General features: G+C 42.2%; 9 protein-coding genes and 3 pseudogenes across 9 annotated transcripts; 4 read left to right on the plus strand and 8 right to left on the minus strand.

Annotated features, from left to right (window-relative positions):
- Positions 1-47,586: 47,586 nt before the first annotated feature.
- Positions 47,587-51,097, minus strand: LOC127774365 (uncharacterized). Its single transcript, XM_052300592.1, has 2 exons — positions 49,492-51,097; positions 47,587-48,643 (listed from the first exon to the last, which is right to left on the minus strand). Exons 1-2 carry the CDS (start codon positions 49,776-49,778, stop codon positions 48,601-48,603), a joined length of 330 nt encoding a protein of 109 aa, XP_052156552.1. The 5' UTR covers positions 49,779-51,097; the 3' UTR covers positions 47,587-48,600.
- Positions 51,098-58,001: 6,904 nt separating this feature from the next.
- On the plus strand, positions 58,002-60,307 carry LOC127772835 (protein SULFUR DEFICIENCY-INDUCED 2-like). Its single transcript, XM_052298819.1, has 4 exons — positions 58,002-58,239; positions 58,998-59,210; positions 59,306-59,461; positions 59,572-60,307. The coding sequence occupies exons 1-4, from the start codon at positions 58,114-58,116 to the stop codon at positions 59,974-59,976; spliced, it is 900 nt and encodes a 299-aa protein (XP_052154779.1). The 5' UTR covers positions 58,002-58,113; the 3' UTR covers positions 59,977-60,307.
- Positions 60,308-60,992: 685 nt separating this feature from the next.
- On the minus strand, positions 60,993-62,221 carry LOC127774269 (uncharacterized). The gene is made up of 3 exons (XM_052300513.1): positions 61,634-62,221; positions 61,179-61,353; positions 60,993-61,051 (listed from the first exon to the last, which is right to left on the minus strand). Exons 1-3 carry the CDS (start codon positions 62,219-62,221, stop codon positions 60,993-60,995), a joined length of 822 nt encoding a protein of 273 aa, XP_052156473.1.
- Positions 62,222-63,859: 1,638 nt separating this feature from the next.
- Positions 63,860-75,644, plus strand: LOC127774985 (protein RNA-directed DNA methylation 3). Its single transcript, XM_052301283.1, has 20 exons — positions 63,860-64,194; positions 65,181-65,428; positions 65,512-65,667; positions 66,051-66,209; positions 66,310-66,393; positions 66,957-67,024; positions 67,139-67,528; positions 67,610-67,658; positions 67,730-67,882; positions 69,287-69,442; positions 69,785-69,836; positions 69,910-70,068; positions 70,138-70,174; positions 70,298-70,332; positions 70,429-70,480; positions 70,694-70,743; positions 71,671-73,005; positions 73,768-73,905; positions 73,987-74,037; positions 74,161-75,644. The coding sequence occupies exons 1-20, from the start codon at positions 63,930-63,932 to the stop codon at positions 75,315-75,317; spliced, it is 4,794 nt and encodes a 1,597-aa protein (XP_052157243.1). The 5' UTR covers positions 63,860-63,929; the 3' UTR covers positions 75,318-75,644.
- A 594-nt stretch (positions 75,645-76,238) lies between these two features.
- LOC127774270 (uncharacterized) lies at positions 76,239-81,072 on the minus strand. The gene is made up of 6 exons (XM_052300514.1): positions 80,916-81,072; positions 80,130-80,327; positions 79,584-79,795; positions 78,643-79,035; positions 78,394-78,543; positions 76,239-76,526 (listed from the first exon to the last, which is right to left on the minus strand). Exons 1-6 carry the CDS (start codon positions 81,058-81,060, stop codon positions 76,239-76,241), a joined length of 1,386 nt encoding a protein of 461 aa, XP_052156474.1. The 5' UTR covers positions 81,061-81,072.
- Positions 81,073-82,146: 1,074 nt separating this feature from the next.
- Positions 82,147-86,085, minus strand: LOC127774850 (GDSL esterase/lipase At5g45910-like; annotated as a pseudogene).
- A 1,041-nt stretch (positions 86,086-87,126) lies between these two features.
- LOC127774976 (GDSL esterase/lipase At5g45910-like) lies at positions 87,127-89,797 on the minus strand. Its single transcript, XM_052301272.1, has 5 exons — positions 89,548-89,797; positions 88,934-89,158; positions 88,672-88,817; positions 88,249-88,522; positions 87,127-87,416 (listed from the first exon to the last, which is right to left on the minus strand). Exons 1-5 carry the CDS (start codon positions 89,786-89,788, stop codon positions 87,187-87,189), a joined length of 1,116 nt encoding a protein of 371 aa, XP_052157232.1. The 5' UTR covers positions 89,789-89,797; the 3' UTR covers positions 87,127-87,186.
- A 1,787-nt stretch (positions 89,798-91,584) lies between these two features.
- On the minus strand, positions 91,585-94,654 carry LOC127775051 (GDSL esterase/lipase At1g28580-like; annotated as a pseudogene).
- Positions 94,655-97,639: 2,985 nt separating this feature from the next.
- Positions 97,640-100,797, minus strand: LOC127774696 (GDSL esterase/lipase At5g45910-like). The gene is made up of 5 exons (XM_052300979.1): positions 100,479-100,797; positions 99,945-100,172; positions 99,442-99,590; positions 98,964-99,237; positions 97,640-98,258 (listed from the first exon to the last, which is right to left on the minus strand). The coding sequence occupies exons 1-5, from the start codon at positions 100,717-100,719 to the stop codon at positions 98,023-98,025; spliced, it is 1,128 nt and encodes a 375-aa protein (XP_052156939.1). The 5' UTR covers positions 100,720-100,797; the 3' UTR covers positions 97,640-98,022.
- A 1,847-nt stretch (positions 100,798-102,644) lies between these two features.
- Positions 102,645-104,974, minus strand: LOC127774150 (ribosome production factor 2 homolog; annotated as a pseudogene).
- Positions 104,975-106,066: 1,092 nt separating this feature from the next.
- Positions 106,067-106,920, plus strand: LOC127773603 (uncharacterized). Its single transcript, XM_052299730.1, has one exon. It carries the CDS (start codon positions 106,153-106,155, stop codon positions 106,651-106,653), a length of 501 nt encoding a protein of 166 aa, XP_052155690.1. The 5' UTR covers positions 106,067-106,152; the 3' UTR covers positions 106,654-106,920.
- Positions 106,921-109,316: 2,396 nt separating this feature from the next.
- LOC127773602 (calreticulin-3-like) lies at positions 109,317-113,663 on the plus strand. The gene is made up of 14 exons (XM_052299729.1): positions 109,317-109,509; positions 109,897-110,004; positions 110,179-110,371; positions 110,831-111,089; positions 111,175-111,231; positions 111,309-111,356; positions 111,664-111,750; positions 111,824-111,881; positions 112,023-112,090; positions 112,218-112,313; positions 112,422-112,478; positions 112,600-112,689; positions 113,123-113,149; positions 113,251-113,663. Exons 1-14 carry the CDS (start codon positions 109,401-109,403, stop codon positions 113,260-113,262), a joined length of 1,269 nt encoding a protein of 422 aa, XP_052155689.1. The 5' UTR covers positions 109,317-109,400; the 3' UTR covers positions 113,263-113,663.
- The last annotated feature ends 29,122 nt before the right edge of the window (positions 113,664-142,785 follow it).

Consider the following 142,785-nt stretch of genomic DNA (forward strand, 5'->3'; position numbering starts at 1 on the left):
GGATAGTTGACTTCATGAGGCCTGAGCTGCCTGGATGCATAGGCCACCACCTTTCGTTCTTGCATTAGGACACATCCTAAGCCTTGTCTTGATGCATCACAGAAGATCTCGAAATCTTTTCGGATATCTGGCAAGGTGAGAACTGGGGCAGTGGTCAACCTTTTCTTCATTTCTTGAAAGCTGTCTTCACAGGCTGTAGACCATTCAAATTTCTTTTCCTTCTTTAACAGCTCGGTCATAGGTCTGGCTAGCTTAGAGAATCCTTCAATAAATCTTCGATAATATCCAGCTAAGCCAAGGAAGCTGCGGATCTCTGACACATTCTTGGGCGGGTTCCAAGCAAGTACAGCTTCAACCTTGCTGGGATCTACTTCGACACCGTTGGATGAGATCATGTGTCCAAGAAATGCTACTCGGTCCAACCAGAATTCGCATTTCGAGAACTTAGCGAATAGTTGATGATCCCTGAGCTTTCCCATTATCAGCCTCAGGTGTTCAGCATGTTCTTCCTCATTCTTGGAGTATATCAGGAAGTCATCGATGAATACCACGACAAATTGGTCCAGGTATTCCGTGAAGATCTTGTTCATTAAGTTCATGAAGAATGCTGGAGCATTGGTGAGTCCGAAGGACATCACTGTGAACTCATATAGACCATAACGCGTTGAGAAAGCAGTCTTCGGGATATCTTCAGATCTGATTTTCAATTGGTGGTAACCTGATCTCAAATCAATTTTAGAGAAAACTCTTGCTCCTTTAAGTTGATCGAACAAATCGTCAATCCGTGGCAACGGGTACTTGTTCTTTATAGTTACTTCATTCAGGGCTCTATAGTCGATTACCATTCTCTTAGAGCCATCCTTTTTCTTAACCAGTAGCACTGGGGCTCCCCAAGGGGATGAGCTAGGTCGCACATAACCTTTACTCTCCAATTCTTCGATTTGTCTTTTGACTTCTGCTAACTCATTAGCTACCATTCGGTAGGGTCTTTTTGCAATTGGTGCGGTGCCTGGTGCCAGTTCTATGGCGAACTCAACCTCTCGGTCTGGTGGCATACTCGTTAATTCTTCGGGAAATATGTCGGGGTATTCACAGACTATGGGCACCGACTCCAAGGAGGTGACTTGTAAACAGGTTAGGATAGACCGACTTGCAGTAGGGGTGTTAGTGGTGAAGCGGACTTGCTTTCCTCCAGGTCCTTACAAGGTGATGGACCTTTCAGCACAATCTATCTGTCCTTTGTGCTTAGCCAACCAATCCATCCCTAGGATGATGTCCAAGCTTTGCGAGTTTAGGACTATTGGTTTGGCTAGGAAGTCAACTTCCTCAATTCTAAGGTTAACTCCCGGGCATATTTGAGTTGCCCTTATATTCCTTCCAGGGGAATGTACTATCATTGGTACACGCAAATTTTGGGTTTTCCAACCATTTCTTTTCACAAAAGCTTGCGATATGAAAGAATGGGAAGCTCCTGAATCAAACAGAACTATTGCGGGTACGGAGTTGACAGAGAACATACCCATCACAACATCTGGAGCATCCTGAGCGGTCTCGGCTTGAATGTGGTTCACCCGGCCTCGACCAAAGTTGTTGGAAGCACGAGAACCTTGTCCACTTGCCTGAGAGCTAGGACGAGACTGGGCTGCCGCTGGAGTAGGAGTTCTGGCAGTGCTGCCATTAGCATGCCCTGAGTTGGTGTTGGTAGGATTCTGAGGGCACTGTCTGGCATAGTGACCTATCTGGTTGCACCGGAAACACTGAACTGCTGATAGTCCTAGTGGTGTCTTGAAAGAGGTAACACTGTTTGGCGCAGTATTGCCACTTGGGGCATGCTGCTGTGGCTGAGGTGCCGGACGGTTCATCTGAGGACGAGGGGCGTAGCCTGGATGGCGGTTAGCCTGAGTGACCGATTGGTGATATTGCATGGGTTGACCATAGCGAGGGCGAGGTGCGCCTCGGGAAGAATTCCCCTGATGGTTAGACTTGCGTTTCTTGTATTCTTCGGTAGCCTCTTTTCTGGCATCCTCAAGTAGAAGTGCCTTGTTGATCATATGTTGAAAAGTGGGGAAGTCATGAGCAAGCAACTGGAGTCTCATTCCAACTGCGATTCCCTTCAAGAACTTCCTGATCTTCTTCTTGTCTGTGTCCACTTCCTCAGGGGCGTACCAAGCCAACTTGTTGAACTGACTTAGGTACTCATTGACACTGTTGTTCCCTTGCTTAAGCCTGTTAAATTCCTCTTTCTTCATATCAATGGTGCTTTCAGGCACATGAGCTGCACGGAAAGCCGTAGCAAACTCATCCCAAGTAATGTTAGTGGGTTCAGGGTGTGCATTGCAGTAATTCTCCCACCAATCTGCAGCAGGTCCTCTTAGCTGGTGAGAGGCGTAGAGCGTCTTCTCGACAGGAGTACATTGCACTAAGTTGAGTTTTCTATCAACATCTTTCAGCCAATCGTCAGCCTCGACGGGCTCGACGGTCTGAGAGAACTCTGGCGGACGAGACCTCAGAAAGTCTGTCAGCTTGGATCTATTGTTGCCCATGTGAGGGTGGCCATTTCCATGCGCATTATGCTGAAAGCCGGCTATGGCTGCGGCTAATCCTTGCAAGATTTGTGTCTGAACTGCCATCAAGTGCTGCATGTTGTTTTCCACATGAGGTGGGGAAGGGATGCGTTCTTCTCCAGAATTGTGACTGGCAGTGTGGTGAGAGCGGTGAGACTGTTCCACTTCTGCATTACGGGAAGCTGTGTGATGCGAGCGATTGCTGCGGTGGGGTTGCTCAACTTCTGCATTGCGGGAAGCAGTACGGTGCGAACAGTTGCTGTGGTGAGACTGCTCATTAGCTGACTCATGATTTGCTTCTGGCTCAACTCTACCTTCCTCAAAACCGAAGCGGGCTGGTGCGCGAGCAGCACGGCGGGGGCGGCTAACCATCTAAACTCCCAGAAGAGGGCGAGGTAAGAATCAGATAAGCACTTAGGAGGGCAAGGAGCAAAGTAAATACCAACTCAAATAGCACGCACTAGGCATAAACTGGATTTTTTTCAAATCATAAAAACACCTGATACAACGGGTGTGGACAAGTCACAGAGCTATGTCGAGCTTGACTGTACGCACACCACCTAGGAGAACCAGACTACCAAACAACACCCACATCAACACACGCACGCACTACCTCGCCACGACTCCAAAAGAGTTGGCGGCGGAACAAAAGGGCCTGACACACGGACGGCTGCTGAAGACTGCCTCCTCTACTCCTCGTCCGCCTGGCTGCCTCCTGTAGTCGGCTCCTCAGTCGAACAAACGTCGATCGGCTGACGCGAAGGGACCGGCGGAACCTGTCGAGGGCCGGCAGCAGCACGGGCCGCTGGCGGTGGGGGAGCTGGGTAGTCGAAGCGGAACACGGTGGAAGAACCAACAACACGCTTCCGCGCAGTGCGGATAAAGCGTGGGCCACGGCGGGAGGAAGCAACTGGGGTGGTCCGGGGGTGTAGGAGGGGATAACTGGGTGTGGGTAGGGGGAGTACACTGGTGAGTACGGCGCACGCGAGCTGGGGGAGCGCGGGCCACTGGGAGTACGGGCAGAGCCGCGAGAGCTGTGGGAGGACAGGTGGCTGGTGTGGCAGAGGCGGCCTGAGTCCCAAGAGACAGTGTCAACTGAGGTGACACCCTCCTCGGCCAGACAAGCCTCCAGAGCGGTGTAGCGGCGGGCAAGGGAGCGGTAAGCCTCAAGAAGTAGGTCGTGCTGAGTGGCCTGAGCCTCCGAAAGCTCAACCATGTGAGTCAGCACTGGCTGAGACTCGCTGTACGGACAAGGGTACCTGGCGTCTACGTGGCCAGAAGGAAGGCGTGAGAGCTGCCGGAAGGCAGAGCCCCCGAGACGGTGGCTATAGTCGTGGGCCAAGCGACGAAGCGCAGTCCAGGAGAGGTCCTGGTACGCGATCTGGAGAGTGGGCTTGGCCACAGTGAAGTGGTGTGGGCGAAGGCCAGCTCCGTGTATACCTCCACGAGGGTAAAGGTACACAGAGAGCTCACAGCGAGGGGGAACACGGTCCATGGAGTACCCCGTGTACTCGGGACACGAGAAGCCCAGGAAGCGGGCGAGGTCACGAAGCTGAGCGACGTGGTGACCCTCACCAAAACCGTGGGAACTGAAGCTGGCGTTCACTGCCATCTACAATTTTGAAAGAGGGAGAAAAGATCAGTAACCATTTTAGCAACAAACTATTGAAAATAAAGAAACCAAAAGAAGCCTTAGCTTTTCGCAAGTAGTTTTGAACTTAGTATCCTTAGGGTCGTCCTAAATGTCGGGTTTCGCCCTAGGGCCAAGCCTATGCTCTGATACCATCTCTTGTCACGCCCCGAACTAGTCCCGAGCGGAACTAGCCCGTGACGCTCCAAATTAACCTGTTAATCGATACCAGTCCCAGGAAACAGTGCTGGTATCACAGGAAGACAGAATATCACAGCAACAGAGGTCTCTTTATTATAGAGTAGGAGTACAGTCATGTTGGGCTGCGGACAGATCCCGAGCTCACAACTGCATTACAAAAGGGAAGCGGAAGCCAAGACTTGGACCAAACCTCACAGGCGCGACTTGGGAACTAGGCCGAAACCCTAAAACTCATCGTAGCCGGCTTGCTCCTGGAAGAACACCTCGTCAGCGAGATCCGCTTCATCTTCTTCAGCAACTGGGGGGGATTATTTATATAGAGCAAGGGTGAGTACGGGAGTACTCAGCAAGCCATGGGAAATAAGTATTTAATGCAGGCTTCAAGGAAAGGCTGTTGTTTTTGCAATTGGTTTTTTATTTGAACTCTTTTCTGAAACAACTAAGTGAGTGCTTCTCAAACGACACGGATGAGACAGTGCGTCTCGTCCGGTCGGAGTATGTGCAATGTATCAGTCTTTTGAATTGATCAGGATTGGCACCCGGCCAACAGCTTTCAAACGGCCACCCGGGCCTGGCTGATCCCATCAGCCGCAGATTTTCCAAACATCAAACCCATTCCACAACAGCAAATTTCACAAGGCAGTAGTCAAACAAAACTACGCTAGGAATCACCTCACATCCGCCCATGACCGTGGGCACGGCTGTTCGAACAGTTTAATAACCTCTGCAGACGGGGTACACTTTACCCAGACGACATTACTAACCCGGATCATCCAGCTCGTGCAGAACGGCCACGACTAGAGACCTTAAGGCTTTCATGACAAGGCATTTCGAAAGCCGACACAGGTTCACCATATGCCAACGAGAGGGGTCCCAGACCAACACCAGATTAGGTCCCAGACCATACTATGCCAGGAAGCCCATGGGTCCTCCCCGACACCACCCCGGCGAATCCACATGTCTCTTAGCATCATGGCTCCCCCGATAAGCTAGTTACTCAGCCAGGGGTGTCCCATTCCAACCATGTGGTCGTACTTGTCATGTGTTCGGATGAAATTCCAAGGAAACGGTCCTTAAGTGCAAGAGCGGGAAACCGTACACCCAGTACGTTCCCCGGTCCGCGATTTTGGAAATTCATTTAGTTCGCAAGCACCAACCCACGTGTCGGGTTTTCCAAGTCTTTTGTAAAACCCAAGTTTTACCCAAGATGTTTCTCAGATTTTAAGTTTGAAGACGACCGTCGATACCCGTGCAGGGTGCACGATTACCGAGGTGCAACTAGGGGGGTACAAGGGAACATGGTAGAACAATTACAATGGAAAGGTCAAATGCAACAAATTAGGTAGGTCCGCCAATCTGCCTTGCAGACGGGACAAGCAGATTAAGTGCGATCCTATCAATGCATAATATTTTTCAAGCAACATAATTAAGTTCAAATATAGGCTCAAGATGTTCAAAGGTGGCTTGCCTCGCTCGAGATCTTGAGCTTGATCCTTGAAATCCTCGCACTGCGGGTCTTCGGGCTCCGAAACTACACGGGAAACGGGACAACTTAGCAAATGGCGAAAATAAAGCCCTATTATTGACCTCTAAGCATGCCATTAGATAGATCTCGAGATTTGAGGAATTCTGGAAGTTGAACGGAGTCAAACGGACTTACGGTTGGGAAGATATTGAATTTCTAAGATTATTGGATTTTTGGTCTAAAGGAAAAGGATTTATTTAAATCCTTTTTGAAAAAGAAAACAAAAGAAAAGAAGGAGGGAGGGAAATTAGACTTCCCTCGGGCGGCTAGGGCGCGGCCCGAGAGAAAGGGGCGGCTCGGCCGAGCCTTATGGGCCGGCCGGCCCAAGAAGGTGGCCCAAGGCACGCGCGGGGGCTGGGAGGGGAGAGAGAGAGCCGGTGGGCCGGGTCCATCCCGCGTGGTCCCGGGTGGGACCCGCTTGTCGGCGACTCGGCTCACCGTGAGCGAGGTGCACCCGGGGCATGCTAGGGTTCGGGGAGGGAGGCGCGGCGCATGCGCGCGGTTCGCGGAGGACGCGGTGCGGCGGGCCCACGCGCAGCCTCACGGCTCGCCGTGGACCGCGCGCGGGGGGGGGGGGGGGAACGGAGGGAGCGGCTGGCCGAGTCAGCTCGACCCGGTCTTAGCTGAGCTAGCGCCGACGTGGCGCCTTCGTGGCTGCCACGCGGGCCGGCGGGAGGTTGAAGAAGACGCCGGCCGGAATGGATGGCGGACGGTGGCTGCGAACGGCGGGGCGAACCACGGCGATACAGGCGAAAGCGAGCACACCGGAAGGTTGCACGGGATGAGGGGAGACGAGCCAACGGCTCGGATTCACCGAGGGATGCTCGACGGCGACGGATTGTGGCGGCGGCAACCGGCGGCGAGAGAAGGGGGAAACGGCGACGAGGCCACGAGGGGCCGATTCCCGGCGGTGAGAGCATCTACGCGGCTACGGGAATCCGTTGCTAGCGTCGGATCGGGCGGAACTACGCCGAGCGAAGCTGGCGACGAGCGGGCGCTACAGAGCACGGGCGGCAACGGCGGTGAGCACACAGCGAGCGGCGGCAACGGTCGGGGCGGCGCCAGCTAGCTACGGGGAGGCTACTCGTGCCACTACCCAAGTCTAAGGGAGGGAGATGGAACGAGGAGGGAGAACGGAGGGAGGCACTACCACGACGAGGTGGAGCGCTGTGACGAGAGGCCGACGGCACGGGAGTGATCTCTCCGGCCTCGGGCCGGGGAAGAGGAAGAAGACGGGCGCCCGGAGTCCCCTTCCGCGTCCTAGCGCGCACCGGCTCCTCCGGCACACGCGACGGCGGCGGTCGATGAGAGGAACGGCAATGGCGTGGGTGAAAAACGGGGAAGGTTGGGAGGGGGAAAAGGGAGGGAGGCGCTTGGGTTTATAGGGCGGCGATGTCGGTTTGGAAACTGACCTTGGGCGGTCAAGGCGCGAGCTGGCGCTCGGCGCTCGCGGCCAAAACGGCGATAGAGGCGGATGACGCCGGCGGGGAAGAGAAAAGGGGAAAGGGGGCTTGCCCCCTTGCCACTTTGGGAAAAGGTGGAGGGAGAGAGGGCGACGCGGCAGAGGGAGGAGGAGCTCAGCCTTCGTCCCTTGGAGGCACGCGCGGGGAGAGGCGGGGCCGAATCGATGACGACGGCGATGACGGCGGACCAGTTTGGAGTGAAGCGGCGACACGGGTGGCAGACGCGGGGCAGGCGCGGCAGGCGCTGACGACGGCGGCGACTGGCCGGTCGGCCACCACGGCGCACGCGCGCGGGAAGCAACGGCGCGTGGCGACGATTTGGCGGCGTCGGCGAGAATGGCAGCGGGAATGGAGAGGGAGGGCTCGGCGCGGCTCACGGGCAGAGCGGGGAGAGAGAGAGAGAGAGAGAGAGAAAGAGAGATGGGGAGGGGGGGAGAGATAGGCCGAGAGGGATTCAGCCCATCGAACTCGAGGGAGGCAAAATAGACTTTTGCGGAGGGATTGATTTGGGAAGGATTTGGATTCGGGATTGATCTTGACGATAGGTCGGAGATTTGAGATCTGAGATGGCATGGACGCTAGACAACAAGCAAAGAAACAGATTTTGCAATTAGGGTTTTTAAGAGATAGTTTTCCCGCTAGGCGCCACGACGGAACGGGCGCTACACTGTAGATCACAACAGAGCAACTCAAAGAAACAAGGAATTCAAGAGCACACATGCACCGAGCAAACCTTGATCTGTGCCCCATGCACATCGGCATGCTAGGTAGAGCTCCCATAGTTCCTGCTAGCCAGGCGCTTCGCTTACCACGCGATCTCATCTGCGCGGCGTCGCCGGCCTGTCGATGTGTCTCCGCTCGCCCGTCGATGCGCCTTGTCAGCTGTTCCTCGCTCCCCGCGACGAGGCCTAGCCTCCTATAGCGCTCCAGCCCATCGCGATGAGACGGCGTGGTTCCATCAGCGAGATGAGAGGGATTGGGGGATGGGGAATTTGGCAATCAGGATCTGCATCACGATGTAAGGGTTGGGTACTGTTGTGCACGGTGGCTGGTGGGGTGGGGAGATATCAGATATGATGCTGTTTCTGTGTTGGTGGATTGACTCAGGCTGATTCAGATGCTGGCCCATCTGGACCCAGCAACGCCTATGGGATCCGTTGCAAGCTATTCGTTGGTGAAGGGGGGTTCGTGTTGTACTGTCGGAATTACCAGAAATTTTGTGACTGAAATACCCTGGATTCTCTTTTTAAGCACTAAATAGTGAATACCATGGTGTTTGACTGTTATTTTTTTAAAAAAAATATTTGTTATGCAAATCTAAAATTACATAAGAATATTTTTTTTCTACATTGGGATTTATCAACAACATTACTCTTTTAAATATAGATAATTTATTCAATTGAATATATTAGTTTGAGGGGGGTTTTTTGTTCCAATAAATTTTCGTTACCATATTCGCGTCGGTTCGTTTTCGCTCCGTTTTCGGTTTCGATAATATTCAATTCCATTTTCGTATCCGGGGTTTCCGATTCCAATTCCGAAAAAAATATGAAAACGAAAACGATAAAGATGGTTTCCGTCCGTTTCCGTACCGTTTTCACCCCTAGATGAGATGGGCACTAAGAGGAAGGATGGACTGGGTCTTTGGATGTGTGCAATCTGGCCGAGGCAACTAATGCGCTAGATAATAGGAACCTGGCTGTTGTTGGCTTTCCTTGCATGTGACAAATAGCAAATCAAAAGAATCACTTATGTTGGGGGAAGGAATGAGACCCTTGTGTCAGCCCCCCAGGCCCCCGAGGAGGCTATGGCCTCCGCTTCGAAGGCACGGCCCCGTCACGCTCGACGGCGGACCACTAGCTTCAGAGGACCCAGAGCCAGGTCAGGAGTTCTGGAGGTCCCGGAGCCGACTTAAGGGGCTCTGTAGCCCCCACCAGGGCTCTAGAGCCGGAGCCAACGATGGACTCTAGGAGGTAGCATGAGGCACCATTAAAACACACTTCTCATCCGCCAACCACCGTTGACGTCACAGCACGATCGGCGATGTGAAGGCCGGGGCTGGCTTTTACCCGGAGCCTGCTATTAACCGGGTAAAAGCTAGCACAATGAAGGCGCCATACCGCCTCCTTAATGTGCGCAACCATCCCACGTTCGGGTGGAATTGACCCACTACCCGTTGGCTGGCCCACCTGTCAGCTACTTTGGGGCAGCTAGGACTATAGGGATAATCATATAACTTCCTTTGTATACAATCGGATATAAATATGTAAATGTTATTCTTAGAAGGGGAAAGAAGAGAATTCGCATAAACACTTGCTTAGCATCCGTGAGTTTTGTTCCAACAACTTATATGCATATACACTTTTATTTGATGAGAAATAAGCTCCGCCGAAAATACCCTGCTGAAAGAATATTAAAACCTAGAGATTGTTTTGCCTGGTGCTCTGACAGCTACCCGGACATCGAGTAGCATGCGTATTTAGACAATTGTTTTTTAGATTTTCTTAAGTTATAATATTACGTGATAATTACAGTATTAGCATGTAAAGACTCATGGTATTTTTTTTCTCTAGTTTGGTCACTGCAGGAAAAAAAAAGTCAGTAAGTTGCTATATCCAAACATTTAATAAACAACATAGCATAGCACTCACTCAATCCACTACCCCAGAACCGGTTAATATTGCCGGTTTTTGGTGTCTATCACTAGCATTTTCCCTATCAGCAGTGGGCTATACACATTGGCTTTTTTACCAACAGTGATAGTCCACTCTGACCCCGGTAACGTTCAAGCACCGCTTGTCACTACCGGTGGGTGTCAAGAAATGACACTGAAAAACTGCATGCAATTTTTTAAAATAATAATTTGGCCAAAATAAATCGTGCCTGGACAGTCCTAGCAATAAGCCAGTCGAACAATCTGTAAGAGAAGGCGGCCTTGCCAGTTGCCCATAAATATATGTGAGATGTGTGGGATGGATTGCAGGGTGGGGGCAGAACAACATTCTACTCCAGTTAATTTGCTAAGAGGAGAGAAGAGTGTACTACAGGGAGCTAGCTAGGATCTCATAGGAATAGGACGCATCAGGAGGTCGAGCCATAGCATGTTCTGATGGTCAGGCACGATACATGATTCCTACGCGAGGAGGAGCGCTAGTGCAGATGGCATGCATGCTCAGTTCAGGTTTCCAGACCGTGCAAACGATCGAGTTTGGTGGAAAGTGTCTCCTGTTCCATTCATCGATCCGAACGAGAAATTGTGCGAGAGGAAGGGAAAGCTCAGCAGCAATGTACCGGGGCAACCAGACTTTCAGACATGGCATCTAGATGGCCGTCCTACAAGTGCCTTTGTTCATGGTGACCTTGTGCGTTTTCACATCATAGATTTTCGAAGTGGCAACAGAGTGAATAGGGGCAAGCGCTGCTAAATTTTTAGCAAATTGCAAATCTCAAAAAAAAACAATTATCTGCATTCTTCTTCTGTTTTGTTGAGAAATACTAAGCAATATTCCTTTTCTCTTTCCTTCTGTTGGCTGCCGATCAAGTGCAAAATGAGCAAATCCAAACCGGATACTTCAGTTGAACCTCAAATATTATACCATCTACGTACCTTATCAAAAGGAATGTATTTCTACCTATATATGCACTTGGACGATAGTGGTAAATTAAAGAATAAGTCATACATGTGCTTCTTCTATTTGGTGAGCAATAAGCTAGCTAGCCATGATCATCAAATAGCCATCAGCAACGCTATTCTACTCAGCTATACCAAAAATACCCCTTGACACCCTCTACCTAGTGCACAGCAATGGCATGTGCATTTTTAAGTTGTTTTGGTCTTAATTTGTTAATTATAATATTAAATTTCAATTAGAGTACTGGTATGGTATGTACGGCCTTTCATAAATTTTTTTCTACGTTTTTGTTGCCGTTGTCTATTATATACACTATTTTAACTAGCTAATTTCATTCACTAATTAGTAAATAGTCTGCTTATGTCTTCAACTTAGATGTGAGAAATATATTTTGTACTAGTAATTAAGGTAAGGCCGCCGGGTTGGTGTTGCTATGAATTTTTAGTCCACATCGTGTACCTACATCTATCCCTACCACTGCACATATAAATATGTGACTTCATATGACACTACTTTACCTTTGCTCATTTCAGTTTGCTAATATGAGAGTGTGCGAGGAGGAAGCCAAATGAAGGATCGAGACGTAATTATAATCTATTCTCATCGGAATAAGACGCATCAGGAACTCGAGCAGAAGCATGGACCATTTGCCAAGCACATACGGTTTATTCTCCGCTTAGATGAACTCTGACGAAGACGGACTCTATGTTTAGCTCAGGTTCCTAGACCATGCAAATGTGTGAGTTTGGGGGCCGAGTAAGAAAAGCTTGTTGTCTTCAGTTCGTACAAGAAAGAAAGAAGGCAACTGGACATCCAGCAGCAATTAATCTACCGAAGCAACAAGACATGGATATGCTTTATCTGTTTTTTCTCTTCACATGCTGGGTTGGAGTTTGTGAGCATTCTTCCATAAGTAGACGATATCAGTTAGGAATAGGATGCATCAAGAAGTAGAGTTGAAGCAACTTGAAAAAGACAAGCTCTGGTTATGTTTGGCTAGCAGCAACCTAAGGACACACTGCTGGTATTTCTAGCCCTGGTTCTAGGATATTCTGAGCATGGAACACAAAGCCATAGAGATGGGCATTCAGAGTTGATGATCAAACTTCAAAGTACGTACAAGGTGGTTCATTGATGATAAGAGATGTATTAGGATTTTGAGTTGGACAGCATTATCATGGATAGGCTCAAATAGAGAAATTGGCTCTCAATCTTTCTTTTAACAGTTTGGTCAGTGGGTTGATAGTTAATCATCCAAACTCAATAATTAGTAAACAGGACATCACTCACTCGATCGATTGGTGTAGCATTGAATTTTCATGCCAACATCTTATCCCACCAACGCGCATAAATATGAGACTTCATTTGCAATTGGGGGCAGATCAATCAACTTCACCATCTAATTTATTTCTTCCAAACTGCTAGCAAGGGCCAAGGAGAGTGTACGTGTGAGGAAGGCAATGACGATCAGGATCACGAGACGTGATCTCCTGGGGATTGGACGCATCAGGAACTCGAGGCGAGACATAGATTAAACCAACCTAAGGGACAAGCAACGGGAGTGAGTGAGCCTAGCTACAACTCGCAGCAACACCATGACACCCGGACACGGAATCTAAAATCCGACATGGCTAGACTATCGTAGAGGGGCCTTTCGGCACGGTAGTATGCATCAAAGCATTTGAGTTTTCTCATCGCCTATTCCCTACCCAAAACCAATTCGGACAATGTTGTAATGAGCTTAGCATAATAGGCCTGCTAATGTGGGATGGATAGAAATGGGAAGAATAATGGCCTCGTTTTCAGTTTGGGTTAGCATTGGATGTGTGGAAACGGGCTGAGGCAACTATGGTGGAACGTAGGTTGTCGCCCTCCTTGCCATGGCCTACGACTTAACTTTCCTTCAAAAAAAAAACTTTTTTCTACTACCTCAAAAATGGAGTTGTCCACTCCTACCACCTCCTTTTGCCCTCCTACACGCAGCGCGAAAAAACTCCGTAAAACCGAGCTGAGCCCACCACTCACACCCTACAGCCTCTCAAAAATTAACAGACTAATAAACCAGGATAAAAAAACTAGAACCATTATTATGTATTCTTTTAGATGCCGTTACAATGTCCAGGCATAGAACTAGTCGAATCTAAAAGAATCAGTAATGAACACACTTTTCATATTAGCAAAATTTGCTACAGGACAACCAAAAAATATGTAATTAGCTGTGGGACACTGCAAAGAATGTGATTTTGCTCGAGGACACTTCAAAATTATGGTAATTTGCTGCATGACACTGGACGCACTAAAATGTAATATTCACTCAATTGATGAGAGAGAAACCTCGTGAAATTACAGTTTTGCCCTTATATTCTTCTCCCTTCTCTCGGTCTTCACCGGATGTGGCCTTTTCATTGACGGTGATGGGTTCACTTGCTTTAGTGCGCACACCCTCATCAATTGAAACCTGCATGCGTGCTTGATGAATTTTCTCTATTCCTGCTTCCAATTTTCATATTGTATTCGGAAAAGTGAGAGAAATTGAAGCCTTGGAATTGGAGAAAAGAAATAAAAGGGTAGTTTACCTTTAGAGTGTACATGTCGTCAGAATGTTGGAGTAGCTCACGCCCAGCCTGGCGGCGCAGTCTTTGGTCACCGACGGTCACGCACGCATAAAACGCTAGCGTGGTACTTGCCTTGAGCCAGAACCACCTCGCCGCCGGATGACCGCTGGTGCTCGCGGACAGAGTCCTTGCCCCCAGAAGCGCCGGCTCACCAATCAACACGCCATGTCCATGCTTGATGTCGGCGACGGAGTTGGGCGCGCCCAGCCCGTGGGGGACGAGGATCTCGCCAGAGGCCACACCGAACCTGGACCTGAAGACGTCGGCGTGCAGGTAAAGCTCGTGCAATTGAATGGAGAGATAAGAAGATAAGGGTAAAATTGTCATTTTATATGGTTTATCTTTTATCAATTGGGCAGTTATTATATTTTAATGCGTCCAGTGCCCTGCAACAAATTAACACACTTTTAAAGTGTCCTCGAACAAATCCACGTTTTTGTGGTGTCCCACAGCTAATTACACAATTTTTAAGTGTCTTGTATCAAATTTTGCCTTTCATATCCTATGAGAAATAAGCCATGCCAAAATGTCCGGGCATTCTCATGTAGAGTTACCCGCACATCGGGTGGTTAGCATGTGTATTTGGTCAAATGTTTTAGGTTTTAATTATTATAATATTACGAGATAACAAAATATTAGCATGCATGCTCGGTAATTTTTTTTTTCGAGGTTCGTCATTTTGAGCCAATATGCAGTATTTTAACTATAGCCTTCGTTTTACATTAATTACCTCAGGTCTTCATCCATAGCGCACAAACTGTCTCTCAATATTTGTTTTTAACAATTTAGTCTGGGGCTGGGTTGCTAATCCAAACTTTGAGTAAACAACATAACATAGCACTTACTCACTCGTACAGCAAGTAATTAACCAACGAGTAAAATGCACTAGCGGTTCTTAAACTTGTCAGCAAGTTTCACTTAGGTTCACAAATTTGCAAAGCGCACATCAAGATCTCTAAACTTAGTTTATTGTATCATCCTGGTCCAAAGCCGCGTTTAACCGTAGTCTTGTCTACGTGGCACGCCATGTGGACGATGACATGGATTTTTTTATATTTTCTCCCTTCTTCCTTCTCTTTTCTCTTTTATGAAAAGACGATGACATGGACGATGACGTGTATGAAGCATTTTCATCTTTTCGACAAGGAAGAAAGAGAAAAAAAGAAGGAAGAAGGGAGAAAAAATAAAATAAAAATCCATGTCATCGTCCACGTGGCATGCCATGTAGGCAAGATCACGGTCAAATGCGGCTTTGGACCAGGATGATACAATAAACCAAGTTTAGAGGCTTTAATGTGCGTTTTGCAAGTTCGTGGACCTAAATGAAACCTCCTGACAAGTTTAAGGACCGCTGTTGCATTTTACTCTTAACCAACAAATTAAAAGGGTTTGGTGTAGCACTACATTTTTAGTCACCATTTCTTGTATTTACATCTTCCCCTGCCACTGCACATAAATATGTGACAAACTGACAACGTATGGTATTGGGAGCAAAATCACATTAGCCATCAGTTCATTTCAGTTTACTAGCTAAGAGGAGAGTGTGTGCAAGGAGAAAGCCGATGAGGATCTCATAAGAATAGGACGCATCAGGAATACAAACCATAGAGTGATATGACAACAAGGCACAAATTATGAAACCTACGTTAGGATGAACGTTCAGTCCCGGTTCCTAGACTGTGCAAAAGTTTGAGTTCGATGGAAAGTGTGTCCTCTTCCGTCCATTGGAACAAGAAAAGAAGTTGAAGGAAGGGAGAATACAGCAGCAACGTACCGAAACAACCAGACATATATGGCACCTAGATGTTCGTGGATTGCCTGGAGGCCCTTGTGCGTTTTGTCATCGCCTAGTGTGCTGGAAGCAACGAATGTGTACATTCTGGCAGCAAGGCCGTAGCGGGGGAGAGCTCAACCAATGCCAATTGACAAAGTTGATGCCCAATTCGGCCCAACGACGGACACAGCATGAGATGATTGATACCCTTAGGCAATGTCAGTAAATCAAAGAATCAATTATGCACACGCTTCCCTTAAAGTAGTGCTCATCAAGAAGCCATCCACGTACACTGCCTATGCCAAAAAAATAGCCCTTAATGTGTTTTGCTTGGCATTGTCACTTCATTATACAGCTAACTGGTGTACCAGGCACCGGATAGCATGTGTCATTTTATTTGTTTTAGGGTTTATTAATTATAGTACTTCCTTCGTCTTAAAATAAATACAGTTTTGCACTGTTTATATCTAACGTTTGGCCATTCGTCATATTTAAAAATTTATTATGATTACTATTTTTATTGTTATTAGGTGATAAAATATGAATAATACTTTATGTGTGACTAATTCTTTTTAATTTTTTTATAATTTTTTCAAATAAGATAAACGGTTGATACGGATACCGACGGCTGCACTTATTTCGGGATAGAGGTAGTGTTACTTAATACTCCAATTAGCAGTACTAAGTACGTACAAACTTCTGTGTCTTTTTTCTCGGTTCACTGCTGGTACCTAGCTGCATTTTTTTTCATTATTTGGTACATAGTCTCCCTCTGTCTTCAACTTAAATCCATAGTGCATCAGAGCATGCTCAAATTGGCCTTAATATATCTGTTTAACAATTTAATCAGTGGTTTACTTTTTCTGAAACTTTCAATCAGTTGGTTTCTAGTCAAAAACTAGATAAGTACTAAACAATTAGTCAAAACTAGATAGTAGCACTTGTACAATAAGTAATTAACACGCAAATTAATAGCATAAATAGATGACTTCATGGTGCTTCCGAGAAGAACCAGCATCCCATTCTATATAGGAGCAGTCTTTTTTTAGTTGTATAAGTTTTTTCTCGGTCTTTTCGATTTTCGGTTTCTTTCTTCCTTGTCCCCTGACAATGACCTACCGGCCGGTTGCGTTCTGTAATTGAAACCTTTGTTTTTCCTCTATATATCGATGTATAATCCTTTCGCGCATTCGCAAAGAAAAGAACCAACATCTCCTTCCATTCACTCAAGTTTCCCTAAGAGAGAAGTGTGCAAGGAGGAAGCCGTGATCGATGAGGATTCACGCGATGTGATTGATCTCATCGGAATAGGACGCATCATGAACTCGGTCAGAAGGTGGTTCTATTTCCCGAGTACAAATAACGAGTCTCCAGCTAAGATGAACGTTAAGGAGGACAGCTTGTCTGTTCTCTTCCGGTTCCTAGTCCGTGCAAGAGCTTGCAGTTTTGGTGCCCGAGCGGGGAACCCATGTTCTCTCCGGTTCGTCCAACAGCAATCTTGGATGGTTGTGGAGCGGGGAACGACGTCGTCCCTTTGGATTGGATGATTATGGCAAGATGAAACTTAAATTGGCACGTCAGCTAGCCTTTGTTAGTGTAGCTTGTGCGAGTAACACCATAAAATGCAGATTTTTTTGTGGCACCCCTTTGTGTATGTGTTGAGGAAGAATAAGATGTGGAAGATCTCTGTTCACGCCACTAATGAATGACACAATCTCATTTCGACTGTTGAATTCACTTGCCTTCCATATGTGTGCTTGACTGCTCTTGTGCTATTATTTTGCTAGTGATTTGTTTAAAGAAAATCCATTCTTTGTGAAATTCAATGGTCTGGCAATCAAGGACATTCCAAACGTACGTGTGATGAAGAAAAAACCAATAGAAATTTCAAACACAATAAAACATATACAAAAGACGTACGGGAAAACCTGGGATACTTTTGACCAATTTTAAAAAAAATATCTCTAGAAGACTAGAATTTCATATGGCATAGGTGTGAGAACACAAAGCTATGTGCCACTAGCGTAAACGTGATACATGTCCCTCCATCTGAGCAAAATTCTCCTAAGGGCGTTCACAACCTCCTCAACCTCCTCAAAAAACGAATATTCCTTGCCACATCAACCAAATGCTCAACCTCCTCAACTCCGCGTAGCCAACTTTGGCTACGCGTTCTTCGTCTCATGCGGGACCCACAGGCGAGCTAGAGGAGAGAGGGGAGATGGGCGAGGCAGCGAACGTGGAGAGAGGGGCGGCGCTGGCGTCGTCATCGCTGCTCGGGACATCCCGCCGCCCGGCGCCTCCGTCGCAGCTCGCGCCTCGCTGTTCGGGCCGCCTCCGCCACCGAGCTCGTCGTCGCCACCGAGCTCCCGCGCCAGCGACGTCAGCGTTGGTTCAGGAGAGGAGAGGAGCGGTGGATCTGGCCGCCCGCACCCCGCTCCCGCGCCGCCAACGCCGCCGCTGCTTCGGGGCCGCCGACGGGGAGAGGAGGGCGCCACCGCGGAGCTCGAGCCGCCCCACCGTCCAGCGCCGTCGAGCTCCCGTGCCAGCGCCATCGCCATCTCCGCTCGGCGCGTTCTTTGCGTCGGAAAAGGAGGAGGAGGGGACGACCGCGCCACCGCTCGTCGCGCGGCGACCTCCGCGAAGAAGATGCGGAGGAGGCGAACCTGTGGTGGAGGCGGCGCTCGGGCCGGCGGTGCTGAATCGCCAACGACGACGCCCAGGAACGATGGCCCCCGCTCCCGCCGAGACCGCCTCGGGGTCGTCCGCCGCCGGCTTCCGCGCCGCGTCGCCGCTGGCCAGCCGCCAGATTCGGAGAGGGAGAGGGGCGCCGGCGGAGGGGGAGAGGGGTGCCGGCGGTGGGTGGGAGAGAGAGGGGCACCGGCGGCGCAGTAGAGGAGCGGGAGTGGCGGGGAAAGGGAGAGAGAGAGAGGAGAGAGAGCGGGTGGGACCCACTGTAAGGGAAAAAGCAGATCACATGCACTGTGGAGGTTGGTGCTTACGAAGTTTTTAGTCTAGGTGACAGTTTTGGCTCCTCAAAAATTGGTGACGCACTGTGAGTGTCCAGATAAAATCTGGCATACATGACTCAGTTGCAAGCTACTTGAAACAAGAAAATAAGAGTCGATTCTGCCTATACCGATCGTAATGACAAAACAGACAAGTCAAACACCTTGCATATAGAGATGTACTTCGAATTTATGGTTCTAGAAAATATCATATTATATTCTAGATTAACTTTTTAATGAAACGGATAAAGTAGAGCACATGATTAATTTTCGATGAGAATATTCATAAATAAATATACTTGGCTTCGTTAAGGTTGGACATAGTAGGAGGCTAGCTTGTGCTGTGCAAAACCAAACTTTAGCTTGTACCTTCTGTAGCTGCAAGCAACGAACTGGGGATTGGGGAGAGAGCGTCAAATTAACCATCTGTTTAGCTTCCAGTGGGAGTAGGAAGCAACGGGGAATTTAGCCGAAGTCAGTGCGTCGGTGAGTGCTAGCGAAGATGAGGCCACTCCATATGCAAGAGATGATCATCGAGCGCCTGAAGATGATCAAGCCCAGAAGAAGAAGAAACTGAAGCGTAACCATAGAGAGAGAAAAACCAGTACATAAGTGAGTATGTGGGACGCTGTACTTCTGAGACTTAATTGCTTCCTTTACTAGGGAGTATGGAAAATGCTGGATATAGGAGAAGCCTCAATAATATGTTATATTATCTTATATTGTATTTAGTTACATTGACTCACGAGCGTGAGGTATATATGTATAGTACAGATGAGGTAAAATAGTTGAAGTACAAAACAAGTTAGACAAGTTATAGCAGATTTTTTTTTATTTTTTTAGAGAAGGGTATTTTTTACCCGGCCTCTACATCCTATTGGATATATATGGCCATTGAAATATGGAACTTAGCCCCGCGAACAACCCAATCTAAAATTCGTTTATATAGAGATTTGAACTCAGGATCTTGGGGTACTACTCAGGTCACTATAATTACTAGGCTACGTGACCTAAGAAGTTATAGCAGATTTATATTTAAGATTCTATATCTAGAATTATATTTTAACTATAGGATTGTATATTTGTATGTTATCTCTATGGTTGCATTTGACTATTAACTCTAACCACACATATTTTACTTCTAACAATGAGTACTCTGTACTCAATACAAGTGGGAAGCAAATCAGCTGGCAGGGTAGCGCAGGAGCAATGTTGTGCCTTGTGCGTTAACATAAGGGCTTCTAGGACATTTCTGAGGTGAATATCGTATCGCGACAGAGCAAAGATCACGGCCCCCTCCGGTTTTTAATATACTTCAGCGTTGACTTTTGTTACAATCTTTAACTATTCATCATATTCATTTTTTTTAATCTTAAAAATATAAGTAATGCTAAAGTTCTTTTAGTAATAAATAATGATGAAAAAAAAGATGTTAACTTAATTTTTTTAAATAAGACGAATAATTAAATTATAAAAAATCAATGACGTAATGTATTAAAAAACGGGGTAGTACATGGCCTACCACTCCTGGGAATAGGATGCATCGGCCTTCCGGCTTTTCCATTGCAGTGGGCTAACTCTGCAGTTTGCAGTCGGTCAAGCTTGCTGAGTCGACCTAGCCCAGCAACAACTTATTGTTCCAACCTTCTAGTGGATAGCCCAAAATTAACCGATCGTCCACTGCTCCGTGCAATGGTTGTTTGTCTCCACGAGATAAATATCCATTGTAATTTGGTGGTGTACACTGAAATGCTGCTAGTTAGTACATCGTCTATTTCAAAATATAACAATTTATTTGTTAGCATAAGATGTATGTGAACAGAAGAGGAAACAAGAGTTGAGTGTAATATTTATAGTTCAACGATGGTGGCAAAGACAAGATCTATTATTCTACTCCCTCCGTATTTTAATGTATGACGCTGTTGACTTTTTAACCAACGTTTGACCACTCGTCTTATTCAAAATTTTCATTCAAATATAAAAATACTTATGTCATACTTAAAGAACATTTGATGATAAATCAAGTCACAATAAAATAAATTATAATTATATAAATTTTTTAAATAAGACAAAAAGTCAAACGTTTGTCAAAAAGTCAACGGCGTCATACATTAAAATACGGAGGGAGTACTAGGAATAGGATGTATCGAGAATATATTAGAGGTGAACCAAGTTTGTATAGAACAGCTCGAGTAGATGTCTTGTGTGCCAGCTACAGGTAACCGGCACATTGTGAAAACACCTTATTCCGATTCTTGGACGATCAGAATTTGGGATAATACACGGCTAATGCATCGTGCTATGGTAGAACAAAACATTATTATACCTATGGTGCAACATAGTGAACTGCTCGTTACTACAGTGAACTGCCTATCATGGTCCTCTAAACAAGACAAGATGTCTAGCTTCACAGAGCCATGGATTCAACCCCAAGTAACACGTGTGAAAAACGGGTGCCGATCGAATCCATTTGAATATCTTTCCTCACCATTTTTTTCTAGTGTAAATTTAGATACCTCCATGTAACTAGAACTAGTTTCGAGGTTCCACAGGAATTTTGAATATATTGGTACCTCCTCAAAACCATTAAATTTCTCAAATTTGGTTTTTCATGCTATCTTCTCACAAGTACCGTGAAAATGTTAACGGAAAAGGAGAACAAAATTAATTATTTTTTCTTTAGTAACATTTTTATAGATAATAGATAAAATCTAAATTTTCTTTAACTATGGGCCAGTTTGGATTGCTACCCTACCAAAATTTACCCTACTAAATTTTTGGTAGGGTAGCAAACCAAACACCTCTATTAAAACTCTACCTATGCTATAAATTTGGCTTTGCCCATGAATTTGTCTCTTATGAGCAAATTTTGGTTTCAATCCAAATAAACATTTTCAACTCTACCCTACCAAAATTTTGGTAGTACCAAAACTTGTCTAGGATTTGGCACTACTAAAAATTTGGTGGGGCATTAATCCAAACATGCCCTATATATAGCACACACTTGTTACAAAACAAAGTTGTTAGGTGAAGAGAAGACAAATTTCAATCCCGCCAAGGCGCCAAAAGTAGAGACAATTTATTCATACAACAATATATTCTGGTAGTAAGTAAATCTGCATCCCACTAGTTAAATAGCCCACGATCAGTCGATCAGAGGCATAAACTGTCCGTCAATCTTTCTGCAACAAAGTGATCAGTGGGTTGTTGAACTAGAAAATTATTATTACCACAGCATTATTTTCCTCACGAGAAGATACCGGATTTATTTGATTTCACAACAATTAATTACTCCTAATAATTAGCAAAAAGCAAATCGGTTGGTGTATACTCCCTCCTTCCCAAAATATAAGGGTTTTTGTCTGGATGTGACACATCTTGTATAATAAATCTGGACAGACTCTTTGTCTAGATTTATTGTACTAGGATATATCGCATCTAACAAAAAAAAAAACCTTTATATTTGGAAATAGAGGGATGGAGTAGCATTTAAACTTTTAGGTCACCATTTGCGCATCAACACCACCCCCACCAGTGCACATAAATACGAGAGAAAAAATAGTCTTGACGTGTGACGGGGACAAAATCAACTTGACCATCCTAGAGAAAATATAGTTTGCACTACGGCCCTCTTTGTTTAGGCTTATAAGCCAACTTATAAGTCGAAAAGTCTAAGCCAAAACAAACAAGCAGCTTTTTCATTTGGCTTTTTTGAAGCCATAAGCCACTCTAACACTATTAAGCCAAAAGCTAGGTTGGAGAAACTTTTTTGGCTTATATGAGACAGATGTATGACTCCACCACTAAACTTAGGACATTAAATCCACTGGCTTATAAATCATATAAGCCAATAAACTAATTTAAAAGTCTAGGCCAATAAGCCTAAGTCTAAACAAAGAGGGCCTACGTATTTTTCGTCGATCATATTCCTTTCCTCGTTGCTAGGAGAAGAGTGTGTGAGGAGGAAACCGGTTGAGGATCACGACTCATGAGACCTAAAGGTAATCTCCTGGGAATTGGATGCATCAGGAGCTCAAGTCGAGGCAGATTGAGAGGATCCAGAAGACTTGAAGCCAAGACTTGAACATCGAATCCAAGTCAAAGACATTAGCTGGTCGAACATCTATTCATCGAGGATGAAAATCGTGATGGCAGTGGCACGGTTCCATTTTGTAAAATTTCAATGGTACGACTACGAATATACGAATTGTAATAACATATATCTAAGTAGACATATTTGTAATGGCACGGATCTAATTTGCCCTTTCTTAAAGCGCTTGAATCATTAAAGTTGAACTCTGCTCAATTATATATAATAATTTTAATTTTTTATAGCAAGGCACGGATATATTTTCTAAGTACATGGAGTCTGGTGTCGGTGTCGTTTCCCTATGCAGCAAAGAAATCCACAAACAAGGTTGTATATGTTGCATGCAGTTTCAGTTGACACAAGTTATGAATTGGTCGGTGTATGGTAGTACTAGATCTGACGGGTTGGCCCACATGTTGGCCCAAATAAAGATCAATAAATCGGCTCGGCTCATGGGCCGGCCCAGGTACCTCTTGCCCCTCGCTGCCTGCGATGAGGACCAAGGCGGAGCCCAACTCTTGTCGTTCTAGCCTTCCAGGGGCAGCCCAAAATTTTCATCATTTGCATCCAGTTCAACTGACTAGTGTCTCACTGAAATGCTCCATGTAACCAACATGGCTACACCTTGTTTAGTGTATGCCCACAAATAACCAATGCTACAAAGATCTGAACCTTGATCATGTATCTCCTTTAATTGTTTGATGGGTGAATGCAGGGGTTGACAACAGTTGAGCATATATATTGGCGGTTCGATACATGATGATTAAGATGTCCTAAGAATGAGATGCATTAGGAATTTAATTTGGCGAGCATTATTGTCATGGTTGGTACTCCTATCGTAGCCAAACAAAACTAGGTTGTATAAGTAGTGAATCCATGTTGTCATGGAGACTATTTACACTGCATTCGGAAGTTAATTAGTGATTACCATCAAGCAAATTTGAAGGCTGCGTACTTACAATGTATTCGAAAGTTGGAGACAACTGTCATGTAAATTTTTATCAACTTTGGATGAAGATATTATCAATAGGATTGTGCTCTTTGAATAAATTGTATCTCTTCATTGATGTTTGTGTTTTTTAATGTGTCATCTTTTTATCCTTTGTTAGACACCACTATACTTGGTTTCGAGCCAAGAATTACGTAATAAGTGGTGTGGTAGCTTCTATTGAAGAAAAGATCAGATTTTATCTGTTATCTAGCCAAAAGAATTAGAAGACCCACCTTATATGCAACGTATTTCGGTCTGATTTTTTTGCTCGTTAAGGAAAAAAAGAAATAGTGGTCTGCCACGATGTGTTCAACAGTCAGCTTGGTTTAATTCTAGCACGCTCATGGAGTTAGAGCATGTCAAACAGAACCTCATTAAACCATTTTGGTCATTTTCCTATGATCTATTGAGGTATGGTTGATAAGTCATGGAAAAATGAATGAAGCAATTAAATAAATTATGAGTAAAAAGTTTGTATTTCTATTATTAGTTGTTTAAAAGACTAGTGCTAGAAAATAGATTATACTCCGTAATAAACTAAAATTTTTTGTTTAACACCAACCAATTTAACCAGCAAATTGGGCTGATCTAAACTAGATAAGCAAACAACAGATCACTCCCTCATACCATCGTACGATAAGTAATTAATTAACCAGCAAATTGGTTGGTGTAGCATTGAATTTCCGTTGCAACGTCTTAATCCAACCAATGACGATAAATATATATATATAAGAGACTTCATGTGAAATTGGGACAGAATCAACTTCAATTCCATCCAATTTCTTCCAGCTGTCTGATGAAGATCAGAAGACATGATCTCCTGGGGATTGGACGCATCAGGAACTCGAGCCGAAACATGGATTAAACCACCCTAAGGGACAACCAACGGGAGTGGGTAAGCCAAGCTACAGCTCGTCGGAGCAGCAGGTCACCCGGACACGGCGACGGCTAGGATCCGACGCAATTAGGACGCCATAGATGCGCATCTCACCGACATGGCACTCTGTGTTTTTTTCTCATCGCCTATGCTCAACTCAACCAGCTCTGATAATACCGTAACGAGCTTAGCATGATAGGCTCGCTGATGGGATGAAGAGAAATGGGAACAGTTGGCTCGTTTTTGCTTTGGGTTAGCTTTTGGATGTGCGGAAACAAGCTGAGGCAACTAATTAATGGACTAGAATATAGCTTGTCTCGCCTTCTTTGCCACGGCCTATACGACCTGCTTTCCGTCATCCTTGTATGACAAATATCAAAGCTAAAGAATCAGTTACCGATGCCGATATTGCTAAACATCTCTCCACAATTTTCTTTCTCAATCTCGCACGTTTTTTCAGCCAATGATTTTCCTTGAGATCCGTGTCATGCCCATGATACCACACTAAATTATTAGTAGCTTAATCGTATCGATCATCCGGATTAGATTAGAGGTTTCATGCGCTGGATTTTTTCACAATTTGGTTCTTTTGAAATATTTATTTCGCAAATAGACCTTAAAAAAACTTAACGTAGAAATGGTCCTTTTTAGACGCCAGAGTGGCTGGCGCCGTCCTCCTACCGATGTGGCGGGGCGGTGCTGAGATGGCAGGGGGAGCGCGCCAATGTGGTTGGGGCCTCCCCCCCCCCCCCCCCAACCCCAGCGCCGCCATTTTTCTCCTCTCTTGTCCTCTATAGTGTACAGGAGAGAGATATCCAACATTTTTATTTTTATTTTCACACTTAGGAGCACATAAGAACCAACTATAGAAAAAATAAACTCAAATAAACAAAATATGTGACTTGTAGAATTTTCTAAATATCTACCGAAAATGGGTGTCATTTGGGTGTCATTTATTAAAACAGGCGTAACTTTCTCATACGGACTCGGAATTAAGCAAATAATATATCTACGGACATCTACAGAAAAAGTTACTGAATCGAGCCGAAAAAAAGACTCGAAGCTCATCCACCCTGCGATGAATCACAATCACAATCCCCAACTCCCAAATCATTCACAATCCTCAATCCCCAATCAAACACATCACAGAACAAGAAACATTGAGGAACATCACAGAGATCTTTCACTAACACAGAAATCATTGAAGAACATTGAAGAACAGGGAGGGCGCCGCCACTGCCTCTCGACCCGCCGTCGGGCCGCCACCACCTCCCCTCCCGCCGTATGCCACCTCTCGCTGCTGCCACCTAATTTTAGGTTTAAATCTGGACATACATTATCTCCAGATACAAACTCAAGATTAAGTGTTTCTTTAACAGAGGGAGAATACGGATGACATGACCGGCCTCATGTGCCGCCCCTCCCCGGATCTGGCGAAAGGGAGGGTTCCTCCCGCCGCCTCTCGCAACCGCTGCCGCCTCCCGCCGCCGCCGCCGCAGAGGCGGCAGCGGCGGCGGAGGGGAGGGCGCTGCCCGCCACCCGTGGGGAGCGAGAGAGAGAGAGGCGCGGGATTGGATGAGAGCGAGAGAGAGAGAGAGGCGGATGTGAAGCGATGAGACCGAGAGAGAGGGGCTCAGCGACTCGGTCTTATCCTCTCCCTCGGTCTTATCCGCTCCTCGGCTCGGCTCGGTTTAAAAGGAACCTATAATTTATAATAGGTGCTGGTTTTTAATATTAAAGGTTCCGTTTTAAAAAAACGGTATAAAATATAATAGGTGCCGGTTTTTATTTAGAATCGACACCTATAATTACTTAAAGTGTCGGTTTTTTGCGATTTTAACCCGTGGAGGTGGGAAAAGGCACCTATAGTGGCGACACTTATTTGATGTTTTGTAGTAGTGCATCCAATTTCTTTCGGTCTGCTAGCAGGAGAAGTGTGTAAGTTAGGGAGCTGACAAGGATCATGCAGTGATCTACTGGGTATTGGACGCATCAGGAACACGAGCCGAGACATAGATCAATTAAACCAACCTAAGGGACAACCAGGAGCGAGTGAGATCAGCAACAACTCTCCGGAACAACATGTCGTCCGGGCACACTATCTAGGATCCGAGGTGGCTACGCCGTCGTAAAGGGACATGCCTTGCTAGCCTTGCATGGTGATACGAGCATCTCCAGTATATGAGTAAAATCGAACCATGTTTGATAAAAAAAAAAATACAACACACTGTAGCAACCGACCAACTGTACGTATCAGAGCAAAAATCGATCACAAAAGAAGAGTCAAACTCAACGATGAAAAGGTGGTATGCAGCCGTTGGTCCCACGATCGATGTCACACATTGCAGCCAACGAATCAAAATTTTATTCGACCATGCTAATCGAACCAGGACTGCAGGTTCCTACGTATGCCAGTTGATATATGTCTCGTCGGCCGAACAGTGTAAAGTACGGCGAGCTCTATGTGGCCATGCTAGGTACGGGTGTAAATGGTAAGCCTCAAACCTACTTATAGATCAAAATAAATAGGTTTACGGTTTATTTTAATTTATAAGTGGATTTTGTAGGTTAGCTACTTACACTCATAATACTAGGTTATCTGTAGTGTAGCATAATGTATGAATTTACATGTGTCATCGATAAGACTGCCATCCGTATCACTTCTCTGGGTAATCTGGTTTGGGGGTTCTTAAGCACTGCCGAACCAAAATAAGATCAGGAGAGGCACAACCTCTTCATTGATCACTGCGCCATCTGCCTACAAGGCTACAACCTGGTTGTTGATGAGCTTTTGTTGATAGAGAAGTATTAAATATAAACATTTATGTACATACTTCTTCTATTTGGTGAGAAATAAGCAATTGCATCAGCGGTAATTTGTTCTGCGTTCGCACGGTTACATGGTATGCAGTACGTTAACCTAGCCGATATTTTGGTTAATTTGTAAAATAGTCCCCTCTTGTATCTAACTTAAATCCATATAATACACCACACGCACAAATTGTCTCCCATTCTTCCCTATCTTTGTTTTAACAATTTAGTCACTGGGTTGCTAATCCAAATGGTAATAATAAGTAAACAATGTAGCACCCACCCACCCGTTCGGTAAGTAATTAACCAACAAAAGGGGAGGATTGGTGTAGCACTGAATTTTTAGTCACCACTAGTGAGCGTGCACGTGCAAGGCACGTCGATACTATTGAATGGAGTTAATTTTGAAAGAGTATTCAGTCTTGGTACTAACAAAAATATGTGTATTCGTAAATATGTGATTATTCCATATAGCTCTAAAAAAGGTTGAGATTGTTTTAAATTGCTGAAACACGTTGGAGTGTTCGATTTGAACATAATTCTTTGTAAACTTGAACTCCAATTCATTTACACCGAAACAATGTCAAACATCAGTTTTCAAGTATCCATTCATTATTTTACAAATATTACAACTTACAGAGGCTAAAAAAAATCAGAGACCATTTATCTATCAGACGCTTATTTTGTGTGAAAAAAATCAAGCGATTTTCAATTGATAATAGACAGTCGCACACCACTTCTGAGTTCTTACGTGCATATCCTAATGGCATAGATTGGCCGATCGCCGATGGCAGTATAAGCATACACAAGGACAAACTATAACTACACTAAATGAATGGCATAACATGAACTAATTTTTTGATTTAATTAGATTAACATTCTCATTTTCAGCCTGTGCTTGCTGCCGACGCTGTTGGCTGACTGCTTCCTCATGCTGAAGTAGCCCTAGTAGCTCTGCAATGCCCTGCTCACTGAACACCCAACGTCGGTGCGTAAAGACTGGATTTTCTTTTGTTAGTTCCTGAGATCTTGTCAGGTTTCAGAATTAAGCATTTGCTAGTAAGTTCAGTTGATGCCAGCTACTGAAGTTTCTAAATTCATCACCTTTAGCTCAATCTCACCTCTGATGAAACAAGGCATGGCTTCATAAGCTGCTTGCCCTCTGCACGTAACCGCTATGGAACCACGACAGTGTGTTCCGTCACCTGTTAATGTGTCTCATTCTGGAACTGAATCTGTCAAGGGGGGTAGTACTTTGGTCAGATATTTGAACCTCAGACCTGCAGTGCACATATTATGAATTTCGATGCTGAAACTTCTTACGCAAGCAACAACTCATTGTAGGCCCCTCAGATGTTGCTTAGCAAAGTCCTCATGTAGATATATATATATATATATATATATATATATATATATATATATATATATATATATATATATATATATATATATATATATATATATATATATATATATATATATATATATATATATATATATATACAAGTTGCAAAATGAAATTATTTTGCTTAATAGTATATACACTACTGAAATAGTGATAGCAAAGCACTATATGAATTGGCATTAACACTCCAAATATTATGTAGTGAATCAGGCAACATGATCAATCAAAGGTAATTAGAAGGTTAACAAATAGTATATTCCTTATGAATTACGATTTGATTCAAATACTCTTTTAAATTCCTCTTGTATGGTCAATATTGTTACCCTTCGTGTGGTTGATCCAATAACTGAAGGACATGTAATGTTGTTATATGGGTCACTCAATTAATTCCCTTTTCTGGCTATTATCTATGAGAATCGACAATGATTTCTGACATCAATACAATATATATGTGTTAAAGGGTCCTTTTAAGATCATATGCCACCAAACCACTACTGAATACGGCACTGAATAGAAGAATTTAGTCATTTATGCATATTTGTTGCATTTTTTATCCATTGAGAGTATATAATTCGATATATAGCTCAAGTTATTTATTACCTGAGACATTTTTGGACATCTGCCATTTGACATTGTAAAACACCATGGTGACTTGATAATTCCTGCCAAACAATTGATTTAATCAGCATCTGAATATCATAGATAGGAAGCAGGAAACAAGAAATATTGTAAGTTGTTATATCATCCTTGTTGAATTGTTTCGATGTACCTCGCCAATCTGAGCCCCTGCAATATATCGGATTCAATGTCACGTGCAAAATATGAGCACCATAAGAAAATTCAGCAAACATTATAGTGTCAGCGTTCATCGGGCCATACATGATGCATACCTTCAAGGCAATGGCATAATAATAATAATCGTGAAAGCAACAACTCTATTTGGCCAACCTCCAACCAAGCCATAGTAAACAACTAAAGATAAGGCCAGCAGTAGGCCGGCCTTATTGAGATAATCCAATATAAAGTTAAGGATATATATCGCCTGCTTCAATCCCAGCACTTAGTAAAAGGATAATATTTCAAGGGTCATTTTGATGATCAAAAGATTGTTGGATTACAATAAGCATAGGATTGAATTAATAAATAGCTTTGCAAGTACTTCCTGAAGCAATTCTGATGACATCACCTTATACTAAAAGAACCATCTTAATTTCTAAATTATGTACTACAAGCATTTTTAGGATTAGATAGTTGTAATGTATTACAAGCATTTTTAGGACTGGGTAGTTTCAAACATAGATATAGAGCCTGTTTTGAGTCTACATTCAATACCAAATGTGCAAGTTTTGAAGTACATGATGACCAAATGATCAAGAACCAGATCATCCAGTGCCAAACCCAAGTTTAAACCATCAGAAACAAATGCAGAGATCAAAATGTTCAGATTTCAGAAGATGAGATGACAAAGCTTAACCTGTTGGAAATCATGGCAGATCGAAGACACCAAGGCCTCTGTGGACCATGTGATCGTCAATGACAATGACCCATCATTGAACTAAAGTCAAGATGTTAATCTTCATGCCTTAAATAAGTACATTTATTTAGTGAAGTTACAACCAGGGTTTTCAAGTTTCTTTGAGTTTGAATTCCAAAACTGGTGCATTAAAGTATAATTTTGCTCACCTGAACATGCATGTTCAGGACATCATATCAAGCTCAAGAGAGTCAACTTAGGCATGCCACTCCTCATGATCTCATAACTTTCCTGTAAAGAAACAAATATAATAATTAAATTTTACATGAAGCACAGGAAAAAAAAACTATGATCGCTTGGCTGAAATGGAACTGATCCTCTTTGGCCATCATCAAAGCATAGATAAACCTCAAATGAATCTGATGGCAAACAAGATGAACCAACCAAAAAAATTCTGAACAATATATGTTGTCCCTAGAGAGCAATAGCCAATAGATAGTCAGGAGATAAAAATTGACATCTCTATTGGACTTTTCACACAGTAAACCCTAAAAACAAATGATCAGCCCTAGCTGGTGTGCTCTTTGCTTCAGAGGTACACATAGCTTTTGTTGACGATCACTAAAGCTTATTTGACAGCACAGATAAGTTAATAGGAAAAGCAAACTGTAAATCGTAACCGTCAAACTTAATAAATCTATCGCTAGATGATCTTGGCTAGATTATTCAGTTTGACATGCTATTCTTCAAGAACATCGAGCAACTACCGGTGTCGATAAAATATCATATATCTAGTTTTTGTGAGAGGCAAGTGTTGAAATTGACCTGCTAAGTGATCATGGAGGAGACAACCATGTAGAATACTGGCACACTCCTAAGTAGTTGGCAGGGCAGGCACCTCACTGGCGGATAGAACCGCGTCCTGTTTCCATGCACCATCTGACCCATCAATACACTGAGTAGAAAAAGGTTAAAAAATAATTAAAAAAGACAAATCTAGATAGGAAATCATGTTCCTTTCACAGGGTCTAGATGAAATGAAAGGTATGAACTTACAATTTGGCAGAAGATGGAGTGATTAAAAGCATAAATACAATCTGGAAAAAGATGAAGTGATTAACAAACACACACAAAAAAAATTTTGCAATGGACGAAGAGAAGAGACATGTCATGATCTGATTGTATCTCGATGTGGTAAGAAAAGATCAGAGCAGCCAGGCAGTAGGAAGAATTGTTAGAATTAATTAACCATATGAGCTTGCATAGACCACATATAATTGAAATATGGATGTATGAGAAAACATCAAACAACAATCCCCATATACATGTACAGGATTGACCTACATGACCTTAAGTCACCTTGCTAATTCAAGTAAATAATTAAGAGTAAAGTTAATGTCAGTGCACATCTAACCAGATTGCTATATAAATGCAATGCCATACAGCTATGAGAATTTCATGATTGATGCATCACTACTATTGTTTACTTTATAACTCTGTAAATAGAGCACAAATGTTGAGCGCAATGCACTGTTTCGGTGTATATTGCCATTATCAGATCCTTACTATCTTCCCAACAAATGAAAATATTGTACCCAACAAAGATCCGAGGCGGCGGCGGGGTAGGGTGAGCGGCGTGGCCGCGTGGGGATGGCAGAGGGCGGAGGTTAGATGTGCTTCTTTTTTTTTGGCGTTCTTTTTTTTTATCGGCGTTTTTTTTTTTCATGCGCGACGTGGTCCGCGCGGATGGTGCGGTTTGTTTTGAGCCGGATGGCAGGTGGGTCCCACGCGACTGTGGATCCGAAGGATTGTAGGATTGTGGATGAACTCGTACTTTTTATATTAGTATAGATAAATATATATATGTGACATCGATCGTATCAGATTGCTGGGCATGCAGAAACACATTTAACTTTCATTCACCTTAGTTTGCTAAGAGGAGAGGATCAAACGAACGTTGGTCTCATATATAGGAATAGGACGCATCATGACACAAGCCATAGCTCGATCTGATGGTCAGGCACAATATATGTGTGCTTCCTACGCTAGGATGAACGCTGATGCAGCAAGTTCATTCGCTTCCGGTTCCTAGACTGAAAGGTGAGAGAGAGTTAACTGAAAAAGTGTGGCCTCTTCGTTCGGCCAAACGAGAAAAGAAGAAGCTAGCAACCGGAAGGGGAGCTGCCAACCTGTATCACCGACCTCACTAACCAATTAACCTGGTCTATTTTGTTCTTGCGTTGTCAACAAATTTTATTGCCAGAATTTTGGTAACCAAAAACCCAACTAGAAGTGCATAGTACGTCTTTTGGAATGGCAACTAAAGCGAATAGGAAAACGTTACAAAAATTTTAGCAGATTGCAAATCTGAAAATCAATTATTCACGCGCTTGTACTTCTGTTTGTCACTTTGCTGTTGAAATATGCAATATTTTCTTTTTCTTAATTACCTTCTGTTGCTGCCGATCAAGGAGCAAAACCAGCAACCAAACTGGAGATTTCAGTTGCATGTCAACTACAAACATATACTCCCTCCGTCCCTAAATAATTGACGTTGTTGACTTTTTTAAATATGTTTGACCGTTCGTTTTATTCAAAAAATTTTGTGGAATATGTAAAACTATATGTATACATAAAAGTATATTTAACAATGAATCATATGATAGGAAAAGAATTAATAATTACTTAAATTTTTTTGAATAAGATGAACAGTCAAACATGTTTAAAAAAGTTAACGGCGTCAAATATTCAGGGATAGAGGGAGTAATAGCTACCTTATTAAAAAAGTTGTATTTCTACCTATGCACCTACCTAGACAACAGTGTTAAAATAAAGAATCAGTTATGCACACGCTTCTTCTATTTGGTTAGAAATAAGCCGTGTTCATCATAGTGCCATCAGCAACGCCATGTAACTCAGCTATGCCAAAAATATCCTTTGATATGCTTTGCTTTGCCATTGGCATTCTCATGTGCAGCACTGGATCAGGATCCTCTACAGTCAACTGTACGTACCATGCTATTGTCACTGACATGTAGGTCCGATGATCCCTGGACCCACATATTAGTGATAAAGGCACGGTGTATTGACTGCAGAGGATCTCAATTCGTACAGCACTACGTAGTGCATCATCCGCTGGGTAGCAATAGCATACATATTTTTAAGTTGTTTTAATTAGGCTTTATTAATTATAATACTACTATTACGTAATAATTAGAGTATACATAAAAAAATATTATATTTGCTATGGTTGCCTGGTATACACTATTTTTAACTGTGGCGAATTTTTTCATTAATTAGTAAATAATCTGCCTTCCTCTTCAAAAATCCACAGTGCATCACAACATGCACAAATTGGCTCTTAATATATCCGTTTAACAATATAGTCAGTGGGGTTTTTTAAAAGCTTTTAATCAGTGTAGTTGTTAATCAAAACCACAAGTAGATAAGTACTAAACGACATAGCACTCACTTAATGATAAGTAATTAACCTGCAATAGAGGTTGGTGTAGCACTAAATTTTTAGTCATCACTACGTGCACCTATATATATACATCTTGCCTTGACACAACGCATAAATACGCGACTTCATGAGGTTTGGGGGAAGAACCAACTTCTCCATCCCTTCACTTCAGTTTCCTATAAGAGAAGAGAGTACTGTGTGCAAGGAGGAAGCCAGTGAGAGGGGTCGGATTCACGCCATGTGTGATCTCATCGGAATAGGACGCATCAGGAACTTGAGCAAAAGACGGTGACAACCCCAAAGTTCGAATAGTGAATCGCCCGCTAAGATGAAAGCTAGCGAGGACGGCTTGTCTGTTCTGTTCCGGTTCCTGTTAAGTGTGCAAGCTTGCATGGTTGAGTGGGGAAGCCGTGTTCTCTCCAGTGCATCAAAGCGAGGAAAACAACAACGAGAAAGGAGAATGAAAAATCGTACAGCAACTTACCAGAGAGCAACCAGACATCATCACCTTGATTACGATGGCGCTCTTGAAGGCCCCTCTCCTTTCTTATTTAAGCATAGATTTATTGTCTTAGGCTTCATGTACTTGGATCGTCAGCTCGTCGCCATTGTTCGCGAGGACGTTACAAATCCGCGAAAGGAAGTACCATGCTATTCTCCTCTTCATCTTATCGATGTTTGGTGGAACACGCCCCAATCAGTACTTAATCCTTATCTGCGCTTCCTTTAGGTATGCGTGTGTTGCGTATCGATCAGGTGCCCGTGTGCTAGCTTCGGTGCAGCATTCCAGCTTACTCCTTCTGTTCCGAAAAGATTATAAGGGTTTGTTTTGTTCCCAAACAAAAACTTTTCACCATGTCATACCGAATATTTGGACACATGCATGGAGCATTAAATATAGACAGAAAATAATAATTACACAGATTGCGTGTAAATTGCGAGACGAATATTTTAAGCCTAATTGCTCCATGATTTGACAATGTGGTGCTACATTAAACATTTGCTAATGACAGATTAATTAGGCTTAATAAATCCGTCTCGTAGTTTTCAAGCGGAATCTGTAATTTGTTTTGTTATTAGTCTACGTTTAATACTTCAAATATGTATTCGCATATCCGATATGACATGCTAAAAATTTTCGTTCGCGAACTAAACATGCCTAATCTTAGGTTTAAATCTAGGCATATACACCGTGTCCAGATTCAAATTCAGATTAAGTATTTCTTTAATAGAGGGAGTACGGATGACTGGATTTTTCACATTTCGGTCCTTTTAAAAAACTTATTTCGTAAATAGACCCCTAGAAAAACTTATCTCAGAAATGGTCCTTTTTGGGACGCCAGAGTGGCTGGCGCCGTCGTCCAACGAGACGGCGCCAGCCTATTTGGCGACGTCCTCCTGCCACCATGGCACACGCAAACCGACGTGGCAGGAGGAGGGCACCAACATGGCTGGCGCCGCCCTAGGGAGGAGGGCGCCAGCATGGCTGGCGCCGCCCCTCTTCCCCCACCCCTCGCCTCCATTCCTATTTCTCTATGTAGAGTTGCAACCTTTTTATTTTTGTTTTATTTTTTCGGATGTTTTTTCGCACTTAGGATCATGATACAACCAACCACTACAGAAACAAAAAAAATTTAAACTCGAACGGAATATACCACTTAGCTAGATATCCGAAAATAGCATACCACTTAGTCTACTTTGCACCTTCATCAAAATTAGACCATAACTCCTTTAGTAAAACCCTTTGATCAGCATGTAAACATAATGCACTCTACCACTATATGAAATTACTTAATCTCTAATTCAAAATATAACCACATGAAATAATAGCCATAAGTTAAACAGTATAGAGAGATGCAGTTTTTTTATTTTTTATTTTATTTTTTTGATATTTTTTCACAGTTAGGAGAATAAATGAACCAACCATAGAAAAAATAAACTCAAATGGACAAAATATGTACTTGTAAAATTTTCTAAAGCTCTACCGAAAAGTCATTCGGGTGTCATTTATTAAAATAGGCGTAACTTTCTCATACAGACTTGGAATCAGTCATATAATATATCCACGGACATCTACAGAAAAAGTTACATCCGATTCTCCCCTGCTTTGCCGGGTTCGGCGATATTAAAACCTCCAAATTCCGCTTGCAAGATTGTGTTTTCGATGAGAGAAGTTTTTCGGTAGAGCTTTGGAAAATTCCACATGCCACATATTTCGTTCGTTTGAGTTTATTTTTTATATGGTTGGTTCTTGTGAGTTCCTAAGTGTGAAAAAAATATCAAAAAATAAAATAAAAATAAAAAAAGTTGCACATCTCTCTCCTCTGCACTAGTTCGGAGAGAGGGGAGAGGAGAGGAAAAATTCTACAGGTCACATAGAGGGGAGAGGAGAGGAAAAATTCTACAGGTCACATATTACGTCCATTTGAGTTCAATTTTTCTATGGTTGGTTCTTGTGTGTCCCTGAGCATGAAAAAAATATCAAACAAATAAAAGAAAAATAAAAAAATTTGTGTTGGGGGGGCGCCAGCCACTCTGGCATGCTCTCCCTAGCCACCTCAGACGCCCCGCCACGTCGGCAGGGGGAGGGTGCCAGAGAGGCTGGCGCCGTCCAGTTGGACGACGGCGCCAGCTACTCTGGCGCCCCAAAAAGGACCATTTCTGGGATAAGTTTTTCCATGGGACTATTTGCGAAATAAGTTTTTCAAAAGGACCAAAATGTGAAAAATCCAGGTACGGATGATATGACCGGCCAACTGTGCCGCTTCTCTCAGTAACCTGGTTTTGCATTGTGAACCAATATGATCATGTATGGGCTCTTTTTGGTACTGTAGTTCATGTGTTGGTATTACCAAAATTTTGGCATCTAAATACACAGATTTTTAGAATGGCAACGAAGCGAATAGGCAAACGTTACAGATTTATTTTGGCAAATTGCAAATCTAAAAAATCAGTTATTCACGCACTTCTTCTGTTTGTTGAGAAATAAGAAATATTTCTCCCCCTTTTTTTCCCCTTCTATTTGCTGCTGATCAAGGAGAAAAACCAGCAATGCCAGGCCGGAGCTTTCAATTGCACGACAGTATTACTGTAAATTAAAAAATCAGTTGCGAACACAGTTATTCTATTTGGTGGGAAATAAACGGTCTTATCTATACTTCTTTAGAAAAAGAGTAGCAGTGGTGATGTGCGGTGAGTTTGTCACTTCCATCACCAACTCCCTACCTTTTCGGAAAGTTAAAAAAAAAAAAGATTATATATATGTGATCAATTATGAATACCCACATCTTGCCTAGAGGGCAGAACCACCCAGTCCACCATTCGTTCGCTTCAGTTTCCTAACATGAAAGTATGCAAGGAGGAAGCTGATCGATATAAGAATTCACAAGAAGTACATGATCTCATCGATCGGATCGGAATGGGACGCATCAGGAAGTCGAGCTGAACCACATCGCAATCACAAGGTCCAAACAGTCAATCATCTGCAAAGATGAATGCTAAATTGGACGGCCTGTATGTTCAGTTCCGGTTCCCATCCCGTGCAAACTTGCAGTTCTTGTGGCCGAGCGAGGAAGGCGTGTTCTCTTCAGTTCGTCCGGGCGAAGAAACAGGCAGCAGGGAGGGATATGCCAGCAGCAATATATCGGAGTGAACTGTCATCTGTGGATGCAGCATCCACAAGGTGCTTCCACAAGTTCCACAGCTTTTCCTTCTCGCGTAGTGGGGGTTTGGAGTTAGTGAGCACTTCTTTTTTCCAATCCCTCGAGAGGACACAGCTGGCGAGCTGTACCGACCATACCAGACCTCAATCCAAATTAACTCTAAGTATGTGACAGCTCGGATCAATATATCAATTAGAACACCTGATACGAACGTCCTAACGGGTGATTGATCGCTGGGCAGAATCGGTCCCCCTCCCCACATGATTTCCTTATTGACATCATATTACTTTCCTGTTTTAATAAATTTATACATATAAATTTTATACACATTAAGTTTACACATCTAAAGTTTATATATCTAAATTTTATACACTTAAAATTTATAGAACTAAAGTTTATATATCCGATTCAAATTTGTAATATTTTTATATAGAATATTTATATGCATAAAGTTTATATGTGGGAATTTTACGGTATATTTATATATATATATATATATAAAGTCTATGCACATGAATAAAAGATATTAGATTTATTTTCTATTTTTTAATTTGTTTTTTTAAAAAGAATTATAGTGCAGTAAGTAGAGAATAAGGGGAGGAGCCGTGTTAATCTAGATAATAATTGCTAGTATATGATGATATAGTATATTTGCATGTAAAGCTTTAAGAGTTAGTGAACAACAACTTTATACCAAGATAGGATATATGTCAACTACTGGACCATAGCGAATCTGCGAACCACTGGCCGGTCAATTCAATCATCTATTATTGCCCATCGACTATGCAACGTTTATCTGGCGCAGCTTCTGCAGTTCTGCTGGGATGGCCGAAGAAAGAAGTTATCCAAATATTATCGATATTGAGATAAAAAGGTTTCAAGAAACATTATTGTCGCTAAAATTGGTTGTGCAATGGAGCGTACATCCAAACACCACGCACTATAACCACACGAACACACAGGACGTTGAGAGTGCAGACTGCACCAAAAAAGACCGCCACTATGCGAGTTAGATCGACGATCGTCTTTTTTTTAAACCCCGTGGAGTGTATTTGTATTAAAATAGGGGGAAAACTGTACAATAGCTCTTAGGCTAGGAGAGAAAACAAAAGAAAACAACAAACGGAAAGATGAGACCAGGGGGGACCACTAGACAGGGGAAAGATGAGACCGGGGGGGACCACTAGACAGGGAGTGGGTTAGATATTACGGATTACAGATTGTTGATTGTGCCTCGGAGAGTAGAATGAGAATTGATTTAACTCCACTTCTTTTGTCCTTGTTCATGGCGTGAATGGTCTGGATCCACCAGTCCTCGAGGGATGTTGTGCGTGGCCAGTTCAGTGGCCGCAATTGAGGAATCCCTAGCCTTGTCGCTACAGTCTCCCAGATTGTTCTTGTGACCGGGCATTCGTAGAAGAGGTGGTGAGCCGTCTCAAGGTTCCTGAAACAGAGTTGGTAGAAATAATTATTTGGCCACTCTCTCTGTTGGAGCCTATCAGCCGTCCAAATTCTGTTTTGGAGGATGAGCCAGGTGAAGAATTTGCATTTGGTCGGCGCCCAGCATTTCCAGGTCGCGCTTGCTGATGCTGACTGTGTGCTACCCAGGAATTGTATTTGGTAGGCTGACTTAGCAGTGTAGGACCCTGATGGCGTCCATTTCCAGCGGATGCTATCTTCCACTCCCTGGGTCAAGACGATGTCTAGCGACCAGAGTAGCTCGAAAACTTGGAAGAATTCAGTCACCAGGGGCGTGGTCAGGTCGTGCTTGATGTCGTCAATCCATTTGTTGCCCTCCAAGGCCTCGGCAACTGTCCTTTTCTTTCTCTTGGAATGGCGGTAAAGGCTTGGAGCTACTGTCTTTAAAGCGGTACAGGACGCCCATGGACATTCCCAGAACGAGGCTTTTTTTCCCGTCTCCAATGAGCACCGTTGTTGAGGCTGCGAAGAGTTCCTTGTCTTGGTCATCACAGGGCGTTGGCATACCTATCCATGGCTTAACAGTGGAATTTCATTCATACCAGAGCCATCATAACCGGAGCGCCCTTCCCATTTTGCCAAGGTTGGATACTCCCAGTCCACCATATTTTAACGGCCTGCAGACTCTTTTCCAATTTATCTTACATTTACCCCCGTGTATTTCATCGCCTCCATCCCATAGGAATTTTCTCCTTGCTTTATCTATTTCTTGGATGATTTGTTTTGGTATCTTCGGTGCTGTCATGCCGTAGATTGGCATGGAGCTGAGAACCGAGATGACAAGCTCCCTTCTTCCTCCGGCTGAGAGCAGTTTTTTCTTCCTTCGATCGACGATCGTCACCGGTTGATTTGTCCCTCTCAGTTGCTAGTGCGCACGTTAGGAGACATGCCAATTGCCAAAGTTGATGTCCCTTAGCCGGACGGCTGCTGGTTTTTGCGTTCTTAAGCAATGATCATGTATGCAAATTGGAATGGCCAAACTTCTATGGGCACCAAAATAATTTCATCCTGATCTTAATTTTCGTTGAAACTTATTAGAAATACTTATATTTATATAGACGGATGAAGTAGCCCTCACTACTTAATAATGTTGTGCAAGTAACTAAAATGATCAATTCTACGGTCCTTTAGGAGGTACCATGGGGTACCAAAAATTTAGTGTAAAAGTTGGTACTAGATACCAAGAGGTACCAAATTTAGTAGAAAAAGTGGTACATCATGGTACCTCCTCAGTAAAATTGCTCAACTAAAATAGGACAAAGTATAATAGTCTTGAAAAACAACCCCCATTTTGCGTGCCTGCCCGGCCACCGCACACATAAATACACGTGCGATGAGAACTAAGTATAGCTCAGGTGGCGTGGGAGCGAGGGTGTTTGCGCATCCCATCTGTGTTCAAATCCTAAACAGAGCATGTTTCTCATAGGGTTCCTTACACCCTCTTCCTCTCTATACAAAAGAATCAAAGATAGCCAGCTCCTTCCGGTTATTCCCATTTTTTTTCCTTTCAAAAAAACTAAATACACGTGTGATAGTGATATATATCTTGCCCAGCCACGCCCACCGCGCACGTAAATACGTGACTGTCGTGTGGGATTAGAGGGGCAAGAGCTAAAACAAGAGCGTATATATGATCCCTTCAGTTTGCTAGGAGAAGAGCGTGCGAGAGGAAGCCGCGAGAATCGTGCAATCTCACATCGGAATAGGAAGCATCATGAATTCGAGCCGAAACGTGCATCGAATATCCTGCACAATCAGGTGGTATGTACGTTCTCTTCTGCTCCCCACTCCGTGCAAATGTTCGAGGCGTGTTCTTTTCAGTTAAGAAAAGAAAATGAAAACGCAACAGGAAAGGGAGACCCAGCAACAACTTGCAGGAGCAAACCTGTCTGTCCTCCCAACTCTGAGGAATGAACATGGAAGCTGTCACGCCCTGATAAATCCATCCTAAATTAAAAATCATTCTCTAAAAGAAATAATAGAATTAATTAAAATTCGAAGTTAAATTGATAAACATTAAAATGCGTATAAGAAAATTTTGAATGTGGCTTGGAGTATTTTTATTAAACTCTACATGCTCTAAATTGGTCCATAAATTTTTATTTGAATATTCAGAGCACAAGAAATAATTTAAATGCAACAAAAACCAAGTGCAGAGTTAATTAAAAATGAGAAGCTAAAAATAATTCTCTCCTTCTCTTTGGGCCATTTTCGGCCCAAAGTCCTCCTCTCCCTCAGCCCGTGGGCGACCCTCTCTCCCTCCTTCCTCTCGGGCCGACCTCCTCCCCTCCCTTGCTCGGCCCAACTCTCCTTCCTCTCCCTCGGACAAAGTCCATTCCTAGTCCCCCTGCGGCCCAGCTGGCCCAGCAGCCGGTCGTCTTCCTCCTCCAGCCGACCGCCGCCTGTTCTTCTCCCAGCCGAAGAACAGAAGCGCCGCCACCCCTCTTGATCTCCCTCCCCAGTGGTTTCTCCTCCAAATTGAATGCAAAAATCGGTTCCTATCCTCCTCCTCATCAATTCCCCCACGTTCTTCCCTCTTAATTCGGCCTTTAATCATCGAATTGAATCTCTGATGAACTGCCGCCATTGATGGCAGCCCGGCGAGCTCTCCGGCCGTTCCTCCCCTCTCCCCGGCCGATCCCCTCCTCCTCCCAGCCTATAAAAGGAGTCCCGACCCTCTCCTCTCTCCCCACACAACGCAGCCCTCCCCCTCCTCTCTCCCTGGCTGCCGCGCCGCTTTCTTCTCGCGCCGCCGCCGTCGTGCAACTCCGGCCGCCCCTCCTCGGCAGTCGGGACCTCCTCGGAGCCCGACGTCGCCACTATCTGCTTCGCAGCGACCTCCTCTTCCCCGGCCTCCTCTCCGTTTCGCCCAGAGGCTGCCGGGAGTGCATCCTCATCGGCAACCAGTGGCGCCACCACCGTCGTTCTCCTCCAGTCGGCCCTCACCATCAAATCGAGCGACGCCGCAGCGCGCCACTGCCTCCACCGGCGTCGCAGCCGCCTCCTCTTCCTCGGCCCAACCTCTATTTCTCCTGGAGACTGCCGGAAATTCGTCCTCAATGGTGAGCAGTGATGACGTCGCTTTCATCCTCGTCCTCCGGCAGCCCTCCCTCGTCGCTAGAGTGTCGGCTCGCTGCACCGTCACTGCCGTCGGCTTCATCTCGTCGTCTTCGTCGTCGGCCGCGCCTCCTCGCTGCCCGAAGACCCGTGGAACGTCGCCACGTCGCAGTCGCCTTCCTCTGGTCGCCGTTCCCGCCAAGACGAAGTGCTGCCCGTCATCATCGTCGTCAAGTCCGCAGCGCCAAGCCCCTCGCCGTCCGCCTCTTCGTCAAGCCCGGGATTGCCAGAGCCATCCCCTCGTCTTCGACCCGTTTGTCTCCATCGCCTTCCTCCGTTCGTCGTTGCCATGCCAAGGTCTTCGCCGGTCGCCATCGTTGTTCCCTTGCCGCGTCGTGCCCGTGGTGAGAACCCTCCCCTTCCTGTCCTCTCCTCGTCCTCCCCTTGTGGTCGCCGCGTGGATTGCCCATGTGTGCAGCTCACGTGGTAGTCCCGACTGCCAGTCGCTCTATCCTTTCTCTCTCGAGCGATGTTACATTGCACATAATTTAACGGTATAATAATAATAATTAAACAACTCAAAAATATCCACTTTAATTGCACTTAAAATTCGGATGGTCGTTTCTCGGCCATACAAGCTCCTAATTCACTCGTTAAATTGTTTAATTTCTGTTATAACTTAAAGAACCCGTGTTTGTTGTTTTTATGTGTTGTTATCGTTTCTTTCTTAGATTTGTAGCCCTGTTTTGTTGTTCGTGTAGCTGCCGTCGTTTCGGAAGTTCCCGAAGTGCAGATCAAGTCGTCTGAAGACCTTCTCTTCGAGCAAGGCAAGTCATACCATATTCCTTAAACATATTGAATCCCATTATTGCAAAAACTATGTTGTTTCACTTCTATATGTATCGCTTTTATAAATTATATGACGCTCACCATTGTTTATTTAATAGTTAATATTCCAATGTTCCTTGTTATATAGCCATGTTGTTGAATTGCTACCCATGCTCTTGACAACCCTAGTAAAATGATAAAATGACTAGTATGACTCCCTATATAATGGACTTACTAGTTGCACTAGGTTGAGCTTATCTATGCTTAGATCCAACATAGAAACCCTTTTTATAAATTAGACTGTGGGTAATAACTAAAATATTCAAGAATGATGATCAGGTGGCTAGCTAAGCCTGGACATGTTGGAATCTCATTCAAAACTCCCAAAACCTGTTTTTGGTGGGGCGCGAGGTGCATGGTTTTGTTAGAAGCACCTCGGCCACTATAAGGACCGGTCTTCGGGCCTCTGTTGCGAAGCATAACAGTGCAACCACAAGTCTAATGGGTAAGGCCTAACTAGAAGTCTAGATCATCTCAAAACAAAGGCCATCGGTATGATAGGTTTGGGGCTAGGGGAGGCCGACTTTGACCTGGCGCAAGAGGGGGCCTGTCTCGTCCCGGGGGATCCAGCAACCTTTACCTTGTCGAGGACCGGCGGGCGGCGAAACCTTAGCGGGTCCTTCTGTTTTGGGTTGAGCTAGGTGGATAATCTTGTCACGATCTTGACTTTTCGGGTACCTTTGAGGTATCGCGATGCATGGCTGACATGAAGTCAAGTGTTGTGTCTTGTGGGTAAAGATGTACACCTCTGATCAGAGTAAAACTATTCGAATAGCCGCGTCCTCGGTTATGGGCAAGCCTAGCAATGTACCCAAGTTAGTGTTTTTCTTCTAAGTGATGGTTGGAATTCATGGCACTTTGAACAGGTGGTTAACCTGGGGTTTAAGGCCGGTTTGCGTGGTTTCGCAACCGTGATAATATTGCTTAGATATAGGACCGAGTTTAAACTATGCTTTAAAAACATTAAAATATTGCAACTCTGGCTTTACGCAAAAATGAACCCTATTATGCCAACTCTTTGTTCCCCTTTGCACTATAATTCATTTCCCGGCATGGCTTGCTGAGTACGGTGGTTACTCATTCTTGCTTAATCTTTCCCCCTCCAGTCAGCGAAGCTATTTGAAGAATAAGTCTTAGATGGAGTCCTGGCATATACCCCAGTTGAGTGCCTGTGAAGATGGAGCCGTAGGCCCGCTAGTCCGCTGCTGTTTTTCTTTTGTTGTCAAGCCTAATGTGCCTTTATAATAATGTAAATATTATCATGATAATTAAGAAAGATGTGTCTTTTGTAGTTTGTTGTGGTGTACCCCGGCATTTCCTGGGACGGGGATTAATACACTAGCGTTCGGGAAAGGTATTTTTCGGGCGTGACAAGTTGGTATCAGAGCCATCTCGACTGTAGGATAAGCCAAATGAACAAACCCTAAGGACTTATTTTATAAGAAACTATTTGTCAAATTTCCATTTTCCTTCTTCCCTATGCTATTTACAAAGTGTTCATCTCCCCCTCCCTTGCTTGGATTCAACACATAATAGTTGAACGAGATGGCAAGGAAGCAGTGGAGTCAGTTGTGAAGAAGGAACCTGCCTCCGAAGTTCCCCCTCCAAGCACCAAGGAGTGAAGATCCTGAAGAATCCTATAATCGAACCTAAGCTACCAAGAGTTCCGTAGTTTTCTTTTAGGCGTTTGTTTTCTTGCTTGTGTGTGTAGTGCGTGGTTTACATCGGTGGGTTGTGATGTAACCATGATAGGTTGCTTGCTTAATCAACTTGCAGAATTAATGTACCGACATCATATCAATAAAAGATTAGATCTTTTAAGGTCTTACCCTTAGTTCTGATCTATCCGTCCCCAATTTTTCCCTCTCTCCCTCTCCAAACCCTGCAGCAGATGGCTGACAATGAGAACGGCAAGAAGATCGGAAGCTATGATAATAGTGCCTCAAGCTCCCAAGCTAATGAATCACCGGGTGTAGGCTAGATGGCAGTGGCCCAACACCTGATCCATCAGAACAAACAGCTCATAACTCTTACAGCAAGACAATCTGCAATATCAGAACTGGAGTCAGAATCAACATCAAGCCCAGATGAATTTGACGCAACCATTCGCATCTCAAGTAAGCATAACGCCGCCACCTCAGAAGGCTCGCAATGCCAAACCACCAGGTGATCTACAGGATACTGCTGAATTGTGGTCCGGTCAGACCGGGCTAGTGCGGCCGGTCAGACCGGATTGTATTGCGCGGTCAGACCGGCGCAGCCCGCGGTCTGACCGGCCGACGCTGTGTCAGTTTCGGTTTCGGGTTGTTTGTTTGGATATCCGTGATTATTTCATGATTATGGCTTCTAGATGGATTCTATACGTATGTAATACTGTTGTTTGCTACTAATGTGTCAAGTTGGAGTTAGCTTGGTCTCGGAATATGGTTTCTTTGTTTATTTCATGTGTAGGTGACTCGATGCCTCGGGAGAGTATTTGCGGTGATGGACCGGGAGTCGGCTTGGGGATAAGACGACGTCTGTGGTGGTCAGAGATCATACAGGATACTTAGGCTAGAGTTGATGCACGTGGTTGATGGAGATTCCATATGGCATACGATGGAGGTATCGTGTGCGTATGGGATGCGGAGTCAAATTTGGAAGGAGTCCAAATTTGATATGATTGGTTATGAAAAGTTTGTTTCTTGTACTAAAGAGTTTCCTAAGGTGTTTAGGACTTCTAGTATGAGTTTGGTTCGTGGCTTTAGGCTGCCTACCTCGGGTATAAATAGAGGGGGAGCGTGAGGCTTCTCGGTATCGCTTTAGAGAGCAATTGAGTTGAGTTTTGAGTTAGGGTTTCGAGTTTAGTCGAAATTTTTGTAAGGAGTACTATCGGTGCACTTTGTAAACAAAGAGAGAATTAATAAAGTCGTCATCTACTTTAATAGTTATTCGATTTGTGTTTCATCAGGTTTCGGCGGTCTAACCGACGCCTCACCGGCGGTCAGACCGGTGGCATCACGGCGGTCAGACCGGCGGGTACACGGCGGTCAGACTGGCGGCGACAGGAGTCGGTAGCAGATCATCTCGGCGGTTCAACCGGAGTTCGATCGCGGTCAGATCGACGTTCATCAGGCGGTCAGACCGGCGCATTCACTTCGGTCAGACCGCGATCCATCGAATTCGAGGGTAAAAGTTTTCGGTTTTTGGGTATACCAACCATTCACCCCCCCCCCCCCCGGTTGGCTTAGTTCTTGTGATTCGATCCTACATATGGTACTGAATTAATTAAGTCACCATTCTAGGTACTACCCAGCGGAGTTTCCCGTACCTTTGGAATAGGGGTTGCCTTCACCCTGACAATAAGCACGGTTACCGCGCTAACTATGGCAAAAAGTAAGACACCGTATAAAACTTATCAAAAATTCAAATTATTTTTCAAAATTTATTTGAATTTAATGGAGTTATCTCAGTTTTACCTTTTATCGTACCCGGCAATAAATGTGATAACCACGATAACCCTGCAGTTTTCGCCAGTTTTGTAAACCCTGCCTGCCCAGCCGCATCACATAAATACGCGCGCGATATATATGTCGCCCATGAGCCATGCCCACGCACACATAATCTCGTGTGGGATGATTGGAGAGGCAGATCAAAGAGCGTAGGATCACTTCAGTTTGCTAAATTCGATCATGCACATCAGAATAGGACGCATCATGAATCCAAGCCGAAGCATCCCCTTTGTATCCTGCACAAGCAGCGATCGAGAACCACGGTAAGATGAACGCCAACGCAGGTGGCATATGTATGCTGGCTCATGCTTCCCTGTCAGTGCAAACGTGCGAGGCGTACGTGCTCCCTTCAGTTCAGCAGAATGCAGGGAAACTGCAGAGCGATGGGGAGAGCCCAGCAGCAGAGACAGCAGCTAGCGTGCCTGAGCAACCTCTCCTCCGGACACAATAGCGGCGTGAACGTGGACTACATCCCCTGTCTACTCTCTGTTTTTAAAAAAAATCAATCTGAACTAATGCTTTTCCCGACTCTAGATTCTAGATTCATTTTTAGAATTGAGTTTCTTTTTAGACTGAGAGTAGCCCGCAAGGCTGTATAGTAGCAAAAGAGCTGTAGCAACCACATCTCAACCCAAAACTAGCATGAGTGGAGCGAGCTTAGTTCCAAAACTCCATGTAAATCCATTAAAAATTGTATACAAAATTTTAAAATATACTCTCTCCGTCCTAAAATATAAGCATTTTTAGACTAATACCAAGTCAATTTTTTTAAATTTTAACTAGTAATAGCAAAAAATTTAAAAAATCAATCATGTAATTTGATGTACTAGTTTTATCATTAAACAAACTATCATAACATATCATGTAACTATTTTTATTAAAACATCTTACTTTTGCTGATATTATTGGTCAAAGTAGTATCTCGAAAACCGTCTTGAAGTCTAAAAATACTTATATTTTGGCACGGAGGAAGTACTTTAGTTTCTAACTAGAATCGCCAAATTCAGTCCTAGACTTATAATTTACTACCTCCGTCCCAGAATATAGCAACGTCTAGATACATTGTCTTAGAATAGATATCATTTCATACTAGACTGCTATATTCTGAAACGGAGGGAGTATGTTTTTCTCCGCCGCTGCACGCTGGGAAGTAATCATGTGGTAGATCATCGGTTGATCCTCCTCAAACCGTACATTCTAGAGAACGTCTCGAATATGTGAAAGCAAGAACTGTCATCCTCCTCTTTGATTGGTCACTCACGGCTGGTCAATTCAATCATCTTTCGTTCGGAATTCGGAATTGATCCTGTACTCCCTCCGTTCAAAAAAAAACTTAATCTAGTACACGTCCCAACCAATACTAGATTAAGTTTTTTTGGGACGGAGAGAGTATGCAACTCTTATCAAAAATATATACTCTAAACAGCAAATTTCAGAATGGCAACCAAATGAACAGCAAAATTTTAGCAAACATTGTTTCTTTTCTGGAGGAATATTGTAATCACATATTTGTAGTCGAATAAAGTACTAGCAGTGTTCACCCTCAAAATTTTAGCAAATTACTACAAGTCTGAAAAAAAATATCAATTTTTCACACTTCTTATGTTTGTTGAGAAATTAGCAACATTTTCCCTTTTCTTCTGTGCCTGCTGATCAATAAGCAATGCTAAGCTGGCTTCTTCACACTTCACTCATACAGCAACATGTTTCTTTTCTTTTGTATTCTTTTTCTTGCTGCTCCTCGGTTACTTCAAAAAAATAGCATCCCTGCAACAAAAGAAGTAAAAAAAGGAAAAGCACCACGCAGAGACACACACAAACACAAGCCGACCACACTTCTCCCAGTTAGCTTTAGTTTCCCTGCTTCTCTCATTTCCTGCTCCTCTTTTGCTTTCCCCTATCGCTTCAGATGATTCATGCGTCATACCACGCAGTGCAGATTTTTTTTTCTCTTTTTTTTTTTGTTGAGGAATTTCACTTTTGATGAATAGTAACATTTGATGCAGTGAAATTGCAAAACAACAATGAATTGTTCACACACACACACACACGAACTGAGTTGAATATACATCATCGAACAGCTTGTCAGGTTGGCCGCTCTGAAGTCTGAACCTATACTGACAATAAGAACAGAAGGGACTCTTGGCAAGAGAATGATGGCCAATTCGCCATCTCTGGCTTCTTAATTACACACAAGAAAAAAGGGAAAGAAAGAAAGAAAAAAGAGGAATTACCATAGATTCAAATCAAATCATGGAAGAATATGCGAAAGATTGGTCAAAAAAATGGCAGATTTCTTGAGAGGGAAGACTGCAACTTTTGTACATACCCCCACTACCAAAATCCTCTTCAGTAAAGGAGAAGCTAGCTAACTCTTTGCACAAAGCCAATGATCCTCCATCTTATGCATTGCCGGTAGAGCTGGCTAGTGCACATCATATAGCTCCTTCAGTCTCATCCAGATGCTCACTGGAAGAAGGGCTTTCTTCTTCTTCTCCGGCTAGTCTCTCCGCCGCGGCGCAACCGTCGTCTTCCCGGCACGCCTGAAAAGCCACATTTCTGTCAGCCATGGAGCTTTGGTAACCAACCTAGCAGAAGGTGAGTTGAAAGCTTTTCATGTAAGTTTGAACCTAATGTGCTTAATATTTGAAAATTTTAATTGTTGATGTTCAGAACCATGGCCCTCTTACTTACTGACCTGTGAGACCCACTGACAAATGCTGATATGCTGTTCTTTTGTTTTGTTATATATGTGGTGACAATAGTACTGTGTTGCCAATCATTTGTCTGAGATGCTTATCTTAGTTGGTTTCAGATAAACTAAACAAAAGCAGGGAGCAGAGATGATGAGGACATATTGTTCCAGTAGTGGAAGCTTAGATGCCTCAAATACTAATAACATAAATGGGCTGCTTTTCTTGTCAGTAAAGGGACTTGTCAAATTCTTTGCTTACTTCACAAGAACACTTGCCCTCTTCTATTTATTCTATTTGCTAGGGCTAATATCTACTGCTCTATTGATTATGTGTAAATAAATAAATCATCACCCTACTTGCTAAAACTAATATTTGTTATTTATTATAGGTGTAAATCATTTTGTGTTTTACTTTGATTTCTTATGCATTTTGTTAGTTTGTTTCTGAACAAACATATGCAATGTACATTGCATGCCTGAACTGACAACGAGCAGAGCAGAGTAGTCGTCAGACAACATGAGCAGAGTATCAAGGAATGTTCATGCATGGCACAGTCGTCCATTCCAAGCCATTTTGGTCCATGTTTCTACTCGAATTTAGTACTCGAAATGCCATAAAACTTCTCAAGAAAAAAGAAAATGCAGGGTATGAGTCATATGACTGAACAGCAATGCATGCATGATGCATCAACGAACCTGTTGTGAATAGGGTCAGGCCCCTTGGGGATCCTCCTCTTGCTGCCTCTGAACTCGTCTGCACCGGCCGAGTACCTCGCCGGCGACCCCGCCGTCAACTCCGTCCACCTCCCGCCGCCGCCGCCGCCGCCAGCGGCCGCAGCACTCGTACCCTTCACAGCATCCGTCGTCGTCGTCGTCGCCACCAAGACGCAGACGCAGAAGAAGAAGAAGAAGAAGAAGACAAGAACTATCCTGCAGCACGCCATTGCCCTTAGCAACCTCTCTGACCGCCGCCTGATTCCCATATAGAAACAAGAGGAGACGAGACCCTTCTTCTTCTTCTTCTTATCTCAATTCCTGTCGACTTATCTCAATTCTCTCCTCGATCTCAAGGAAGAAGGAATGGCATGTCGTGTCGTTGAGCTGTAGGAGAAGCAGAGAGCCAAGAGCCAAGCCAAGGTATATGAAGCTACCAGACAGTGTTCAGAGAAGAGAAGAGAAGTTCAGAGAGAGGATGTATGATGATGATGATGATGATGACAACGACAATGACAACAACACTGACAAATGCCAAGGAATGTAAGGAAGCATGACACGATCTTAATTAGGAGAGGAGTACAGTGCAACACTGATAAATTGCTCAGCTAATGCGGCTTTTCATGGGGGTGGATTTGAGGTGATGGGAATCTGTGATTCTTATCCCCTCTCCTGCTGCAACGCATGGATGGATGCATGCTTCGGTTTCTCTTCGCTTCTTTCTTTTTTTTCTCTCTTCTCATTCGCTTTGCGTCTCTTTGCGTGATATGCTTTGCTTTGGGTGGTGATGGTTGCTTTCTTTCTCTCGCTGCTGCTGCTGCTGCTGCTGCTGCTGCTGCTCGCGTCTTCCCCAGCTAGCTATAGCTTTGCTCTTTGTTCTTTGCCTTTGCGAGAGAGGGGGTTCAAAGCAAATCTGCCGCGCTTTTGTAGGACCAAGCATGGGGGATAGTGAGCTGAGCAACGTGAGTTGAGTGAGTGTTTGAATCTCCTCAAGATGAAGACGAAGATGAAGATTAAGATTAAGATTAAGTGTTTTACGCAAAACGAGGTGGTAATAACGTGTGATTAATTGAGTTTCAATTATTACAAACTTGAAAAATGGATTAGTATAGAAAGTTTTCGTACGAAACGCACCGTTTAGCAGTTTGAAAAGCGTGTCACGAGTATCCAAAATTTAATCTTGCTTGCAGAAGAAACGAACAGGGCTGAGTGTTGCTTCAGTTTTGAGCTCTCCTCTCTTTGGAACTTTGTGGGTCCTCTCTCCATCTTTTTGCATTGCTAGCTTCTTCTTCTTCTTCTTCCGGCCTCCTCTCACACTCTCTGCCCACACACCCACGGAATCTCTCCTAAGCTTCTTGATTTCCTTTCTTTTCTTTGTTTCTTTCTTTCTAGTTCGAGATTTTTTCTTGAGCAATTTTACGGTCCTTGAGGAGGTAACATGAGGTATCACTTTTTATATTGTAAATTTGGTACCTCTTAGTTCCTAGGTACTATGAGGTACCATGAGGTACCAAATTTTACACTAAATTTTTGGTACCTCATGGTACCTCGTCAAGGACCGTAGAATTGCTCTTTTTTCTTTATACGGACGGACTATGTTTATGGATGGTTCTTGCTTGTGGCCATGGATCCCACATGTCGTGGTTTCTTGGTGCCGTCGGCTTGGATGTGCGTCGATATTCGTGCGCAATTTCGAATAAGGTCATTAATTGATACTCCCTCCATCCCATAATACGAGATAATTTTAGAGGGATATGACACATGACAATACTCAGTAGAATATATCGCATCCCTTTAAAATCTCTTATATTATGGGACGTAGAGAGTAGATTATTGTTGTCTATATAATCTTCTCTTTCATCTTTCTCTTCCCTTCCCTTCCACCATAAAATTCTACTAGTATATATGACACCTGCTCTTAGATGTAACATTACAATATTATTGATGCCCTGATATGGTAGGATTAAAATGGCCGAAAATGATATTATTTTTACGGAAATGGTATAGCTAGGATTATTTTTATATTTTTAAATGTAACTCGATATTTTTTTTCTTTTTTATTAATGTAGGATTTTCAACTTTTGATAGAACGTTGTGGCTACCTTTTCTATTAATTTAAGATAATGATGTATAGATAAATTTTGATTGTGCCTCCCAACTCATCATGTGCTAGTTCTTACAACCGGATATATTACCCATATAAAATGCCGGAAATTTGGCCATGTTGTTTTCTATCTCTAAATAAATTAACAGAGTTGTTGTAGGATCCATGTTCTATCTGAAAAATATAATATGAAGTATTCCTACGACCTCTCACAAAACACGCGAACGGGTCCTTGTAAAATTTGAGCATAATTTATTTAAGGGGCAAGTGAGACTAACATCAATTTTGTCAGTGACCCACTAACTGCAGAACACAAGACAAGGACAAGGAGCACAAGCTCTGTAGAGGAACACTAAAAAAACGAGATTTCTCCAAACATTTTTTTCTAAATTGTGAGTATTGAGAATTGAACACGGTATTTTTGAGGTTGAAACCACACACCCCATATCACTGTACTAAGGATATCTCTGAAAGGGAAACACTTAAAAAAAATAAGCATTAATATGGCCCATATATATGAAGTGTCCAAAGAAGGAAGAACAAAGCAGTTAGCAGATAACAGGTAGGCCCAAGTACATGAGTTCAAAACAAGGTATTGTCCAAAATTTGAAGGAATAATTGTACTTGCACACAATCATTTCGCTTCTTCCGCTCACTTTTACTTTCTTTTTTTTATTCCCCTTTCGACAGTCACCTCTTTGGCTTACTGACAAAGGATCGAATTATGAGAGAGATTATGCCAAATTAAGAATAAATGCCTTTTTAATCCAAAACTGGTAGAAAAGAGATTGCCCACTTCACTGGCATTTTGTCCTTAAATGGCTCATCAACCAAACCAAATCAATAAAGTACAAGAACATTCAATTGACAGAGCTTGAGAGGTTGTAAAAAAACAATTCATTTCAAGTCACTCAGCTTGTAACAGTCCTCATCAAATCAACCTTTCTTACGACATAAAGACTCTCATTGCCAAAAATTCCTTCCAACTATTGTATATGAGTTAGATAAAGTTCTAAACTAACTATTATCTCTGTTCTCAAATTAATTATGTTTTGCATATTTGTAATAAAAAATTAATAAGATTTATTATGGAAAACTGGCATAAAAAAATTTTCCATGGAAAATACTACTATACGTTACATTGATTAAAAAATTGTTACAGTCAAAGATGAAGATGCAGGAACGTGGAAGTAAATAAAACAAAAAAGTTAGAATCACGGCCAATCTATTCCGGCCTCATCTTTTTCGCTTATACTTATACTCTCTCCGTACTCATAAAAGAAGTCGTTTAGGACAATGTTTAAGTCAAACCTTGGGAATATAAATCATGAATAACTCTCAAGTTATTGAGTTTGAAAATGTAAAAATTATATGAATAGATTGGTCTTGAAAAATATTTTCATAAAAGTATACACATATCACTTTTTAATAAATATTTTTATAGAAATAAGAAGTCAAAATTGTGTTTTGGAGACCGTGTCGCTGTCCTAAACGATTTCCTTTACGAGTACGGAGGGAGTACTTATCAGACAAAATTTAAATTTTCAACCTTAAATTTGGAGTTGTTTTTGACTTTTTCATCGAAGTTTATTTTTCAGCCTTTATTTTTAGAACGCTAAGAACATGTGTATAAAAGTTTTATTCACAAATTACTTTTCGTTTGTAAATATGTTGTTTGACTTATTCCACAAATAAGCGAAACGATGAAGCCGTCCATATCTTTTACACTTTTACTGAGATTTTGTGTGATCACATAGATGAGCGTGCGTATGTATGAACACCAGTATTTGTACAGTATTCAAAATAAACCTACATCAAAACACTTTATATATAGTGCATTTAAGCATGCATCCACCAACTTTAATTAGCCTTTAGCTAAGCCATCAAACGTGCAGGTTGGCAGCAGAGAGGGCTTTTTTATTTTTTTCTCTTGCTCCGAGAGATTTTTCCGAAAGAGCCCCTGCACTTTCCTCCTTTCCCAGACGACGACGGAAAGTCCCCAGTCAAATACGGCCGTCTTTAGCTTCACTCAACTCGATCGCTACCTCGTGTAATCTACTCATTGCTACCATTCATCCATGTTTTTTTGTTGAGATAGATTTAGAGATCCTTTAGTAAAAAAGAGCGTATATCCTGCAGGCAGATGCATGTGATCCATCTATACGAATCAGGTGTCTTTTTTTTTCTTTCAATCTACGTACTTTGAGATGAAGACGATGATGATGATGAATGAATGAATCTAGCCTGGTTATTCCAATCTTTTGTTAAAAGAGTAGATGGCCGTATATACCCTTGATCTGGCATCTCTGCACGTATGTGTACCTCGATCCGGGAGCGTATAGATGCTCTGTAAAAACATGCCCTTTTTTCTTGATGCAAAGTTTATGACAGATTATGGGATGGAATTAATTAATTTCTTTGAAGTATATGAGAGCAAATTTTATAGAAGATTAGGTGGTCGTCGCCTCTAATTTTATCCATCTAAACTTGTGCATTAATACATTATCTCTAAATTAGCTCTACCACGCCAATCTCAATAGTTTATTTTATTTGTTTGCCTAATTCACTCTTCATTTTTCTCCTTTTTTTTTCGAGTTTGCGCAGAGGCTTGCATTCTCTTTTTTTTTTCTCTCCTTCACTTTATTATATTAGTTTATGTGATATTTTAGGGCAAGTGTACAGTAGGTTATACACTTGTGGTACTTGCTCTGAGATTCGCCGTTTGATCTTCGGCACAACTTCTTCAAAGTGCAAAGCATTGTTGAACGATGTGCGTTTGCGTGATTGGTTGGTTAGGAATTTTGTGTCGTGTCTCAAAGTGAGAGACGAATGATCAGGTCACAGGCTCAAGCACAGTAGTCCACCTTGGTGTCTTCGCATCCGGTTTTTGTACCGTCCATCCAATTTGCTTCAGCCTGATTCATAGTAGTACTCCTAACCAAAACCCAGCTACTTATGCTATACTGATCAGTGATTGGATTAAGTTATCACCGAGTGGAGAACATTGTAGCACAATACAAAATTACAGTTAATACTGCTAGTGCATGTTCAGATTTATAGTCAAGACCCCTTACATTTAAGGACAAAGGGAGTAGTAATGTGATGGAATCAAACCACTCTATAGAAATGTTTATGAAAAAATCTGTATATATTTAGATGAGATCGCATTGACAGAAGATTTATCCTACTCAAACGAGCATAGGAAGATGGCAACTATAAATCTGTAAAAAAAAAATTGAAAGATTGTTATAAAATTATTATAAGAGTTTAAGATAAGAGAAATGAAACAAACTAATCTCCTGAAACAGATTTTCTATGGATATTAAGGAGAGTTGAAATTCAATGAAAGACTGTTGTGGTTAGTTGAGATAAAAAAAAATGAAGAGAGAGAGAGAGATGGTTATTTTTTAGAAGTGTAGAGGGAAGAGGGGGAGGGAGAGAGTTTCCCCACCTAAATCTTGTATTGATCATTATAAAGATACATAGCACCGTTTTTAGAACAAGGGAGTGGATAGAATATTAAAAGCACAACATAAGGGATGAAGAGAAAGACAACATAGCACACAAACATGAAGAAAAAAATACGAAGCCACGAAGATACTAATGTTAAGGGCTCATAACACCGGTTTACACCACTTTTGAGAACATCAACTTGCTGACTTAATACTGAAAAATTGAGGGCTACATCACTTGTCTTCATGAAACCAACCAAACATGTCTTCATGAAACCAACTAAGACTGCCTATTAGGTTGTTGTTCTTTCCGATGCCACCCAAAACCCTTTGAGGGGAGGGGAGATGATGGGCATAGCTTCAAAGGTGGGTCGTTGTAGAAGTATGAGTAGATCCAAGATATGATCTAAGAGCTTGCTACCCAGTTTCCAACTAGATGAGTAAGCCTAACCTCCAACGCACATTAGATATGAAGACCTTCATTCTAAAAAGCTGATGTCCAACTACCATCTGATTGCCACTCAATTAGACGCCTACTTAAAGGGAGGGAGGGGCGCTAGAAGATAGCAATGCGATCCAAGAGGGGTCAGCGGAAAGGAGCTAAATTAGCATGAATGACATAAGCAAACAAAGGAGGAAAACGAAGGCAAAAAATGCTTTCAAGAGGCAAATGCTAAAAAAATGATATATGACGAAAGACAATGGCCTTAACAAATAGGAAAGTGCACTAAGAATGTTTACCTAGCTACCTATCGGACCAAGGTTGCAACAAACTGAGAGGAAGCAAAAAAGATCAAATTGTTGGAGGTTGGAGCAAAGGAAAGGGCAAACACCCGCCATGCCAGAAACAAAGGAGATCAGCTCTACCATCGCTTATCATGGTTGCAAATAGCTAGGACTCATAACCTTCCTGACGAGCAACTATTTTCTAGTGGATGGATATGTGTGCCGCCAACTGTTCTATGAGAAGCCAACTCTCGTTTATCGAAGCCATGGTCGGGTAGAAATGCTCTACCTTAGCGGCAAAGGCAATTGTTTCCAATGAAGGTGACTAGCTGCTGAGAGGAAATTGCAGATGAAACAACAAAGGACAAGGGGATACTCGCAAAGGAGACATGATGTCTATGACCAAATCCGACCCTAGCCTGCACGAAGGAGGGAGACAAGGTAAGGGGAGATAGGGAAGAGAACGAATGTCGGACGAGATAAATGACGATAGGAGATAATGATGTGGAGCACAGAGCCGTAGACCGGCTAGAACTCATCGGGTGTCATCGGCAAGCTACGTCGCCTAAGCACCTTCAAGCCCTCTCCTAGCACCAGTTTTAAGGTCCAGGTGATAGCAAATGTGAAAAAATGTTAAGGCAAGGAAGAAAGAGAAAGGGAGAAAGAGGACTAAGAAGATGGATAGAGAGGACCTTACAGGAGGTGGAGCTGCCGTCAGCTATGGCAAAGGGTAGGTATTAGGGTTAAGACTCAGGAGGGTCCTCGCTTCTCAGGTCATTCGGAGGAGCAAGATACCATGAACAATTGCTATGATTGGTTGATATAAATAAATATGCAAAATCTAAATCGAGAGCACTCTCGATTTAGTCATAACGAGCGACCCCCATCAACATTATCTAGATATGTGTTAACTTAAAGAATCTTACTTTACTATAGTACTAATCCATTAAGTAAGTAGGGAAAATATTCCTATCATCTATGCTTCAAATAAATTTTCTCTTAAATTACTCATCCGATTTACAATCCAATTACACCGTTGTGTTCGTAACAATTAAATCTTTACAACAAGATCTTACATGATTATATTTTGATAAATATCACAAATTACTTTTATGATATGTCTGAATTACTTTTAGACTTCACTAAGTTACTTCTTAAACATATAAAAGTAAATTCAGTAAAGTCTAAAAGTAATTTACATATATTATAGAAGTAACTTAGAAAAAAAAAGTAACTTTGGCATGTCATTTGAAATAAATCCGTTGTAGAGATAAAAACATGACTCTATCTAGAAATTAATTTAATCAGCACAAATTATGGAATTAAGTAAAAACAATAATAAAAGTAATCACCTCAGAGCATTATGAATGTATAGGAAGTATTTTAATAAAATCTAAAAGTAACTTTTATATATATATATATATATATATATATATATATATATATATGATAATTTGTTTAATGAAAAAGGCATTAATTAAAGTTACCTTAGTTTTGTTCTAAGTTACTTATATAATATATGTAAATTATTTTTACTCTTTATTGAATTTACTTTTATATGTCTAATAAGTAATTTAGTGAAATCTAAAAGTAATTTAGATATATTATAAAAGTAAATTATTATTTTTCATCAAAATATAATCATGTGAGATCTTGTTATAAAGATTTAATTGTTACGAACAAAACGGCGTAATCGGATCGTAGATCGGATAAGTAGTTTAAGAGAAAATTGTATTCGAAGTATATGTGGATAGTGTCTCTCATGGATGGAGTGGTAGCTACCGCCAGTTGTGTAGTCACGTCCAAATAAATATGTTAAGCCGTGAAAATTAACTATAATATAAAATTTAAATGTTAGAATTAACAAAGTTTTAAAAAAGAAAGCAATATTACCTCTAAACTAATGCACGTCAAATACAATGCATCTAGTACACGACGCAGCACAAGCACGACAACTGCTTGGACCTGGTCAGCGCTGCTGACGTGTGAATGGCGTGTGGCCCATCGCGACACGCTCTCTGTCAAGGCGCCGCGAGCACGTCACCGCGAACCGCATCCATCCGCACCCCGCCCGGATCGCGACACGTGACGCGACCCCCACCGTCGGATCAGGCCCCGCGTCGCCATCCAACCCCCACCCCACGAACCTCGACGCCTTCCCGTCCAGGTTCACTTCCCCACTCCCCCACCTCGTCATCTTCCTCCTCCTCCCCACACCACCACCCCCAGATCCCGCAAACCGCGAAACAAACCACCCCCGCATCTCTCTCTCTCTCTCTCTCTCTTCGTCGAGCTCCTCCTCCTCCGCTGCTGCTGCCGCCCATGGCTTCGTCGTCGAAGAGGAGAGGCGGGGCTGGAGGTGGAGGAGCGGAGAAGAAGGACCTCTTCCATGTCGTCCACAAGGTGCCCGCAGGGGACAGCCCGTACGTCAGAGCCAAGCACCTGCAGGTGATTGCACTTGTTCTTCTTCTTCTCTGTTCTTGCCGATTCTCTCTTGAGCTTTTTCCTCTTCTTGATGAGTAGGAGTAGTATAGTAGACGATTCATGATTGTACCAGCTAATTAACCAGCATTGAATTGGTAGGTATAGGGTATAGCTTAGCTTGATTATGATTATGCACGAGTGTTCCGTTTGTCAGTTGTGATAACTTGTATTCAATCCGAGTGAGTTTTTTTTTATTAATTCGGTATGTTTAATTTAGGAATTTTTTCATGCCAATTGGCGGTTTTCTTGGCACTGAAAGGAGGGTATCTCTCGCGTTGATTATTAGATCTCCTTTTTTTTTTCTTTTCCTAATTCTTGCCGTAAATATTTTCCTGTCCATGAAATTATAGCCGCAAACTGACTCGTTTTCCTTTCAATAGTAACGGCTAACTGTCGTCGTATGTTTATCCCCAAGGTTGTTGTTTAGTTTGATATTAATTGGAGTTATTCAGTTATTTGCTTTGTCTCTTTGCAGTTTGCACCATAGTAGTAGTACTGTTCATTGAATCGTTGACTGTATTATGATCCAAACACAGGGATGATTTGATTGCCTAATTTTGAGGTCCACGAGATTAATATTGAACTACTTATCATGCTTTAAAAAAAATCCAGTCACACACTTTAATTCAGGATTAGTAGAGACACAAGAATTTACTGAAGTTCTCACAGAATTCAGTAGTAGTTGCTAACCTCGGCAAAACAACTTCGTTTCGATGAATCAGCTTGTCGATAAGGATCCGGAGACAGCCATCGTGTGGTTCTGGAAGGCGATCAACTCCAGGGACAAGGTGGATAGTGCCCTGAAGGACATGGCTGTGGTGATGAAGCAGCAGGATCGCGCCGAGGAGGCGATAGAAGCCATCAGATCATTCAGGCACCTCTGCTCAAGGCAGGCTCAGGAGTCCCTTGACAACCTTCTGATCGACCTCTACAAGGTGTGTTTCGTTCTAGTTCTACCTGCATATCTCACAAAATTACTAACAAAATGATTGCTGCGGTGTACTGACAATATGCGGGATTTCATTTTCAGAAATGTGGCAAAGTCGATGAACAGATCGATCTACTGAAACAGAAGCTGAAGATGATATACCTTGGAGAGGCCTTCAACGGGAAGGCGACCAAGACAGCACGTTCCCATGGGAAAAAGTTCCAGGTCTCTATCCAGCAGGAGACTTCTCGCATTCTGGTACAGATTACCGCTCCCCCTGTTACTCCTACTGATTGGTAATTTGGCATGTCAATGCTGCATTCAGTTACACTCGAAGTTACTGAAACCTTCTTGTGTGCATATTACAGGGCAATCTTGGCTGGGCTTACATGCAGCAGAGCAACTATTCAGCCGCTGAATTGGTGTATCGCAAGGCGCAAAGCATTGAGCCTGATGCCAATAGGGCATGCAACCTTGGGCTGTGCCTAATTAAGCAGAGCAGGCATGATGAAGCAAGACAAGTACTTCATGATGTTGTGCTACGCAGAATCTCCGGATCGGAAGATGACAAGGTGGTAGCCCGAGCTAAGCAGCTTCTCCATGAACTTGAGCCGGTGACGCATGTTACGTCGCCAAATAATGCTGGGCTGAGTGTCAGTGAAGAGATCATGGAGAGACTAGACCTTGTGTTGAACGAATGGACGCCATTCAGGTCAAGGAGGCTGCCGGTATTTGAGGAGATAGCTACCTTAAGGGACCAAATTGCTTGTTGATCCCTTTATTCGCAAGGTTTTTGTTCTTTTGCTTAATGTGCATACGGGTGCGTTGCCTTAGAAATTCATGTGCATATGTAGAGGCTGTTGTGGGCTTGTGGCAGTGCGAGTAATGGAGTAAAGGTTGTGATGTTCAGATAGATATCATATAGCTAGAGATCATGCAAAGCATCCAAGGAATAGTGTATTTTGTCTTCATGTTCTATGATGCTTATAATGTGTTGTAAACATTCTACAGACTACAAGAAATCCAAGTGTACACTTCACTTGGCTTGTTGGAATTAAAAACTGGAAGACTGAAATGGTTTGGTTTCAAGTTTGCAGCACAAAATGTCTCTTTCTCTGAAGTAAAAATGAAAATCTTCGCTATGGAATGCAGAGTTGGTCCTAGAGATGTATACTTCCGTTATCCTTTTTTTAAAAATACTAATACAAAGTTGAAAGGAAACAAAATGATGGGGAAAACAAAAATCAGTCAGATCATATCAGACAAGCATTTCCAGTTCGAACTGGCCTGTTTAGTTCCAAAGTTTTTTTCTAAACTTCCAACTTTCCATCGCATCAAACCTTTCATACACACATAACTATTCTATCACATCGTACCAATTTCAACCAAACTTCCAAACTTCAGTGTGAACTAAACACATCAGTGTGAATTACTAACAACAGAGAGCAGCATACATCAAAGTATCAAACAGCCAAACACCATCCATATTCCGTGACAGAAAGGCACCCAAGAATTGGATGACTAAAAGAAATTGCCGTATTATTCATGAACAAACTCCAACATTAATATTCACAAATTGAGTATTTGCTTTCTTTCTGATGTTTCTGTCACTACACCATTTCTTTTCAAGCTAATAGTAACTGTACAAGTCCACTTCCCCATGTCAGAGAACAGAGCAAAAAGTAAGTTCCATCCTAGATGAGTGAAAACTCACAACAGGTACAAGAATGTGTTAAGTTCTGAACACCAGAAAATTCGCGTGTCAGAGCACTGAACTACTCTCCATTCTTCATACACTGATGCGTGCCGTATGCCCATTTCCAAATGGAAATTGAAGAGCACTCGCCACTGCAGATACAGAATTTACACAAAAAAAAAACATAAGTAAACTGTTTCACAAATGTCACCATGTCAGCAACATGCACGAGCACAAAAAGTTCAGAAAACTAAACACAAAAGTTCAGAAAACTTGCACCTCTGGAGGAGTGCAAGACGAGGACGAACTCCATGTCTCTGTTGCCGGGGGGGAGGTCGAGGACGACGGGGAACAGCCCCGGCGGCGGCGCGGCGCACCTCCGGCGGCAGACGACGAAGTCCTCCCGGCGCGCCTCCTCCTCCAGCCGCCGGCGCAGCGCCGCGAGGCTCTGCTCCTTGAACGTGAAGTACCTCCACGTCCCCTGGTCGAAGTCGTCCACGCCGCCGTCGTCTCTCGCCGTGTTGTAGAAGATCGTCCGCGCCACCAGCGCGCCCGGCGCCGCCTCGCTCGGCGGCTCCTCCTCCTCCTCCTCCTCCTCCGGCGGCGGCGGCTTCACCACCTTCAGTTCCTAGAAAGAGAGAGAGAGAGAGAGAGATCCCATTTGCGATTCAAGAATTCAAGATTACGCACATCTCGGCTCAAGAATTCAAAGATGGAAGAAGCCGATCGAGCACCTTGGTGGAATAGAATCTGACGAAAGCAGTAGTGGACGCCGTGTCGGGCTCCGACGTGGCGGCCTCGAGGCGGGCGTCGCAGGACAGGGCGCGGCAGCGCGGCGGCGGCGGCGCCTCCGATTCCGGGACGACCTCGACGACCCAGGAGCTCTCCTCGGGGGCGGCGTCGCGGTCGACGGTGACGGCGTTCTCCCGCGGCGTGAGCCCGAACCTGGCGCGGAGGAGGCGGCCGTAGAGCCCCGTGAGCGTGAGGTGCTCCCCCTCGCGGCGCGGCGTCCACAGGAAGGCGCCGTCGTTGGGGCTGGGCGGCGAGCCCGCCTGGATGACCCAGCAGCACGCCGCGGAGCCGCGGCAGCCGCCGTCGAGCGCGGCGGGGAGCTCGGTGGCGCAGAGGTAGAGCCCCCGGTTTCCCTGCAGCCTGACGTAGTCGTCGCCGGAGGTCTCCACGGCCCAGACGGTGCCCCGGCAGTTGCGGCGGTACCCGTGGGTGACGGCCTCCCCGCCGCCGTCGCCGACGTCCGCCGCGCATAGGTACGTGCCCAGGTGGCTCCTGAGCCGCACCGACCTCGCGTTCTCGAAGACCTCCATTGCTGCTGCCGCGGGGCCAAGAAACCAAGAACCGCTTCTTGATTTGGAGGAGAGACGGGTTTGGGCGGGAGGAGGAAGACGAGGCTAGTTGGAGGGGTATTCTTGTCCTTGACAATCCCAACCTTAACGGCTTCCGATTGTGGAAAACCGACTACGTGGCACTTTATGGGGCGTTGGGATCTAGGATCAACGGCTCAGATTCGGTACAATTTCTCCTATGCTTGAGGTATCTTACGCTTCAGTGCTTCACCGCCATCATCATTTATCAGCAAGTACATGAGACCATTTCCTGTTACTTGTGACTGCACGCTAAGTCTTGTTCAGTTTGGAAGAAGTTAAAGGGGATTGGAGGGGTTTGAGGGGAAATAATTCCACACCACAATAGAGGTGGAATAAATCCCTTGCAATCCCTCTCTCTTGGGATTAACCGAATATAGCCTAAGGAGGATTACTCGCGCCACTTTGTTTTTGAACTCTCTGTTCCTACATTTTCAGGTGAAATTTGCCAAATACTCCGATATTAATTTCATTTATAGTAAGTACCCAAAGTGCTCAATTTCTCTTCGTGTTTGGGGTGCATTTTCGACCCATTTATAGCACTGGAGTAAGTTCCACTTTAACTCACTCAAATATACATTTAATCTAATTTGTATCTCTCAGAAGCAATACTAGATATCTTGAACTCCCAACTATTAAAATCGGTGCAAAATGATTTCCTCGGTAGTTTTAAGGGTGGTTTCCACTAGCGTAGCTCGTTTACTAGTCCAAACATCGAGTCAGCATGTGGTGCCCGTCAATGGGCTGTAACCAAATAGGATATTTGTAGAGTATGAGAATCGTTGGTGTCAGGCATACGCGAGTTTGAGGTAAAAGAGATAGGAGGCATGGATTTTTATACATGTTCAACCTCCTTAACTGATAGACAATAGCCCTACTCCCGTTGGCTAAATCCAGTGTTTTATATATCAGTACCATACATAGTACAATATTTGGGATGACCTAATCTAGTCGCCGCTGACCTAAATAGTCATTGTAGTATCCGAGTAGAACTATATTTCTCCTTTCTTATCCGGAATGTCTTCCGTATACGAGGTATGATTCCGTATAAGACTATAAGAGTTGGTGTATGGTGAGCCTCACTTTGCTTAATACAAAAGTACTGGGTATGCCTTATCTATAACACTCACAACTCCCACCTTTCCCACCTTTCATCCTCTCTTATTCCCTTCCTCCTCCCTCTGTCTCCCCCCTTCCCTTTCTCCTTCTCGAAAGTGGCGGTAGGACAAGAGGAGCAGTGGCGGAGTCATTTTACACCGGTTTTAATAGTTGGAGGATGTAAAGATACCCGGTTTTACGATCGAGAGATATGAATCAGATTCGACCTATACATTAAGGGACTCATAGTGGACTTTTTCCTCTAGCAAAGCTTCCTTTCCAGCACTGGATCGGCCCAACCCAATCACACGTGGGCCCCACCCCCGCAGCTGCCCTTGCGCCGCTTACCAGTCCCACTCACTCACATCCCTACCCAAACTGTAATTACAGACAACTCGAGGGGGGCATCTGCAAAACACCACTACTCTCCGTCTCCTCCTTGGTCCAAGGGTTAAAAATCCCTCGTCCTCGAGGTGGTCGCGACCTCTCTCTCCTCCGTCTCTCTCCATTCCCCACTCGCTCTCGCCTCTCCCCTCTCCCCCTCCTCCCCACCATGGCGGTGAAGGGGAAGGGCAAGGCGGTGGCCTCCGCGTCCGCATCCGGCGGCGGGGTCAAGCGGCGGAAGGGCCCCGGCGACGCGGCGGGGCCCTCTTCCTCCTCCTCGGCGGCCGCGGAGGCCGCCAAGCGCCGCCGCCGGTCTGGGGTCCTCCAGTTCTTCGACGACGCCGCCTTCGTCGGGGACGAGGAGGAGGATGAGGATGAGGAGGAGGAGGAGGAGGAGGAGGAGGAGATGTTCGCGTCCGACGGCGACGACGACGGTACGGATCGCCTCCCGGTTCCCTGGACGACGACGAGTTGGGGCTGCTCTCGCGGGCGGGTTGGGTTGGTTTGGGGTTTGGGGGGTATTATGAGCAATGCGGCTTCTATTGGGTCAGTCGCTTGTTGGGGATTTGATTTACTACATGTGTTGTTGTATTGGTTGGTTGGATTTGTGGTGCTTGGGGGTTTCAGTGATTGTGTCCCAAAATCTCGCATGTTGAAACTAGGGTTTGGATGAGCACTTAAGAGGTTGAGAGGTGTTGATGCATATGGAAGTGTTTGGGTGAGGATTTGGATCAATAAACTTCTGTTTTGAATGGAGACACAGCTTACAGGTTTCTAGTAAGTGGCTCGGTGAGTGAGCCACTTTCTCTGGAGCGATTCGATGGTCAGTGGTAGAGTAGAGTCTGGGAGGACTTCGTCCTGTTGCTTCTCCTTTCGTTTGAATCCATCTTGTTAGAAGTTTTTGTTGGCTTTAGACCAGACAGAATATTGGGCAAAAAACAATTTGTTTGTGCCTGTGAACTTGCCATTGTTCTACTGTAAGAGCAAATGTTTTTTTTTTATCTGAAGGATTAAAGAACCAAGGAATCTATAATGTCCACAATTGTTTTCATTTTTTGCCATTTTGGTGCATGGTGAGGTAAGTTAATGCTTCCCTTTTCTGTTCTTTTTTTTTTCCTTCAATCATTGGTATGGTGCTGCATTTTCATACTTAGGATGACAGTGTCAATCTTTAATTTTTTACCATTTGATCTTTTGCCTATGTTAGGACTGATTATTCTGGTTACTTGGCTAGAAGATATTGCTGTATTTTACACTTAATGTTCATAGTAATTACCAGGACGATGCATGTTATTGCACTTGAAATGGCACTAGTGAGCAATTTATCCTGCAGCTTTTGGCCATTGGCATCTTAAAATGTTATTATTGCCTGATTATTCTTTGAATCTTCTGTTGATGCAATCTTGTTCATTAACTGCAGGTTTCTTCACCGAGGGAAAGGCAGAAAATGTTAACTTAAAAAGAACTGAAAGGTCACACCCTCTTCCGTTTCTTGGGATAGTTAAGGAAGAGGAGCTGAGTGGTGATGAACTTGAAGAATTTATCAAGGATCGTTATTCAAGTCGAGTGAAACACACCCCTTTTGATGGCTCCACCAATGTACAGGATGACGAGTTTACCGAGGATGGTCTATTGAAAGAGCCAGTAATTTGGAGGATCAAATGCATGGTTTGTGATTTACTAGTCTTTGACCTTACATTGTTAATCTAGTATTTGGCTGCAATGTTCTGATTTGTTTGGCTGCATTTCAGGTTGGGCGTGAACGCCAAATCGCTTTCTGCCTCATGCAAAAGTATGTTGATCTGCAAAAGTTTGGTACCAAAGTTCCAATTATCTCAGCATTTGCACTTGATCATGTGAGAGGATTTGTTTTTGTTGAAGCTGAGAAGGCCTGTGATGTTACAGAGGTACATGATTTGTGGCTTCCATTGTAAAAAGATACCCACATTGAGGAGAGCAAGTCAAATACAGTAGATGTAATCATTTATTCATTGCATTATGTGGTTTGATATCATGCTCTGTGAAGGGTTGAGAACTTATTCTTTTATCTGCTACTCCTACTTAAATTAGCACTGTCTTCTTTTTGCCATTTCTCACACACTTCAATTCAATTCACTCTTTTGTGTAACATAATAATTTGAGGTTTGGAACTGAAATAGGCTTTACATGTGTAGTTCTGTTACTAAAATCATAGTTTCTATGATAATCTAGGAAAAAGTTGTTTGCTCAAAGATTTCTTCCTGTCCTGCTTGTAATCTGACCTACTGAACATTTGCATTTCTTACTACAGGCATGCAAAGGATTTTGCAGTGTTTACATAAGCAGAATTAATTCTGTTCCTGTAGCTGAAGTTCCTAGCTTGCTATCAAGCCGCGCAAAACCATTTGCAATATCTCCAGGTACATGGGTGCGCATGAAGACTGGAATTTATAAAGGAGATCTAGCACAGGTATGTTTAACTCAGCTTCTTACTTTTCTGGGCCCCCAACCCTTTTACATATCGTCACATTTTTTTGTTCTTACATCACTACACCCCTGTGAATTTGTAGGTTGTTAGTGCAGATGAGGGGCGAAAACGGGTGATGATCAAGCTTATACCCAGAGTTGATCTCCGGGCTATTTCAAAAAAAATTGTAATTCTCTTATGCCCTCTTTCTGTATTATATTTATTTTTGGCAGTAAATGATGCCTCTCATTTTTAGTTGGTTTCATTTAAGTTGTACTGACTTATCTATATCAATGTATAATACCCCAAATAGCTTTGTGAAAGTCTTGTGAAACTCTAACTAAGCTAATTACATTATATATTGCCTGTACCTGTTGAAATTCTTACATTTCCAATGATGGGTATGTACCTCGTCCTTTTTCCCCCTGGTGGTGGGGTGGTTAGGTTGGAGCTTCATCTTTGTCAGAGAAACTTCACATGTCATTGTTGTTTTTTGGTACACTGGATAATGTGACATTCCAGTGAAACCATGTGGTGTCTATTGCGTATTTCCATTTTGCTCAACTGTAGTATCATGGCTTGGGTGGCTTATATTATACTGTTGTTTTTATCTTTGATTGCACTATTGTCTTGTTCATCTGTTTTTCTTGTTAACAACCATTTCTTTTTATTTTTTTCTTCCATTGTTCTTGTCCTTCTAATAGTTTGAGTTTGCTACCACATTATTTATATTAGCCTTCACCTTTGCAGGGTGGTGCTATTCCACTAAAAGAAGCTGCAATTCCTGCTCCACGTCTAATCAGTTCACAAGAATTAGAGTAAATACTTCCTTTCTGTTTCCAGTGTCTCTCTTCATGCACTCAGTATCCTTCTCATATCATTTGTTTCTACCTAGGCTTTTGACACTGTTGCCACGATCTCATTGATATTAGGTTCTTCGGATCTCATATTGAAAGGAAACATGATCGCCAGACAAATGATTTTTATGAAGTGCTTGATGGTCTCATGTTCAAAGATGGTTTCCTGTATAAAAGGGTTGCACTTAGTTCTTTGATTTACTGGGGGATACAACCAACAGAAACTGAACTTCTCAAGTTCTCTTCCACTCCAACTATTACAAGTTCAACTGATGACTTGGATTGGGTCTCCAGCATGTATGGTCCTAAGAAAAGAAACGTTCCAAAAGAACCGGATATGGAGCCTTCCTCTTCGAAAGCTTCATCTTCTAAAGGAAAATACTCCAAGGCATCTTCTAAAGCATCCACTTCTACTGAAGATTACGAGGATAAAGGATTTAATCTCCATGATCTTGTACTCTTTGGGTCAGTCTCTGTTATGCAATCCTTACTAATTGTCACAAAAGTTTAGCAGATGTCATCCTTATTTTTGTTTCATATAAACAGGCGAAGAGATTTTGGTGTGGTCATTGCTTTTGAGAAAGATGGTCTTAGGGTAAGATTCTTTATAGCACACTATTGTACCACATCCATGATTTTTGTCTGAGAATATACTGTTTTTTTTAGATATTAAAAGGTGGTCCTGAAGGATCTGCAGTAACTGTTAGAAAGCAGGATATTAAGGACGTTTGTGCAGACAAAATGCTTACTGCTGTTGATCATAAGAAGAAGATAATATGTATTAATGACACCGTTAATGTTCTGGAAGGGCCATTCCAGGTGAAATGTTAACCATCCCTTATTCCCTTTAGCAAGAATTGTTGTAAAGTTCTTTTTGCCTGTAATCTGGGAAAATATGCATCTTTTTTCGTTCTTTTCAAGAAAACATTCACCTGAAAGAATTCTAAAGGCAAAATTGGTTCCAATTCCATTTGAAAGGTCACTAGTTTAGATATATACCATTGAAAGATTGTGGTGCACTTTAATACCATCGAAAGGTACATCTGTTTTAATTTTTCTTTTTACCATTCCATCCTTTGCCAGTTTGGTTTTTTGCTATTTTTCCTTTTATTTCCACACCAAAAGGGTGTGCGTCAGTACATGTTTGCCCTCTACTGCAGTGCTGTTTGGTTTCAGCCAAGCACGAAGCAGTTTAATCAACCAAGCAAACTGACCCCCAAATTCATGAGAAAACCATCCATGCCTACCTCAGTAACCTTGCTAGTTGATATACCTCCATCCCAACAAAATCCCCTGCTCTATGCCCTCTGTTGCACCATCCTTTGATATCAATCAAACACAGCAGCACACAGAAGTGACAAGTGGTGACTGGTGAGGTGGTGGGGCCATGTGTGGAGGTTGTTGTTTACGAGGATGAGTAGCTGGACACCTCATCCTTGCTGGGAAGCGAGACGGTGCCATGGGGAAGCAGCCAGGGATGGCTTTGGAGAATCTTCACAGGAGCAAAAGGGATGTGAGAAGAGGATTGAGGGAGAGATGGGGTGATGGAATGGAAATTGAAGTGAGCAGAGTGCCAAAATCGTCAACAGTAACAGTTTTAAGGACAGGGCATGATGGAGAAGTAAGAAAACTGAAGATCTTAAAGTGTGCCCATGAACTTCGATGGTATAGACCTAAAACAGTGATATTTCAATGCCACGAAACCAATATTTCCAATTCTAACCCCGGTCAAAAAAAATATTTCCAATTCTAACATACCTGATATGGTTATTGTAATTCTCTCAAGTGTCTGGTAAAGTCGTAATTTAGCATATTTTAGGAAATATTTTGTACTCCCTCTTCTTATTTACTTGTTAGTTAGAACATCAACATAGTTTGTGTATGCACTTGTTTTATCATTACATTTTCTAATCACATACTATATTTATGAAAAATACTTAACTACATCCAAGAATATTTCATGACAAATATACTAATATCATTTTTACATATTATCTATTAATTTTGGTATATATTTGTGATTTAAGATTTCTTGGTTTGACTGCACGCATCTTAAAATGACGTCTATCTGTGAACTGAGGGTGCCTTTTAAAATGAATGTAATGCATTATTCTCATAATAAAATGATTTACAGCACTAGTCTATGCTTCTACATTTCTTTAATTATGAGAATTTGATTCCTCCCATTTGGCACCCTTACTGATTCATTTAATATTTTTACAGGGTAAGCAAGGAGTTGTTAAACACTTGTACATGGGCATACTGTTTATCCATAATGAAAGTGAAAGTGAGAACAGCGGATTTTTCTGCGCCCAGTGCAGTTCATGTGAAAATGTCAAGAAGCGGAAGGAACTGGCAAGTTTCACTTTTGGAAATTCGGTATGTAGAATTGCAGATACAATGCATGCACTGTTCTACTTCCTCTATTCCATATTGTAAGACGGTTTAATTTTGTCCTAAGTCAAACTTCTCTAACTTCGACCAAGTTTATTGTAAAATGTACCATATCTACAACATCAAATTAGTTTCATTAAATCCACCATAAAATGTCTTGATTGTGTATTTATTTGGTACTATAGGTAATTATTTTTCTATAAACTTGGTCAAAGCTAAAATTTGACTTATAGGACATAACTAAGACACCTTACAATATGGAACGGAGGGAGTACTTACTAAAGAAGGTTTGATATTTTCTGTGACACTTTGTTTTTGATGTACCAGGACGATAATCCTATTCCCATGTTTTCATATGAACAAAATGAGCAACGGGACAGTAAGTGTTCCTGGAGATTGATGATTTTGTCAGCATAAAATAGTTTTTTTCCCTGATTCCCTTGATCCTACAGATGAAAGGCCTTACAGGAGCACTAGAGAACAACTTTTCTCAATTGGGGAGATGCTGCGTATTCGAAAGGGTCCTATGAAGGGCTATCTCTGTCGAGTAGTTCGAATATTTCGCAATGATGTAACTGTTAAGCTAGATTCACTGCTGAAGATTGTTACAGGTTGGTTACTTGAGTATCCTTGCAGCTGTTTTTTGACAGTGATTGACTACTTCTGTGTAATGTTTGCAGTGCAAGCTGAGTTTCTTTCAGTCCCAGCTAAAAGAGGGTAAGCAGCTTAGCATGCTTCTCTTCTCTTTTCATTTTGTGCTTGTTTTAGTAACGTGATTTTGTAAACCATCATATTGTTGCTTAATGCCACTTACATCTGTGCACCTTATTGCATTACCAGGGATAACTCTTCTGGTGCTCCATCTGGTCCTTTTGGTAAGTGCAAGTTTCATGCACACTGCAACTATTGCCAATTTACTCGCTGCTGGCTTTCTGCCATGGAGTTTGTTACCTATGCTGATTGTAATGTAGGTTCAGAAGCCGATAAACCCTCATGGGACAATGGATTACCATCTTTTGGAAGGTTCTTTCTTGCTTTCCAGCTTCCTACTTTGTGAATGTTTTAATAAATTGTTGGACTTCAGATTTCCTAATCAACCACCTTTATCCGACCCCTTCCCACCAATCAAAATGAACCTATGCGGTTGACTTGGTGTATATCATTGGTTGGTTAAATAAAAATCCTCGACTGTTATTTATATTTGCACTATTCACTGAATTGTTCAATCTTGTGCAGTGATTCCTGGCAACCCTTTTCAAGTGCTGCATTACCAGTTCAGAATGCAGGTATATTCAGTCGTAGGCCTTTCTATTTGGTGGTATAGTTTGGCTTTGTTAATTTTTAGTATTGTGAAGTCATGATATTGCAACATTTAACCTGTTCAAAATTGCTTGCTCAAGTATAACTAGGGGTGGAAACGAGCCTGGCTCGGCTCGGCTTGCAATGGCTCGCAACAAGCTAGGGTTGGCTTGGCTCGGCTCGGTTAGGGAAATGAGCTAAAACATGAGCTCGGTTCGGCTCGTTTCCTGGCTCGAGCCAGCTCGAGCTGGCTTGCGAGCCTTCCGTTGAAGCTATATAATTTGTAATCATTAAGAAAAGCAATAACAAATTATCAACATGTAAAATTAAAATAACTTTATATATTCAATTCATCAAAACCTAGACGATAAATTACATATTGACAAATAATAACTCCACTAAAAAATAAAATCATCCATACAAATACATGATGGCTTAGGCTCGCGAGCCAAATCAAGCGGCTCGCGAGCTAGCTTGGGCTCGGCTCGTTTCAGAAACGAGCTGAAAATGAGGCTTGGGCTTGGCTCGTTTGGCATTCAAGCCGAGCCGAGCTAAGCGAGCTCGAGCCAAGCCCGAGCTGAGCTCACGAGCCCAAGCTTTTTTTCCACCCCTACGTATAACACACTCAACCAGTTATCCATTCCATGTCTCATAGAAGTCCTTGAATTTTTGTAAGAATAGGCGCAACAGGGGATCAAGTGGGCTCTCTAGGATTGGTAGAGCAGATAACTCAAATCCGTTTAATTTGGTGTGGGGGTGAAGTCGCAGGTGGAATGGTTTTTTATTGGGTTAATGGGACAACTTTTTCTACAAAATTGACAAGTCTTAAACGTGAACAGAAAAAAAAATGATGCTCATTTATTAGTAGTTTAAGTCTTTATAATTTTGCTCATGTGCAACTTCTGCATTTTTAGATGGGGAATCTGAAGTTGATCCATGGTGTAAGAAAACTTCATCTTCTGCCAATGATTCTGATCCATGGGGTACGAAAACAAAATCTGCATCTGTTGATGTATGGAACAACAGTACCACACAAGTAGAGAACTCCAGTGACAATGCATGGGATAAACAACCTGGAGGTAGTGGACCTAATATTGGTGGAAGCTCTTGGGACAGACCAGCAGCTGATAAGGAAAGTGAAAAAAGTGACAACTGGGGTGAGGCATGCAAGGAGACAGAGAAAACTGGTAGTGATACAGATCCCTGGGGAAGCAAGGTCAAAGAGATAGATCTGAAAGAAACGGATAGCTGCGGAAAGGCTTCAATGCAACCAGAGAAGAAGTTGGAGGATGATAGTCAAGGATGGGGCCAACCTGTTGGCAAGTCAAACCAAGACCAAGAAAAAGGTGCAGACAAATGTGGGGCTTGGGATACTGTTATTGCTGGGTCATCTTCGTCTGTTCCTGGCAGAGGGGATGATGACTCCTGGATTAAAACTGATACTTTGCCTGTTGCTCAAGATGATGCCTGGGGCAACTCAAAAGATTGTAGTGATGGGGCAGCTGGGTGGAATGAAACTAGAACATCTAAACAAAGCCACAGCACTGGAGGATGGGATGCTGCTGCTGCCAACCTGAATGAATCATCTGATGTGGATGCACATAAGGACTCATGGGGCAAAGCAAAAGATACAACAGCTAACGCTGAAGAAAAAAATAATGAAAGTGGAAACTGGAACAAAGCTGGACCACTAGACAAAGTTTGTGGCAGTGATTGGGGTAGTCCAAAGTTTTCCAGTGGTGATGGTCCATCCAGCTGGAACAAGGGAGACAAAATTGGAGGAGATTCTCAAAACGGCAGCTGGAGCAGACCTGGTGGAAACTTTGAAGGTGGTCGTGGGTTTGGGCGAGGACGGGGCAGAGGCAGGGGCCGAGAATCTGGGGATTTCGGTGGCAGAAATGACCAAGGAAGCTGGAAGAACTCAGGGACTAGTGACAGTTCTGGAAGGCCCTCTTGGAGGTCTGATAGTCAAGTTGAGAAGGAAGTGGGAGATTCTGGTGGATATCAGGGGAGAGGAAGAGGAAGAGGCCAGTATGGAGGACAGGGAAGAGGAGACAATGGTTGGAGAAATGGAGGTCAAAGCAATTCTGAGTTTGGAAGGAGTGATGTTGATGCACCAAACTGGGGAAATAAAGGTGTATCCAATAAAGGTTCTTGGGATAGTGGTGACAATTGGAATGCCCCAAAGTCATCTGATGAAAATCAAACTTCCGCTTGGAACAGTTCAGAAGATAAAAGGCCATCTGGAGGTGAGCGGTCTGTTTGAAATTGATACCTTGTATTAGATTTGCATGGTCAGTATACTTTTGTCTACATGTGCATGTGTTTTCTTCTTTATGTTTTGGATCCCATATTTATTTGAATAGTGCTATTGAGATTTGAATAAACTTTTTTTAACTTCAACAGGAGCATGCTACTTGAATTTCTTGCTTTGATTGCTATTGTGGTTACTTAGGTTTAGTAATATGGTTTCTACTTAGATTTAAACTTGATAATGCTCTTTTTGGGTATTGGTAAACAAAATGATCCTTAGGTTTAGCAAGATGGTGCTACTCTGGGTGCTGGAGGGTATCAAAACTATTTGCTCGAAGTTTTATCAATACAAGCTAATGCACGCGCTTTGCTACGGGTAAAGGAAAAAAATATCATAATATTGTCTAAAATTGATAAAATCATATTTCCCATGTGATAGGGAAGACTCACCTTAATTTAATTTTATATGTTGCTATCCATTTAGACTTAGTAGTTATGTAATATTAAGAAGTTCAAAATATGTAAAAAAAACTGCAATGAGAGTAGGTAGGGTGGCTGATTCACTGCAACCACCATGAAATTCTTTTTAAAGGAGTATAGATGTTGAAGGGCTTTATTTCTGTTCTGTTGCATAGGTCATAGGTGAACAAAGTGATTGTTGATAAGTTCTAAAGGTGAAGATAATTAAATTTAGCCATATCTATTATTCTACTTGATGTTTTAAGCTATAGTTGTGCGCTGACTTGTATATCTTGTAGGCCAAGAACAACAAAGTGGTGCTTGGGCTAGCAAGATGACTTCTACTGCTGGCGCTGAGGATAAAAGTGATGCCTGGGGCACCAAGGCGGAAGGCAATTCTGGTAGCACTGGGGGAAAGTGGGAGAATGCTTCATCTGGTAATTCTGATGCCAAGTAAATTTCTTGTTCTGTTCAATGGTGGATATACTACAGAGCTTATGGTTTCCTATCATGTTCAGGGGAAGAGCAGCAAAGCGACCCTTGGGGAAGCAAGATCTGTTCTAATAAAGGTGCTTAGAGGATATTAAATTGTCTCTCTTTGTTGTATGCTTGATTTTTGAGCTAAATAATTGATTTTGTCCATGTATTTACATGTTGCCTTGCAATGCTTATATTATACTACTAACTTGTAGGCAAAGAACAAGAAACTGACCCTTGGACAAGCAAGGTGACATCCACTGCAGATGCTGATGATAACAATAATGTCTGGAACACTAGCGCAAGTGATACTGCCTCTGGGAGTGAGAGCAAGTGGGGCAATGCTGGGGCAGAGGAAAAGGCAGATGCCTGGAAAAGTAAAGTGGGGAGTGAAAATAGTGGAGGTTGGAATCAGAAATCTTCTTGGGGTAAACCAAGCTTCTCAGGTGGAGAGCAGGAACCAGCTTGGAGCAATCCAAAGAATGGTGATGATAACAGTGGATATGGTAGGGGTGGATTTGGACGAGGAAATCGAGGCAGAGGGAGAGGAAGAAATTTTGGTGATAGTGGATCCTCATGGAGCGGAGGAAGTTACAGAAATGATGAGTCACGTGGAGAGAGATCTGAAGATCGCTGGAACACACGAGATTCTGATGGTGGCAGAGGAAGAGGAAGAGGACACTTTGGCAGAGGTGATCGCAATCAAGGTAATAACTATGGTTCGGGTGACAACAATGACAGAACCTGGGGTTCTGGCAGGGGAAACAGGGACCAGGATGGTTGCAAAAATTGGAACCGAAATGATGACAGAAGACCGTTCGGTCAAGATCGAGGTGGTGACTGGTCCCAATCTTCCGACTGGAACGCCAACAAAGGACAGTCCAGCTGGGGAGCGCCAAAACCTTCTGGTGGAGATGACCAGGCAGGAAAAAATAATGGAAACAATCCGTGGGGTGCTCCTGCTGACAGTATGACTGGTGGTGGATCCGGTGGAGGAGGGTCTTGGAAAAATAAGACTGAGGATACCTGGAATTCATCTGGAGGAACAAGGGATTCAGGTATGACCCCAGGAAAATCTTCTTGGGGTGGATCAGAAGATGGCCAAAAGAAAGAAGGATCATGGGTGAAAAGCGAGGGGAGCGGGAGACAAGTCGGTGGAGGCAGCTCCTGGGACAAGCCGGATGGAGGATGGAACAGCAGCAAGTGCGAGGGCACCCAAGGAGGTGGCGGCGGTAGCTCCTGGGACAAGGCGGATGGCGGGAACAGTAACAAGGGCACCCAAGGAGGTGGTGGCGGCAGCTCCTGGGACAAGGCAGATGGCGGATGGAACAGCAGCAGCAAGGGTGGGAGCTCCGGCAATGGTGGGTGGTAAGCTCGATCCAGGATCAGCTGCAATCCATTAGTGCATGTATATAATGGTTGCCATGCAGCTTGAACTTGCTGTATATTTCTACTCTTTCTAGACTTAGAACGCTATTATTAGTAATAACGTCGCCATGCTACTCTAAACTACGAACTTACCTTAATTCCAGCAGAACATTATCTATTGCTGACGGTTATTAAGGTAGCTTTGTATCACCATCTCTACGATTCCCAGGTGTTTTTATGCTCCTTTTGTTTTGACGATGTGATATTTTGTGTTAGTTTGATGGATGCGCCTCTGGGCATAATGATGAAGCTCTCAAACACCGTTTCTCCATGGTTGCGTGCGCTTCACAAGGGTTATGTAACTTATGTTACTGCTGTAGTATATACATAGGACAATAACAATGCAATTACTTTGTTATCCGCAGACCCCTGCTTTGTTCCTGTAACGATGATAATCCCCTGTTATGGTTTTAGCATCCGTTTTGATAATTTTGGATCAATTATGGTATATTATATTATTATATGCCATAGCACAGTAAACACATCGCTAAGGCTTAGAGTAAGTTTTAGAGTGAGTTTAATAGTATAGCCAACTACTAGCTCTAAATTATCTCTAGTCACATACACATTATGTTTTGTAGTCTACTGCAGCTGGCTATAAATATGTAGTCCGCTGCTTTTATCTCTCCTTATTTATCTCCTCAATATGTGTTTATACATGGTTTATAGTATGCTATTATACCTGCTCTTATAATTAATGTAATTAATTATCACCAAAATCTATAGTCTGCTCTTATTGGACCCTGCGTGCCTTGCTCCTCCTCATCGCCCACGCGTCGTCCCACCTCGCCACTCTCCTCATCCCCGACTCAACCTACTCCCTTTCCTAGGGTTCGCCTCTCTATCCCTCTGTCCTCCGTTGCCACTACAAATCACTATGCTTCGGCCCGGCCTCCTCTTCCCCGCCGTATCCTTCGTTGTCAAGGAGGTACTCTGGCATGCCATCGACACCTACATCGCGCTTGCCGAGCAGGCTGCGGCCCCCGTCCTGCCCACCTTCTGGACGGCGTGTGCTGGTTGCTGTCTCCTCCATGAGTTCGACCGCAAGTATGTTGGATTCTGCCTCATGTGCCCCTCCTGTCGCAAGTATGTTGGATTCTGCCTCATGTGCCCCTCCTGTCGTCACATCTTCCTTGCCTTTGAAGTACCCCCTCTGTTGGAGGTTTGAGGCAGAGGCGAAGCTAGACCCATCGCCGGCTAAGAAGAAGCCCACATTAAGAACATGTTGTTGCTGCTACTGCGATCAACAGCTAGTCAGCAGTGTCGCCACGGTCACAGCCACCGTTTCACTTCTATATCTCTTCTCTCGTCTATCGTCCCTCCTCCCGCGCCACACCGTCGCCTCGTATCCCCGCTCAACTGGCCACTCCGCTGCCAGCACCGGTGCTGAATGGGCCAGGATGAGAGAGAGAGGAAAGCCCCGTCATCGTCCTGCCACCGCCTTCACCACTCCCTGTTGTTGTCCCGACACCCTGCTGCTGCCACCGCCTTCACCACTCCCTGTTGTTGTCCTGACACCCTGCTGCTGTCAGCCGCCTTCTTGCACCGTTGAGCCAAGAAGAAGAAAGGGGAGAGAGAGAGGGGATGACAAGTGGGTTCCACTTATTTATTTATTTATTTAATGACTAGGTTGGCACATGCATGTTACGTCAGTGAAACTGCCTTCAAATCTGACGGTGGAGTCGTTTTAGACAGTTGTAATAGTTGGGGGACTTGTCATATCTGATTTTGCGGTTGAGGGATACGAATTAGATTCAGCTACTAGTTAAGGGAGTTATAATGGGCTTATTCCTTTCCGTATGTGGCTTATCCTGACTCGCATTACTGTGGGTTCAGGAAACGGCGTATGAGACCAATAAATGTATACTCTATTATCCTTGTCCTTCTTAGGTAGGCACGTATATGCCTACAAAAGTATCCAGTGCCCAACAAGTAACGGGTTGAGCGCACTAGCACGAAAAACATTATTACATAATAAAGAAATGGAAACTTATAGTTATGGAGCAATTATGGTTTTGGCGTCCGTTTTGATAGCTTTGGATCAATTATGGTATATTGTTATATGCCATGAACTAGGGTAAATTTCAATTTGAGACACATTTTATTACTTACGTTTCACTTTGAATCACTTTTTAACTAATATTTTTCATTTACTTTGAGCCATGTAATCTTACCTTTGTTTCACTTTAGATCACCCCTGCTGACCTGCTCTCTTATCAAGTATATAAACAATTTCAAATAAGCCAGCTTCTACTCACAGTTGAACGCCAGCAACTATATTTAGACTATTGCTTTGACATATGATTAAGTTAATGCATATGGAATAAATAATTGAGGGTGGTCTAAAATATCACAAAGATAAATTTACACGATTCAAAAGTGAAAATATTCATTAAAGGGCGATGCAATAGTAATTAATTAAAAGGTGGTTCAAAGTCAAATTTACTCTTATTAATTACTCTTCTCATAGCACAGTAAGAGCAAGTATAATAGGAGGCTGTAAGTCGGTTAAAGGTTGAGGCAGAGGAGAGAAGAGAGGAGAAGTGGGTTGTAAACTCTTAGCCGGTTTGGATGTAAGAACCAAAAAATTTTATGAGAGAGATAAGTGGACCATGTATTAATTGTTAAATTGCTAACTACTCCCTCCGTATTTTATTGTATGCCGCCGTTGACTTTTTAACCAACATTTGACCATTCGTCTTATTCAAATTTTTTATGCAAATACAAAAATACTTATGTCATGCTTAAAGAACATTTGATGATAAATCAAGTCACAATAAAATAAATGATAATTACATAAATTTTTTTAATAAGACGAAAGGTCAAACATTTGTTAAAAAGTCAACGGCGTCATATATTAAAATACAGAGGGAGTATTATATATGTGGGCTAAGAGAATGCTGTAAAGAACCTTATAGCCAATAAATTGGCTGTATTATTAGCCTACCCATCGCGCTAAAACTTGTGTAATTAATTGTCATCAAAATTTATAAGCCCATTGTTGACCAGGTGACACGTACAACTAGCTCCAAGTCTTTCGCCATCACCAGCTCGGCTACGCTGCTCCCATGCTTATGCGCTTCAAACGACAGATAGCTCCGAGAAACGGCCATGGATAGGCCACCCTCGCCGCCGGTGACAGCTTCGAGACGAAGGCTCAACTCGTCATCCTGAGCGACGGCCACCACGGCAGAGAATGCCAGTTTCGCCGGCGACGACAACGACGACGACGACGAAGAAGAAGGGGAGGAGGAGAGTGGTCCATCTACGAGGACGATCTCGTCCTCGTACCCGCTCGTCAGCGCGGCGGCGTTGAGACGACGGCGCCCGTGACCCGGTGATGGCGGCGGCGCGCCGCGAACCTCGACCTCCACCGTCGCCTCCACGCCGCGCTCGATGAAGGCGTACGCCATGTCCACGGCCACCGCCGCGCCGCCGCCGGGCGGGGGCGCCGCCCGGCCGTAGATTCGCGTCTTCAGTTTCTCATCGACCGGCATGGTAGACGGCGAAGTGAACTCGATGCAGCCGTCGATGAGCTCCACGTCGTTGCCGTCGCCGTCGCCGCCGCCACCGCGCTTGGCTTTCAAGCTGTACTCAAGTAGCACGCCGTCAATTATGGATGTTCCTCGTGCAGGAGAGATCAAAGGCAGTGTAGGGCAAACCTGCATTTCGATGCAATAGTAGCAACTTTAATTACCAAGCAAATAGCCGGAATAAAGTTTGTTGGAAAGTCAAATTATCTTTCTTTAAGATAAAATACTATTAGGTCTTGCCTAGCCCTAACAGTTATACTCCCTCTGTTCATATTATCACGTTTGACTTTTTATTAATCAAACTTCAACCAAATTTATAGAAAAATATAGTAATATTTTTCAAAACAAATTTTGTGTCAAAATATATTTAATGTTAAATTTAATGAAACTATTTTGGTATATTTGGTGTGGTAGATGTTGCTAACTTTTTCTATAAATTTGATCAAACCTAAAGAACTTTAAGAAAAAATTAAACAATTTGCTGTCACCAAACCTCTTTGTGACAGCTATAGGGCTTTTGGTGACGATGAGGGGTAGTAAAAAAAACCATTATCTAGTAGTATTATAATATGAAATGGAGGGAGTATATCAAATTATCTTTCGACTACAAATTTTATGTGTTTTTCTTTCTCTAGAAATATAAATTTTGTGTACTTTTTTTTTTATAATTCACTTACCGGTGTGATCTCGCAGGGGTCGTCCCTAGAGCGGTTGAAGACGTAATTCCTTCGGCAATCCAGTTCATCACGGATCGCCACAAACCCGTAAACCCTCATCGACTGATCAAGTTGGACGCCGTCGCCCGCAAACCGGATTGAAAAAATCTGGATCATAGTGATCGGGTAGTCTCTGTCCTCAAGGTTCGTGTATAATTTGTTACCTAGAGAAGCTGAGAAAACAAAATTGAACCCAAGTATTCATCATGGTTTCGATCATCATCATCATCATCTCATGAATAATGCTACTCCATCCATTAAAAAAATACTAACTTCATACACATTCTAGTATAACGAATCTGGACATAGAGTATGTCCGGATTTGTTACAGGATATGTCATATTCCAGTACGACTTTGAGTTTTTTTTGGGACGGAGTAAGCTAGAAACGGGGCGGCAGTTTTCGCAAAAAGGAATAATAGATGAATAATTAAAACTATACAGTTATTATAATTGAACTCTGAACAAACATAATTTAAATACCCACGAAAAAGAAAAAAAATCTTACTTGGATTGGTGTCATGCATAAAGTACATGCGGTGAACGGTATAGAAGAGTGGTTCCGGAAGAGAGCGAGGTAGGAAGTGGACACAGTAGTAGTGTTCCTCCTCGGGCAGTGCAGAGTTCAGCTCTTCAGTTTTTCTCATGCATTCCTCGTTGTACTCCTCAACTTCCGCGTTGCACTCGTCGTATTTTGCATTGATTTCTGGAGTTCGGTCGTGAAGAGACAAAAAAAAAAAAGTTCAATTTACTGTCCCGAACTATTTCATTGAAGCACTTAGCCCCTAAACTTTTTTGATTTATTTTATCTCCTAAACTATTAAAAATTCTTCACTTAACTGGTAAATTACATTTCTCTTCATTGTTTCTATTTATTCGAGTCAATATTTTAAAGCCGTAGATGATACTATTATCAAAGTTCTAAAATAGTTTAAAAAATTTTCATGACTATTCGCTTGAAATTTGAAACCTCTATGTTTAAATTAGTCCAAGCGCTTCCAAACCTATGTAAACAATGATTAAAAAATTCCAAAAAAGTTTAGAGATAAGTTATAATGCATATATCAATCCCACAAAATTTCATTGCAAAAAATATAACCAACAGAGAGAGAGAAAAAAAGACAAACACCCGTAAGAGAGTAAGTTGAACCATTTCCAACCATTTGAGGTCTAAAATGAGCCGAGAAATTGTTCAGGAGGTCAAGTGCTTTTTGAAAAAAATAAGCCGTAAAGTTTGATAAGAATCAAGAGAAGAAACACAGAAAACATGCAAGTATAGATCGGCCACACCAACCATCGTCGTCGTCGTCGATCATCGTCGGCGCCTTGGGGCGATCGTCACTGGTCAGTAGCGGCTGTTGCTGCAGGTGCTCGGCGAGGTCAAAACCGGCGTCGCCGCCGCCGCCGCCGTGGCAAGCCTCCTCGGCCGCCATCGCCATGGTTAGACCTAACCTAATCAATCGAGGTCGTGTGATGTCTAGCTCAGCTTACAGAATTATTATATAAGTTGAAGTTGGGATCGGAATCGACGGCCGGCGAACTATCCGTATGTGAGCCGAACTACTGGAAGTCGAAGTTGTGCTTCTTTTACGAGCGGGCCCAGTCGTCAGAGACTAGCTCAGATATATTGTCACAAATCCTCGCTATCTATGTTCTACTCCCGTGGTAGATGGTATTTGATGCGCACAATATGATTTGGTTGTACTTTTAGAACGTTAATCATCATTTTTATATTTAAATAGATTCATAAAAATATACTAATAAGTTCATAAATATTATAAATAAATACCTTTCAAGATAAATCTACATATACATACTTTGAGAAATTGGTGATGGAAGTTTTGAAATATTTATGACCAAAGTAATATATAACAAAATAAAAAAAAGTGAGCGTATGCCTTGCTAAGCACGACCTAAGCTAAGCGAAAGAACCATAATGTGCAAGATACATTGAGAAATTCTGTTACAAAAGTACTCTCTCCATTTCAAAATGTTTAACACAGTTGACTTTTTAGCACATGTTTGATCGTTCGTCTTATTAAAAAAAAGAGAGCATACCCACAACCCAAGGCATCGTCATCGTCGTCCTCATCCATACGAGTTTTAGAAAGGGGAAAAAAGAGAGAGTTTTAGCTGAGCAGGTAGATTACAAAAGCAACTGCTGTGTTCTTTTGGAGGGGTTAGGAACCCCTCCCTTCCACATGAAAAAGGGAGTGATAGATTAACACATTATTAATTAAATATTAGCTATAAACACTAAAAAAAATGGATTAATATGATTTTTTTAAAAAAATCTTTCATATATAAACTTTTTGTAAAACGTATACCGTTTAGTTTGAAAAGCGTGCACGCGGGAAACTAGAGATGGGTTGGGAACCCATGGGAAAGAACACGGACAGGGAACCTTTCCTAACAAGCGTGAACCATCTCAATTCATTCATTGCAGCACAGGATAATTTGCACATTAGCAAGCTTTGCTCCCATCCATGGTTTCCTTTGCAATCAGATCAGTAGCGATCGATCGATCAAATAGCTGTCAAAATTGGCGGATCAGCGTAAGGGCCTTAGAGAGCCACCCCTTGGCGATGTAGCGGTACATGGCCTCCGTGTAGTGACCACCGTCCCAGTGCACGGACGCCGATGGGTCCTCGCACGCGACCGCGCCGGCCATGCCGCAGATGGCGCTGCCGTTCCAGTTGTACAGCCTGCCGCCGCCGCAGCAAGCCCTGAGACTGCCACCGGCGGCGAATCCTGCACATCGCAAATGTTCGGACAAATCACTTAACCACATATCGTAGATGGATGTACCATGTACTGGATGTGGCACATCTTAGTACTACGTCTATTCAGATTTCATAGTACTGGTCATTGCTTTCTTTTTTCCTTATGGAAACCAAATCTTGCAACGGGACACTGTACTTGATTAGTAAGCTAGGCAAATGGATCATCTAATATACCGCCCTCTAATTTTGAGTAGCTGACATGTGGATTCCACAGTCAATAAGCTCACATGTTAGTGACGTCCTAGAAAATCCACACGCCGGTTGGCGCGCCAACTAATTTGCACCCGATTCTTGTTTAATATTTTATTTACGCAAAAACCATGCATTTATCTCTTATGGATCCATGTACGGTAGTAATATATTAATACTACATAGGCTGATCGGAGATACTCCCTCAGGGTTTTAGATGGCGCTGTTAACTAACTTTTTCTATTTTGTCATTATAACTTTACATGTCAAGTAGAAAAATCAATGATTCAGTATACTCCATGTATTGAGTAATTGTTTCATTCAACATATTAAACAGTCCCACTGTTTTGCTTTGCTGATAACTGATTTTAAGCAATACCACTTATAAGCTAAAAAATAATTTATAGATAATATTTTTATATGCATGTTTATAAAAAAAATTAGGTAACATAGTTTATGTGTTTTTAGCGACTTAAAAGTCAATGTTGAAAAAATAAATTACAAAAAAACATTAAATTCAACTATAAAATTAAGTTTTGAAATTAAATTTTTGTTTGTGGTTATTAAGTTGGGTAAACAATAGGGTTATAATAAGTATGTGCTTCCTCCATCTTTGAATGTAAGCATTTTTTAAGTAGGCGCGAATATTAAGAAAGTATGTAGAGATAATTAGAGAATTGGTTGTGTTTGGTGGAGAAGAGAAAGTAAGTTAAAGAGAATGGTCGTGGTTGGTTGAGAGTAGAGGGTCGGTGGAGAAATAACTTTATTTTAGAACAAATTATTATGTTAGAAATAGCTATATTTTAGGAAGAATGTAGTCATTGATTAAGCACCTTTTTTTTCTTAATTAAAATAAATAGTGGATGATACCTATACAAGTACAGTATGCAACCGAGCCTGGCCATTCGAGCTGCAGTATACATACTCTCTCCGTCCCAAAAAAGACAAACCCTGGTTTCCATGTCCAACGTTTGACCGTCCGTCTTATTTGAAAAAATTATGAAAAAAAATTAAAAAGATAAGTCACGCATAAAATATTAATTATGTTTTATCATCTAACAACAATAAAAATAATTATAAAAAAAATTTATATAAGACGGACAGTCAAATGTTGGTACGGAAACCCAGGTTTTATTTTTTTTTTTTGAAACGGAGGGAGTACCTTATTGGCCATAATTGACTACACACTTCTAACGTACTAATATTTTATAATCACAACCAGTAACATGTCTACAAATTAATGATGTGAATACCTGGTCACTCCTTCAGTTGGATCATTCTTCAAAATTTAAATCCCATAGGGTTCTGGCAACAAATATGCACGTCTTAAATGAATCTGTATAGGCACTAAATATTTTTATTTGGTGGAACATAGAATATTAAATTTTATAAGGGCCAAAATTATAAAATTGCAGGAGCGTGCATATCAGAACTTGTCCACGTGGACCTTTTTTTTTCCCCATCGGAGCCGAACTGTGTTCATTTCTCATGATCTCATCTAAGCCAAACCGCTTTTTATCTCCGCGTGGCGCTCCATGCGAGCCGATCTCTTTCTCGTTCCCCTCTCTCTCTCTCCCCTATCGCTGAAACCTGATTCGACGGTGGTGGAGGTTCAGGCAGCGCAGTGGTGAGTGAGAGGATGGTGGTTGAGAGGTGGCTGGAGTGGTATTCGCCCGATCCAGCGCCCAAGCATCCCGACGTTCTTTCTCCTTTTCCCTCTCGCCTTCTCCACACCCGGCGCCAGAAACGGTGATTAAGATTGGAGAATATACTGTTCTTGCTGGATTCTTTTTTTTTTCGATCTTCTTTTTCTTCTGGGATATTTTTCCTATACTCGCGACTGTTCTAGATTCAGTTCTGGGATATTTTTCCTCTACTCGGGACTGTTATAGATTCAGATGAGATTGTGCATTTTGTAAAAATCCCCTCTTAAAACTTGCAATTTACATTTAGATCCGCTCGAACTTTTTTAACCGTCGATATGTCATCGGACGATGGCGCGAGGGGTGTGAATACGTGGCACTCTGTCGAGCCGAGAATCCGGCATGAGTTCTATGCTCGTTGCCACGTGGCCCAATTAACGGCCAGGGTTTTAACCCTGAAATCAGTATATAAGATAAGATATTAAAGGATAGTACGTCAGAGGAGACTCGTTTTTATACATACCAAAACGGATGGGGTCTTGGGTGACTCGAATGATGGGTTGGTAGAAGTCGGCGAAGATGATCTTGGCATGAGGGTACTTGCCCCTGAGCCCGTCGAGAGCCGCACGGAGCATTGCGTTGTGGCGCCTGGACACGCGGTTGACAGCACGCAGGCAGCCGAGGCCATCGTAGTCTGTCGTGTTCAAGCTCATGAAGAGTGTGAGGACAATTGGCGAGCACCCCCTTGGCGGGTTTCCCGGCACAACCACATAAACCGCACCTTGGTTGATCAGCCTCTGCAATACCCAAAGTTGAAGTAATGTATACAAGAATACAAGTGAATTAATATGCATATAGTAATTTCTTCGTCCGAAAATATAAGTGATTTTGGTTGGATGTGACACATCTAAGTACTACGTCTATTCAGATTTCGTACTACTAGGATGTGTCCTCTCATATTTTGAAACGAAGATAGTAATAAAGCAAAACTGCAAAATTGATACTAATGCAGATCGAAGTTTTACCTCCACGGCCGTGGTGATTTTTTCCACGACTTGAGGCACCAACGATTCAACCTCTTTTTCGGTCTTCTTTGCCGTCCACATGGGGTTGTAGTCATTCACCCCGAACTCTCCAACGATGAAGAGGGATTTGCTGAAACAATTCTTGAACCCTGCAGATTGGTCGAGAAGAGTGCACGATGTTATCTTGAATTCAATTTAGGTTCGTCGAGAAGAGTGCACGATGCTATCTTCAGTTCAGAAAATTGTTACCAATTCCAGCCGACTCACCATTGGCTTCATCTGTGCTGCTGCAAATCGATGGCTTGAGATGCTCAAACCAACCAAGCTGCACATCCAGCGAATTGTTCAGAAGCTTATCTGCAATGCTATTTCTCTTGAAGAATGCAGCGTCCATCGCCGGCGCGGTGCCTACGGCGAAGTTCACGCCATGAGAGATGCTTGAGCTGTTCTCCAGAAAGGCTGGAAGGAAAGGGAGACCAAACTCCTCGGCTACAAACAAACCGATTATTCCAGTGTCATTGTAATTTTTCAGGAAATTAAACTATTTGTATTGTGCTTTGAATCAAAATATTGCTGAACTTACCGATGAAATCGACGATGACTCTGCCATTGTAGACACGGCCCGTGGGGTGGCCAAAGAATGTCATGCCGTAAGGAGGCTTGTCGATCCACACAGGCATAACCAGAGTTGCCATGATAACGAAGTTGCCGGTGTCGATGTAGGAGTCTCCAAAGGAAAACATCGAGGTGAAATAGTGTGAGGTTGAGCTCACACCAGAGAGACAGTAGAGGAAGGCGATAGAGAATACAAGTTTGAGCTCCATAACGCTACCTACTAGAAATGTGAAGAACAAAGCTGAGTTATATGGAGGTACAATTCAATACTACTCCCTCCGGTCATAAGTTTTTGATGCAGGTGACCTTGCAAATGACTTCTGACCATATGTCTTACTATTTTTGAAAAGAATGTTTAATTACTATTTATTTTATTGTGACTTGTTTTATTATCAAAGGTATTTAAAACATGACTTATATTTTTTTTAAAATTTACACTAGATTTGAATAATATGAATGGTAAATTTCATTTCAAAGTCCATTATGTGAAATATTTATGATCAGATGAAGTGTAAAATAGTAAATTGTTTAAAACTTTAAATATGTGCCGAAAAGTGAGATAAGCAGTTGCTTGTTCGGTAGAGCTTGCAGTCAAAGGTTTGAATGTAGATCGGTATTGATAAAGAGCTAGCATAAAGGTTATCTTAATATCTTCTCTTTTGAAAGGTTAAGGTTATGATTGCAGGACATAAGAAATATGATAACGATTACAACTTGCAGTCTTAAGCCAATATTTAGTCCGAAATCCACCATGGCCGCCCACGGAGGGCGCCGTGGATATCAAAGCTTACACGTTTTATCTGGTTTCGCAATTTGATAGACGGCTCTTTAGAAAAAAAACCGTACTACGAATTGATATCCTTGATGATAGTAACATGTGAAGATTATTTCTTGATGGTTCTATAGATGACAACAATTTATTGAAACAACTTTCTTGTTAATTATCAGGTTGTACAGAACTACAGATAGCTTCTTGGAATTCCAAGCTGCCAAATCACACGAAAGAGTTAAAATCTACTAGTAACAGTGAGACAGTTTAGCATGGAAATACATCCTCTCACAAATAGTTAAGGTTCCAACAGAGGATCAGGATAGCACTCAGAACCAGGATGGCCAATTAGAAAATGATTTTCTTCTCTTTTACAAACCATGCTGTGTACACACTGCATTACACTTATTTATTTCTTGAGCAAAATCTGCATGTCAATTGTCAAACCACAGGTCGATCGATTGCACACGGTATACAGACTTGCCACACAATCTGCCTGGATTATTATTCTTCCATGGTTTTGATCAATTCTTTCGGCAAATCAGTGGGAGATAGCAGCCAAAATCGGGGGATCAGCGTAAGGGCCATGGAGCCACCCCTGGGCGATGTAGCTGTTGATGGCCTCCGTGTAGTGGACACCGTCCCAGGAGACCGCGGTAGATGGATCCTGACAGGCGACCACTCCGGGCATGGCGCAGATGGCACTGGCGTTCCAGTTGTAGGCGCCGCCGGTGCCGCAGCAAGCCTTGAGAACGCCATCGGCGGCAACTCCTGCATATAGCAAATGTTCAGACAAGTCACTCTGTCTTATTGAGCAATCAGCAATGCTCCCTCAGTTCAAAATGCACCAATTTATTTGTAGGGCTGGATTGCTTTGTGACCTAAATTGACCTTACCAATTTTTATCAATATCAAATTTTGATAAGTTTTGATATGGCTAATCTTTACAAGGTAAAGCTGTGTTTGGATTGAAGCCAAAACAATCTAATTTCACTATTGAAATGGCCTATTTCTTTAGGCATGCCAAAGTTTAGTTTCAAACCAAATAGATACTAAACACTATTAAAATCCCTCCGTTTCAGGTTATAAGATGTTTTGACTTTGGTTAAAGTCAAACTATTCTAAGTTTGACTAATTCTGTAGAAAAAAATAGTAATATTTACAACACCAGCATAGTTTCATTAAATCTATAATTGAATAAATTTTCATAATATATTTGTCTTGGTTTAAAAATATTACAATATTACTATTTTTTTTTATAAAATTAGTCAAACTTAGAGTAGTTTGACTTTGACTAAAGTCAAAACGTCTTGTAACCTGAAACAGAACGAGTAGCTTCTAACTAATCCGGTCCTATATTTCACTTATCCCAAGAAGTCAACCAGGTTTTTGTCCTCTTTTTAATATCTATACCGAGGGGTAAAACTTGATATATTTTGGGACAAAGAGAGTAGCATACACCAGCCAATAGCCGTCATATTCGAAACCAACACGCAAATATTTTTTTTTGATATTTTCTCCACACGATATTTTTTTTATATTTTTTCCACACGGTCTTAAGCCAGCCGTTAACTCAATAAGCCAATAACATAACATAACATACCGAAATGGCTGGGATTCTGGAGGACTCGAATGATGGGACTGTAGAAATCAGCAAGGATTATCTTGGCATGGGGGTACTTGCCCCTAAGCACACCAAGAGCCGCACGAAGCATTGTATTGTGGCGTTCGACCACGTCATTGATGAAACGCAGGCAGCCGAGGCCATCGTAATCCGTCTTATTGGGGCTCATGCGAGATGTGAGAAGTGCCGGTGCGCATCCTGTTGGCGGGTTCCCTGGCACAACCACGTAAGCTGCACCTTGGGTGATGAGCCTCTGCAATATAATACAAATTTCAGAAGAAGTTGAAGAAAAATCAATTGATCTACGTGGTGATTAGAATTTTCCAAGTGTTTGGAAAATGAAAAGCGTAAAAAAACGACCAATATATCATTGATAAAAAAGGAAAATAATGTGCTGGATACCTCAACGGCTGTGGTGATTTTTTTCACAACTTGAGGGACATACGACTCGACCTCTTGTTTGGGCTTTCCCGCCATCCACATGAAGTTGTAGTCATTTACCCCAAACTCTCCGACGATGAAAAGGGTTTTACCAAAACAATTTAGCCCTATAGAGAACATCAGTTTCTTTGATATTAATTTACGCTCATTGAGAAGAAGATAAATATGTATGTGTCATTGCCTATGGTTCAGAGAATAATTGTCAATGGCTTGAGGCACACACCATTGGTTTCATCAGTGCTGTTGCAAATAGATGGCTTGAGCTCCTCAAACCAACCCAGCTGCACGTCCAAAGAATTGTTCAGAAGCTTAAACGGCACAATATTGTTATTCTCGAAGTATTCAATGCCAGTCGCCGGCGCACCGCCGACGGCGAAGTTTACGCCTTGGGAGACACTTGAGCTATTCGCCAGGGAAGCTGGAAGGAAAGGGAGACCAAACTCCTCGGCTAGAAACCATGTCAACAAAAAGTTAGAACTATAGTACCAAACTGATCATGCAAGTTCATAGTGGAATTCCTATTTTTTAATTCTCACGGTAAAATACCACTCTATATCCATATACGTTATACTAGCATGTGTTGAGTTGATGTATGAGATTGGTTTAATATGTCCAGATTCGTTAATTCACATCCTAGTACGAGATTGGTTTATTTTGGGACGAAGGGAATACCTATTTAGGGTGTTGCTTAACTTACCAATGAAATCGACGATGACTCTCCCGAGTCGATGTATGAGATTGGTTTAATATGTCCAGTTTCGTTAATTCACATCCTAGTACGAGATTGATTTATTTTGGGACGAAGGGAAAACCTATTTAGGGTGTTGCTTAACTTACCAATGAAATCGATGATGACTCTCCCATCACTCATGCGGCCTGTAGGATGGCCAAAGAAGGTCATGCCGTAAGGAAGCTTGTCATTCCACACGGGCACAACCGGACTGGCCATGATGACAAAGTTGCCGGTGTCGATGTACGAGTCTCCAAGAGAAAACATCGAGGTGAAAAACTGCGAGGTAGAGCTCACACGAGAGAGACAGAAGAGGAAGGCAATGGGGAATACAAGTTTGAGGTCCATGATGCTCTCTCTGCCTGCTAGAAATGTGAAAGAAAAACAAAGATACAGCACAAGTAGACTGGACCTTCTAGCTATTTATAACCCTAAGACATGTCAGATGAAAAATAACCCATTGTTTAATACTTAAATTAGTACTCCCTCCGTCCCATAATATAGTAACCTAGTACTAGATTGGACATTTCATAGTACACCGAATCTGGACAGGAGGGTGTCTAGATTCATTGTAATATGAAATGTCCTATCTGGTACTAAGTTGCTATATTATGGGATGGAGGGAGTAACACATTGCGTAAGACTCCTTAAACTACCCTTTGTCAACGAGGTGGCTAAGTTGTTGCTTGCTCAATAGTCAATACAGTTTGCAATCCATCTGGAAAATAAATATATAAATGGCGTTGACAAAGATCACAAGGGTTCATTCCCTCTGTGTGCTTAAATAGATGAGGTTTTAGGACGCGACCTTCAAGTTGATGTATGCAAAAAAAATTTAAAATTTAATATGTGAAAATTGTTTTAGTAGTTCTCATGATAAATATTTTCACGCCGATGTATTTTAATCATTTACATGAAAGTGATCGGAATAAACAATTACTCCCTTCTTTTTCTTTTTAATAGATGACGTCGTTGAATTTTAAACACATGTCAAACTATTCGTTTTATTAAAAATTTTATGTAAATGTATAAGAGATAAATCATGCTTAAAGTACTTTGTATGATAAAACAACTTAAAAAAATAATTGTATTAAAAAATCAACAGTGCCATTTATTAAAAAACTAGAGGTAGTATCAAATATACACTTGGAGACTGTCACAATGCCATTAACAACATGTAAAAGAGAATAATGGAAGGAGGATATTGAAAGACCAAATTGCAATTTGACTATCTGAATCATTATCTTTTTTTTTAAAAAAAGTCTACTATGCCAGTTGCCACCCCGGAGGCACCGAGGGATAAGGGCTTGCATGTTACACAATTCGCTGGATGACTGGCTCCGCAATTTCAGAGAAGCTATATATATTGCGAGTTGGTCTTTTAATTACAACCAAGTTCAGAAAACTGCTTGTGCTTGAAAAACCTTTTCTGTAATGACAATGTACAGATAGCTTTATTCACACGACGCATGGAATTAAAGCTTCCTCTGCCATCAATTTCAGGTTTCAACAGAAGCTCAGCTGAGCCAACATGAAAGCTGGGAAATTTGAATTCAGTTTCCCCCAGAGGCTGATAATTTGGGTTCAAATTTCCCCTGATTAAGCTCCAATCCTCCTCCTTTTTTTTTCTTTTTTGTGGGTAGCTCCAAATTTCTTGTCAGCACCTCAGGGCCAAGATTTTCGGTAGCAGCTACAACTCCAAAATGGCTTCAAAACCGTCGAAACAGTAGATATAACTGCTCAAATTTATGTGCTATGTCAGCTCATATGGCCGACCATGATACTATATCTGTTTGATCTTACGAGAACAGCAAGAAATTAGAACCAGCATGCCTAGCAAATGTTTTTCTTTTTTGTTTTGTTTTGTTTACAAACTGTGTTGTACACACTTTTCTTTTTGCATGATATGCTATTGTAACACCGACCCAATCAGTACACAAACCGCGGAAATTTTGGAAATTATCTAGAAGAACTAATCCGATACTGGACACTAGGACTCACAACTCCACCACCACACGAATGGTGCTTCCCCCCATAAATACATGGCGGGCATCTGCATCTCAATTCAAACAACAGGTTGATACCACATTGGTAGATTTACCATGCTGCTAAGGATTATGCGATGGTTAATTTGTTTCAGCAAATCAATGGCGAATAGCATTCAAAATTGGTGGATCAGCGTAGGGACCATAGAGCCACCCCTTGGCAACATATCGGTAGACAGCCTCCGTGTAGTGAATCCCGTCCCAGGACACTGATGCTGATGGATTCTTGCAAGCGACCACTCCAGGCATGGCGCAGGTAGCGCTTGCGTTCCAGTTATACACGCCACCAGTGCCACAGCAAGTCTTGAGAACTCCATCGGCACCGAATCCTGCAGATGTAAATGTTCAGAGATAAGCCACTGCCTTAGTAAGGTCCTGTTTGGGGAGCTTAAGATTATGAGAATCTACTGATTGGTAGCCAACTTCTGAGAATTTAAAGAAACTAGGTTTTCCAGCTTCTGGGTTCTAGTTAATTTATTTATTTTTTGAATTCTACAACTACAGATTCTCAGAATCTGGGTGACAATCTGAACTGTTTGGGGAGCTAGAGATTCTAGGAGAAACTGCAACAGCTAGAAGCTCCCCTAAACAGACCCTAAGACTGACCACAGCGTAGCATGAACAATTCAATAATCCTTTCATAGTTTTGATTATAAAACGTTTGTATAAATTGGTTGACGCTTTTTTATTAGAAAATGGGATAAACCCAGCCTCTGCATCCAATCAGATATACACAGCCAAAATCCTGGTTGATGTATGTAACTTAAGAAAGCTGGAACACAGTATGTACCAAATCGGCGAGGTTCTTGGGTGACTCGAATGATGGGTTGGTAGAAGTCGGCGAAGATGATCTTGGCATGAGGGTACTTGCCCTTGAGCCCGTCGAGAGCCGCACGGAGCATTGCGTTGTGGCGCCTGGACACGCGGTTGACAGCACGCAGGCAGCCGAGGCCATCGTAGTCTGTCGTGTTCAAGCTCATGAAGAGCGTGAGGGTAATTGGCGAGCACCCCCTTGGCGGGTTTCCCGGCACGACCACGTAAACCGCACCTTGGTTGATCAGCCTCTGCGATGTGCAAATTAAGCTGCAGATTTAGAATGTGGCTTGACAAATATTGCTCATTTTTCTTATATTCAGAAGCAACTTTGCCATGGTGTGACAAAGAGATCAAACTTTTTTCTTGAAAACATAACAAGCTCAAACCAAAGTAAAACTTCACGGTATTACAATGGAGATTTGCTCCAATCCAGCAAAAAATACCTTGAGGTACAGGTACCCTACGGTACTAAATCGTTTCTGATCGTTGGATCTAACAATGCCCATCCTGTTCAGCTAGATTCAATGATCTCAAACAATTTAGTACCGTGAAGTACCGGTATTTCGAGGTACTTTTTGCTGGATCGGTGTAAATCTCATTACACTGAGTGATGGGTGTACCTCCACTCCCATGGTGATTTTTTTCACGACTCGAGGCATGTATGATTCGACCTCGTGTTTGGCCTTCCCAGTCATCCACATAAAGTTGTAGTCGTTCACTCCAAACTCTCCAACGATAAATAGGGACTTACTGAAGCAGTTCTTGAAATCTGCAGTTTGTTGAAATCAATTTAAGCCCACTGCGAAGTAGATACAAATACTCATTGGTTATATCTTCTCTGAAGGCCAGAATGAATTCGATTATCTAAAAATAAAGATCAATGCTGATTATTGGCGCCTATGATTCAGACTACTCGCCATTTGCATCTTCTTTGGTTGTGTTGCAAATCGATGGCTTGAGCTCCTCGAACCAGCCAAGCTGCACATCAAGTGAACTGTTCAGAAGCTTAAATGCCACAATGTTGTTCCTCTGGAAGTAGTCGATGCCAGTCGCCGGCGCGCCACCGACGGCGAAGTTTACGCCATGGGAGACACTTGAGCTATTCGCCAGGGAGGCTGGAAGGAAAGGGAGACCAAATTCCTAGGCTAGAAAGCACAACAAAGAAAAGTTAGAACTGCTGAGTTGTACCATGTAATATGTAAGTAAATTGCTCTCATCGTCCTCGTCAACTTAATAATAGTACCTCCGTTCCAAAATATAATAACTTTTAGCTATGAATCTGGACAAGCTATGTTTGGACACATAGTTGTCTAGATTCATAGCTAACAATGCTTATATTTTGGGACAGAGGGAATACCTTCGTTTTGTAATATATGGTGTCGTTGACTTTTTTGATAAATGTTTAACCATTCGTGTTATTCAAAATTTTTGTGTACATATAAGAAAACTTAAGTCATGCTTAAAGAATATTTGACGATAAATCAAGTCATAATAAAATAAATGATAGTTATATTTTTTTTAATAAGATGACTGATCAAACGTATCAAACAAAATCAAAAACATCATATATTAAAAAACGGAGGAAATAATATTTTGGACGAACTGGTTAGTACGTGCAACTCAATAGTGCACATAATTAACGAGCATGCAAGTTCACAATAGAATTCTGAATTCTCCTGGTATAATTTGCTAGAAGTATTTCTAGGAGTTAACTCGAAAGAATTGTTTGTGTAGCACCCTGAATCTCTGAACGTTACTCAAGAAAGCGTTTTAAGCCCCAAAGGACATACATCTTCGTGTGCACGTGGCTCAAATAGCTATTAAAAAATATGAAAAAAATATACAGATTATGATGTCACATATTGATTCACAAACATGCTACTCCAAATTAATTAGATACTGGGAGTAGAAAAAATAACAATTCAAACCACAAAAGGTGTGTGTGATCGTGTTCGCAGTTATTTTCTTTCAGTGTACATATATTGAATTTAATCTTGCGTGTTTGTTCATAGATATATAATACAACAACCATGCTTCAATTCTTTTTTCCATATATTTTACATAATTGAGTGGGCCACATGCACGAAACAAGGGCATAAATACTCAACTTACCAATAAAATCGATAATGACTCTTCCATCACTTATGCGGCCAGTGGGATGACCAAAGAATGTCATGCCGTAAGGAGGCTTGTCGTTCCACACGGGCGCTACTGGAGTTGCCATGATGACGAAATTACCGGTGTCGATGTACGAGTCTCCAAGAGAAAACATCCAGGTGAAAAAATGCGAGGTAGAGCTCACATGGGAGAGACAGAAGATGAACGCAATGGAGAATACAAGCTTGAGCTCCATTATGCTACTTGCTAGAAAAAATTTGAGGAGAGAACACCAGAGACACATGAGAAGTTGAGGGGTTTGCAAGCCACTTATAATCACATGGAGATGATCATATGCTTTATAAAAGTAACACTGTTTAAGACTTGAGAAGTAGTAATACACGTTGTTTAAGTGATCAAGTCTTCAGGTACGATTTGACAACCGAGGTGATCCTTCTTATTGGTCAATCCAGAATATTGCAACCAAGCTGGAAAATATCAAAGACCATAAAGGTTATAATTGCAGGACGAAAGAATTGTGATGTTACAAAAATGCAAGTTGAGTCAATATTTGGGTAAAGATCCACTTGACCAACCCAGAGACGCTGTGAGATGATCACGGCTTCACCGTTACAGATGTGTTGGCTCCGCTTGTTATTGACGCCGTTTCAGAAAAGCTGCGTTGGTCTGAATTACAGACAATCTTCAGAAAACTGCTTGATTGATTAATGGTAGCTTGAAAGAAATTTTCTTTGGTAATGACATAGTACCGAGCGTCCTGGAATCTCAAGCCATCAATTATGGGATCCTAGCACACGCCGCCAGCTGTGCCAATCCCCACGGGCCTTTTTGTTTTTTGTTCACATTTTTTTCCCGATCTTTTTTCTTTTCTTTTTTTTTTGCTGTTTCTTTCCATTTTTTTTCAATCTTTCGCACTCCTCTTTACAAAATATAAAATTGAAATTTTTTTTATTTTGACTTGAAAGTTTTCAAATATTGACTTGAAAGTTTTTAAATTTTGTGTTGAAAGTTTTCAAATTTTTAGTTGAAAGTTTTTTAATTTGACTTGAAAGTTTTCAAATCTAGGTTGAAAGTTTTTCAAATTTGAGATGAAAACTTGAAAGTTTTCAAAATTTGACTTCAAAAAATTTAAATTTCGAGTTGAAAGTTTTTAATTTTGAAAGTTTTCAAATTTTGAGTTGAAAGTTTTCAAATTTTGAGTTGAAAGTTTTTAAATTTGAGTTGAAAGTTATCAAGTTTGACTTGAAAGTTTTTAAATCTAGGTTGAAAATTTAAAATTTGAGTTGAAGGTTTTCAAATTTGAGATTAAAAGTTGAAAGTTTTCAAATTTTGACTTCAAAAAATTTAAATTTTGAGTTAAAAGTTTTCAAATCTGAGCTGAATTGGAAGTCTTAAACTATATTTGAACAAAATATGGTCGAACGCGGCGAAAAGAAAAAATCGGTACTAATTACTCCCAGAGCTAATCTTGTTTTCTAATATGGCGTAATTAAAAAGCGAAAGATCAAATTAATCACATCGATAATGGCGTTTTCTAATAGGGATATACGCCATAATTACCAGAAGAAAAATTAAAACTAATCATGGTACTAGTCACGTTTTTTCTCAGACTCCGGTTTTGACCACTGCGCTAACGACACGTGTACCAGGTGGACGTATGCGCGAGTTCGACATCTGGCGCGTATGCGCTAATTAGTTCTTTCCTCAATTATTGAAAACCACATCTTGTTCACATGAAAGAGTTGAAAATTTTGAAAAGACTGGCAGACTCAGGTCCTCAATACTGTCTCACTGTAGTCTACTAGTACTCCCTCCGTCCAAAAAAAGACAAACCCTGGTTTTCGTGCTCAACGTTTGACCGTCTGTCTTATTTGAAAAAAATATTAAAAAAATTAAAAAGACAAGTCACGCATAAAATATTAATCATGTTTTATCATCTACAACAATAAAAATACGAATTATAAAAAAAATTTCATATAAGACGGACAGTCAAAGTTGGACACGGAAACTCAGGGTTTGCCTTTTTTTTTTTGGGACGGAGGGAGTAGTAGTCTACTGCATGACTTGGATTGTCAGGCGAGCCAACCCAAAGATGAGAGTTTTAGGAAGCTGGGCAATTTGAATTGAGGCTTCCCCAGACCTCCAAAAATCTTATCCTCACGGCTATGATTTACGAAGCAGCTAGATATCATTTATATTACTACCTCCGTCCTAAAATAAGTGCAGTCGTAGGGAACTGTGTCCGACGTTTGATCGTTCGTCTTATTTGAAAAATTTATGAAAAATTTGAAAAAAATTAGTCACACATAAAGTACTATTTATGTTTTATCATCTAATAACAATAAAAATATTAAGCATAAAAAAATTTCAAATAAGACGAATGGTCAAAAGTTGAACATGAACAGTGCAAAACTGTACTTATTTTGGGACGGAGGGAGTACTATGAAAGAGAGTAGTGGTGCCACCACAACTTTTGCACTATTTTTTAAAAAAATTAGTCCGTGATAAAAAAAATCGCAGAACATATAGCTGCTCAAATTTCCATGCTGACTGGCATGATCAACTTTTTTTTTGGATTGCTATTGTACGTAATTCCCTTATCAATCAACTAATACTCATTGGTACTATAAGGGCGCTGGCAAGGAGGTACCCCTAGCATTTCCTTTCCCTTTTCTTTTCAAAGAGGGGTCAGTATTGTTGTCCTTCTGTACTTCTGTCGAAGTTATTACAAAGGTAACTTACACGATGATATACTTTACTGTTTGCTTGGGCTGAATTTGGGTTGTAACCACATTCGTCAAAATATGGTTTTTTTTATAGAAACTTTGGCGTCAACCCATCGGTTTTCTGGTTTTTCTAATTTCTTCTTTGGCAGCATCTGAAAGATTACCATTTGATTTACCAGAAGTAGAGGCGGTGTGGATTTGTTTTAGGTGGGCCGTACTCCGATCCAGGTCCAGCCCAAAACGGCCCACGGAGCTCTGGTCGCCCTCTGAGGCACGGCTTCGTTCATCCCAGGCGTCACTACGCCACCAACCTGCCTGCCGCTGTCTTGCCCGCAGCCGGAGACAACAACATCCGCCATAGAAGCGGTTGCCTTCATGAAGCGTCCACGGACAGCCTGCCGGAGCTAGCTCATTTTAAAACGAAATATTGATAAAAAAAATTCAAACAATAATGTCCAACTACAGATTGATTGTATACACTGATATAGGCCGTGTTTAGTTCCTCCTCCAAATTTTTTTTGGACGTATACGGATAATATTTCAAGTATTAAACGTAGACTAATAACAAAACAAATTACAGATTCCACCTGTAAACCGCGAGACGAATTTATTAAGCCTAATTAATCCGATATTAGCAAATATTTACTGTAGCACCACATTGTCAAATCATGGCGTAATTAGGCTCAAAAGATCCGTCTCGCAGTGTACATACAAACTGTGCAACTGGTTTTTTTTCGTCCACATTAATACTCCATACAGTGTCCAAACATTTGATGTGACGGAATTTTTGAAAGTTTGAAGGGAACTAATCACAGCCATAGATTACATTTACCATGCTGCTAGGATTAATCATGTCAAGGTTTTTGCTCTCAACAAATCAGTGATGGTGGTGGATAGCAGTCAAAATTGGGGGATCAGCATAAGGACCATAGAGCCACCCCTTGGCAACGAACCGGTTGATGGCCTCCGTGTAGTGAATCCCATCCCAGGATATCGAGGCCGATGGATCCTTGCAAGCGACCACTCCAGGTAAGGCGCACGCGGAGCTGACGTTGAAGTTGTAGGTGCCACCGGTGCCGCAGCAAGCCTTGAGAAGGCCGTCGCTTGCGAACCCTGAATAATTAATATTGCAAATGTTCAGACAAATTAAACTCCGGTCACTATCTCAGTGATGCACACCGTAGAATTGTCATCGTTTTTGAGAACGAAAGCACAAACAATTTCTATAATCTTTGCCAATTTCGCTGGGTAAACCATTTGTACTCCCTCCGTCCCATAATATAAGGGATTTTGAGTTTTTGTTTGTACTGTTTGATCACTCGTCTTATTAAAAATATGGAATTATTATTTATTTTTTTAACTTACTTTATTATTCAAAGTACTTTAAGCACAACTTTTCGTTTTTTATATTTGCACAAATTTTTTGAATAAAACGAGTGGTCAAACAGTGCAAGCAAAAACTCAAAATCCTTTATATTATGGGACGGAGGGAGTATATCTTATGCATGATTGCGTACGAAAAATATATATACTACATCAGTTTCATATTATAAGTCATTTTGACTTTTTTCTTAACTAACCTTTTTTGAGTTGAGCAACATTTTTAACATAAGACACATATTATTAAAACATATTTAATGTTACGTTTAATAAAACTCAATTTGTGTTATAGATATTAAATTTTTCTATAAACTTGATCATACTTGAAGAGATTTGAGTAAAAAAAATCAAAACGACCTATAATATAAAACGGAGGTAATATATTGTATGAACTAGTTGGTGCATATTACTTTCAAGAAAGCTTGGAATGTAGCATACCGAAATGGCTAGGGTTCCGCATGACTTGGATGATGGGTTGGTAGAAGTCGGCGAAGATGATCTGGGCATGGGGATACTTGCCCCTGAGCCTGCCGAGAGCTACACGGAGCATCATGTTATGGCGCTTGGCCACGCTGTTGAGGGCGCCAAGGCAGCCGAGGCCATCATAGTCTGTCCTGTTGGGGCTCATGAGGACAGTGAGAAGCGCCGGTGCGCACCCGTTTGGTGGATTCCCAGCCACCACCACGTAAATCGCGCCTTGGTTGATGAGCATCTGAATATTCATATTAAGATAGAATTATCTTTCTTTTGATCCCAACGATTGGAACTCGACTTTTCCAAGTCTTTTAAAGTAATGAGAAGGGTAAAAGTTTTAGTAAATGACTGTGATGTCTTTGAAAAAAAAAAGAAGGGTAAAAAAATTGAGTAAATGACCGTGATGTCTTTGAAAAAGAAGAGAGTAAAATGTGCTGGATACCTCCACGCCCATGGTGATTTTTCTCACGACTTGTGGCACATAAGATTCAACCTCTTGTTTGCTCTTCCCTGCCATCCACAGGAAGTCGTAATCGTTCACCCCGAACTCCCCAACGAAGAAAAGTGATTTACCAAAACAATTCTTGAACCCTGTAGAGACCGATCAGTTTTCTTGATCCTCCCTCTATCCCATAATATAAGAGGTGTATATATTCGAAGATTCAACTTTAAAGAAAAATTGACTAGTAATTATTATAATATAAATTAAATTTTATTTGTTAAAATTAATATCATTGGAGTGACATTTAAATTTATTATTTGTTGCAATAAACCTTATAGTATATGAGAAATTTTAAGTCAAAGATTAGTTTTAAAGATTGTGCCAAGTTTAACCATGCCTTATATTATGGGATGGGGGAAGTAATAATTTCCGATGATTGAGAAGATAATATATACATATTTTGTTCCCTATGGTTGAGAGAATTTTCGATGCCATCCACTTACCATTGGCTTGTTCAGTAGTGGTGTTGCAAATGGATGGCTTGAGCTGCTCGAACCAACCCAGCTGCACATCCAGAGAAGTGTTCAGAAGCTTGAACGACACAATATTGTTCCTCTCGAAGTAGTCAATGCCAGTCGCCAATGCGCCGCCGACGGCGAAGTTTACGCCATGGGAGACACTCGAGCTATTCGCCATGGAGGCTGGAAGGAGAGGGAGCTCAAACTCCTCGGCTACAAATTAACCATGCATGTCAACGAATAGTTAGAGCTTTAGTACCCAAATCAATCGTGCAAATACGTGCATGCAGGTACTGAATAGTTATCCTTTCGTAGCATATATAATTTTTAGGAAGTTGAGAGATTTCAGTCTTTCAGAGGAGTTATCTTTGCAGGGATTCATTTGTCTTTCCCACTCTCTAAATTAGTCTGAAGATTTGAATATTATTCTGTCTTCAAATAATTGCAATTAATTCATGGTTTGCCTATGTAAAAAGAAAATCATGAAATGCCAAATTAGTTGATCATTACTCAACTTACCAATGAAATCAACGATGACTCTCCCATCACTCATGCGACCTGTGGGGTGGCCAAAGAAGGTCATGCCATAAGGAAGCTTGTCGTACCGCAATGGCGGACCGGAAGGTGCCATGATCACGAAGTTGCCAGTGTCGATGTACGAGTCTCCAAGGGAAAATATCGAGGTGAAATAGTGCGAGATAGAACTCACACCAGAAATATAGAAGAGGAAGACGATGAAGAATACAAGTTTGAGCTCCATGCTTAATTTGTTTGCTACCTGCTATAGAAATGGGAAGAAAACCAAAGATACACGAGAAGATGAGGACTAGCTAGCTACTTATAACCGTATGGAGATATGCTTGGATATATATAATCAATTGTTTAAGACATAAATTAGTAACATAGGTACGTAGCCCTTTGTCAAACTGAGGTGGCTGTTGTTGCTTGATCAATACAATTTTCAATCCATCTAAATATATCTATATATATATCGTCGTTGACAAAGAGCATAAGTTTTATTCCCTTTCCGTTCTTAATAAACTAGTAGTCGTACACATACAGTGCACGTTTTTATCATGATTGATTGTGCAAATATTACTAGTTGTGCCGAATTAAAGTAAGTCTTGGGAATAACATGACAAAGACTATATATGTTAGTTCATTTTCATTTTCATTTAATACGATGTTTTGCATAATTATTTAGGAGTGGCTTAAGAATAAAGATCCAGCTATAAATCTGAGCTATTGGATCAAGTAGAGGCAAATCTTCAGGATATGGTCCATCCAATATGTAGTTATTGCAACAATTTCAAATTTGTGCTTTCTATACTGGTAGTTATATATAGATCTAGCTAGATAAAAGAAATAGATAAAGATAGATGAGGCCTTAGAATGTTGACTTAACATCTTAACTCGTTGATATATGTAATAATTAAATTTTGATATGTAAAAAAATACTATTAATAGATTTTTCATGAAAAATATTTCCTTGTTGTATTTTGAACTTTTCTTATGAATACATATATATACTGGATAAAAACATCGGTCAAGTATATTCTTAGGAGACTGTCAGAATGACATCAACAGCATGTAAAAAAAGAACGGAAGGATTGCAGTTGTAAGGCAGAAGATTTGTGATAACAATCATAAAGTGCAATTTGACTATTTGAGCCATTATTTGGTATAAAAGTCCACTTTGACACCCTGGATTCGCCGTGCGATCTTAAACGTCACAAAATGGCTGGATTTGCAATTCGATAGATGCCGTTTCAGAGAAGCTAGCTAGGTAGAGTTGGTCTTTAATTTAATTACTTATAAACCGTGTTCGAAAACCGCTAACCGCTTGATGGTTTCAAACTTTTAATGGTACGCCTTGAAAGAACTTAAGAACCTTTCTGTAATTTTTTTTTTACCGCGAAACAGTGTAGGAAGCCTCCACGGTGATTTTCATATATTAAGGGAAGAAAAAACTGTACAAAGTATATTAAGAAAGAGCCTTTCTGCAATTACAATATACAGATAATCTTGGAATTCCAATCCATCAATTAATTTGGGTTCAAGATTATCAAATCTTCTTTTTTTGTCGGGCCGACGAAGACAGCCGGCTGAAGTATATTAATAGATAAAAGAGAAGCTGTACAACATGCCCCAACAACAGACACACGCTCGCAGTTCGTCGAAGCACCACCTTTACAAATTTATTTACAAGGGCTATGTCAAGTTCTCAACCATCTTATCAGCACCTCATGCCAAGATTTTTATAGCCGCTACAAATTCACAATGGTTTTAGAATTCACAAGATGGCAAAATTCAACACATATCACAGCTATGCAGAACTAAACCCCTGATGGGCGTGCGCGTGCTCAGCCCTATACGCACGTCTGTACTAGTATGTATGTATGTATGTATATACAAACTTTGTATAACTACATAGTAGGGTTTGTTGGAACCATGCACCCTAATTTTGCAAAATTTGAGATATGCCACCCGTATCTCAATGACATGTAGGACCCACATGAGTCAATGACATGTGGGTCAGGGTGGCATATCACAAATTTTGCAAAATTTGTGTATATATAGTATATACGTATAAATTTTGTATATATACATAAAATGTTTGTATAAGAAATATTCATATATGTATAATTTTGTTGTGTATGTATATTTTTTATAGAGAAAATGTACATATAAATACAAATTTTATATACGTATAGTACAAACTTTGGTTAAAACGGGCCAACCCACATGATGAAAATGAAGAAAATTGGACAAGCCTGTATTTTATATCAAAAATGAAAAAATAAGGGTAAACGGGCTAAGCCCACATGATAGAAATGGACTAAGTCTGCATTTTATATACAAAAAAAAGAACGGTAACAGGCTGAAAACTGCATAATGGGCTGCGTCCCGCATGCAGGGAGCCGCGCAACTGACCGCTAATTAGCGATCCCCTATGCAGAAAGCCAGAAATAAGAATTGTTGAAACAATATACTCAAAAAAATATATCTGATTAAATTTTCATGTTAAGTCCAGCATGCTCAATATTGTTGTGGAATTCATTACAAAGGCAAAAACTAGAGGATGGTTATATGGTACTCAACTAATATACCACTCAATCTAACAGCAAGGTGACTTCCCCATGGTTAACGCAAGAGTTGGAGCAGTTACCCCACAGAACCCTTTAATCTGACCTGGCCAATTGTCAACAAAAAATGAATAGCCTTCAGCTTTCTTCACTCAACGTTTATCTTTTGCTTCTTCGTGTGCTCCTTGTTTTTCTTGGCCTCACGGCGCTCCCTCTTGAGCCCCTTGATGTCGTTTGATAAAGACATCTTTGCAATCTTTAACAGTCAAAACCATGAATCAGATTAGGATGTCAAAAGGCAAGTTCAACCTTTACAGCTGAAGGAAAAACAAAACAAACTCTTACCTGCTGGTCTGGAATGTAGACCTTGCCCAACTTGCCCTGCACAGGATCCTTCGTGACATTTTTCATCTGCGAGAAGGTCCATAGTAATTGTGAATACCATAGTGGTGACTGAAGGGTCTTTCTTAGCATGAATGCAAGAAAAGGAGCAATAGTTGCTTAGGCTAATGGCACCAAAGGTGCAATCTTATTAGCAACCTAGCAATAATGAAATGAACAAAGACAGTTAGTGATCAATTGGTTTTACCTTCTTAGCATGATCGGCAGTCTTCATTGCTTCCTTCTTCAAACTTTCAGCTGGATATCGGTGCCGCCTAACTACTAGGTCCATCGAAGGTCCAACTTCAACCAGCTCCATTCTAGGAATAGATGTGCCAGACCGTTTCAGACGGAGAGCACAGTGCATCAAGTAGACAGTGGTAGGGGATATTGCTGTGCACACAAATACCCGATCTACACCGGCAAGGTTCAGATTCTCTACCACCTACATCAGTAGCAAACAGGTTATGCCAAAGCTCAATGTATTATCTATTCACAATGTGCAAATCGACAAATAAAAAAGATGCACACCTCTCCTCTGAAAAGATCAAGCAGCACTTCCTTCAAATGCTTCAGCTCTTCAACACTTTCAAAATGCTCCCCAATGAAGGTAAAGAAAGGCTTTGAGCCAAGCTTAGGTGCCAGTTTCTTATCATAGACATATGATTCAATTGATTTGTAGTTCTCAACTCCTACTTCAACAAGGTCATATATATGGTGATCATAAGTCCTTCCCAAAACAAGATTGTTGGGCCTCTTCTTTGAGTGAGAACCATACTGGAATAACAAGAACAACAAAAAGAAGGTTTACAGTCAAAACGGTACATAAACATAATCTCTTAAAACACATCACTTGGTTACTACCACATTTAAATAAAAATTATGGAACTACAAGCACTTGGAATAGGCACGGAGTAAGCTTCAGATAGGTTCCACGTAAGTGGTGTCAAGTTCATAGTTTAGTTCACAGTTTAGCTCCACCTCTCCTCGACACTACCAAATCGCTAGAAATAACAATAACAATCTATAATTGCAGATAGAATAAATTGAACTTACTACAATTAGGCTGCAATCCGTCTTGAGTGAGAAGAACTCAAGCGAAGTTTCGCCGCCGCTCTCGAACGGCCTGATGTTCTAATTCTTCTTGGAGTACTTGACGGCATTATCACGCTTCAGGTGGAACAAATCTGCGAGCACGGAGTTCAGCACCGCGCTGGTCTTGGTCCCATGGAGAACAAGCGTCTTCTTGCCGGTCTCAACCTGGTTCAATCAAAATCATCAGAGGAGAAAACTCAGGCCGGAATCTCACGGAGGAGCAGCGAGCGAGAGGGACGCTCACGAGCTTGGGCGCGTGCTTGAGGAGCTCCCTCTTGGCGCGGTGGCTCTTGGGCGCCCTGATCGCCACCATCTTCTTCTTCTTCTTCTCCGGCTCCGGTCGATCGACGCCGCCGCGACGGGGAGGTGGAGTCGGCGGCGAGCGGCGGCGCGGTCTTCTCTTGTGTCGCGGAAGGGGAGGGAAGAGATGGATGGACGGATGGGATTGACGGGAGTCGGAGAGGTTGGACGGCTCAGATCGTTCGTAGTGCTCCTCCGAGATTGGCCTAATGTTCATGCGCCTTTTGGGCTTAGGTTTGTCAAAACTCGGCCCAATTTGCCACGAGACGGCCGGTCAGCCTAGTCCAGCACGAGATCGGACGGTCCACGTTGATATGGACTTGAATGTGTGTCTAGATTCATTAACATGTATATGAATATGAGCAATGCTAGAAATTCTTATAATATGAATCGGAGAAAGTATTTTACAATGAAATTTGATAGTAATGATAAATGTGTTTCAACATACCTCGCACCTCTCAACTTTTTGAACATTTTTTTCATCACTACTTATATACTCCATATTTCATCTTGACACACAGAACAAGGATAAGTAATTCTACTTATCATATATTTAAACATGCTACTAGTCATTCCTTGTAAATAAGCGATTCATTAATATTTACATTTCTCGATGCCCATATAGCCAATCTTGTGTAGAAGAATGAAGAGTCACGCATTAAATCCGAGAAAATCATTAAGATAGGTTGTTGGATTGAAAATATGCCTATCAAAAATAAATTTTTCAGATTTAGAAATATAACTATCAAAAATATATGAAGGGAGTAGGTTGGAAGCATCCAGGCTGATTTAAACATTTAAGGTTTTAACTTTCAGTCAAATAGTCATGGAAAAAGTTGAAAACATTTTGAATGTTTGCTAATGGTGTTATATATGGTTCTATAAAATTTTAGCTTAAAATATGGCAAATGCTATTAAGAAGTAAACCATTTTTAATAGTTTATAAGGGTTAAAATAAGCCAAAAAAATATTTTAGAAGGTTAAGTGATCAAAATGGAATAGTTTGAGTAGAATGAACTTTTCTTTTACTATGTTTATTCATTGTTATTTAATTTTATCAATAATGATGACGTGGTAATAGCTAACGTTTCTCTTCCCTTCCACGTGGGACCCAGCGTGCAGGCCGCGCCGACCGAGGCGCGCACTAGCCGTTAACCCCCCCGCGCCGCCACCGACACCCAACGGTCGCCGGCGAGACTCTCCCTCCCTTTATTAACGCCTCCATCTCTCGCCCTCCACATCATCCCACTCTCTCTCACCCAACGAATTCCCTCGCAAATCCGTCCAAGTTCATCGACACAAGAAGCTCGAGCTCGCTGTGTGTGCTTGCAATGGCGGGGGTGCACACGCACAGGGCGTTCCTGCTCTGCAACTACCTCCTCCTCGGCGCCGCCTCGGGCTGCATCTTCCTCACGCTCTCCCTCCGCCTCCTCCCGTCCCCGTGCGGCCTCCTCCTCGTCTTCCTCCACGCCCTCACCGCCGTCCTCGCCGCCGCGGCCTGCTCGGGCTCCTTCACCGCCCCCGGCGGCGGCGGTGGCACGCACACGGCGCACACCGCGTCCGCCGTCCTCACCGCCATCTTCCAGGGCGCCGCCGCGCTGCTCGCCTTCACCCGCACCGGCGACTTCCTCGCCGAGCTGCGGTCCTACGTCCGGGAGGAGGACGGCGAGGTGATCCTCGAGCTCGTCGGCGGGCTCGGCGCCGCCATCTTCGTCCTCGAGTGGGCCGCGCTCGCCCTCGCGTTCGCGCTCCGCCTCGGCGACGACGGCGCCGACGGCGACGAACACGACGGCGGGTACGCCAAGAGCTGGCAATCAGGTTACCATGTCTGATCCATCGAGACTGATGAACAGAGAAGCATAAGAGAGGAATTCTTCGATTCTTCTTTTTTCTTTGTGTTTATTTACTGAATTCGTGCGGCTATTCAGCTGTGATTACAGTGTTGCTGCAAATTTTTTTTACTGCTCTCTTCTTGGCTTCTTGAACTAAAGAAGTGCAAGGCAAATGTATTGCTTTGCTGTGTAGTATTCGTTTTCCTTTACCGGATCTGGTATAAATTAGAGGAAATCATGTCATTCGCTTGAATGAAATTTGTCAAATTTCTCGTAAACAACCTTTGCGGGCAATGTTGGTATGATTTCTCAATAGAAATTTTGTCATTCAACCAAGGAAATTTCTTGTTACCATCCTTGTTAGCGAACAACCAACTTTAAAAGTTTAAAGTGGAGGAAATTTATGATTCACTTGAATGAAATTTGTAAAAAGAAGTGCGGTTTGGGCCGTTCGTCCATTAGTTGAGTACGTGGGCTCGGCCCATGAAACTGCTCCCCATCGGCTCCTACAAAAATCCACCTCCTCGCCGCCGCCGCCCTTCCATTGCTAGGATTTACAGCTGCAGAGCAGGTCGCCTCCTCCCCTCGCCGCCATGGTAAGAGCTTCTCCTCCTCCTACTTCAGCCGCATCTACATTGTTATTCTTGTAGGCCAAAGTTATTAGATCTCCTTTCAGTTCGTGTAGTTTTATTAGCTTGGAGTAGATCTAGCAAGTTTGAGTAGTTTAAAATGTCACCAGAGTTGATGATTTCGTGAGAAATACAATGGATTCAGTTGAGGATTTGAAGATAAATTCTCAATAGATGTTTGATAGTATGATGTTATGTTAAACGTAGCAGCTTCACATCGTTTTTTTTTTTTTGTACTGATGTGATTGTAGTATATTTGATGATATTGCATTCCTGAAGTGAAATCATGGCACGCTGGTTAAATAGCCTAATTTATTTCCAATACTATGATTAGCTGCAAGTTTGGGCCTCTTATTCCTTTTATTTTCATATAGCCGAAGCAAATCCATGAGATCAAGGACTTCCTTCTCACAGCGAGGAGGAAGGATGCCCGCTCCGTGAGGATCAAGAGGAGCAAGGATGCCGTCAAGTTCAAGGTGCGCTGCTCCAGGTACCTCTACACGCTGTGTGTACATGACACTGACAAGGCCAACAAGCTGAAGCAGTCTCTCCCCCCAGGTATGCAGACGGGTTCAACCCAGTCTGATCTGGAATCATTTCTTTTGTTTCTAAATGTCTCCATTGTATGGTTTAAATCTGGATGGAACGAGATGCAAGTCTACTACAAATTCAGTGAAGATGTTTACCTAGACATTTTATATATAGCATGGCATAGGCTGTGAAAGCAGTTATCATTCCTACAAATATTGTAGAAGAAAAAAACTGTTATGGAATAGAACATCCTGACCCTTTTTCAGTGTTGTAGTGTATTTCAATTTGTTTTCTTGTAACACTTGTAAAATCCAGATTGCACTAATATATCTGCGCTTTTCTTCCCTATGATTACATTAGATTAGATTAGATATGCTGTTTCAAGCAGAAATCCAAATGTAACATGCTTTTTTGGACACCATTTGAGCTAGATATCCATGCCCTCGAGTAGATAACATTACTGTTAGCTAAAATCTTGCTTGTGTCTTTTTCCTTATGTGCATTATTACTACATTTAGCTCGACTGTATGTCTGGAACTTTTCAGAGAACTGAAATATGCTTGTATCTCTTGCAGGCTTGACCGTTCAGGAGGTTTAAGCATTCGAGACAACAAAGAAAATGATTCTGTAGACTACTTCTGGGTTTTTCTTGTTTAATTTGGACCCTCGTGGTTGGAAGGAATTGACTGATACGCCTCCGTTTGATATTACAAATGTATTAGTGATGGTCCATGACTTTGCTTCTCATGAAAAATTTGAGATAGTGTAAGGTTGTTTTGTTTTTTCTCAGTGCAATCTTTGGCAGTTGCTACCTTCCATCTGTTGATATGCGGATAGTTCATAGTAGTATGCTATTGTAACTTACTACTAGTAATATAGTACGTACGTAGTATGTTGTTATGTTTGACTATTTGATATACTATTTTTTTATAAAGTTATCAAATATATACATCAATATTATTAAATTGGTAAACTTTTGGTATTGTCAAAATTTTGTAAGGTTTATTTTGGCTAAAATCTGACTTGCGCCTGTGTGTCGGACTGATCTTAAGCTACAGTATTCTGACATGGAGGATGCCAAGACACGTGGAACTGGTGACGTGGCATTCTCCCAGTGGCTACGAGGGAGGTACGGCGAGCTGTGATTGGCTCACCAGAGGTAGACAGTGAATTTGTCACACTTTTGTTGATTTATTTAGTGGGCTGTTTGACGCGGTCGTTGGGGCCCAGTCATGTGGGGCCCATCTGTCAGCTGTGGGCCTGGAAAGTCATGGTCCACCGTGGACTTCTCCAAGTCCACGTCTTCGTGCGACGTCGCCCTCCATCTGGCCGGTCCACCACGGAAGACCGACCCGAATCCCGCAAATGGCCTTCTCCTTTATCTAAAACCACAAGACTGCCATTCTCTACGAAAGGCTTGCAAAACGGTGAGTGGCATAGGCTGTAAATAGTTCTGATCTTGAGGTTATTTCGGGCGTCAGTTGGCCTACAAATATTCCAGCGTCGCACTGGGAAAGCAGCAGTGAAACGTACAGCCGAGCTACCACCACTCTCCGGCGCCGGCGAGCGGCGGACACGGCGACGGCGATGGGTCGCCTCCGCCGCGGCGGGGTCGGTCTCCTGCGTGGTGCCGTGGTGCTCGCGTCGCTTCTCCTCGTCGTCTCCGGCGAAGTCATCTTCGAGGAGCGATTCGATGGTACTGTGTACTACTGTTCCTGTACAGATCTCATTTGGTCTCGTTATCTGTTTTAGCTGTGTTGAACTGGAACGCTCAATTGATTATTACTGCCGCTTACTGTCTCCTCTGCTGCTTATACTAGCTGTTGCTTTCAAATCGAGTTGAATATTTGATTGGATGCATGGGAAGCATTTCCTACCTGTAAATGTTATTCTGCTTCCGTGTTGATACTTTCTTGGTACTGAACTACTTATTGCTGCTTTCATGTTGCCGTTCTTGCTTGTTACAATTGATAAACTCAAAAAAATATATATCTGTTTGTGCCCTTTGGTCAGAGGAAGCTGTGATTATTGTTAAACTCAGAGAGTTTGAGCTAACCAACGGTGCAATTTTTTTCACGTTTAGATGATTGGGGGAGCAGATGGGTGAAATCTGACTGGAAAAGGAGCGAAGGGAAAGCCGGGACATTCAAACATACAGCAGGGAGCTATTCTGGAGATCCTGACGATAGAGGTGAGGGCCTGATTTGGTGCTACTTTCATTACAATTAGCATACTTCATTTATCAAATTAGCACTTCAAAATTCAGTCCTCATGTTTCAACTGTCAAGCCATACGATTAGAGCCTTATTTGTCCTATGAATTATGCCATGAATCATGTTGGTAATCTGTGTTGAAACCATGTTAGGTATACAAACAACCTCGGATGCTAAGCATTTTGCTATATCGGCCAAGTTCCCAGAATTCAGTAACAAGAACCGGACATTGGTGGTTCAGTATTCGATAAAGATTGAGCAGGATATTGAATGTGGTGGTGCTTATATCAAGCTTATGTCTGGTTATGTGAATCAGAAGAAATTTGGCGGTGACACTCCTTATAGGTAAATTTGGCTCCCTGTTTTTGGTCTGCAAAAAGCTAATGATGCTATTTCTGAATTTGGTCTACACATTGACTCTAAAAGTTCTAACAAGGGCCATATAAAAGATTTTGTATGTGCAAAAGATAGAAAGCTTGAATGCAAATATGCAATTTGTTGAATAGTGAGTAAACCAGAATGTTAAGCCTTAACAGCTAAGCTGGTTTGGTTTACCACAAAAACCCAATAACCCATCCTTACAGTAAAATGGGTTACTATCTTACTAGTATTAAGTACTTGCTAGCCAAATATTGGTTGGTGGATATAGAATGTACCAATTACTTTCCGGTCCTCATGTTTTTTAGATAATGATCCGGTTGTCATTGTCTCATTGTGTTCCTCACTGAACTATTATTGTGTTTTCGTTCTGTCTAATCCTCTTCTGAGTTGCATCTGCTAACATCATGATGTTTACTTTTGCAGCTTCATGTTTGGGCCTGATATATGTGGTGATCAGACAAAGAAACTCCATCTGATACTGTCTTACCAAGGGCAAAACTACCCTATAAAGAAAGATCTGAAATGTGAAACTGACAAGTTGACACATTTTTACACATTCATTCTTAGGCCAGATGCCTCTTATAGTCTACTTGTTGATAACCGGGAGAGAGAATTTGGTAGTATGTACACTGACTGGGACATCCTCCCTCCTCGCAAGATCAAAGAATCTAATGCGAAGAAGGTTTGGGATCTGCAGCATGATTCAGAGAGATGTTATTGTGAGGAATTTCAACAAAAGCTTCTCTTATATTTGTCTTCTCTTGCAGCCAAAAGATTGGGATGACAGGGAATATATTGAAGATCCTAATGAAGTTAAACCAGAGGTTTGCAATTTCATATTTCTTATACATTGATAATACAAATAAAGAACGTTATGTAATCTTTTACCTTAATTTTCCAGGGCTATGACTCTATTCCTAAAGAGATTCCTGATCCAAAGGACAAAAAGGTTTGCACTTAAGAATTACGCTGTAAATCCAGCTTCTAATATTTTCGCATTTAATTGGCATATCCGTTTATAATGGACATAGTGTCATATGTTCTTAATATTATGAGAAGAACCCGAGTGCAGACAAAGGTTCCATTTTACCTGTTCAAGCTTGTTTCATTAGAAACATCCTATGGCATGTTAGCATTTTCTATCTGCTATTAGCTATATTGAACCCAGCATGACCTCAATGGCTCTTATGGTGTGTTTGCTAAGTTAATAAATATAACACAGGATGACATATGTTTTCCTTTTTACACTAAATCAGCCTGAGTCATGGGATGATGATGATGATGGTGTATGGAAGCCTAGAATGATACCGAATCCAGAATACAAGGGACGTTGGAAACGCAAGGTTTGTTTTGTTGACTGATTAGCTCCTCATTGCCACATTTTGTAGCATTTTTTTAACATGCTTCTGTACGCAGAAAATTAAGAACCCTAACTACAAGGGAAAATGGAAGATCCCATGGATTGATAATCCAGGTGAGAAATGATGGGCTTTTTTTTTTAACAGTACTATGTTAGCGTTTTTCATTTCTCGCTGCATATCTGACTTAGAGCTGGACCTCACCTCCTTCCAAATTTGAAGTGAATATTAAGTGATGTATATGCATTCTTTCACAGAATTTGAGGACGACCCAGACCTATATGTGCTGAAACCTTTGCAGTATGTGGGAATTGAGGTTTGGCAGGTATTATATTTCTTGGTTAAAGATGCTTGTTCTGTTGGAATGCTGCTTCTAGGCTGTGTCAAACGACACAGTCCTTTACATGAATGGCATAAATGCTATGTAAGCTAACATTCCAGGTGGTATGCAGGTGAAAGCTGGTTCAGTTTTTGACAACATTTTGATTTGTGACGACCCGGAGTATGCAAGAAGTGTTGTTGATGAAGTTAGGGCTGCAAATAAAGAGGTAGGCTCACCTGGAATAACAACACAGAACGCATATTTGTAAATTTATCCATGCCATTAGTTTCATGTCATGGAAACCCCCATTTCAATATATTTTTCTGTGTTGTAGGCTGAAAAGGAGGCCTTCGAGGAGGCTGAAAAGCGGAGGAAGGCTAGAGAAGACGAGGTTTGTGATTGCTTTTAGTTCACTGGTTACTCTTCTGTTTGTTCATTATTATGAAGAGTTGGGTCTTGCGACTCAGCAATTCCAGTTCATAGGGAAACTAACAGATGCTTCTTTTCCACAGGAGGCTCGGCGTGCACGAGAGGAAGGAGAGAAACGAAGAAGAGACAGGGATCGGCACCGAGGCAGGGACCGTTACAGGGATAGATATAGAGTACATTTCTTCTCCCTGCTATCATGTGGAATACTTTCTTCCTTCTACAATTCAGCTGGTCTTTTTACTCCTTTCAGAGAGGGGTTGCCTCTAATATATCAAACACCGACCATAATAATCTATCAAAAATTTTAGCTTGTATCTGCTTGCTTTAGGATATAACAGGAAAATCTATAGCTGTATTAAAATTTACAAAGATCAGGTAAAAGATAGGTAGCAAGAAAAAAAAGTAATAGACATTCTGTCAGCAAAACATGTAAGAATTCTAGACATCATCACTGTGGAGACATGTAGAGGTAGTGTGCGTGCTAACCACTAACTGTCATATACATGTACAATTTGCTAATGCTGATGCATAGGCTAGTATCAGTAATATGACACCGGTTGATGGCCATCACAACTGACATCTTATTTTGTTTCTCTACATTTGCAGGGTCATCATCGTAGGTATGACTACCATGTAAGTTACAAAACTTCTCCATTTGCTTGTATATCTAGAACTGCCAAAGGTACAGGAGAAACAGTTCAGTAACATTTTCAATCTGTTGGTTTCATATTCAGGACGAGCTATGAGGTCTCCAGATTATCCCATTCTTTCAAGGAACTTCAGGAAGTTAGTGTTGCCCATCGACTATTTCATCACCCAATTGATGATTGTACCAATAAAGTAGAACATATTATTTCGAGGACAGAACAAAGCTTTATTTCAGGTGTGGATAGCACACTACAACACGAACTGATGCTGTTCACCTGAAACCAAGTAACAAACTGAAGATGTGAAAGCTAGAACGTACATTTTTGGGCAGTAACAATATGCTAGCGAAGAGGACGATATGTTTCCATCTTCCAGTAATATTTCTCCTTATTAGTGCCTTAGAACATAGAAAATAAATCACTCTAGGTTGTGAAATATAAACTGTACTTTCATTGTACTTCAGTTATATATATCTGGCAGTGTGTGTTACTAATGTTCAGAGAGTAATGTTTTCCTTTCTTCTATCGTCTGTTTGGTGTGGCACTAAAGTGAAGTGCTTGCTACCTAGCAACTCCCCAAGTTGCCCATAAATAAGTTAGCTGCTGCTACTCCGCTACTAGAAAACTGTAAAACCCCTGGCAATCTCCTTCCTCTGTCCATGAGAAAGCAGAGTCAGATAGTGTAGAAGTCGAACGCTGTCTCGGCGCTTCGACGACGCGAATGCTTTTGAGAATGGGATGCATGAGGAACGCGAACGCAAGCTGCAGAGTTGGCGGCCGATATGCTACGGTTGCAACGCCATATAGTTCTTCACGCCAGTAACCTAGCGTATCACAGTCCATCTAGTCTGAGGTCGAGATTAGAGGTGTAAGTGGGTCAGCCGCGAACCTATTTATAGATCAAAATAAGCGGGCTCGCGGCTTATTTTAGTCTATAAGTAGGTTTCGCGGGTTAGCCACTTACACCCCTACCCGAGATCAGCTCGATTGGTAAGATTTCGAGGAGAGCTTACCAAATGATCTCAACCATCGCCGAACAACACACCGATTGTAGGTGCACCCAGGTGACCGACAGTCTAAAGAGGGATCCAGCAGCTACATAACCCGCTGTTATTGTGTTAAAGGGTAGAACATTGCACGCCGTTGCTCCAACCATGCGATTAGGGATGAAACTGGTTCGGATAGTTTCCGTCCGTCCGGACCATTTTTCGGATTCGGATAGTTTCGATCGGAATTATCCGGAAATTCTCGGATTCGGAAACGAATTCGGATATTTTTTCTCGGAAACGAAAACGAATACAGTAAGGAAACTATCCTTCGGAATCGGAAAACGGTCGGAAACTATCTGGAATTTGTTTCGGATATCCGCAGACATTGAGCAAATTATATAAAAAACATGTCTATATACATAACCTTTTCATACGGAATCAGATGAAGACAAACTTTATATCAACATTGTAGAGCTCGATGAGATCTACAACTTTATTATTGACTATTTTATTATTTGAGGTCATTTATGGGTCTAAATATTCATTATAATATATCATATTAATTTTTACGAAATCTCAGATCTACAATTCAACGACATCTGATGGAGATGTGTTCGATATCAAAGTTGTAGAGCTCAACGGGATCTACCACTTTGTAGTTTATAACATTTGTATTTGAAAGCATTTAAAGTATAATACAAACATTACAAGTTTCGAAGATGTGAAGTAAAATAAATAAAATCTCTAATTTATACAATGGTAAGTAAGTTATACATGTAGTAAAAGGTCTTGGGAATAGAAAATGATAATCATATTTGCATATGGATCTCTTAGAGGAACAACCATGAAAATTGATTTTCACATACGGTTGTGGGACCGTCTAAAAAATTGACGATATAAATGTTGGAGATGTTGAACTAAAATAATAAACGATATCTCTTCCTTGATCAAGAAACTCAATTTGAGGGGTTTTTTATATACTGGTAAATATTCGCTACCGTATTCGTTCCGTCTCGTATTCGCTCCGTATCTATATTCGATAATATTCGATTTTATTTCCGTATCCAAGTTTTCGATTCCGATTCCAATTTCGAAAAAAAAATAAAAACGAATATGATAAAGCTAGTTTCCGTCCGTTTCCAATCTGTTTTCATCCCTGCATGTGATGCTTTGAGAATGGGATGCACGTGGAATTTGCGTTGGGCGATCGAGAAACCCTGAAGTCGATACGCTCCGGTTACAGCAACATGGATCCATTCGTTCTGTGCGTGATAAGCATACGACCTTACGATTTGACAGTTCATCAGTGCAGCGCGTGTACTCCAGGCGGTCTGGCCGTTTTGCCTCAGGACTTGTTAAGCTCCTAATTTTTTTTCTCAAAAACGTCACATCGAATCTTTAGACACATATATAAAGCATTAAATATACAGATGATAAAAAAACTAATTGCACACTTTGCATAGAAATCGCGAGACGAATCTTTTGAGCCTAATTAGTCCATGATTAGCTATAAGTGTTATAGTAACCCACATGCGCTAATGATGGATTAATTAGGCTTAATAAATTTGTCTCGCGGTTTCCAGGCGAGTTATGAAATTAGTTTTTTCATTCGTGTCCGAAAACCCCTTCATACATCCAGTCAAACGTCCGATGTAACATACAAAAATTTTCTTTTCGCGAACTAATCACACCCTCAGGCAATTGATCGTCGATTCTTGAGCTGAAAAATGAAAAATAAAAGTTTGATGGAACCTGAAAAGTGAAAAAGAATGTACGTTGTTTTAAGGAAAAAGTACGAATTACTTTCTAAACTATCACGTTCGATTAAATTATCTCCCGAACCATGTATGAAAGCAGATATCCTTCACCCCCAACTATACAAACCGCACAAATAACTCTCACCTCCACCCCCCACTCTCCTCGGGGCTCAATCCGCGATGGTTTTGATCCTACGTGACAGTCCAGTCAATAATTTTTTATTAAAAAAATTGATAGACCCCGCCTATCAGTTTCGCACCTGATCTCTATTTCTCTCTATTCTATCTCTTTCCCTAATCCACTCTCTTCTCCCTCCCCTCACCTAGCTCCATCACTCACCGGCGGCGGTGAGTGACAATACATTTTCAGGCAGTAACAATACGCTAGCGAAGAGGACGATACTTTTCCACCTTCCAGCAATATTTCTCCCTAGTGCCTTAGAACATAGAAAATAAATCACTCTAGGTTGTGAAATACAAACTGTACTTCCGTTATAGTTCGGTTATATATATATATATGTGACAATATGTGCTACTAATGTTTAGATAGTAAACAATTTCCTTTCTTCTCTTGTTGTGTGTCACTCGTAATGAAGTGAAATGCTACCTAGTACCTCTCCCCAAGTGCCTATAAATAAAGGAATCTCGAGATATCTAAATTTTACATTAAAATTTTTAGTACTTTGAGAAACTTAGTACTTACAAATATTAAATTTTACCTCTATATATCTTTCAGTGATGGTGAAATTACCCTCATAAATAAGCTAGCTGCTAGTGTGCTATACTAGCTCCTCTGGCTAGAACCTGCACTAGAAAAATGTAAACCCTGACCATCTCCTCCAGAAAGTGTAGAACACACAGTATCCTGGGTGCTTCAACGATATATGCGATGCTTTGAGAATGGGATGCACGAGGAATGCGAGCGCGAGCTCTAGGATTTGCCATTGATATGCTATGGTTGCAACGCCATAGTTGTTCTCGTTACCAACCTAGCATATCACAATCTAGTTCTAGGCCGAAGTTGAGTTAAAGCTCGATCTACCTTCAAGGCGGATATGAGCTTAGAGCATCTCCAGCGTGAAAGTAAAATCGATTTAAGGCAGAGAAAAGCGAACCATACACATTGTGACAGCCGACTCATGGTGTCCGAAAAAAAATCAAACTCTAAGTTGAAGTCGAACTCTAGGGAGTTAAAAAATATTTGTTGTCCATACATGCATAGAAATTAGAAAGTAGACACACTGATTGGTTGATGGATTCTTTTTATGGGCCCCACAAATTGATTTCACACTGCAGCTATCGATTTCACTCTCCATTCGACTTCAATCAATACAATGGTCGAACCAAACACTGTGGTTGTTCTTACCTAGTGATTGAGTCAGTGATGAACAAACAGCTTAGCTTGTAGGTGGCTAGGTGCACCCGGAGGGCCCCACAGTGTGGCTTAGTCGAGAGCCCGAGACAGGCATCTTGCTATTCCCGTTGTGCACAAACTAACAGTCTCATCTTTTCGCTTATACTCATATTTATCATCTAAAATTTAAATTTTTAACCTTATACTTAAAGTTGATTTCAGGGTTTTTAATTAAAGTTTATTTTTCAGCCTTTGCTTTTAGATCACTAACAAGTTTTATTTACAAATTACTTTTTGTTTGCAAATATGCCGCTGGGGCCACAATGTTCTGCGGGTTTTGAGTACCAGATGTATAAAATCCTATAGCATGTGATAAACCCACTACTACAAAACATCAAATAGGTGTCGGCACTATAGGTGCCGGTAGTGCTTCTAAAACCGGCACCTATAGGCCTTTTCCGGGTTTTTCCACCTCCACGGGTTGAAATCGCAAAAAACGACACCATTAAGTAATTATAGGTGTCGGTTCTAAATAAAAACCAGCACCTACTCTATTTTGTGCCGGTTTTAAAAAAACCGGAACCCTTAGTATTTAATACCGGCACCTATAATTTATTATAGGTGCCGGTTTTTTTTAAAAAACCAACACCTATGAATTGAGCCGAGCCGGTGGGCCCCACCACGAAGCTTTGAGGAGAAAAGGCCGCTCCGCAGTGCTCGTCTCCTCTCGGTCTCTCTCTTCGTCTCTCCGTCTCTCGTTCTCTCCTCTCGTTTTCTCCGCTCTCTACTCTTCTCTTTCTCCTCTCCCGGCCGGCGGAGGCGGCAGCGGCGGCTGCGCCCTCCCCTTCGCCAGATCCGGGGAGGGGCGGCCCAGCGGCGGCCGCAGAGGGGCGGACCAGTGGCGGCAGAGGGGCGACATGCGGTGGCAGAGGGGAGGGGGGATGCTGCGGTGGGATGAGAGGCAGTGGCAGCTTGGCGGCGGCGCCCTCCCCTCTCGACTCTCTCTTGCTGTCCGCGGCCGGCGGAGGCGTCAGCGGCAGTCGCGCCCTTCCCTCTGCCAGATCCGGGGAGGGGCGGCCCGGCGGCGGCCGCGGAGGGGCGGTCCAGTGGCGGCGGAAGGGAGGGGGGATGCGGCGGCAGGACAAGAGGCGGTGGCGGCCTGGCGGCGGCTCCCTCCCTCCGTCGGATCTGGCGAAATGTTTCTTAAAAGATTTCTGTGAAATGATTTGTGTGATGTTCTTCAATGTTTCTTGATGTTAGTGAAATGATTTCTGTGATTTCTGTGAATGAGTTCTGTGATTTGGGATTGGGGATTAGGGAATGTTTCTTGATATTAGTGAAATGATTTCTGTGATTTCTGTGAATGAGTTCTGTGATTGGGGATTGGGGATTAGGGATTGTGATGCAGGGTGGATAAGCTCGATTTGAGCCAATGCATCAAGCTTTTTTTTTTTTTTTTTTGCTCACGAGTGGTGTCAAAGGTGCCGGTTTTTAAAATAGGATTGGTGCCGGTTTACTCTTCAGTGCCGATTGAGAAAACCGACATAGAAAGGGGTTTCCCAACCGGCACTATTCTCGTGTTATGTGGTAGTGACCTATGATTTATGCTTCCACAAAAATGCATTGAGGAGGCTGAAAATTTTTTTTCAGGTTTCGTGTTCAGGACGAGCACTGAGGAATCCATATATAGCATTCTGTTCTTTCGAGGGATCGAAGTTAATGGTGCTCATCGATCATATTTCACCATTTGTCTAAGTGATTATTATTGTATCAATAAAATAAATTGTAGATCAAAGGTATATCATTTCAAAGTCAGAACACGCTTTGTTTCTTGAGCGGGGAGTGCATTACAAGTTACAACACGGAAATGATGCCGTACACCTGAATCAAATTGAAGCATGAGAAAGCCACAACATCTAATTTTGGGAAGTAGTAGTGACCAGTACAGATTCCGGAATTTGTGACGGGCTAATGCGACCTGTTTAGGATGATTCATCTCTAATGGATAAAAGATATCACGTTTGAGATATAACTACTAGGGATGGCCCGTCACCGATATGAGGTCAATTATGATGGATCATATATAGCTGTAAAACATCACGGATGACCTATAACAGGTCACAACCGTACATCGTCGCATATAACATGTCATCCATGACGGGTGTAATGAGATAACCCGTTAAAGATGAGAGCACTCATCCGTAATGGTTATTTGTGAAGAGTGGTAATTACAAGCCGTCACGGATGAGGGAAAATTCATTTTTTTGGAAAATTTTCAAACAAACTTGAATAGAGACATGTCTTATATGAAAGTTGTAAATCTCGAGGAGATCAATAACTTTAAAATTGACAACATTTGAATTTGAAATAGTTTACATGCCCGAATATGCATTATAAGGGGAACATATCCTATGCACACAATCTTCCCGTGCACACTCCGTGCACAACAACTAACAATTGTCATAGAAAATTCTAAAAAAAAATGGACACATATTTTCAATAGTATTGCACTTATTTGTGAAATTTTATCTTCAAATTCATTATATTTTAGCCATAAAAAATGAAAAATCTAACAGTTTTAAGGATAAAAATATGTCAAAATTTTGTATTTTTTGTTACGGCTAAAATATAATGAATTTGAAGGTAAAATTTCATATATAGGTGTAATACTATTGGAAGTATGTGTCAAATTTTCTCTAGAATTTTCTATGATATTTGCTAGTTGGTGTGCACGGAGTGTATACGGAAAAGCTTATGTGCATAGGATATGTTCCCGCATTACAAGTGGTGAAATCTATCTTGAAAAACATAATTTTGATTTTACTTTTTGTTCAAAAGATCTCGGATGGAGACATGTCCTATATCGAAGTGAAAGAGTTCGATGAGATATATAACTTTATAATTCACAATATTTTTCATCTGAATATGTGTTATAAGTGATGTGATCTATTTCCAAAATATTTTTTGAATTTTTGAAATGACCTTGGATGGATACATGCCATACATAGAAGTTGTAGAGCTAGACGAGATATGCAACTTTATAGTTGAAATTATTCTAGTTATCTAGAGTGTCAATTTTGTGTTTCATGTTTGGATAAGAATAGTGAAAAAAAAGACATGCAAAAGACCTATCAACAAGTAAGTGGTCTATGAATGAGATGGTAAGATTGGTTTGCATGTTTTGAGAGATCTTAGATTTAAATTTCACTATAACATGCATATAAATGTCACTTAAAAAATCATGAATTTGTGGCTATAACATTGTAAGTTCTTATGTGTGATGTGTGATAAGTTATCACCCGTCATGAATGAGTCATCAATGATGGATGTTCACTTGTCACACATGAGGTTTCATTGATATGTCTCTTCTCCGTCACATATATGTGTTGTCACCATTGTATTTTTCCACTTCCGAGTACTTCCTCCGTCCTAAATTATAAGGTCTATATTTTTTACACGGTCTTCGATGACATAATTTGACCATTAATTTATCTCATGTTATGTTTCCAATAAATATGAAATTAGCATAACATGAAAGTACTTTAAAATATGAATCTAGTGATATAACATGCACAATATTTAGCATATATATTGTTAGTATAATTATTAGACAAAAGTTATCAAGTTTGATTTTTCTTAAAAAGAGGACGCCCTATAATTTGGAATGGAGGGAGTAATATTTATCGTTAGTGCCTTGAAACAGAGAGTGAAATTCGCACAAACGGTACTTCCGTCATGCTTCCGTTATATACATGTGACAAAATCGTGTGTTACTAATATTCAGAGACTAACGCATTACTTTCTCAGCCAGAACTCCCGCCTGTTCTGGATGGCATGGCAGTGAAGTCCTAAGTAGTATAACTTGCCAAGTGCCTATAAATAAAAGCTATAGCTGCTTTCTAGCTCCTTGGGATATTAGAACGTACAGAATCAGCACTCAAAAACTATATACCTCGATCAACCCCAATTCCTCTCTGTCTGCTGGAAATCAACGATGAGAAGAGTAGTAGAATATTGTGAAGGTGGTCCAACGATACGATGCATAATTTGAGAATAGGATGTATGTGGAATTTGCGTTGGGTGATCAAGAGACCCTGAAGTCGATACGCTCCGGTTACAGCAACATGGATCAGTTCATTCTGTGTGTGATGAGCATACGACCTTACTATCTAACAGTATGTCGGTGCAGCGCGTCTAGGTGAACGTGCACCCAGGCGGTCCAGCCGTTTGCCTGCCTCAGGACAAGTACTATAAACCCCTATATTTTGTCCCTAAATTTACCGCATAGGATTAAGTGATGAGTTGGAGAAGAGAAATTAGGAGAGAGAGAATGAGCCACCCCTCATACAAGAGGCAATCTCCACAGCATCTTCAAGAAAAATATAAGATGATATGAGAGTAAACTAATATTGGGGTTTGTGTACTAGAGGTGACATATTGTACTTGTTATCTCTTAATTAATAAGAATATGATATGGTTTAAATTAGATGTGACACTCACCTCCACTATAAAACTTGTCCTTAGGAGATTGTTCGTCGATTCTCGAGCTGAAAATTGAAAAATAAAAATTTTGGAGGCATGTGTTGACGATTTTGTAATGCATAAGTATAGAAGCGACACTCAGACACCTAGCATGTGTTTGATTTGGGGACAAGATAGGACGGGTTAGGTCCATCCCTATTTTTGGATGGGATGATTCTGTTTTTTTTTTTGTTAAGGGGATAGAACATACCTTTTTTTTTTGTCTGATTTGAGAGATATAATGGGTTGGAATGGTTCTATCAATTGTTTGGATGGAGGGATGAAGGTGGGTTGGCTAGATAGAATTACCACTTCACATTAGTTGTGAGGTTACCTCTCAGAATATATACACTACAAATAATATTTGGATATGAAGATCACACTATGTAGAAATAAAATACCATTCATATAATATATGTTAAATATTTCGGAACTGTCCACAAACAAAGTAGGCTAAATCACTCTTTATCTGCGTGTATCTCTTGAATTTAATGATCTTTTTTCTTAATAATTCACTTATTCTTTTTACCCGTCTCTTCCTGGTTAAGGTAATGCATAGTTCCTAAGCCTGATTGTTTTTGATAGATTCGGACTAATCACAGTAGCAAGACGAACAAAATACTGCTAAAATCAACTTTGACGGGGGTAAAAACTAACATCATGCAGCGATAAGGTTAGATATGAATGGTTATCAGTGAGCGGAGGGAAGAGCGTCGTGCTGCCGCTGTCCGGGGACGATGGCGCGCTGTGCCGCCACCGGCTCATCGCCCTGCCTCCCGCCGCTAACCCTAAACCGGCGAAGAGGAAAAAAGAGCGAAGGAGAAAAAACGGTACTTGCTCCGTTTCACAATGTAAGTCATTCTAGCATTTCCTACATTCATATTGATGTTAATAAATCTATACAGATATATATGTATAGATTCATTAATATCAATATAAATATAGAAAATGCTAAAATGACTTACATTGTGAAACGGAGGAATTACTTCCGTTATGCTTCCGTTATATACATGTGACAAAATCGTGTGTTACTAATGTTCATAGACTAACGCATTCCTTTCTTCGCCTGTTCTGGTTGGCATGGCAGTGAGGTCCTAAGTAGTGTAACTTGCCAAGTGCCTATAAATAAAAGCTATAGCTGCTTCTAGCTCCTTGGGATATTAGAACGTACAGAATCAGAACTCAAAAACTATATTAGGACTTTTATGGTACAATATACTATCAGTATATACTGGCAGTATATAGATGGGCATGTTAGGAATTTGATAGAAAATAAAAATAAGATTTTAGTAATTTTTTTGTTCAGATTGAATCTAATTGGGAGTACCTGGTCTTAGATCTTATCGTGCAATAGAAGAGGAGCATCCTGAGCGACATTTGATGACGAAGCACGTGACGGTAGCACGATTTGATGATAGAATAACGAAGAAAAGACAAAATTACCCTTTCAAGCTTTATACTGCAATCTAATTAACTAAAAAATCAAATCAATCTACACCGTTAGATCATATATACTTGCAGTATGTATTAGCAGTATATTGTACCATAAAAGTCCTAAAACTATATAACTCGATCATCCCCAATTCCTCTCTGTCTGCTGGAAATCAACGATGAGAAGAGTAGTAGAACATTGTGCCGGTGGCCCAACGATACGATGCTTAATTTGAGAATAGGATGTATGTGGAATTAGCGTTGAGTGATAAAGAGACCCTGGAGTTGACATGCTCCGGTTACAGCAACATGGATCTGTCCATTCTGTGTGTGATGAGCATACGACCTTACTATCTGACAAGATATCACTGCAGCTCGTCTAAGTGAACGTGCACCCAGGCGGTCCGGCCCGTCCAGGAGATCGTTCATCGATTCTCGAGCTGAAAATTGAAAAATAAAAATTTGGGAGGCAATGTGTCGACATATTTTTCTGTTAATTAAAATCAGTAAAACTTCTGTACGTGCCTTTTTTGCCCGAGACCTCGAGTCCAGCTTCTCCATACTTGCCACGGTTAGTTTGTTGTTACTCATGTGAATATCTCATTTTTATTGCCCAAAGAAACTCATGTCACATCATCCATTGAATTTAGTTGGAGACAGAAAGGTAAGAGAGAAGAAAGAAAACGGTGAAAAGTGAAACTGAGAAATTACCACGTAATTACACCATAGTTACATTATACTTATCCTGTAGTTATATTAATGTAAATACGGTGTAATTATAATGTAAGTGAATATATTTACAGTGTAAAAACGATTTTGACTATTTTTTTATGAAAAATGTGACGTCATAAATATAGCTACTCCCTAGTTAGAATTTTAGAATTGAAATAGACAAGTAGATAAATATAGCTACTCCCTAGGTAAATTCGTATGTTATACGATAAGTTATAATGATAGAAATTACTCATGTTAAAGCTTCAAATAAAATGTTTTCAATACTCATGCAAAATCAAAGTTTAGATTTAAATTCTACTACTGTGCTACTGTGCTATAAAGTTTATTTAGATTTAAAGTTACCTTAATTTTTAAAGTGTTTCGTAGTACTGCACTCCCTAAATCAAACTGTAACTGGTTGGTGCAGCACTTAGTGCTAAGTCACTCGGCCACTGAATGTACTTAAATACATAACCTATTTATGTGCCCTACTCCTCAGGGGCAGAATCAAATGAACATTGTGACGCTTGATGATCTCCTTCATTTGTTTCTTCCTAAGGCGAGAAGAGATGAGCATTGCATTTGTTGTTTTGATGATGAGATGCCCTGAGAATACTCAGAATAGGATGTGTTGGGAATTTGAGTTGGTCAGTACCTAGAATTGCAGGGTTAAATTGTGGCACTATGCTTGTTGGTAGCCATTCATATACTAGACATGAGTTACATAATTGTTCTTCAATCAATTCATTCCGAACGTCGAAGCATGGTTCATCTAGGAAAGTATGTTGTGTATATTCAGAGTTGCTCTACAGGTCAGTTCGGTCCTCAAGTTTGGCTCTGCTTTGAGTATGTTATCAAGGGTAAAAGGAAAATCACAGTGGATGACAGCCACGATTTATATAGTGACTCTATATGTAATTTCCTTTTCAAAGGTAAATCAATAGGTTTCAGTCCTGATTAGGTACAGCTTAATTGGTTGCTTATGCAATGTAGCACAGTCGTTAATACAAAAATGGCTACAACGATGGCATAATATTACTGTCATTAGTGAAAACAACCATGGCAGAAAAACACCACCGTTAATAAAATCACGGATAAAAAATTGGTTGGTCATCAAAGACGTATTCTTTAACGATCACGCTTTTGAATCCTGAAGCACATCAGACGGCCAAAAATTCAAAAGTTTTAAGGGAAAAGGAAAAATCTGCCGAGCGTTTTTTTAGCAAATTCCGTTTACTCCGAGCAGTGAAATATAAACTGCATGTATTCTTGCTACACCTTCGTTATATACGCTAACAACTAAAGAGAATGTTTTTCCTTTTTTCCTTCCTCTTCTTTGGCTGGTGTAGCACTGAAGTTCTAGTAACTTGAGGTCACTCCATATATGTATGATACGAGCAATTTTACCATCCAACATTGGGTACATCGAGATACCATATTTTGCATACAAAATTTTGTTAAAAATACCTCGAGGTATCGGTACCTCATGGTAGAAAATCATTTTTAACGTTGGATTTAGCTCGACCAGATGGGCATTGTTAGATTCAAAGATCGAAAACGATTTGGTACCGTGGGGGGATTTGCAATTATGACACCGCAAACATTAACCTTTGCTATAATGACGATACCTCGAGGTACTTTTTTGTTGGACTGGAGCAAATCTCCTACTCCCTCTGTTTTAGGTTATAAAAAGTTTTGACTTTGACTAAAGTCAAACTACTCTAAGTTTGACTAATTTTATAGAAAAACGTAGTAATATATTTTAACCCAGGACAAATATATTATTAAAATTTATTTAATTATAGATTTATAATAAAATTATGCTAGCGTTGTAAATATTACTAATTTTTCTTACAGAATTAGTTGAACTTAGAGTAGTTTAACTTTGATCAAAGTTAAAATGTAGGGAGTACCTATGTACCTTGCCTGCTTGCCAGGTATTTTTTGTTGGACCAGAGCAAATGTTATAAATTTAAGCTAACTTGTTGCTGCTACTTACTCTGGGCACTAGAAAACTGTAAAACCCAAATGCCCAAAAAACCATATTCATCCAATGCCCATGGGAAAAGCAGCTGTGTTAGAATGTTGTCTCGATCGGTGGTTCGATGATCAGTGATGATCTGAGGATGGGATGCATGGGGAATTCGAGATGAGGAACCAGGACGCCGTGACGTACTGAAAGCCCATTTGAGGGATCATCACATTGAAGTGCATGTCATGTTAGCCCCTCACAGGTTAAATGCCCTGACAAATGTTGTGCTCTTGTTCGTTTGATCGGCCTTGTGATTGGCCCATCTGCTTGACAGAGACGGGACTTCGGTCGACCAGCTCAGAGCAAGTCTAATAGTGTAGTAAGCTATTAGCTTCAAAATAATAACCATGTCAGCAAAATATTTATATTTAGCTATAAGATGGTTTTAATTTATACAAATCTTGTTACACCCTGTTCGCGCGCAGTCTTGCTCATGAGAGATATGTTTTGTCATCTCTAGGTTGCTTATGGGATTCGTTAAGATTGTGTTAAAAATTAACCTTTTTACCATGTATTTTTTTGAAACATAGTACAAACACAATCACTCACAACACACGCATACTCTATCCTTATGAGCACCTTCGTAATACTAGACCGGCATATCTTGAGATTGACGAAATCACTATAAATGTCTTGTTGTTGACGGTAAGTCGCCTACCACTGAAAGAATAATTAGTTGTAAATACGAGCAGTGGGGTGATTTGGATCCACCACAAGGAATATAACCAGTTCAGCCATGCTTACTTCGCTTTTGCAATGTAAAATTTAGTTGGACAATAAACGATTTCCTAGCAAATTTTAATGGGTTAATTGGATCCATGCCATTGCAACTTTGCCAAATTGAAAAAATGCTACTATTATTCATCATATCAGTTGTATGCCACTGGAAATTTCTAAAATTGGAACCATACCACTCCAGTCACTTTTTCTGTCCTCTTCTCTCACGCCGTCTCCGTTTCCGTCCTCATCCCCTCCCTCCTTCCCATCCTCTCGTTCCCAAGAGGCCAGGACGCCGTTGCCGAGGTCATCACAACCACCGTCGTCGTCCTTACCGCATCCCTGCTCCGCCGCGCCCATTCCCTCCTCTCCGCCAGCGCCCACCCTACCGCGGCAATCGACGCCCTCCACCTGCTCGCCGCACGTGCCGTTGGGATCCTCCACGCCATGGTCAACTCCGTCGAGCTCTCCATCATCTCCTTCGTGTCCTCGTCGTCCTGCCGCTTCTTCCTTCTTTCTTTTTTTCTTCCCCCAGTTGGTGTGGAGGGGAGTCTGCACGACCTTGTGAACATGCGGCATACCCTTGTGAATGGTGGGAGCCTGCACGACCTCCTCCGCAGGGGCGGATCCAGCACGGGGGCCTCTGCAGGGGCGTATCCAGCACGGAAGCGGCGGGTCTCGAGCCCCCACTACTGGCGTGAAGACTATGAGAGCCCCCACAAAGAACCCACTAAATTCTTTTACCATATGTAGATGGGAGGGGGACTGTAATTCTATCTAATTTGCTCAGACCCACTGCTATTTCTTTCTGCATCCGCCACTGCTCCTCCTGCATCTGCCACTGCTCCTCCACGTCGCTGCCGTAGCCGGAGAGGACCTCCTCCGCCTCCTTCCACGGCTTGGGTTGCTGCATGCAGGGGTGGCACCACCGCTGCATCGGCCTTACCCGTGAACGCCTCATCGCTGGATGAGCGCAAAACAGGAGCATGATTTCTTCGATTAGATTTGATTCGACTCGACTTTTGTTTCTTGGCCGTGAGTTCTTCCTCTTCTTGATGAGAAAACAAAAAGAGAGAAAGGATAAATTCTTTTGATTTGGTTGGATTTGTTCGGATTGGTTCGCTTTGGCCATTGCTTGTTGACGATGAAGCTGGGCATGGCAGTTCCACCAGCAGTAAGGTGGCGTTGGTAGGGCCTCCTCTCCTAGCTCGCAGTCGACGCGGCCCTCGCCGTCGTCGATTCGACTCACCCGGGCCTCCTCGCCCAGTTCGCCGTCGATGCCGCCCTCGTCAGGAAGTCCGCCGCGGTGGTCGGAATGAGACAGGAACGGAGATGGTATGAGAGAGGAGGATGAAAAAAGTGACTGGAGTAGCATGGTTCTAATTTTAGAAATTTCCATTAACATGTAGCCGATATAACAAATAATAGTGATATTTTTTTATTTTAGTAAAGTTATAGTGGTATGGATTCAATTAACCCAATTTTTAATTGGCCAGTAAACGATTTGCTAGCACTGTAATATAAGGGAATTTGCCTATACAATTATATAGGCAAAATCCCTTAAATTTGTAGACGGAGGGACTATCAAACAAATTTTTATTGTTAAAAAGAACATACTAGGAAAGTGATACCAAATCAAACAATATAATACACCACCCCAAACGAAATCATTTTTTATAGATATAGACACTCTAAGTTAATTACCGAAAAACAATTTTAGCATTCTAAGGAGGAGGTATTGAAGAAAAAAAAGGACACGTCACTTAAACAAAACGCATGGCATACTAGTCAAAGCAAAGATGTTGAGGAGGTATTGAAATCAAGAAAAAATTGCAAAAGAAACAGTTCAGGTCTTTGCTTTTCCAGAAACCTGCAATTTGAAAACGTCACTTCTTCAGAAGTAATTCAATTGGCGCATGATAGTGATTAATTAGTGCCTTAGTGGTCGTTTGATCATCGAGTGCTAATTAGTACTCCTCGTACGAGTGCAAACATTTTTTTTCTTCTTCTTTTGACTTTTTTGATGGAATATGAATGATGCCAAAGCAATAGATGACCACATATTTATAGATGACCATATATTGATCTAGGTGGGAAAAAAATTAATGACAAAGTTACCCCTAATCACTGTAGTATTAGTAAATTACTAATTTTTCTTAATAATGAACGGTTTAGATCATCTTCTACTAATAGTATAATTTTACCAATAGAGAGAGCACCACGATATCGCTAGTGTTTTATATGTGTGAAAAGAAATGCATGGAACTAGCTAATGCTGAGAGAGTAATGTTTTCCTTCTTTTTCTCTGGCTGGTGTAGCACTGAAGTGCCATATATCTTATCTAGGCCCTGTTTGGAGAACTAGCCAAGAGTTATTTTGAGAGCTATTTTTTTACACAAGAAAATAACCCTCCAATAAAATAGCCCTAAGTTATTTGGATCCAACGGTTATTTTAAGAGCTATTTGGTCTTTAATGTAACTTCCCATGGAGAGAGATAGAGAGAAAATGCAATTTTTCAGTGGGCCCTACCCAAAATAGCCCCAATTAGCACCTCTTGGGTGGAATAGTTTTTTTGGTGGGTTATTTCCAAATAGCTCTCAATTAGCTCATCCTTTTGGATCTTTTTGGACAATTTAGGTTATTTGAGGAAGGGCTTAAAAAATATTCCTTCGATCCAAACAGAACCCTAATTACCTTGCCAAGTGCCCATAAAAAGGTTAGCTGTTGTTGCTACTTCGGCAGTATCACCAGCACTAGAAAACTGTACGCCCAAACCATCTTCATCCTCTGTCTGTCGGAAAAGCAGCGGTGAGAAGAGAACGTCTATAGAATGTCTGTGTCAGTAGTTCGACGATGCGATACCCTGAGGATGGGATGCATTTGGAATTCGAGATGAACCATTTGGAATTCGAGATGAACAACGATGACGTTCCAAGGCTCCTTCTTAGGCATGATTTGTCATGTTAGCCTTTAGCAGACTGAAAATATTTGCCAATTGCAGTGCTCCAATTCACTTGATTGGCGTTGCGATTGTCCCCTTTGCAAGAGGCAAGGATCTTCTGGGGCCGTCCTGCTCGTCACGCAAACCTCAGGAGAGCTCGTCGCGCGTTGCGAGATTTCAGTGCGTGGAGTTGCCGGTGAAACGACCAGCATTGGGCAGAATAACTTCTCGCGTGCATAATTATCTCGTTAGGTTTTTTTTTTTTGTCTTCTCCAGTTGATTCTGGGATTTCACAAAGGCAGTATTAATAAAATGTTTCACCATGTACTCTCTCCGTTTCAAAATATTTGACACCGTTGACTTTTTAGCACATATTTGACCGTTCGTCTTACTAAAAAAATTTATGAAATATGTAAAACTATATGTGTACATGAAAGTATATTTAACAATAAATCAAATAATATAAAAAGAATAAATAATTATTTTGAATAAGATGAATGGTCAAACACGTACTAAAAAGTTAACAGTGTCAAATATTTTAAAACGGAGAGAGAATAACTTAATTGGACAGTAATTAAATGATTTCCTAAGCAGTGTAATGATTTTCTTAGCACCCTACCCTTGGTGCTTGGTCTATTTGGATTGGAAGGAAAGGAATAACATGTGTTCAGCCGCTGCACACCGTCCTGGCCCGAGGTCGTCATGGCCATGGCGTAGGAGCCGCCAGAGTGGTGCAGGAAACCACCCTCTGGCGGCTTGCCAGGGCCTTGTAGCCTGCACTTCCTATGTAGGGTGCACTTCCTATGTAGGGTGCTAGGTCACTAGGTCATCTATTTTGTAGTGTGAGAATAGGGGTAAGTTCCTCTGGTTTTTAGTTTCTTTTTCTTTCTCAGCTCTTGGCTATTGTTTCCTTTTTGTTTGGTCCCGTTTGTAAAATTTTATTCCTCTTGGTACAAAGGTGCGTTATCCTTTTGCGTATTCCCGAAAAGAAAACTATGGCGTAATATGAAACTTTTTACCCCTTCCCCAACATTCAGGTAGGAGAAGCTCCTCCCCACTCCCTCCTTAACTGGTCTAGAAAAAGGAAAAGAAGAACTCTGGGTCTATTATGTCGCTCGTTGCCTCGCCAGAGCTCCGGCCACTACCTGTCGATCTGCATAACTAGATGTAAAATTAAATTGTGTTTGATTCTTATTCTATGATGAACAATTGGCATATGAGATTATAGTTTTTAATATTTGGGGATTATTGGTGAAGTGGTTTTGGAGATGATTGGATTTACAGGTGTTATTCAGGTGCTGCTGTTTTGTCAGGTCCAGTCAGACCGAGTGGGTGCTGCCTGTCAGACTGGCCAGCCTGCGGTCTGACCGGCCGACTCTGCGTCGGTTTCGGTTTCGGGTAGTTTGATTGGATATCCGTGGATATTTTGTATTTATGGCTTCTAGATAGATACTATACGTATGTAATACTGTTGTTTGCTAATAATGAGTTAAGTTGGAGATAGCTTGGTCTAGGAATATGGTTTATTTGTTTGATTCATGTGTATGTGACTTGATGCCTCGCGGGGGAGTTTTGCCGGTGATGGATCAGGAGTTAACTTGGAGATAAGGTGACGTCCAGACGGTCAGATATCATGTGGGATACTTAGGCTAACGATCAATATACGTGGTTGGTGAAGATTTCATATGGCATACAATGGACATATTGTGTGTGTATGGGATGCAAAGTTGAATTTGGAAGGAGTCCAAATTTGATATAATTGGAGTTTGTAAAGTTGGTTTCTTGTACGGCAAGGTTTCCTAGATAGATTAGGACTTCTTGTATGAGTTTAGTTCGTGACTTTAGGCTGCCTACCCCATGTATAAATAGAGAGGGAGCGTGAGACTTCCTGGTATCGCTGTTGAGAGCATTGAGTTGAGAGTTGAGTTAGGGTTTCGAGTTTAGTCGAAATTTTCGTGAGGAGTGCTATTGTTGCACTTTGTAAACACAGATAGAAGTAATAAAGTTGTCATCTACATCAAGAGTTCTTCGATTCGTGTTTACTCGGGTTCGGCGGTCTAACCGGCGAGACACCGGCGGCATCGCAGTGATCAGACCGACGGGTTAGTAGCGGTCAGACCGGCGACGGCAGTTTATCTTGGCGGTCAGACCGGAGATACAATCTCGGTCAGACCGACGCATCTACTTCGGTCAGACCGCGATTCGTCGAAATTGAGGGTAACTTTTGTTTCCGCTAAAAGTTCTGGTTTTTGGATACATCAACCATTCACCCCCCTTTGATTGGCTTAGTTCTTGATGTTCGATCCTACACTACACTTCCTTCTCCACTTGCTCAAGGTAAATAGATAGGTTTCAATCCTGTGATCGTCCAAGTACATATGATTGTATTGATCAAATAGAAAACGAATTGATGATGTCCACCTGAATGACTTGAATCAAGTTGAGGCAAACATCATATAGAAAAATATATTTTTCCACCTCCCAGTACAAGTTCTCATTAGTGCCTTAAATCACACAGAAAAAAAAATTCACTGTAGAAAATAAAATATACTGTCCTTGCGTTGTACTTTGGTTATATATATATGTGAGTATGTGACCAAATAATGTGTTACCAATGTTCAGATCGAAATGTTCTCCTTTTTCTCCTCTCGTCTGGTTGGTGTGAGGCACTGAAAGTGCTAGCGCCTCTTCAATTCCAAGTGCCCATAAATAAATAAGCTAGCCACTACTCCTCAGGGCAGAAATCGGCACCATAAAATTGCAAACCATGACCATCTCCTTCCTCTGTTTTGTGAGAAAGCAGTTGTGAGAAATAGTAGAACGCTATCTCTGTGATTCGACGATGTGATGCGCTAAGAATGGAATGCAAGGGGAATTTGAGGCAAACAACCTCAATGTAGAGAAGCTCGTGCATAGGCATCCTATGTAATGTTAGCCTCTCATAGATTTCCTACCTCGCCAAATACTGTGCTCTAGTTCATCCTGTGTGCTGAGAGCATAAGAAAGAAGTCATAGAAATAGTCGTAGCAAGCGAAGTTATCGTTGAAACTGTCATAGTAGACCATAGTAATCGTCGTAGCAAGCGAAGTTGTCGAAGTCGTACTCATCGTCGACGTCGCTGTAGTTGATGGTCTCGGTGTTCGCACAAGAGCCATCGCTTGAAGGGCTGAGATAGCTGGCGATCTCGGTAGATGAGCAAGATCCGAGTGGCTGGAAGATAACACCGACCTCCCTGGAGCCAGATTCAATCTGAGCCAAAGTCAGATTAGATCGAGACCTGCGGGGAGAGGATGTCCTTGATCCGAATATGGTGGTGAGGTCGTCTAGGAGTCGCATGGTGATCACCGGGTAAACCGGTGTGTCTTGAGCTGGGCTTGGTGAAGAGAAAGAAGTCTTGGGGGTCTCGCCCTAGTGGTTCGAAGCCAACTCGGGAGAGATGATGTTGGAGTAGATCTTGGCCGAGTTCGGGAGACCAAACGGGGCCAAGCCGCCGTCTCTTCTCGACTGGTTCGAATCCGAGTCGAGAAGAGTAATCTTGCCGAAGTTGTCGGTGATGAAGTCGAGCACTACAACGAAAACATTATATAAAGACACTTTTGTAGAGGCATTTTGCAAATTGCCTCTAAGATCAGGAGTTTTATAGCGTAGAGACACTTTATAGAGGCACTTTCAAAATTGTCTAGAAAACTTTTACTCTAGAGACACTTTAGAAATATTTTCAGCACATTTTATTAGATTTTATCTTGTAAAGGCATTCTTTCGGCACTTTAAAATGTGTCTAACATGTAAAGACATTTGCTTGAGACACTTTAAACTCTGTAGAGACACTTCTTACAATAAAAGTATACTAAATGGCTAAATATAAGTAACTTAAAGCATAAACATATACAATGAATGACATGGGGTTGAGTTGGTTAGTGCCTTGAAGATAAGAATGATTTGTTCAAGAGATCATGAGTTCAAGGATGGGCAAAAAACAAGGGAAAATATTTTATTCTCATTTCTACATTGGTTTCATATGGTTGTGGTACAATTTAATGTCTCTAGAAAATGCCTCTACCACCTTATAGACATTTTATAAAATGCATTTTCGTTTGTAGAGACAATTCACCATAAGGCACTTATTAGACATTTTTTAAAATTCCTCTATAGTATTGTAAAGGCATTTGAAAAGAGTCTCTATAGTACTAGAAAAATGTCTCTACAAAGCATTTTTCTTGTAGTGGAGGCTGCCGAAGCGGTACGCCTGCCCTGGAGGGAAGGCAAAGTAATACCTGATGTAGATCCAATCGCACTAGTTGGCAAAAAAACTTGACGCTGCCCCTACCTGGCGCGCCAACTGTCGAAACTAGATTTTGGCAATATTAAAGGGGTAGCGAACAAGCAGGAAAGTGGATGGGTTATGAGACAAAGGATTTATACAGGTTCAGGCCTTCTCGATGAGAAGTAATACCTACTCCTGTCCGGAGAAATATTCTGCCGATTGTGTTATTGATCTGACGATCTAAGGTGTGGTTATGCCCTCAAGGGGCACCCGACCCCTCCTTATATAGGCGAAGTAGTCAGGATTACAAGATAGAGACTTTATCCCTTACAGTCTAAAGCTCTATATATACTTTACAATCATAACTGACTAGAACTACAAGATATTTCCTTGATACGCCAGTTAACATAATACTCGAGTCCTTATCTATACATATTCTACTCATATAAGTTATTCCCTATAACCAGTCGAATAACATTGCCTTGTGCGTATATGGTAATCTCCACAGAAATGGTGTTCCTGTTCGTCTTGCAAGGGACAATAGCATGAACCGTGCCAATTGTTGCGGGGAAGCCTTAGCCGAGCCTGAATGTGTGGACAGAGTGCATTGATTTGATGGTGGAAACATGGAGCGTTGTTGCTTATAAGACGATCTATTAGCTAGGATTGCCTCATGTTAATCGGATCGTGTTCACCATTCAGCAGGCATATGCATGCATCTCTTTGATTTTCTTACATCCACTACCATAGAACACCTGATAGATGCCGGTTGGGAAACCCCATAGGTACCGGTTTTTTCAATCGGCACAACGAAGGCGGCACTGTTACGAAGAGAAAATAGATGTTGGTTTCAGTGCTGGTTTAGAACCGACACCTTTGAGGTTTCAAGAATAAAAAAACGGCTTGATGCATCGGCTTGATTTGAGTCGATGCATCGAGTAAATCCCCTTCGCCCCAACCAGATTGCATACAACAATTTAATTTATATACATGCAAGAACAACAAGAACACACATGAACAGAAAGAAAAGCATGAACAGAAAGAACACAACTCCCATCGGGCCGTTGTCATCTCCCTTGCCGTCAGGCCACCGCCGCACCTTGTGCCGGGCCGGTGCCTCCCCTCTCGGCCGTGTTAGAGTTTATGTCGAATATGTGTACATAGTCGGTTACAGTTTAGGACTTGGAGTTGTACTAGGTATAGGACTAGAGTAAGAGTCGGACTCTGTCCTAAGATCTCTCATAAATAGAGGGGCATGCCTGTTGTAACCGCATGGCTACATAGCATAGCGAGAGGGACCGGCTGCCGGCGGCGATCAGCCATGAGTCGTTGTAACTCTGATACGCTGTATATGCTGGATCGGGAAGGAGCGCCCGTAATCAGTGCCCCGAAGAAGTAGGCCTCGGCTGAACTCCGTTATCAAATATCGTGCCTCGGTGTCGTCATCGTGTTTGGATCTCCTATGGCGTTTCTTCCGCATTTGGTTTCCGATGTGATTTCGGGGCTGCTTTTATAACAAGTGGTATCAGAGCCTGCGGGAGATCCATGGTAGAGGTACGAGGGAGGTGCTCCACGCCGCGACGACTACACAGGGTGTCCAGGACGGACATGGATGCAAGGTGGAGCACGGTGGCGATCAACGGAATTTGATCGGTGGAATCGGACATTTCAGGCGGTGGTCTGAACCGTTCGATGGCTGCAATCAACAGGGAGATGACTAGACGTGGTGCTCGGGTTGATGGCGGCGGAAGCGATTGGCAATTCAATCGGTGGGTCGGACACTTCGGGCGGGTGGCTCAAACTTTCCGGTGAGCTATTTTCAACAGGGAGCGACTGGCCAGACGCTCGGGGTTGATTGAAGCTAGAGGCGATTGGCGTTCTCGATCGGTGGAATCGAACACTCTGGGCGGGGTGGCCTAGGCCTTTCGATGAGCTGCGTTTGACAGGGAGACGGCTAGACGTAGCACTTGGGTCGTTCGGCGGCTGGGAAGACGACATGCGACTTGTCGGCTTCGGTTCGCGACTAGATTGATGGCGTTCAATCGGAAGTCGGAGCGGGTGGATCCTACAGGCTGTTTTGGAGGTGTTAACGACAAGGTACTGCATGGAGGATTGCTACTTAGCAGCGTACATGCGATGGATGGCAGAACAGAGAAGCGTCAGCATAGAATCAGTACATATTGGCGGCAGAAGTCGTTGACGATGTCGGTGGTCGTGCTGTGTGTGTTTGCTCTGGAACCAGGATGTTGCTGGGGTACGTCAAGCTTGGAGGTCAGGGTCGTGGTGGTGTGCACGATTTCGCGTTGAGGCGTGCCGGCGACGGAGACAGAAGCGACGCTGGTAGTAGCAGGCCCGATCTGGGTTCATGCAGGACTTGACTTGGTGGAGGTCGTGGTATAGGAGTCGGGCACGGTTCGATTTCAATACACATGGCACGGACGAGGACTGTATTCGTTTTGGAATCGGAGTCAAGTTTTACCCAAAATAGAAGCAGCAGGGATTCCACAGGATTGCAGAGATTGCAATCGAATCAAACCAACCAAAGCAACGAAGAGATCGTACCCGATTTCTTGGGCGGCGGGGGGTTTGGGCGACGAACTGCGAGCGGTAGGAGCACGGCTTGGTGTAGTCGTCGTGCAGGTGCCGGCGAGTTCGACGCGGGCCGACTCCGGCGAGGAGGCGGCAGGTACCGGCGAAGGGGCGGCGGCGACGCTCCTGTGTCGGGGAGGTGGCTCCTGTGGGCGTCGGCATCCTCACCGGCAGGAAACCCACGGCGGAAGCAACGGCGGTTGCCTTCACCGGCGAAGTCCTGAGGGGAGGCGGCGCAAGGGAGTCCAGCTCCCGTGCGTGGCAGCGCCTTCCAGCGGGCGACAGCGTTGAAGAGAAACCTAGGCTGCGGCAGTAGCAGTGGCGGCGCTATTTCTTGGGGACGCGGAGGAGTGGTGAGGTGCGACGGGCTCTGGTGCTCATGGTCGGCAGAAGGAGTGGCGGCTGGGAAGAGGCGCGTAGGCGCTGGGTGGCGGCGCACTTGGACCGAGGAGACGCGAGCGAAGGAGCGAGAAGAGGGTCGATCTGGTCCTTCTGTGTTGACTGGGTCTTACCAATAGAAAAACCAGTTGGTTTTTTGGAGAAGGAAAAGACCGGTCGGTCCGCTGGTTAGGCTGTTTATGGTTGAGTCTGTTGTGGCTTTGCACGTGACGAGGCTATGGGCTGCATGGAACGTTAATTCATTTGTGCATTGATTTGGCCAGTTCAAGATCTGAGGGAAGGACACGCGTGTATGTCAAATACACATGCTTGGATCTTGTGGAGTCATGGCATTTGCGAGAAAGCGAAGGAAATTGATGCATGCAGCAAGGCAGTAAGATGCTAAGTGTTGGTACGACTCGGTAAAGACAGTCTTCAGCGGGTGAAAATAATCCTGGGCAACAGCGGATGAAAATCGTTGAGGGCGTCAACGGGCTGTTTGGTAGTACAGGATATATCCAGGATCTGCGGGGATTGCATGATGGGGATATATGGAATCTGCGTCACTGAAGAGGAAGAGCAAACACTATGGTGGTAATTTCTTCGGGTGATTCAAGGCAACAATGATCTTCTCAAATTATCGGATACTCAGTCTATGGATGCGGAAAGCGTGGATGTTGGATTCGTTAGTTCGGTTCATAAGACGACAAGGAAGAAAGGGTTCTCTTCAAGTCTGGTGAGTTTGATTTATCTATTTGGTGATGACATCGGTTATCTGGCCATGGATTAGATCAAGTCAAATTTAAGACGGTAGATGGAGGTGAACATAGTCTTCGGGAAGTCTACGACGTGATAGCTAGGAAGGAATTCAATTTCGCTTGGCAAGACGACTGTGACGATATGAGAGAAGGTGGAGCACTGTTGCAGGTGGAGTCAGGAGGAAGAAATTGCAGGTATAGTGGAGTCTCTTGTTTACGGTGAGCCTGGTGGAGGCTTGTCGGGGCAGCTTGGCGTGAGCAGCGAAAAAGGATCAACTTAAGTCCTGGTACACGGAGGTTCGAGCAAGTAACGAATTCAGGTTGGCATGGCATATTCGCCAAGGTGGAGTTTGTTAGAGTTTATGTCGAATATGTGTACATAGTCGGTTACAGTTTAGGACTTGGAGTTGTACTAGGTATAGGACTAGAGTAAGAGTCGGTTTCTGTCCTAGGATCTCTCATAAATAGAGGGGCGTGCCTGTTGTAACCGCATGGCGACATAGCATAGCGAGAGGGAGCGGCTGCCGGCGGCGACCGGCTGTGAGTCGTTGTAACTCTGATACGCTGTATATGCTGGATCGGGAAGGAGCGCCCGTAATCAGTGCCCCGGAGATGTAGGCCTCGGCTGAACTCCGTTATCAAATATCGTGCCTCGGTGTCGTCATCGTGTGTGGATCTCCTATGGCGTTTCTTCCGCGTTTGGTTTCCGATGTGATTTCGGGGCTGCTTTTATAACAGGCCGAATCTGGTAGAGGGGAGACGCTGCTGCCATCGCCTCCGCCGCCCCTTCCCGCCGAATTTGATAGAGGGGAGGGTGCCACTAGGCCATCGCCGACTCCTCCTGACTGGATTTGGCGAAGGGCGCCGCCGTCTCTGCCGTGGCACCTCGTGTCAGGCCGACGCCTCCCCTCCCGTCCGGATTTGGCAGAGGGGAGGCGCTGCCGCCGCTTCCACCGTCGGGTCGCCGCTGACGCTGGGTGGGGTGGGCGTGCAAGACAGCCGAGGGGAGGGCATGCGAGAGATGGAGGAGGAGAAGAGGAGAAGAAAGAGAAGGAAGAAGAGAGAGAGAGAGGTGGGGCCGGATGGATAAGAATGGCTTGAAAATATCACCCTCCCCCGTGCGGCTTGGCTCGATTTTACAGGGTGTTGATTTTTTTTAAAAAACGGCACCTATGTTATTGGTGTCCGTTTTTCTTTAGAACCGACATCTATAATCGCTTAAAAGTGCCGGTTCTTTGCTTTTTGCAGGCTGGCTGGCACGTGGTTTGGTGTGGGCAGGTAAAGTTCTATATGTGCCGGTTTTACCACTTCCGGCATCTATAGTACCGACTTGTATTTGCTTTTCTGTGGTAGTGGTTGCTTGTGTGATATGGAAAGATGCTCCGCTTAGTTAGGACATTTCTTTAAACGATCATACTCCAAACTCAATACGAACTGTTCACATAACCACATTAAACGGATCGGATGATATCTGATCTACTCTGAATCCATTCGAAATGACGATATGGTATGAGTTTATAAAAATCTGGCGGATAAAGATACGGATACGGGTAGTGTGGTGCGGATGCAAATAAGGATATGGTATCTCTAAAATCAGGTGGATGCGGATTATCCGGTAGGCTATTTGCCAGATAATCTAAAATTGTTAACATAAGTAACCATTCTATATGTTGCATACAATATGAGTCGGCCCATCAAATTGGGTAGCTCTAATATGCGAGGGATCACGTGCACACGGAATACGTGATCGGGAAAGAAAAAACAGATCTCGGACACACAAGTCTGGCAAAGAGGGAAAGGAGACGGGGTCATGTACAAAGGTAGAGTCTAATATGAGCTCTCTATACTAATTAATGTCACTAGAGACTATCCTCCTACAATAGTAGAGATAATAAGATTTCTAAACCATTAATGCACTAAATAGTTTTTATTATACTTCTTTCCTTTTTTCCACCCTCATACAACAATTTTTTCGTTAATAAATGCTAACAGTCGACTCTGAGCCGTTGTCATGCGTAGCAACGATGTATTCTTTCCCTCTCTTTCTTCCACGTCACCAAATTTACTGGCATGACAATGAAGAGAGCCCGTTATTAGATGTCATTGTACATGCCCTAATGCCCGCTTGGACGATCGCATTGGGAGACGGGTACCCCTAATGCCCGTGTGTACGATTGCATTAATGCATTTTCAGGTATAATTGTATAAACATCCACGCGCTTGTTTTTCTTTTCAGTTTTAGATATAGTTGTCTGCATTGGTTGATGTCTATTGCCCAATAATCCCTAATAAAACGTACTAGGTTTTTAGTGGTCTGGGGTGACCTAACATCTAAGTGTAATTAGGTTGTGGTTTTGGATCACAACGTGCTATTTTCTACTACCTCCATTTCACAATGTAAGTCATTTTAACATTTCTCACATTCATATTGATATTAATGAATCTGGATGTCCAGATTCATTAATATCAATATAAATATAGAAAATATTAGAATGACTTACATTGTGAAACGGAGGAAGTATGTAAGAACTTCTGACATACAAACATCCATGTATAAACTTTACAGATACAAACTTTATACACACAAACTTTTGATCTAGAAATTTTATACGCATAAACTTTAGATATGAAAAGTTTCCATAGATGGATTTAAATCAAAAAAGAAAAAGATGGTATGAACTTTCTATTCGGCCGAAAGCAGGCCCACGCAGGTAGCCGCATACAAATTTTGCTCTGCACGTATGCACATCTTGTTGGTACCATCGAAACCGGTGACAAAAAAAAAAAAGAGAAACAACCACAAAAAGCGGTGAAAAAAAGAGAGAAGATTTCAGGAGCACAAGCCTGGCAAAAAGGGAAAGGAAACTGATCACGACGCTGAGATTCTAGCGACAGATCGTGCATTAGCGATTTTGTATCAACTATCAAATATTATAATTCATCAATTAACCTAGACTGCCTAGAGTAAGACTCTCACCATGTCGTCTTTCACTTGCATAACTGCGTATTTATATTATGTATATCATGTATTCACATTTTTTAGCACTTAAACATATAGTACTTACAATTGATCGTTCATTTATTATTGTATTGCTAAGTTGATGTCGTGTTGATTGTATATACATGTAACATTCGATAATTTTAATCCGTTTCTGACCTGAGTCCACATCATTTTTGACATCTGAGACAATCCGCATATGCACACTATCTGTACCAGCTCCGAAACCATTAAAAAATATGGTTTAGCATATGGTACGACCATCCGTTCGAATCTGATCTGTTTTCACCCTATCTTCCCATGGAAATTACTTGTGTAGGCTAAAATCGGTGTGGATTAATTCTATGGTCAATTTTATGATAGGCATATCTTTTTCGGTAGGCCCGAAATTCGATGGGCATAGATGGGCCTCGTTTTCCTTTGCCAAAGATAACGAAACTGGGCCGGCCTCTGCAGGTTATAGCCTAGATGACCCAGAGAAAATGCTTGCATGGGTTTCTCTAACTACTACTCAATTGTTTCTCTTGAGAGAGTACTGAAGTGCTGGTAATTTCAGGTCACTTCATATATATATATATATATATATATATATATATATATATATATATATATATATATATATATATATATATATATATATATATATCTACCTATACTTCACCAAGTACCTATAAATAAGCTAGTTGTCGCTGCTACTCAGGCAACCCAGCACTAGTAGAAAACTATAAACCCAAACCATCTCTTCATCCTCTGCCTATGAGAAAATCAGCGGTGAGAATTGAAGCTGGAGTAGTAGAATGTTGTCCCGGTAGTTCGATGATACGATGCCCTGAGGATGGGATGCATGGGGAATTCGAGATGAACTAAAGTGACCAACCAAAGCTCGTCTTGAGGCATCGATAGTCATGTTTGCCCCCTCACAGATTGAACACCTCGTCAAATGATGCGCTCTAGTTCATTTGATCGGCGTTGCGATTGGCGCCTTTGCTTGCAAGAGACAGGAGCTACGGACATTCTGATCGTCGTGCGCGATCCTCAGCCGAGCCCGTCATGCATAATGAAGCACATGTGCAAGATCACCTCGTTCTTCTGTAGTAGTGAAGAATCGTTGCCGGCTGATACGTCGCCCAAGGCCTCTGCGGACCTCTGGACACTATCGATCTGCATGACTGCAGCAGTCTTCTTCAGTTGCCCGAGGTAAATCAAATAATCAACAGGTTTTTCAGTTGGGTGATTGAATCTACCTTAAGCTGCTCCTAACCAACGCGACCGGTTTTGGCATGGCACAATTAATGTGCCTACGCCTTCACAATTCCGATGAAGAAAGCCACTCCTCGCATCGATAAAAATAGAACAAACCATTTTGAGCACAGAAGTATTTTTCGCGTGGACAGAACACGAATTGATGATGTTCACCTGGATCAAGTTGAGGCTATGCAAGCCACGGCATCCATCTTTGACCAGTTGCAAGCATCATAGAAAAAATATTTTTCCACCTCCTAGTGCTATTTCTCATTAGTGCCTTAAATCAGAAAGAAAGAAATTCACTATAGACAGTAAAAAGAAATTCACTATAAACAGTAAAATATACTGTCTTTTCCTTGTACTTTGGTCATAAATAATGCATTTTCCACCTCCTAGTACTATGTCTTATTAGCTTGTTACTTCCACCATCCCAAAATATAAGAAATTTTGGGTGAATGTGATATATCTTATGACTGAATCTGGATAGAAAGCTTGTCCAGATTCATACTTATAGGATATATCACATTCATCAAAAATTATATTTTAAGACAGAGGGAGTACAAATGTTCAGAGAGTAATGTTTTCTTTTTTCTCCTCTCGTCTGGTTGTGCTGAAGTGCTAGTACCTCTTCAAAATTCAAGTGTTCATAAATAAGTTAGCCACTGCTCCTTAGAACAGAATCAGCAATATATATAAAACTGCAAACTATAACCATCTCCTTTCTAGGTTTTGTGAGAAAGACTGAAAAAGTAAAACGCTATTCTTTTTATTTTTTTTTGGAAACCAACAGATGATGCACTACTGCTCTAAGAATGGGATGTATGGGGAATTTGAGACAAACAACCTCAACGCAGAGAGACTCGTGTTGAGGCATAGCAGGTCATGTTAGCCTCTGACGAATTCATGACCTACTCAACTGCTGTGTTCTAGTTC

Source organism: Oryza glaberrima, chromosome 5 (assembly GCF_000147395.1).
Source record: "Oryza glaberrima chromosome 5, OglaRS2, whole genome shotgun sequence".
In the NCBI taxonomy this organism is placed as follows: Eukaryota; Viridiplantae; Streptophyta; class Magnoliopsida; order Poales; family Poaceae; genus Oryza; species Oryza glaberrima.

What these genes read in the sequence shown, in the direction of transcription:
- LOC127774365 (XM_052300592.1), bottom strand. Translation starts at nt 49,778, where the DNA reads ATGGGAATCAGGCGGCGGTCAGAGAGGTTGCTAAGGGCAATGGCGTGC. An exon ending in CCTGACCCTATTCACAACAG is followed by an intron (nt 48,644 to 49,491) that starts GTTCGTTGATGC and finishes GTGGCTTTTCAG; the next exon opens with GCGTGCCGGGAAGACGACGG.
- LOC127772835 (XM_052298819.1), top strand. Translation starts at nt 58,114, where the DNA reads ATGGCTTCGTCGTCGAAGAGGAGAGGCGGGGCTGGAGGTGGAGGAGCG. An exon ending in TCAGAGCCAAGCACCTGCAG is followed by an intron (nt 58,240 to 58,997) that starts GTGATTGCACTT and finishes TCGATGAATCAG; the next exon opens with CTTGTCGATAAGGATCCGGA. An exon ending in AGGAGACTTCTCGCATTCTG is followed by an intron (nt 59,462 to 59,571) that starts GTACAGATTACC and finishes TGCATATTACAG; the next exon opens with GGCAATCTTGGCTGGGCTTA.
- LOC127774269 (XM_052300513.1), bottom strand. Translation starts at nt 62,221, where the DNA reads ATGGAGGTCTTCGAGAACGCGAGGTCGGTGCGGCTCAGGAGCCACCTG. An exon ending in TCAGATTCTATTCCACCAAG is followed by an intron (nt 61,354 to 61,633) that starts GTGCTCGATCGG and finishes TTCACGTTCAAG; the next exon opens with GAGCAGAGCCTCGCGGCGCT. An exon ending in CGTCTTGCACTCCTCCAGAG is followed by an intron (nt 61,052 to 61,178) that starts GTGCAAGTTTTC and finishes CTGTATCTGCAG; the next exon opens with TGGCGAGTGCTCTTCAATTT.
- LOC127774985 (XM_052301283.1), top strand. Translation starts at nt 63,930, where the DNA reads ATGGCGGTGAAGGGGAAGGGCAAGGCGGTGGCCTCCGCGTCCGCATCC. An exon ending in ACAAAATGAGCAACGGGACA is followed by an intron (nt 69,837 to 69,909) that starts GTAAGTGTTCCT and finishes TTGATCCTACAG; the next exon opens with ATGAAAGGCCTTACAGGAGC. An exon ending in TGCTCCATCTGGTCCTTTTG is followed by an intron (nt 70,333 to 70,428) that starts GTAAGTGCAAGT and finishes ATTGTAATGTAG; the next exon opens with GTTCAGAAGCCGATAAACCC.
- LOC127774270 (XM_052300514.1), bottom strand. Translation starts at nt 81,060, where the DNA reads ATGGCGATGGCGGCCGAGGAGGCTTGCCACGGCGGCGGCGGCGGCGAC. An exon ending in ACCCCTGCGAGATCACACCG is followed by an intron (nt 79,036 to 79,583) that starts GTAAGTGAATTA and finishes ATCGAAATGCAG; the next exon opens with GTTTGCCCTACACTGCCTTT. An exon ending in CGAAAGACTTGGAGCTAGTT is followed by an intron (nt 76,527 to 78,393) that starts GTACGTGTCACC and finishes AACCTCCAACAG; the next exon opens with AGGGGGTACTTCAAAGGCAA.
- LOC127774976 (XM_052301272.1), bottom strand. Translation starts at nt 89,788, where the DNA reads ATGGACCTCAAACTTGTATTCCCCATTGCCTTCCTCTTCTGTCTCTCT. An exon ending in CAGCACTGATGAAACCAATG is followed by an intron (nt 88,818 to 88,933) that starts GTGTGTGCCTCA and finishes TGTTCTCTATAG; the next exon opens with GGCTAAATTGTTTTGGTAAA. An exon ending in AAATCACCACAGCCGTTGAG is followed by an intron (nt 88,523 to 88,671) that starts GTATCCAGCACA and finishes ATTATATTGCAG; the next exon opens with AGGCTCATCACCCAAGGTGC.
- LOC127774696 (XM_052300979.1), bottom strand. Translation starts at nt 100,719, where the DNA reads ATGGAGCTCAAACTTGTATTCTTCATCGTCTTCCTCTTCTATATTTCT. An exon ending in CACTACTGAACAAGCCAATG is followed by an intron (nt 99,591 to 99,944) that starts GTAAGTGGATGG and finishes CGGTCTCTACAG; the next exon opens with GGTTCAAGAATTGTTTTGGT. An exon ending in AAATCACCATGGGCGTGGAG is followed by an intron (nt 99,238 to 99,441) that starts GTATCCAGCACA and finishes ATGAATATTCAG; the next exon opens with ATGCTCATCAACCAAGGCGC.
- LOC127773603 (XM_052299730.1), top strand. Translation starts at nt 106,153, where the DNA reads ATGGCGGGGGTGCACACGCACAGGGCGTTCCTGCTCTGCAACTACCTC.
- LOC127773602 (XM_052299729.1), top strand. Translation starts at nt 109,401, where the DNA reads ATGGGTCGCCTCCGCCGCGGCGGGGTCGGTCTCCTGCGTGGTGCCGTG. An exon ending in CTAATGAAGTTAAACCAGAG is followed by an intron (nt 111,232 to 111,308) that starts GTTTGCAATTTC and finishes TTAATTTTCCAG; the next exon opens with GGCTATGACTCTATTCCTAA. An exon ending in CCCATGGATTGATAATCCAG is followed by an intron (nt 111,882 to 112,022) that starts GTGAGAAATGAT and finishes ATTCTTTCACAG; the next exon opens with AATTTGAGGACGACCCAGAC.